Source organism: Ceratotherium simum, chromosome 7 (assembly GCF_057802395.1).
Source record: "Ceratotherium simum simum isolate JZ-2026a chromosome 7, ASM5780239v1, whole genome shotgun sequence".
Lineage (NCBI taxonomy): Eukaryota > Metazoa > Chordata > Mammalia > Perissodactyla > Rhinocerotidae > Ceratotherium > Ceratotherium simum.
The window spans coordinates 47,832,064-47,943,813 of record NC_141906.1 but is presented as its reverse complement, the minus strand read 5'-3'; the positions used below and the strand labels follow the sequence as shown (position 1 = coordinate 47,943,813).

Sequence of the window (111,750 nt, the reverse complement as noted above, 5' to 3'; positions counted from 1 at the left end):
CTCCCATTTTGAATGATAACCTTGCTGGGTAGAGTATTCTTGGCTGTAGATTTTTTCCTTTTAGCACTTTAAATATATCATGCCACTCTCTTCTAGCCTGTCAGGTTTCTGCTGAGAAGTCAGCTGATAGCCTTATGGGATTTCCTTTGTATGTAACTTGTCTTTCTCTTGTGGCTTTTAGGATTCTCTCTTTATCTTTAATTCTGGACATTTTAATTATGATGTGTCTTGGTGTGGGCCTCTTTGGGTTTATCTTGTTTGGTGCTCTCTGTGCTTCCTGTACTGGGATGTCTGTTTCCTTCCTTAGGTTATGGAAGTTTTCAGCAATTATTTCTTCAACTAGATTCTTTGCCCCTTTGTCTCACTCTTCTCCTTCTGGGACACCTATAACACAGATGTTAGTGTGCTTGATGTTGTCCCAGAGGTCCCTTAGACTGTCTTCACTCTTTTTAATTCTTTTTTCTTTTATCTGTTCAGCTTGGGTGATTTCTTCTAGTCTTTTGTCCAGCTTGCAGATCCATTCTTCTGTATCCTCTACTCTGTTTTGGAGTCCCTCTAGTGAATTTTTCATTTCCAGTATTGTATTCTTCATTGCTGATTGGTTCTTTTATATATCTTCCATTTCTTTGTTGACATTCTCACTGAGTTCATCCATTCTTCTCCCAAGATCAGTGAGCATCTTTAACACTCTTTGTTTGAACTCTTTCGGGTAGGTGGCTCATTTCTGTTTCTCTTAGTTCCTTTTCTGGGGTTTTGTCCTGTTCCCTTACTTGGAACGTATTCCTTTGCCACCTCATTTTGCCTCTTTCCCTGTGCTTGTGTCTATGTATTAGGTAGGTTGGCTATGTCTCCTGCTCTCGGAGAGGTGACCTTATATAAGTGATGCCTTAGGAGGCCTGGCAATGTGCTTCCCTCTCCTCTCCAGTTGCAAACGTTCCAGCAGTGATCCCTGTGTGGGCTACGTGTGTCCTTCTGTTGCAGTGGGGTTGGTCTTCCCATAGGTGCCCAGGGAGGCTGAGCTATGCCCCTGGCCAGCTGTTGTAATGCTCAGCTGTGTGTAGTTGTTGTGGGCCCTTCAGACTCTTTATCAGGTGTGGGGTGTCCCCGCACAGTTCGCTGCAAGATCTAATAGCACATTCCTGTTGCTGTATTTCTATTAAGTGACTAGGCCCCCAGTGTGGCAGGTTGTTAGGCTCAAGGGCTTACAATTGCTATAAGCCTCTAGCCTTTAGGTCCCTTGTCAATTCTCTGATTGCAGCCTGGTTGGGCTGGCCTCAGGCACGGGAGCACCCAATTGTTTCAGGCTTTGGAAGGTGAGGCCAACCCCCATGTCACTCTTTGAGAAGCACAAGTCTTCTGCAACTGACAAGCTCCACCGCCTACAGTTCCACACACACAGCACAGTCCTGCCCCATGCGTGTGCCCCGACCTCCTGAAGTGGACTCAGTCTCTCCAAGGCAGGAGCCCCACACTCTCCACCCACTCCTTGCACACACCCTGCCCTACAGAGGCAGACCCAGTCAGCAGGCTGTGGAGATTCCAGGCAGCTCCCTTAGCAGGCCCACAAGTTGCCCTAGGGCTTGTTGTTGGGCGGGGCTGGTCCCTAGGGTGGGCTGCCGGCCCTGGCTGAGCTGGATTAAATCGGTGCTTTAGTGGGTGGGGCAGACCCTGGGCTAGCAGGACCCAGTGAGAACTCCAATGGCGTCTGCCAGCATCTGTGTCAACATGCCCACACCAGGCCACCCCAATGGCCACCGCCAATGTCCCAGTCTCTGGAGAGGTCTCACTTCTCACCGAGATGCACTCAGGGCCTATCAGGTGAGTCTCTTTTCCCCAAAGAGCTGTGCACCTTTCTTTCTGCTGATCTTAGGTTGCTTTCTGAAATGGGCGAGTTTGTGCGTGGGCCCTTTAAGAGCCTATTTTAATTTCTTTGTGAGCCAGCTTTTCTGGGGGTACTCCCCAATGTTTTAGTAGCAGGCAAAGTCAGATATTCTGCCACTTGTCTCGATCATGCTGGGTCCAAAAACCGCCTACAGCGGGGGCGCTCCCAGGCTCAGGGCTCCACTCCTCCAGGGAGGGCTGCGGACCTGTGGGCTGCTCCCAGGTAGCCATGAAGTTGGCAGCTTGTGAAGGTGGTGTTTTTTTCTCTCCAGAAGGGAGTTTCTGCCTGTTCCGCCTCAATTAGGATTGTGGTTTGTTGCAGGAGGTCCTCATATCCAGTTTTCAGTTCTCTCTCAGGGGTAATTTTTCCAAAAGTAGTTGTAAATTGGCTGTGTCCGCAGGAGGAGGTGAGTTCAGAGTCTGCCTACGCCGCCATCTTGGCTTCTCTCCTAACTGCTTTATTTTTATTGTGGTAAGATATATATAACATAAAATTTACTCTTTTTCAATTTTTAAGTATACAGTTAAAATGACATTAAATACATTCACAATGTTGCACAGCCATCACCACTCTCTATTTCCAGAACTTTTTCATTATTCCAAACACAAACTCTGTAGCCGTTAAACAATAATTCCCAATTTCCCCATCTCCCAGCCTCTGGTAACCTCTCTTCTACTTTCTGTCTCTATGAATTTGACTCCTTTAGGTATCTCATAGAAGTGGAATCATACAATATTTTTCCTTTTGTGTCTGGCTTATTTCACTTAGCATAACGTTTTTAAAGTTCATCCATGTTGTAGCGTGTATCAGAATTGCCTTCTTTTTTAAGGTTGAATGATATTCCATTGTATGTATCTACTACATGTTGTCTGTCTTTTCATCTGTTGATGGACATTTGGGTTGTTTCCACCTTTTGCCAGTTGCCAATAATGCTGCAATGAACATTGGCGTACAAGTTATCTGAGTTCCTGCTTTCAATTCTTTTGAGTATATACCTAGAAATGGAATTGCTGGATCATATGGTAATTCTATGTTTGACATTTTGAGGAGCCATCAAACTTTTTCAAGTGGCTGCACCATTTTACATTCACACCAGCAATGCACAAGGGTTCCAATTTCTCTACATCCTTGCCAACATTTGTTACTTTCCTTTTTTTTTTTTTTTTAATAATAGCTAGCTATCCTAATTAGTGTGAAGTAGTATATCTCTTTGTGGTTTTGATTTGCAATTTTTCTAATGACTAGTGATGTTGAGCATCTTTTCATGTGTTTATAGGCTATTTGTATATCTTTGGAGAAATGTCTATTCAAATATTTTGCCCATTTTGAATTGGGTTCTTTGTTGTTGTTGAGTTGTAATTCTTTATATATTTTGGATATTGATCTCTTATCAGATATATGATTTGTAAATATTTTCTCCCATGCCATGGGTTGCCTTTTCACTTTTTTGTGCGTGTGTGTGGGGAAGATCAGCCCTGAGCTAACATCCATGCTAATCCTCCTCTTTTTGCTAAGGAAGTCCGGCTCTGAGCTAACATCTATTGCCAATCCTCCTCCTTTTTTTCCCCCAAAACGCCAGTAGATAGTTGTATGTCATAGTTGCACATCCTTCTAGTTGCTGTATGTGGGACGCGGCCTCAGCATGGCCAGAGAAGCGGTGCGTTGGTGCACACCCAGGACCCGAACCCAGGCTGCCAGTAGTGGAGCGCGTGCACTTAACCGCTAAGCCACGGGGCCAGCCCTGCCTTTTCACTTTTTTGATAAAAAAAGTTTTAGTTTTGATGTAGTCCTATTTATCTATTTTTTTTTTGTTTGATGCCTATGCTTTTGGTGTCATAGCCAAGAAATCATTGCCAAATCCAATATTATGAAGTTTTTTTTCCCCTATAATTTCTTCTAAGAGTTTTATAGTTTTAGCTCTTACATTTAAGTCTTGACCATCTTGAGTAATTTTTGTATTAACATTATAGTGTGATGTAGGAGTCCAACTTCATTCTTTTGCATGTGGATATCCAGTTTTCCCACCACCATTTGTGGAAAAGGCTATTTTTTCCTCCATTGAATTGTCTTGACAATCTTGCCAAAAATCAATGGCCCATAAATGTGAGGGTTTATTTCTGGACTCTCAATTCTATTCCATTGATCTATTTGTCTATCCTTATGCCAGTACCACAATGTCTTGATTAACGTAGTTTTCCAGTAAGTTTTGAAATCAAAAAGTATGCGTCCTCCAACTTTGTTCCTTTTCAAGATTGTTTTGGCTCTTCTAGGTTCCTTGCATCTCCATATGAATTTTAGGATCAGCTTGTCAAATTTTGTAAAGAAGTTAGCTGGAATTTTGATAGAGATTGCATTGAATATATAGATCAATGTGGGGAGTATTGCCATTTTAAGAGTAATAAATGTTTTGATCCATGAACATGGGATGTCTTTCTATTTATTTAGTGCTTCTTTAATTTCTTTCAACAATGTTTTGTAGTTATCAGAGCAAAAGTTTTGCACTTCTTTTGTTAAATTTATTCCAAAGTGTTTTCTTCTTTTCAATGGTATTGTAAATGAAATTATTTTCTTAATTTAATTTTCAGTATGCTCATTGATACTGTTTAGAACCACAATTGATTTTCGTATATTGATGTTGTATCCTAGAGCATTGGTGAGCTCATTTATTAGTTCTAATAGCTTTGTAGTGGATTCCTTATGATTTTCTATATACAAGATCATATCATCTGCAAGTAGAGATACTTTTACTTCTTTTCCAATATAGATATCTTTTATTTTATTCTCTTGCCTAATTGCTCTGGCTAGAATCTCCAGTAGAATGTTTAATAACAGTGGTGAGAGCAGACACCCTTGTCTTGTTCTCAGTCTTAGAGGGAAAGCATTCAATCTGTCACCACTAAGTATGATGTTAGTTTTGGGTTTTTATAGATGTCGTTTATCAGTTTGAGGAATTCCCCTTCTTTCCTCGTCTATTGAGTGTCTTTGTCATGAAAGTTAGCTATAACTCTTTGCTTTGTTATTTTAGTGGTTGCTTTAGTGTTTATAGCATACATCTTTAACTTTTCACAGGCTACCTTCAAAAGATATACCACTTCAGGTATAGTTTAAAAACTTTCCATTTCTCCACTCCCAGCCATTATCTAATTGTTGACATATATTCTAATTTTAGATGTTATAAACTCTGTAAAAATTGTTAATATTTTTGTTTAAACAGTTATCTTTTTAAAATACATATTTTATAAATCTGTATTATAACATTTACTTGTAAAATTAATCTATGAGACCATTTAGAGCATTTTGACAATCATAAACTTTTGAACTTATCTTTTTTTATGACTAACAGTTTTTTTTTAACCACCTTAACCATTTTTAAGTAAGTATATTTACATTGTTTTTAACAGATCTCTAGAACTTTTTCATCTTGCGAAACAGAAACTCTATACCCATTGAACACCAACTCCCTATTTCTCTCTTCCTCCAGCCCCTGGCAACAAGCATTCTACTTTCTGTTTCTATAAGTTTGAATACTGTAGATATCTCATATGAGTGGATTCATACAGTGTTGTCTTTTTGTGACTGGTTTCTTTCCTTTAGCATAATATCTTCAAGGTTCACCCCTGTTGTAGTATTTGATAGAATTTCCTTCTTTTTAAAGGCTTAATAATATTCCATTTTGTGTATATACTACATTTTCTTTATTCATTCATCTGTTGATGGACACTTGTGTTGCTTCCACCGCTTGGCTATTGTGAATAATGCTGTAATGAATGTGGGTGAGAAAATATCTCTATATATTCTGGATATTAACCCCTTATCAGAGATATGATTTGCAAATATTTTGTCCCATTCTGTAGGTTGCCCTTCCACTTTAAACCCCTCCAGATTTCTATTATCTATCTTATGTATGTTGATTTTTCTTTCTTTATCGCTATACTGATTGTTTCATTTCTATTCAAAAATGTATAAAATCCTTACCTTTGCCATGCTCAATACCCCAAGCTTATATTATTCTACTTCTTTTCCTCTGTGGCCTATTTTCTTGACAAGGTAATTCACATTTTGTCTCCAGTGGCTCACACCCAATTCACTTTTTAATTTCCGATAGTCTGTTTCTGCTTGCACCACTTTATTGAATTTAATCTCCTGAAGGTCACCAAGTACCTCTTTATTTCCAAATCAAGCTGTGCTTTCTCATGTCTCTTGACCTCTCTAATAGCATGTGACAATGTTTTATACACCATTTTTCTTGAAAGTCTCCTTTTGGTTTCCAAAGCTGTGCATTTCCTGGCTTTATAGCTACCTCTCTAGTGGTCATGTCCCCATTGCTGTGACCATTCTTTTCAGAATTCCAAACTCATCAATGTAGACATTCCTTCAAGTTCTTTCTTTGCTCTTTTCTCTCCTTTTGCTATTTCATTCAATTCCAACACTTTAATTATCACCTTAAGGTGCTGTGCCTTTTAAACATCTCCAGATTCAATCTTATCCTGACTCCAATCTTACATTTCTAACTGCTGGTTGAATATCACAGTCATAAACTTTGGGGCAATGAGAAGCCTAGAGATCATCTGGTTCACTGGATTTCAGACTGCTCCACAGGACCCAGGGGGTTTCCTGGAGACAGAGCAGGAGCTCCTTTATCTTGAGGAGCTCCACTTTTTTCTGCATTGTTTGTTCATTTAATACTTATTTGTTGAATGACTCCTTAATGTCTTAGAGACATTAAAAAGATAATAAGAAGATGTTAATAATTTGATGCTAGTAAATTTGACAATTTAGATGAAGTGGACAAATTACTTTAAAAACACAACTTTCTAAAATGGACACAAGAAGAAATATAACCTTAATAGATGTAGTTATAGAAACATAACTATTAAAGGTATTGAATTCAAAATTAAAAACTCTCCCACAGAGAAAACCTAAAGCCTCATTATTGAGTTCTTCCAAAATTTAAGAATAACACCAATCCTATCCAAACTCTTACAAGAATTAGAAAAAATGTTGACACTTTTCAACTCATCTTTACACCAAAATCTGAAAGAATATTACAAAAAAGGAAAAGTATAGGTCCATCTCCCTCATGAAGATTGATTCAAATATTAAATAAAATATTAGCAAATATAACACAGCATGTTAAAAAAAGGATAACACAGTGTAATAAAGTTGTGATTGTTCTAGAAATGCAAGGTTGACTTAACATTTGAAAATCAAGCAATGTAATTTACTGCATTAAGCAAATAAAAGAGAAAAGGAAGAAATTAAACTGTTAATAATCTCTGCCAACGTGGTTGTGCACATAGAAAATTCTAGTGAATGTGCAGATAAAATATTAGAATTAATAAATTTATTCAATTCACTGGACACAGTCAATAAAGAAAAATAAATTTTTCTTTTATATATAGCAACAAAGAAATGAAAATGGAATGTAAAAAACAATATCATTTACAATAGCATCAAAAGCCACCAAATGCATAAGAATAAATCAAAGAAAAAAAATAACCACCAGAATTCTCTAAAACATTATCAAGAAAAATTAATGAAGACCTAAATAAATGGAGGAATATGTTATATTCAACACTCGTAACACAATATTATAAAAATATTTAATTTTCCTCAAACTGATCTATAATGTAAATCCAATCTAAATCTCAGCAGGGTTGTTTTAAAATACAAATTGACGAAAGGATTCTAAAATTGAAAGTAAATGCAAAGGGCCAAGAATGGCAAAAAACAACCTTGAAGAATAAACACAAAGTTGGAACATTTACACTACCAGATAGCAAGACTTACTATCAAGACACAGTAATAAAACTGTGGCAATGAAAGAAAGATAGATCAATGGAATAAAATAGAGAGTCTAGAAACAGACCCAACCATATATGATCACCAGATATGTGACAAAGTTGTCACTGCAATGTAGTGTGTGTGTGTGCGTGTGTGTGTGTGTATGTGGTCTTTTTAATAAGCGGTATTGGATAAATTGGATATTCATATGGGAAAAAATGAACATTGACTCCTACCACACATCAAACACAAATATCAACTCAAAATGGATTATAGCACTAAAGGTAAAACACTAAAGCTTCTAGAAGATAACGGTGAAAAAATATGTTCATGATCTTGGAGTAGGCAAGTATTTCTTAAACAGGAAACAAAAGGCACTAACCATAAAAGAAACTAATTTATAAATTAGAGGTCATCAAAATTAAGATATTCTATTCATTAAAATCACCATTAAGAGAGTGAAAAGAGAAGCGACAGACTGGGAGAACATTTTTGCAATCCATATATCCAACAAATGACTAATATCCAGAATATATAAAGTACTCCTACAAATCAATAAGAAAAGGGCACACAACCCAACAAGAAAATGGAGACAGATGGACAAGCGCTTCACAAAACAGGAGATCCAGATGGCCAATCAGCATATAAAAAATTGCTCCCCATAATTAGTCATCAGGATAATGCAAATTAAAAGTACAAGATATTACTGCACACCTACTAGAATGGCTATTTAAAAACAATAACAACAAACAAGGTGGCAGTAACACAGGTTGGGAGGATATGGAGCAACTGAAACTCTCATTCCTTGGTGCTAAGAGTATAAATTGATACAACCACTTTGGAGAACTGTTTTGGCAATTTTTACTAAAGCTTAACATAAGTATACTCTATGGCCTAGCAATCCTAATACTAGGTATATACAAAAGTGTATAATGTGTACACCAAAACCATATACCAGAATGCTCATGCCAGCACTATTCATAAAAGCCTCAAACTGGAAACAATTCAAAGGCCCTTCAAAAATCAACAATAAAATGTATTTGTAAATTACTATATGTTCATATCAGAATACTCTACAGCAATGAAAAAGAACAAACCTCTGCTACAGGCAAAAATTTGGATGAATCTCACAGAGGTAATGTTGAATGAAAGAAGCAAATACAAAAAATATACATAATAAATGATTCCATTTATGTAGGCAAAATGAAACCATGGTGATAGAAGTTAGAATAGTTGTTATCTTTGAAGGAACACTGAGGGGAGCACAGGGTAGACTTTTGGGGTACTGATTTGTGTTCTATATCTTGATCTGGGTAGTAGTTACATGGGTGTGTTCACTTTGTAGAATTCATCAAGATTTCTGAACTTGACTGTATTTTCTTATACCTCTACAAAATTATACAAAAATTAAGCACATTTTAGTTAGAAAAAATTAGTCTGAAAATATTTTTACTCATAAAAAAGCAAAGTGGTTTCCTTTTTTTTTTTTGTGAGGCAGATCAGCCCTGAGCTAACATCCATGCCAATCCTCCTCTTTTATTTTTTTTTGCTGAGGAAGACTGGCCCTGGGCTAACATCCGTGCCCATCTTCCTCCACTTTATATGGGACACCGCCACGGCATGGCTTGACAAGCAGTGCCTCAGTGCACACCCAGGATCCGAACCCAGGCTGCCAGCAGCGGAGCATGCACACTTAACCACTATGCCATGGGGCTGGACCCCAGTGTGGTTTACTTTGACCAAATAATAAAGAATTTTGCAATTATTATTTTTCTCTTTTTGTCTCCAATATCAAAAAGCTTGGAGATCATTTAATTGTCAATTGCAGTAACTATATTAATTTAGGTGGTTTATTTCCTTCTTTCTGTTTCTAAATGGCCTTTGATTTTCTAATTATCATATGTGTGTTTTCACTTATATACCACCTCAGATTGGGAATAAATTATTGATAAAAATAAATATAAAATATACTGTTTTATCTAGGAATTGTGGTTACCATTTTTCTGTACTTTTTTTATTCCAAAAAACTAAAAACAACAAAAACGGAATGGCTTATCCTTTTTTCATGTTAATTAAATGCAAAAAACCAACATGTCCACTAGATGGAGGCAAAACCCAAGACTAAATTTTTCTTGTAAAAAGTTAAAAATTATATTTAATGTAAAAACATGAAGTCTTTATCAAAGAAATAAAAAATTAGGGGCCGGCCAGGTGGCATAGTGGTTAAGTTCGTGCACTCCACTTCCGCGGCCCAGGGTTCACAGGTTCGGATCTCTGGCATGGACCTTATCAAGCCATGCTGTGGCAGGCATCCCACATATAAAGTAGAGGAAGATGAGCACAGATGTTAGCCCAGGGACAATCTTCCTCAGCAAAAAAGAGGAGGATTGGCAACAGATGTTAGCTCAGGGCTAATCTTCACCAAAAAAATAAAAATAAAAAAATGAAAACATAATATATTACCAGAGTTAATATATTAATTTGTATTACTTAATGGTATATTAGTAAAATCTTGGTAGATTAAGTTTTACATTCTGTGTTTAATTCTATAGATTTCACACACATCTCCAGAAGTCATCTCAGTCTTTCTTCTGCTTAGTAACTGGACAATTGAATAAGCAATGGATGTTTAATGCTATTGTTTTTTCTTCAGAGAAGTAGAAGCTATAATCACTTTGGTATCCCGTTCTAGATTCTAACACTGCCGATCTAATTATTTTAAAAGCTAACAAAATCTTTCATATAGTAACTAAGTCATCTTTTCATATTTGTTAAATGCTGTCAAACGGACTAATTATTTTAGGACAATAATTTTGTTTCCTACTGTATCATTTAATGGAGAAACTGCACCTTCCAATTACAAAAAGCTTTTTGCTTGGGACTTTAAAATTCCAGTGATTGGTGAAATCTATTTGTTTTGGGTAACTCACAGGACTCTGCAGCCTCCGGGAAGATATACCTCTAGAATTTAGTGAAGAGGTCCTCATATGTCCCTGCTGTATGGAAAATAACAAAAGGATGTAATTAGTCATCTCTGGATACCTACTTTTAAAAATCAACTTTATTGAAGTATAACTTATGTACAAAAAACTGCATTCCACTTAAGCATAGAATTTAATGACTTGGGCAGTTGTATATACTCGCAAAACTACCACCACAATCAAGATACAGAACATTTCCATCACTTCCAAAAGATTCTTCCTGCCCTTTGGCAGTCCAGCTTCTGTCCCTGTCTCCAGGCAACCACTGCTCTGCTGTCTGTAAATAAGTTAATTTTTTCCCCAAATGGATATTCAGTTGTTCCAGCACTATTTCTTTAAGAGCATTTCCCATTGAAATCCTTGGCACCTTTGTCAAAAATCAATTGATCATTTATATCTGCATCTGTTTCTAGACTCCATTTTGTTATATTGATCTACATGTCTATCTATCAACGCCACACTGTCTTGATACTACAGTTTCATAGTTAGTTTTGAAATCAGGTTGTATAAATCCAACTTTGTTTTTCTTTTTAAAAATTGCTTTGGCTCTTATGATTTAATGGAATTTTTGCTTACGTTTTATGCCATAAATGCAATTTGCTCCTTATAATGGTAATTTTTATGTCCTCAAACACTACCATAAATAAAATACATAATAAATATTAAAGAAAATGGAATTTTTGTTGTTATGATTATTTGATAGACTAACTGGTGGTACATGGATATTAACATTCAAGAACACCACAAGTGAAAAGCTATAATATTCGAACGCGAGCTTTCTGGAAACTTAGTTGATGACAATGGACAATAACCTCCCTAAGCCCAATTTCCTCATTATACATGGCATCTGCCTCACAGGGTTATTGTGAGGCTCACATGAGATAACATATGTGAGCACCTACAGCACAGCTGGCACACAGGAAGCTCAATTGTTAGCTGCTAATATTATCACAGTGGTTGGTGTGTCACATCTTGGATATATAAGAACTGTCATAAACAAAATCAGATGCGACTATTTCATTCTTGCATTACAGAAAGGATAATTGGGGAAGGCTGATAAACAGAGGTAGGCTGTTTTTTTACATTTTGATTTTGATATATTTCATGTTGGAATTAATTTTTATAGTTAAAGTAATTGCCAAAATAAATTATACCATATTATTTTTATATTTAAATAACAAACTAAAAGAATTCTAGATCTGTAATGACATTAAGAGAATATCTTCTATTTTCCCAGTTGTTTCCACCTGGAACCTGCTAGCTCCCTCCCCATTTCATTCTTCTCTGACAGAGGTTGTTGACTACTCTTATCCCTTTTCTTCCAGAAGTAAAAAGCCTGTTTCAACTTAATGCAGTAGTCCCCCCTTATCCCTGGGGAATATGTTCCAAGACCCCCAGTGGATGCCTGAAACTGTGGATATATTATATCCCTGAACCCTATATATCCTATGTTTTTTCCTATACATATATACCTATGATAAGGTTTAATTTATAAATTAGGCATGGTAAGAGATTAACAACAATAACTAATGATAAAATAGAACAACTATAACAATATACTGTAGTAAAAGTTATCATAGATCTTAGCTAACTTGGCATACAATTTTTTTCTTTCCTTATTAAGTCAAAAACTTCTACCTTTTCAATTAAAGGAAGCACTTGAAGGCTTTTCTTTGGCATATCCGAATTGCCAGCATCACTACTCTTTTGCTTTGGGGTCATTATTAAGTAAACTAAGGGTTACTTGAACACAAGCACTGCCATACTGGGACAGTCATCCAAAACCCAGATGGCTACTAAGTGACAAACGGGTGGTTAGTGTAGACAACTTGGACATGCTGGACAAAGGGATGTTTAGCATCCGGCCAGGACTGAGTGGAACTGCCCGAGATTTCATCAAGCTACTCAGGACAGTGTCAATTTAAAATTTATGAGTTGCCTATTTCTAAAATTTCACATTTAATGTTTTCTGACCGGGGTTGACTGCAAGTAAGTGCAACCTCGGAAAGTGAAACCGCAGATACGGGCGGACTACTATAGCATTTTATTCAGCAATGCAATAAAAAAATTACATTTGTAATGGTGCAACCTATTAAAAATGAGGATTTGATTATCATCTCCATTAATACCAGGAAGTTAGAATCTAAAAATAAACTCATCTGACCTAAAGAGTAAATTTCCTAGAGGTCAAACCTTGGAGTAGGAAGTGAATTTTTCTGACAAATGACACTCAGTATTGAAGAGTTGTATTCTAATTGTATGTTTTCTACATACAATTGTTTGTTTCTAATTGTACGTTTTAGCCCATTTTTTAAATATATTTAAATGATCTCATAAAATACTAAAATTTAAAATAGAATCAATGATTATCCAATTTTCGAATGTACACTGATGAATATTTGGAATCTAAGGAAAGCATGCACTTTCAATAAAATTTAATTGTATGCTAATAAACCAACTTTGAGGTTAGCCAAATTATGAAATTTCCTGTCTTAGAGATTTTTGATGATAGACAGCAGGAAACATTTGGCAATGTCTGGAGACATTTTCAGTTGTTGCAACTGGGGAGGGGGAGGTGGAGGTGCCCGCGGGCATCTAGTAAGTAAAGGCCAAAAGCGCTGCTCGGGATTGTACACTGCACAGGTTGCCCCCACAACAAAGAACTAGTTGGCTCCAATGTCAATAGTGTGAGAAACCCTGACATACAATTACCTTTCTAGATGGACTCCAAAACCTCCTCTTTTTCTAAGGGTGAAGACTAAAATCAGAAGAATGGATGAAAGGACCCTAATCTCTTTCTTCCTTTTGAGTCTTTTTATAAGCTTTGTGTATAAGAAATACACAAAAACACATGAAAGTGAATGTGAACTCGAGTGTTTTCTGCTACGTATCCTGAAGGATCTGATTCTGTATCAGGTCTTAACGTGATTCTCACAGCAGAGCTATGTCTTGGTTCTAGAGTTGGTCCCTTCAATCAGGACATGTTTTCTTCATGAGTTATTAAATTGCAGTTTGGAAAAACCTGATAGGCACCTGATTTTTTTTAATGATGGCAGGCTCACTTTCTCATTTTTTTGGTTGCTAAAAATCGCCTCTGTTTGTGGCAGCTGTTATCTGAAAACGGAACTCTAATGACTGCTCAGGAGACAGTGCTCCTTATGAACTCATATTAATTCTCCAATGATGTTTTTCTAATTTTCAAGTACTGTACATCTAGTAGAGGGGAAATGCTGAATATACTATAATAGCAAAAGAAGAAAACAAACTAGGTAGCAGTTTGCTTTTAGATTTATATAAGCTATTTATTTCATAGAGCAGATTTTCTGGCCTACAAATCCTGCTACTCTGAGATCCTCTGGTGGACGTGGCAATGTCATTAAATCCGTAGTCAGAACTATTAGATGTACCTGAGTTTCGATCAGATAATTAAAGTGATAAACCAAAAATGAATGTTTTGTGTTTTTATTCCACTTGCTCAGTGCTAACAAGACCCATCCTGAAAAGGAAAAAATTAGGTATGAATTTAAAGAACTCATTTGACAGGCATCAGGAAGCTGCATGTAGAATGAGTGATAAGGTATTCTTATTTTCAAGGCCCTGGATCCACTCTGGAAACACATTTTCTTTCAGAATCTCATTTCCTTCAAGTTTTTGTAATTATTTGCTGAAATTCTTTTGCTTTATTTCGCTTATTCCATGAGTTTTTTCTTCTGTTAGAGACCTTTGACACCTGACAGGGAACTTTGAAGATGGGATAGCCATTTTTTCTAAGGGTGGAGGTGTTCGGATTCTTGAAAGAAGCTCTATGCTGCATATTTTACTGGAAAGTCATGACAGAGAACTATAGGAATATAAAGGGAGAGCTTTGGGATCTTCAAGGATACAAAACCTAAAACAAGAAGAGCATTTCTGAACTTAGTAAACATAGATCTTAAATTCCCTTTAGAGAAAGCACTTCATATTGCACAAGTTGAATTGTCATCTGGTAATCCTAGAGGGACTAGAACATCCCGTGATAAACTAATTAGAGTAAGGGCATAATCAATGATTTTGTGATCATATTTCGCAACTTCCTGACCCAAAGCAGTTCTATAAATTCCTAGAGCCATTTCAGGTAGGGTGAAGATGGTATATGTGTTGATTAGGAATCAAGAATTGATCCAGAGGTTTCATTTTGGCACGGGGCATAAGTCTCAGAGCAAGTGTCACGTCTCTGGGCCTCTTCTGATCATGATCTTCTAGCACAGTGGTGGATGCAACAATAGATGCCAAAGAAAAGAAAGAAACGGATGCTTTCACATCCATAGTATAAAGACTCTAAATCCCATCACTGTGGTAGGTTATGGGCCAGAAAGCTCCTTGAACAAGTATTTAAGATTTCTAAAAGCAAAGCCAACCAATTTCACTGTAGGCCTATGACGTATGATGTGTCCTTTGAATAATGACAAAAAGTTAGCTCTTCTCAAGCATATAAGTTAATTACAATTAAGCCTTTACTTATGAAAAACATAGAATTTATTTTAAAATAAATCTTTGGATAAACTCTATAACATTAGAGAAAATTTTGCTTGCAAACTGAGGTATTTAGCCTTTTAAAGCAAACTGGGAAGTACAGCTAAGTAATATAGTCAAAAGCACAATTAGTGAGTGCCTTCTGTGCACAGAGGCTAGTAAATACTAAGGAAAGTATAAAGGAAGCAAACAATACAAATTCTGCCCTCAGGGATGAGAGATTTTTCTTATATGTAAAGTTTGCTCCCTAGCACTGGTTGAGTGTTGAGGCCTGAAAACAAGGGAGTAGTCCCATCTCAGCGCCTTATCAGAAATAAGGTGGCTTCTTTGGCCCCATACTTACGTGGGAAGCTTCTTAAAATCACGGATGCAACTCATTCCCAAGTAAGACAGGAGCCACGGGCTCTGTGACTTTCAGATAACTAGTAGTCTACTGGGATAGATGGGGTCCTATCCTACCCTCACTGTCTATCAGCTGTACCTGTCATTTCGTATCACTAAACTGTGCCAGATTAAACAGAAAGCAATCCCTCACTTTCTGCCAAAACCCTTGTGTCATAGATATTGATACGCTGAAACTGAGATATCTTCTAGCCAGAGATCACAAAATAATTGAAGCTCTCCTAACTCTTGAGAGCTTGTCACAATGATTCAGTTCATATATTATCTTTCAACTTTTCTGAGATGATCCAATTTGTTCTAACCTAAAAACCACCACACATTTGATTAAATAACATTATTACTTAGTCTAGGGTGATTGGGTCACATAGGCTGGATCAAGAGATAAAGCTTGGTGGACATTTAAAAAATAAAACTGAAGAAAAGGGCCATTGGTTTAGTTCCCTTTCTCTAGTGTGTTAGCTCTGGTGATGAGAAGAGAAAATCCTTGGGGAGTAGTCATAGGGGGCTAGGTAGTCTATAGGAAAGTGCTGCTGGAGAGACTGGGAGAGAGATACTAAATAAATATATGTTGGATGAATAAACATATTAGGGATCCAAGGAAGATATACACAGGTAAAAAAAGAATTCATGCTTTTTTTTGTTGTTCAAAACTTTTATTTTTTTTGAATATTTATGCTTTTGTCACTACCCACACTGTGGCTTTTTAAAAAAGCCTGAGCCACTTTGTGATTCTAACCCCAATATAATAATCATCCCCTCACTCTTAGAATTCTGTTTCCCTTGTCATTTTGCCTTTGTATGGTTTGTATAAAATGAAGACCCTGGGAAATCAACATTTCCTGTGAACTTGAGCGACTGAAAAGTGCCCAAATCAGCAGGATTAGGCAGGTAAAACTAGCTGGATAGCAGACATATTATGATCTCTTGGATCAAGGAATAGTTGTGCGCATGTCTAAAAGGTCATGTTGACTCCTCAGTAGAATAAGGATTGTGTAGGTTGACCAGGGTGAGGTAGGACGGTCCACAGGATTGTGTGAATTGTGGCAGGGGAGGTATATAACAGTATATAACATTCATGGCTTGAACACCTAGCTAACTACTTTCCGAAAATGGTCTAGGTTCTAAAAGACAAAGATCTAGGTTTCTTGATGTTTCTTTAATTTATGAAGATTCAAGTCACTAACGTGTTGGTTGTTATGGTTTAAAATGAAAGCAAAAGGCTATGGTAATACAGAGAAGACAGCTGAACTGCACCAGTATAAATAAGACTTTTAAATTAAATTCTGAGTTACCTTACCTTATAAAAATACATATCAATATACTAAATACTCAACAAAGATCCAAGATGGGGGATATTTAAAAATACATTTCTCTTGGATCAGCACCAAAAATACCGTTAGTTTTCTGTACAACCCGTGATAAGTTTTTAAGTATAGGTAAGTTAAAATTATTTCTGATAAAAATCACAAACTCTACAGAAATCATTAAAGATATATCGAAAAAATTTGCAAATATATTTTGACATCAAGGTCAAGCAATTCACTTGGAAGGATATTATAATGAATTTCCACTGATTTTCTGTAGTAAGACGTTTGATGTCAGCTTTGTATTATGGGGATTATTTCACATCTCACACAAAGGAGGCACTGGTAATCAGAAACTTAAGAAAATTATTAGAAGCATTAAGACTGAGGTGAAGAATTTGTGCAGCCTTCTACAATTTCAAAGAGGTAGTGATAGATACTCGTCCTCCTGGCGATATCAAATGCAGTTTCTTCCAAGTTGTTTTTCAGACCTGGTTTGATGTAGCGGTTCATGAGGAGGAGTTCTAGAGTATCTTTGCTGTCTCTGTTCCCAGCAGCAAGGTGTAAGGGGGTCAAGAGGCCTTTTGTCTGGGCATTGATATCTGCATCATGCTGAAGTAAGAAAGAAGCCACTCTGGTATTATTCCACTTACAAGCACTATGCAGGGGTGTCCAGCCATCCACGGTCACCGCATGAACGTCTGCCCCTTGTGCAACCAGCTCGCGGACAACATCTAAGTGTCCACCATAGGCTGCTCGATGAAGAGGGGTATACTCATCTTCATCTCTAGTGTTCACATGAGTGGCCTTTTCAGAAAGTAGTCTCTGCACTGTAGCAAGCTGAAAGAAAAAAAAGCCAACTCAAAATTAAACAGTAAACAAAGAAAATTAAACTGTCTAGTGGTGTTAGATTTAATTAAGTTAAATAAAAACTTGTTAGCAGATGACTTTCAAATGAAAATTATTTAAGATTTCTTTTTGTGGGGGCAGAGGGCAACTGATTTAAAAATGAAGAAGTTAGTGTTAACCATAAACTGTTGATTCTAAGAATGTGATTCTCTGAATATCAAACCATACATTTACTCCTAGTCCAAGTAAGGCTTATTGCACAAAAGCTGTAGCCCTAGATGAATAATACATGCTGTAATTGTATTTAATATTTTATATTTCATCTGTGAAAACATAATAATAGATTGATTTTTCTGTAGTAGGATTATCACACCAATATAGTGTATAAAACTTTAAAAAATAAACTTCTTTATCAGAAGAATACAATGGTAACAAGGAAATCTGGAGATTAAAGAACTCAATTCCTCTAACTAAAACAACCTCAGACACACGTTTTCAGGAAGTGATTTTCAGTTTGGTCTATGGACCTCTGGTAGGATGAAGTATGCTCTTGTGTTAAAAAGTTATCCAAAACTGTAAGACCTTTTTAGTTATTAGTTTACTAACACAGAGATGGGGGAACTTAGTTAAATGATATTAAGTAGGACCATCCTACTTGGATGATCCTGGAAAAAATAAATATTCCTGAACCTCAATTTCTTAATCTGTAAAAGGGAAGAATATTACCTATTTTACAGGCATATACAAGGATTAAATCAAATAATGTAGAAAGGCACACAGTATAGTTGGTATTCAATAAACGTTAATTCCCATCCTCCCTTCTCTAAATGATACTTGTCTCTAGGACGATCCTAATGACTTAATACAAATGCTTTAAAAATATAGATGATTGCTTGCTATCTTTAGTTAATTATCCTTAAAGCCCCCCCAAAATACCTAATATGACACTTTGTAGCTTACTATATACTTTCAGGTACATTGCCTCATTTGATCTTCAAAACCCTGTATAAAATAGGCAGGTATTATGGTGGCCATTTTTACAGATAAGAAAATAGAGGTTCAGAGATGGTAGGATTTGCCCAAAGTCACAGACCAAATAGAGGTTCAGGGACAGGTCTTTTGGCTCCGAATCTAATACTCTTCCTATTATACGATGGTTTCCTCTTTAATTTTTTTTTTTTTTTTACCCGATTCTTTTCAGCAGCCCAAAGAAGCAATTTGCTTGGATCTTTTCCCATTTTTTTTTCTTGCAATTGATACCACTCTTCAGTTTTTTCATCTTGTTCATCTTCATCAGAATTCTCTTCCCAGAGACTTTGGGTACCAGTGGGAATAAGGTGTCTATGTGTTTCCAACAATTCAAGTTGGTTAAAGTGTTCAGAAAAGTCCAAGGAATTCTCTGGGTCTGGTTTTCCATCATCATTTACTTTCTCTTTTTCCATTTTTACTACTATTCTAAATACAAAGCATTTCAAATGCCAGCGTATAAATAATCTTTCAAGAGATGAATTATGTCTGCTTTATTTTATTCATCAAGATCTGAAAACACAAACAAAAATTATTAGCAAAACAGTAATTGAGGCTCTATCAACAGCATAGGTAAGTTTTGCAAACATACACAAACTCTGTCTAACCTCTTTGGTGTTTACTGACACCTTTTACATTCACTAAATATTGGAGCTGATAGATTTCAGTTACCTATATCTTTAATGGTCTAATACGCCTTACTTTTTTGTTTTTTCTTCTACTAAGTCAATAGTTCAAACTGTATTTATTTTGAATCTATTGGTTCAGATACTATTGTATTACGCTAATTGTGATAAGTGCTTGAAGCTTTTAAATTACAACTAATACAATAAAGACAGGCACATTCATGATTTTTATAAACTAGACACACAGATGCTATAGAGCAGAAACAAAAATTTCTAGTTCCTAAAAAACTACTTGAATCAGGGATTCTTAGAGATGGAATAGCCCCCAAAGGACATCTGTCCTAATCTCTCATCAATGCAGATATCTTTATCATGACATCTGTAATAATTATCCTATTTCTACTTTAATAACTTCAGGCTTAGGAAAATTCACTGCTTTAAAAAGTAGTCCTATTCATCGATAGACAACTATAGTTCTTAGTTGGCCTCTTGTTTTGAAACTGAATTTTGGCTGTCATTCACTCCTTCATTCAACAAATATCAATAGAATGCCTCGTATGTGCAGTCTCTGGGTACTGGGATTCAATAATGAACAAGATCCCTGTCTTAACCTCAGTAAGCTTACTGTCTAGTTGGGGTGACTGGCAAAGACAGCCTGATAAGTGCTATGATAGGTATGTCCAGAGACAATGAGTGTACGGGAGGGTCATAATTAACTCAGTCCTAAGGGATGAGAGAAGGCTTCCTGAAGGAAGTGATGTTTATTCTGCTAGACTGCCATATTAATTTATTAACCATTATCAGCTTAAAGAGTTACACAGCATATTAAACTTTAACCCATTAAAGAAAATGAGAACAATAGATATTTAAAAAATACCATTTCTCAGCGTTCCAACTATATTTGTTAAAATCTTATTATTCTTTCAAGGCTCTTCTCAGATGTTACCTCTTTCATTAAGTCTTTCTTGATCTTCCAAATTAGATCTCTCTCTAGTTTCTACTGTTTTTGTGCTACATATTATCTTACTTCACTACTAATTTTGTTCTTGTTTTAGCCTCTTAAGAGATTATAAGCTTAAAGATAGAGACTATATTTAACTTACACTATGTCCTACTTACATACAGTAGATATTAAGATGTATTTGTAGAATTAAATTTAATTAAAGTCCTAGCACTTGATTTTGCCTGGTATGCATTCTGAAAAGTTCAAGAGTTAGTCATACCCCTAAGATACTGATTTCTTTCTACCTAATTTCATGAGTTTAATAGTATACAATCCTAAGGCAGCTATTAGTTGGCTATTAGTGCCAAGAGCATTAAACTCAAGTTTAAATCTATCACTCATGACTATTACCTTCTCTGGGCCTGTTACTTCATGGTAAAATGTAAGTTTTGTACAAAAGGATTTCCGAGGCCTGTCCAGCTTTTCAGAGTCTATCGCGAGACCCTATCAGGATTGCTTTTTCTCACGTTTTTCTTTATTCTCAAACTATTCCCTGAACCTCTCAACACAAAAGTGATCATACATCAATTCATTAAACACTTAATATTGATAAATAACGTTAAGTTCACTTGTTAATTATACCAAATACAGTAACATTACAGCACAGATCTTACGCCCCCCCCTTTTACAAATTTTGAATATACTGCACCAGATACAATAAATAACATATAAAATTTTCATGGTGGATTTAATTTAAAAAGTCAAACCCACGGCCAGCCCCGTGGCTTAGTGGTTAAGTGCGTGCGCTCCGCTACTGGCAGCCCAGGTTCGGATCCCAGACGCGCACCGACGCACTGCTTCTCCGGCCATGCTGAGGCCGTGTCCCACATACAGCAACTAGAAGGACATGCAACTATGACATACAACTATCTGCTGGGGCTTTGGGGGAAAAAAAGGAGGAGGACTGGCAATAGATGTTAGCGCAGAGCTGGTCTTCCTCAGCAAAAAAAAAAGAGGATTAGCAGGGATGTTAGCTCAGGGCTGATCTTCCTCACAAAAAAAGAAAAAAAATAAATAAAAAGTCAAACCCAGGTTCATGGCCCTCATTGAGGATTTAAAAAGTCTATCAACATTCTTACTTGATGATATTTCACTAGGAATAAATAGGGTATGTTTCTTAAAGGACACATTCCATTTTGAGAGGTATCTTAACTACGTCAACTTCTCACAAACAACTCAGTGACAGGTGAGGCCATAAACCCCATTTTACAGGTGAAGGTCCTGAGCTTCGAATAGACTACAACAACTTACTCGAGATCTAGGACCCTTCAATGCAAGTGAAAGCCCAGATTGCTAATTCAAAAGTTTCACATTATTTTTTTACTGCACTATATTTTACTGCTATCAGCACAAAGCAATACAGATGTGCTGAACCTGGGAGCCAGGGCAACAATAAGGGAAAGCAGGCAAAGGCTTGTAAACTAGAGGATGCGAATGCTCCATCACAGGGGAATGGGAATGAGAAAGAAGGTCCCCCGTCCCGGCCCTCCGGCACCCGCCGGTCACTCCACAGGCCCCGGAGTCACGCCTCCGGCCTTGCAAACAGCCAAGAGCTGAGAAGCCGCTCCAGCCCTACCTAGGACCCACGACGTGGCCCGACCTGCAGGGTTCGGCCAGGGCCGACAGATGACCCGTTCCTATGGGCCCAGGAGTTCTTAAGTGACACGAGGCGACCAGAAAGCGTGCTCCGGGACAAGGTAGAGCCACCCACCTATAGAGAGGAAAATCGCCGACGCGAACCTCGCTCCCGGGGTTCGTCCTCTCGGCGGCTCAGGATTGGCTCCGGTATGAGGGCGGGGCCTCACCGCCGCTTTCCCAGCGCCCTCACTGCATTCGGCAGCCAATGAGAGCCAAAGTGGACTTGAGGCGCCTACGTCCTCAGTGAGGTATCGCGAGAGGAAGAGCTGCTTTTCTCTCCCGGCTAATTCATGTTTACGGTCAAGCGGTTTCTCCCAGGCAATCTCAGGCCGTGCTGTTGCTATTCTTCTCACGAGTGTCGCTCCTTCATCCTGGGTAAAAGACAGACTCGGGTCCCCAGGGTGGGCTGTGGAGAGTCCAGGTGGGGGGTAGTTTAGGAATCGTACCGGCCTCCTTTATCTGCAGGATCCTGGGCGGGAAGCCCAGAGTGGAATTGACCCTTTGGGAAAAATGGGCCGAGTGGGCCGGGGAGGAGTCCTGGAGGGTCCAGCGTTCCGGCTGCAAAGAGTCGGGTGGTGAGGGCTTGTTGAGGTTTGGGATCTCCACGAAACCAGGAATCTGGACGTGGGAGGGGTCATTTCGCGGTGCCTGCCGTTTCTCCCCAAGTATTCTGACCATTATCACTGGTTCTGCTGGCGCCTGAAGGTTTCTCCGCAGACCACGTGTTTCTGTTTTTTTCATTAGCTTTAACGTGGGACCCTTCCTTTTCCAAAACAAGCCCTCCCATTCCTTAAAGACATCTTGTGTTGGAGCAGGAAGTACGGGGTCGCCTCCACGCTCTAGAGTAGCCTATGCGTGCAATTTAAACATTTCTGCATATCCAGACTTGTTCGTATGCTAAACCAGAACTACTGTATGTGACCCTTTTTCCCATTCATTTTACAAACATTAGTTTCCCATAGGACATGGAAAACGGAAATAGGAGATGAACTTAATTATAGTGGTGAAACTGGAAGGCACTAGAGATATGCTATTTTCTATTCCTAGTTCCTAAAAAATAAAAGTATAGTAGGTGCTTAGATGAAACGAGACTCTTTTCCAAAATTGTCAGTTTGCTTTTTAAAAATGTGTTTTATAATAATGTAATTTTGTTTCTAGAATTTGGAATTGAGTGAGTTTTCTGACACATTTGAGCACAGGACCCAGGGGTACTTGGAGAGAAAACTGGTACTGGAGGAGCTGGACAGACCGTAGAAATGAGTACTGCAGATGCCCTGTAAGCACCTGTCTTCTGGATTCTTCTTTGTTGCTTTGAGTTACTACAGCCCATTAACTATGATCACCATAAAAAACTTATTTAATAAATTCGCAGTAAATTAAGAGCTTGCCTATGAACAGAAGTGTTAGTCATCAAAAAGAATATTAGGAATGTTTAAAAATTCATACGGTATGTTTATTAACTAAAAGATAATATGCAGCTATAGATTGGGGTCTTGCGGTGATTTGGTATATTGCTATAGTACATAAGTTTATGTTCTTAGGTTTTGTCTTAAAATATTGACGCTATAAAGATTCTTGAACTTTCATGACTAAGTCTTACAAACTAACGCGTCTGTTTAAGCAGATTTTTAGAGGAGTATGTTGCTTTAGTATTCGAATAAATTGGAAATCAATTTCACTGACATGAAAATAAATAAAAGGACTAGAAAAAGTTATGTGGAAAAAGGTTTAAACTTGGAGTCCTTCGCCCTGGTTTCAATTCCTTGATTAATACTCTGTGGCTTGGGCAAGTTAGCAATTCTCTGAAACTTGCCTCAATTTCTTCATTTGTAATTGAATTAAAAATTACTTTCTCAGATTAGTTTTCATGTTTAAATGAGCGAATTCATGTGAAAATACTTTACAAATTGCTATGGAAGCATAGAGTAGTAATGTGATCTGAAAGTATTCTGACCTACCTATGTGTTTTTAGTAATCAGAACTGTGTGCATATCATTTTTGAAGTTTCTGAAGAGAAATCTTTGCTGGAAAATTCTCTCGTGTATAAAGTGTTATATATACACAACGGAATACTACTCAGCCATAAGAAACGATGAAATACAGCCATTTGTGACAACATGGATGGACACTGAGGGTATTATGCAAAGTGAAATAAGTCAGAGGGAGAAGGTCAAATACCGTATGATTTCCTTCATTAAGTAGTAGATAATAACAACAATAAACAAACACGTAGAGACAGAGATTGGATTGGTGGTTACCAGAGGGGAAGGGGGGAGGGAGGAGGGTTAAAGGGATAATTCGGCACATGTGTGTGGTGATGGGTTGTAATTAGTATTTGGATGGTGAACATGATGTAATCTATGCAGAAATAGAAGTATAATGATGTACACCTAAAATTTATACAATGTTATAAACCAATATTACTGCAATAAACAAAAAATTAAAAAAAAAATTTGAATTTTGGAGATATATATAAAAGTTTTTTTGTGTAAGTTGATTATAGGTTAGTGAAAACAGCCTGAGTTTTAATCCTGGGTTTTAGTCCTGTTTCTACTACTTTGTTGTGTGATAAATCAGTTAATTTCTCTGTGTTGAGCCTTCTCATTTTCCAGAGGTAATGATACTTACCTATTCACATATGGGAGTTGAGATGAAATCAGATACCAAAATATTTTAAAGAAAGTTAAAAGTTACATTAAGTTTAAGAGAGTATTAATAACTATTACATTGCTGCTTTACATGAAATTGCTTTTGAATACTACCACATTTAAATGGAGTTGTAAATCTGTTTTGGTACTTGCCCAAATTTGTTAATGAAAAACTAACTTTGTATGGAGAGTAAAGTCAAGCAAGAGTCTTCATTAGGCCTGAAGGTAAGTTACTAGTGTATTAGGATAAAATCTACTTATAAAGTAAGAAGAAGGGCTTTTAAAATTAGCCCGTTAACTCTGATTTTTCTGGAAAAGTATAAAATAGATAAATAGCAAGTTTAGGTATTGGGGTTAAATCCTCTTGGATTTTTGCTGTGGAGCAGAATAGGAAAACAACCAAGCTTTCAGATCTAGGTTACATATAAGTGTATAAAACTGGTTGTAATAAGGTTATAAATTTTTTAAGCAGTTACAGAAACTTTTAAAGATGTAGGTACATTTTTTTCTGTGTTGAATTAGTGGTAGGAAAACTGTGATGTTAATGATCTGTTGAATACTTCAAATTTTCAGACCTAGTTTAAGGCTAGAAAAATGATTTTACTCCATAACTGCTATTATTTATTTTATAGATTTAGGTTTTGCTTGAAAATCCTTTGAATGAATTATATTGAAATGTTTCTTCTTTTTTAATACAGTGATGATGAAAATACGTTTAAAATCTTAGTTGCAACAGATATTCATCTGGGATTTATGGAGAAAGATGCAGTCAGAGGAAATGATACATTTGTAACACTTGATGAAATTTTAAGACTTGCCCAGGAACATGAAGTGAGTTTGGTTTACGTTTTTGCGGTTTCTACTATGTTCCCTTACTCAACAGGCTCTTTTCCCTTTTTAAAGTTAGAGATTTGTTTTATAGGCCCATGAACTCATATTGCCTGCTTAGATATTAATATAGTAAAAGCCCAAAGCAGATTTTGTGTGCTTTATACCCTTAAGTTAAATAGGAGCTGCTTTTGTAAATAGTCTGTAAAGATTTACAAATATTTATGGAGTGTTTACTGAATGCAGGATCCTGTGGCAATTTCTATTTGAAATGTAAAGATGACCATCATAGTTTCTACTTTCAAAGAACATGCAGCAAACCAGTATGTGAGATAAGACTAATGTCCAAAATGCTCAGGTGCAAGGTCATATGTGATAAGAGCCATAAGAAAGTCATAAACTGCATTTCCTGGGAGTTTAGAGGTAGAAAAGATCACATTTAGATGAGGATAGCAAGACAGTTTAATGAGGGAGATGGGCTTTAACTTGGCTTTGAAGGGTGGGTCGGCTTTTGAGGAGTGAAGAGCACAGAGAATGTACATCTCACATGAAGCAGGACAAAGGGCACGGAGGTGAGACAATATGAGGTATGTTAGGGGTACAGCAGGTCACTTTGGCTCACTGGTAGGTCATGTGTTAGTATGCTGAAAGACTAGAAATGTAGTTTGAGCCGCACTGAGAACTTCAAATGCCATTGAGGAGTTTGTACCGAATTTAATAGAAAGCCATCTGGCAACAGAATATAGCATGAATTAGAGATCAGTTTGAGTTTTTAAAGTGGTAGCATGGAATGGAAAAGATGAAGTGACTCCAAGACATTACAAAGATAGGATCTGTGTATTTTGGGTAGTTGTAGGGGGTGAGGATGAGGGAAAAGGGGATGACCATGACTCTGAAGTGTGTGCAAGTTTGGGTGAATGGTGGTACCAATAATAGAAATAAGTTTTAAATAAGGAAGATTTCTTCCTTATTTCATACTTATAACGTACTTCTTTATGTGGGAAGGTGATAAATTCTGATTTAGACCATTTGAGTTGGAGATTCCAGTAGGATGTTCAGGGGAACATTCCAGCAGGCAGTTGAAATGTCGGTCTAGAGCCCAAGAGAGAGCTGGGGAATAAACATAAATGCTGGTGACTTGCAAATTAATATCTTCAACCTTGATATTTCCTCAGAGTTTACCTATAAAGCATACTAATTTTAACACTTTTTTTGTTGATTAGGTGGATTTTATTTTGTTAGGTGGTGATCTTTTTCATGAAAATAAACCTTCAAGAAAAACATTACATAGCTGCCTCGAGTTATTCAGAAAATATTGCATGGGTGATCGTCCTGTACAGTTTGAAATTATCAGCGATCAGTCAGTCAACTTTGGATTTAGTAAGTAAGTATATTTAAGTGCTTACGTGAATGTTTCCTTGTGTATAATATTTTCTGTATAAGACAAACACATTAACAATTAGCCATTTCACCTTCACTAAGGTGATTTTCATAGTAAATGTAGTTCTTTGAATTTTCTGTACATCATTGTATTAATTTGTGTTTCCCTAATTAATAGTGGGACTGAGTATCTTCTTGATTTTTATTGTACATTTTGGTATCCTCTTGTTCATATCCTTTGCCCATTTTAAAAATTGGGATTTTTGTCTTTTCCTACTGAATTTGCAGAAGTTATTTATGTATTCTAGATACTAAGCCTTTGTTAGGCATATATTTTTTTCCCCAATCAGTGGATTGTCTTTTGACTTTGTTTATGAGGCCTCTTATTGACAGAAATATTTCATTTTGTTGTAGTCAAATATATCATTCTTTTTCTTTAAGATTTGTACTTTTGGGACTTATTTACAATATCCACCTAGAACCCCATGTCATAAAGATACTTGCATGTTTTTTCTTAAACATTGTACAGGATGCCGCATTGCATTTAGTTGAAATGTTCTTTTAGTCTCCTTCAGCCTATGCCAGTTTCTCTGTCTTTCATGACCCTGCTACTTCTGAAGTATGCTGGTCAGATATTTTGTAGAATGCCCTTCAGTTTTGGTTTTTCTCATGATTAGACTAGGATTATGGTTTTCCCGGAAGAATATTCCACAGAGGTGAAGTGCCTTTCTCATAGCATATTGGAAGTATGTGTTATCCACATGGCTTATCACTGGTGAAGTTAACCTTGATCTCTTGGTTAAGGTGGTGTCTGCCAGATTTCTTCACTGTCAAGTTACTATTTTTCCCTTTCCATACACTGTTAGAAGTGAGTCGCTAAGTCCAGCCCACACCCAAAGAAAGGAAATTAAGTTTCACTTCCTGGAGAGAGGAAGGAGTATCAGAGAATTTGTGGTTAGGTTAAAACCACAAAAGTAATTAGTAAATATTTTGGGGGAGCTATTTTGAGGCTATGCAACTATTCTGTTTCTCCAGGTTTGTCCACTAATTTTAGCATGCATCCGTGGCTCTTGCCTACATCACTTATAACTGTGATGTTCTAATGGTAATTTTCTATTTCCCACTTTGTTTCTACTTTTATAATTGGAATTCTTCTGTAAGGAAGATTTGTTCCTTGTCCCCCACTTATTTATTTATTCAACTGTCTCTATCAGTAGGAACTTATTCAATTGTTTATATCAGTATGAATTCATTTTTTTTCCTCTGGGTTATAATCAGATACTATCATAATCTATTTTATTGCTCAAATAAATTGTTCTAGCTTTAGCCATTGGGTGCTCTTTCAGATTGGCTCCTGTGTCCTTTTGATATATCCCCATCTATTTTCCCACTCTTTGTTACTTTTTGGCATTGTAAGATGCTCCAGGCTAGGTTTGTATTTTTACTTCCCTGGCTTTAGACTCATCCATTTCTTCAAGGAGCCCTGGTTCCTTTTGGAGAATGGTATTTGAAAGCCAAAATCTGGACGCTAGGCATGCACATTACTGTTGTCTTATCCCTGCTTCTAGGCTCTCTCAGTGCACAGAGCTAAGAAATACATGTATGTATAACAACCTATGAAAACACATATTCATATTTTTTTAATCTATTTGTGTGTGTATATATATATAAAATATATATTTTAAAAATGAGTTTATATTGGGAGGTGAAATTTTGAGATTTTTGTATGTAAGAATGTAAGAAAATGGCCGTTTTTAACTTGACTCTGGATTGGTAGTTTGGCTGAATATAGAATTGAATTTTAAAAGATTCCTGTAATTTTTAATATATGTCCTTGTTTTTAAGAATTCTGATCAGTGTCTTTATCCATCTTCTGCTCAAATCTAGAACGTCAGTGTTTTCTTTTTTTTAATCCTATTTTTAAACTGCAAACTATTTTTAAACTGCTCCACCCACTCCTTATAGACATGTTGACCTATTTCTTTGCTCACTGTTGCTGCTTCTTGTATTTCATTCCTTTTGTCTAGATTCAGTTTCCTTCTTTTCTGAAGTACAGTTTTTAGTAGCTTTTTCATTGAGTGCCAGTGAGTGGTAAACTCTGATTTTTTGTTGCTGTTGAGGAGTCTGTTGTTGTTTTAGTTGTTGGAAAAGCAGTATAACATAGCGATCGAAAGCACAGATTCTGATACAAGACTGAGTTCAAATCCCAGGCCCGCTGTGTCTCAGTTTCATCATTATAAAATGGGAAAAGAATAGTGCTAATCCTACAGAGTTGTTGTGAGGAGTAGTTGAGTTAATAAGAAAATTGATTAGAGTAGTAACTGGCATAAAGAAAACACTCAGGTAACTATTAAGTTTTTTTCGTTGTCCTTAGCATTTCACGGGCCTACTATAACATATTTAGCTGTGGATTTAGTTCTATTTATCCTATTTATTTATCCTATTTATCCTGTTTAGTTCTGTTTGGGCTTCATCATGCATTTCAATCTGAGAATTATTTTTTTCAGCAATTTTGGGAAATTCTTATATATTACATTTTCAAACATTGTTTCATATCCTTTCTCTATCTGAATATTATTCATATCTCTTACCCTCTTTTTTATATTGCTCATAACTTTATCTCTTTGTGCTGCATTCTAGATAATTTCCCCTGCCAGTTTAGTAATTTGTACAGAAAAGTCTAGACAAAAAAAAATAAGGAAAGTGAAAAAGAAGACTACTAAATAGTAACTAGCCCAACTAGATATTAAAGTATGCTATACCACATTAACAAAGTGAAGGGTAAAAATCACATGATCATCTTAATAGATGCCGAAAAAGCATTTGACAAAATTTAACATCCTTTCATGATAAAAACTTTCAACAAACAGGGTATAGAGGAAATGTACCTCAACATAATAAAGGCCATATGAGACAAGCCCACAGCTAACATCATTGTCAGTGGTGAAAAGCTGAAACCTTTTCTTCTAAGATCAGAAACAAGACAAGGAACAAGTGGCCCACTTCAGCCACTTTTATTCAACATACTACTGGAAGTTCTAGCCAGAGCAATTAGTCAAGAAAAAGAAATAAAAGTTATCCAAATCAGAAAGGAAGAAGAAAAATTGCCTCTATTTGCAGATGACGTGATATTATATAGAGAAAACTCTAAAGACCCCACCAAAAAACTGTTATAACTAATAAACAAATTCAGTAAAGTTGCAGGATACAAAATCAACATAAAAAATCAGTTGCGTTTCTATACACTAACAACAAACTATCAGAAAGAGAAATTAAGAAAACAGTCCCATTTACAAATAGCATTGGAAAGAATAAAATCCGTAGGAATGAATTTAACCAAGGAGGTGAAAGATCTGTACGCTGAAAACTAATAAGACATTGATGAAAGAAAATGAAGGAGACACAAATAAATGAAAAGATGTTCTGTGCTTGTGGATTGGAAGAATTAGTATTGTTAAGAGGTCCATACTACCCAAAGCAATCTACAGGTTCAATGCAATCGCTATCAAAATTCCAATGATATTTTTCACAGAAATAGAACAAACAGTCCTAAAATTTGTATAGAACAACAAAAGACCCCAAATAGCCAAAGCAGTCTTAAAGAAGAAAGACAAAGCTAGAGGCTGATTCCAAACTATATCACAAAGCTATAATATTCAAAACAGTATAGTATTAGCATAAAAATAGACACAGATCAATGGAACAGAATAGAGAGCCCAGAAATAAACCCATGCATATTTGATCAATTAATTTATGACAGAGGAATCAAGAATATACAATGAGGGAAGAATAGTCTCTGGGAAAACTGAACAGCCATATGAAAAGAATGAAGCTGGACTCAACTTCTACCATTACAAAAATCATCTCAAAATGGATTAAAAACTTGAATGTAAGACCTGAAACCATAGAACTCTTAGAAGAAAACATAGGGAGTGAACTCCTTGACATTAGTTTTGGCAATGATTTTTTTCAGTTTGAGACTAAAAGCAAAAATATAAAGTGGGACTACATCAAATCCAGTTAAAAAGCTTCTGCACAGCAAAGGAAACCATCAGCGAAATGAAGGGGCAACCTACAGAATGGGAGAAAATATTTGCAAATTATGTATCTGATAAGAGTTTAATATCCAAAACATAAAGGACTCATACAACTCAATAGCAAAAAAAAAAAAAAATCCAGTGAAAAATGGGCAAAGGAACTGAATAGACATTTTTCCAGAAAGACATACAGATGGCCAACAGGTACATGAAAAGGTGCTCAACGTCACTAATCAGCAGGGAAATGCAAATCAAAACCACAGTGGGATATCACCTCACACCTGTTAGAATGGCTATCATCAAAAAGATAAGAGAGAACAAGTGTTGGGGAGGATGTGGAGAAAAAGGAACTCTTTGCGCTGTTGGTGGGAATGTAAATTGATTCAGCCACTATAGAAAACAGTATAGAGGTTCCACAAAAAATTAAACAGAACTACCATATGATCCAGCAATCCTACTTTTGAGTATATATCCAGAGGAAATGAAAACAGAATCTCAAAGAGATAATCTGCACTCCCCTGTTCATTGCAGCATTATTCACAATAGCCAAGATACAGAAACAGCTGAAGTGAGAATGGATAAAGATGATATGGGGTGTGTATGTGTGTATGTATATGTATACATAATGGAATATTATTCAGCCGTGAGAAAGGACGACATCCTGCCATTTGTGACAACATGGATGGACCCTGAAGGCATTGTGCTAAGTGAAATATGTCAGACAAAGAGAGACATATACTGTATGATATTACTTATATATGGAGTCTAAAAAAGCTGAACTCATAGAAGTGCAGACCTGAATGTTGGTAACCAGGGGCAGGAGGTTGGGGGAAAAGGGGAGATGTTGGTCAGAGTATAAACTTTCACTTATAAAATGAGTAAGTTCTGAGGTTCTAATGTATAGCATAGTGATTATAGTTAATATTTTATTTATACTTGGAAGTTGCTAGGAGAGTAGATCTTAAATGTTCTCACTACAAAAAAGAAATGGTAATTATATGACATGATGCAGATGTTAGCTAAGTTATAGTGGTTATTATTTTGAAATACAAAAGTATATCAGATCAACACATTGTACACCTTAAAGTTATACAGGGCTATATGTCAGTCGTGTCACAATAGAGCTGGAAAAAATAAAGTATATTATAATACTGCTATAATTAAAAATGTGGTATGACTCTATGAATTGATAGGCAAAGTGAAAGAGTATAGAAGTTCCAGAAATAGCCTTAATACATGTAGGAATTTAGTATTAGATGAAGGTGGTGTCTCATAACTCCAGGAAAAATATGGATTATTCAATAAAAGTACGAGAAGAAACTGTTAGACATTTAAAAAAAAATCTAGATATGGAAAAGGCTTTTCTAAGTGTGACACAAACCCAGAAGCTATAAAAAAAAAAGAGGGATATGTTTGTGTTTGTAAAAGTAAATTTCTGCATGGCAGAAACTGCCCAAAGCAAAGTCAAAAGTCCGAGTTCAACCAGGATGAATATCCGCAGGTCATTGCAAATTAAGGTCTGATTTTCTCAAGAGAAAAAAAGTTCTTTCAAGTCAATAAAAAAATCCATCAGTTAATAAAAAGATAGATAAAGAATATGGACAGTTCACAGAAAAGGAAATAAAGTGGCATTTAAACGTATTAAAAGAATATGAAAGATACAAAATGAAGCTCATTCGTAAGAAAGATACAAAATGAAGCTCATTCGTAAGAAAGAAGCAAAATGAAGAATTCTGAGATATTTTTCTCATATCAGATTGGCATAGATCAATGATTCTCGGTCCTTGGTGCACATAATGGTTACCTAGGAATTTTAATAAGTACTGATACCCAATCTCTAGGCCAGTGAATCTCTCTGAGTGTGTCATGGACATTGGTATATCTTAAAAGACTCCTAAATAATTCTTAAACATGCAGCTAGGATTTAGAACTACTGGCATAGATTTAAAAGCATGATAACATATTATGTTGGTGGAGTAAGCGGAAATGGTCTATTTCTTGCGTTGCCATTGTATTATGTGTGAATTTGTACAACCTCTGTGGAGGGAAATTGGCAGTAGTTATCAAATTTACAAATGCGTGCATACCCTTTGACCCAATAATTCCCTTCTAGATGTCTTCCTTTCACCAAGGGCAACTTGGTGCAAGATTACTCACTGTAGCATTGTTTGTAAAACAAGACTGGAAATAGTCTAAATGTCCATTGGTTAGGTAACTACTTAAACACATTATAATAATCCATACAATGGAGTACTGTCCAGCCAAAAAAAGCACAAGAAAGCTCTTTGTGTACTGATGTGGAATGATTTCTAAAATATGTTAGGTGATAAAAGCAGGGTGCAGAAATCTATATTGTGATACCATTTGTGTGAGAAGGAAGAAGATGTATTTATTTGCTTGTACAGGTATATTTTTGCAAAGATACGCTAGAAATTGCTAACATCATTTGCGTCTGAGAAGAGGAGCTGGATGACTAGGGGCAGAAGTGGGTGGGAGACTAAGTTGCACAAGTAGTAAGTGTTAGAGCTGGAATTTTTAATCTAGGTCTTTTGGATTCCAAATTGGGTGTGCTTCTTCCCCTCCCCCTCCTACAAATAAAAAAAACCTTATACAAGGGCTTTTAAAATGTTGAAAGCTTAGTAACTTTCCATCAATCAGATACAACACTCTTTCTTATAATTCAGAAGCATCATTTATTGTAGAGTTTTCTTTAAGGTGTAGTACTTTGAGATATTTTCAGACTTGAATTGAAATGAATTGTTGCCTATGATTTTTTTTTTTAATTTTTAAATTTTTTTGCCTGAGGAAAATTCGCCCTGAGCTAACATCTGTTGCGAATCTTCCTCTATTTTGTATGTGGGCTGCCACTGCAGCATGGCCACTGACCAACGGTGTATGTCTGTGCCCGGGAACCGAACTGGGGCTGCCGAAGCGGAGCATTCGGAACTTAACCACAGAGCCACCGGGGCTGGCCCTGATTTTATTTTTTTAAAGCTCCAGACTAGTGGTCATTTGCCAACTTAGTTCATCCAGTTTGCCTATAATTGCATTAATTTTAGTGGGGAGGATATTGGGGGGAACAGCTTTTATCTCTTATAGAAACTTTGACTTTTTTTTTTTTTTTTAAGGTTTCCGTGGGTGAACTTCCAGGATGGCAATCTCAACATTTCGATTCCAGTGTTTAGTATTCATGGCAATCATGATGATCCCACGGGGGTAATTATTGGGTTCTTACAGTTGGTGGAAATTTTAGAAGTGATCACTTGAGTTTTTCTGTGGAAAGCATTCTTCCCCTTATTCCCAGTGGTTTTTAGTCAAGTTGAGTCGGAAAGTCAAATTGACTTTTTGTCATTCATATAAGCTTTATATTGCTTTTGTGATGATTTTTTAAAATCTGAAATAATAATTGTTATGTGAGGTATGCTTGTATTTCATTAGCGCTGGGGTTAACCATAAGTACCTAGGAGTAGGAATAAACACTCAACATTTGTATAATGCTTTACAATTTACCAAGTGCTTCTGTATCTTTTATCTCATAAAATCTTACCTGTAGGAAATGATTGTTTCATGAAAAGTTTTAAATCTAAATTAGGTCATCTTATTACCTGTTTGGTGTGGAAGTAGTAATAGAGGTCCTAAACTCAAAATATCTTTTTGTCTTATCTGGTCATTAATATTATAAATCACTAGTTATCTAGTTTTTTCCCCCATGTCTTAAGAGGTCTGCTTAATATCACAAAGCACTTACTTCATGGCTAGTTTTTATTTAGCAGTGGCCAAGACATCATGATAAGTTTTGATGAAATATTAACTTTCCATATAGCATGTGATTCCAGGTGCACTAGGTCATTTGTAATAGAAAAAAGGTAGCAAATAGTTTTACTATTATTGTAATTTTGTTTTCAGAAGACATTATCCTAATCTGTGTTTTTGTAACTAGTATATAGAGTATACTTTTAATAGGTAATAATATGATATACAGATTACTTATTTTTAGATATACATTAATATTTGAAAATATTTCACATAGGCAGACGCACTCTGTGCCCTGGATATTTTAAATTGTGCTGGATTCGTAAATCACTTTGGACGTTCAATGTCTGTGGAGAAGATAGACATTAGTCCAGTTTTGCTTCAAAAAGGAACCACAAAAATTGCTCTGTATGGCTTAGGTAAGGTTTTATTTTATTATTTGTGTAAATAAATATTTAATTGTTTAAGGAACTGGGAAATCAAATTCTGGAGTTAACCATGTGGTTGTTTGGAAAAAAGTGAGGCAAATCTCATTATTCCTTATAGGTGACTAAAAAAATGATAGGAGGTTTTGGTAGAAATTTTTTAGTATTTAATAAGGACCAATTGCCCTTGATACTTGTTTTTAATAGCAGTTTTGGGGAAAAAATATTTTCCTTTTAGTATATAGTTGTTTATTTTTTCTTTCTTTTAGACTCAGATATAGAATCCTGAACTCTATAATTCTATAGAATTAGGAAAACTGCATTTTGATATCTTAGAAGTCTTTGAAAGGTCTAAAGCTTCACTGTCCAATACGGTAACCACTAGCCTCATGTAGATATTGAGCACTTGATATGTGGCTAGTCTGAGTTGAGATATACCATAAGTATAAGATACATATCAGGTTTCAAAGAATTAGAAAAAAATGTAAAATACCTTATTAATGTATTAGGTTAAATAAAATATATTAAAATTAATTTCACCTGTTTCTTTTTACTTGTTTTAATGTGGGGCTACTAGAAAATTTAAAATTATGTATTTGGCCTGCAGTAGTGGCTCACATTATATTGTTATTAGACAGTGTTTGTCTAGAGCTGTCATCCATAGTGCTCAGAAAATTTATCAACTTACTCTCTTCAATTTATTTAGTGTCTACTAGGTAAAAGCTTATTTGCTAGGCTTTATTCCATATGAATGAAAGCTCAAAGACAGTTTTAGAGTGCATTCAAAGTCTGTTTATTGTGTCTTCCTTGGATTAAGTTCAGCTTGATATTTTGTTTTATGAATGTAATAGCTTTGTTGTTTTTTTCGTATGTAGAATGTTATGAAAATTATATATCGTGTTAAATCAACCTTAAAGTATTCTGAGAGAAATTGGGAAAAAATTTCACACTGTAGCCTCAACATAGTTTTTATTATTTTTTGAGTGATTTCAGTATAATGGAAGCCTTAGAAGATCTTATTTACTTCAGTTCTCTTTGTGTATGTTTTTAAAAGAATAATTATGATGGATGGTGCTTATAGTCTTTGTCCTGTTTTCATAATTTCTCTAACAAATAGAAAAGCATCATGGTTATCTACATTATAGAGATATGAAAAATGAGATCAAGGTGTTATGTCTGATTTTGCAAGTGAGAGATCAGGAAGTGAAAATCACTTTAAAAAAGCCAATAACAGGTATTTTAATCACTACAATGTTAGGAACCGAGCATATCTGCAGAAAATGGTTGATCCCACTTTCAGACTAAGGACAAAGCCCATTACGCGTGAGTCACTGCCAGAAGCACACCTCTTCAGTCATCCATTTCCTCCCAGCCTGTGATCTCATCCTGTTCTGTTTTCCTTAACTGGACTCAGTCTCCACCCTCCACCCCCTACTCTCACCCCAAGCCTCCGCTCTACACTCTAGAGCTCTTTTTATAGTTAGCAGATTCCCTCATATCATCAGTCTCTTCTCTGAACGTTGCCTCTACTCTCCGACCTTCGGTGAAACTGTCTGGCCTCTGAGGTTACCGTGTTCCACAGTTTTCTCATGGCCTCTGATGGGCGTTAGGGCAGAAGGGAGGTGTGGATCACTGTTCTTGCTCCCTGCTGCCACTTCCTTTCCTGCCTGCAAACACGCTGCTCCCTTGAAGCTAATTGCCAACTGGCTAATCTACCCTTTCCTTTCCCTCAAATTTTTTACCTACCTACCTTCAGATTTTGTCAGTGTTCTCAGTGCTTCAGCACCTAAGTTTATCAACCTTCTAATGCCCTGGGCTGTGTATGCCCTGACTTTTTTGTCTCCAGTTATATATTCTACATTCCACCATCTATTCCATTGGCCACGCCTTAGGAATTCTCTTCAGAAGCTAGACCTCTTCTAGCTCTTACACTTCTGGGTTGTTGGCTTTTCTTTCAAGGCCTTCCCTAATCACTACATAAAATAGCAACCTTGTCCCACCACTGATATCCCCCATCTTAGCATCCTGACTCTTTCCCCTTTTATAATATTCAAAGTTGTAATTTGTTTTCATTTACTTGTTTTTGTTGGCCTCCTCTACTAGAATAAGGTGATCTTTTGGGGCACAGGAAGAATTATTTAAAAGTTGTTAAATTATTAAAAAGCACAGTATTTTTATTTAAAAACACAGTATATATAAGACTATTATTTTTAAATACATTTTTTATCTCATCCCTTTTAATATCTGTGTATTTTATAATGTGTATGGTAGATCAGAAGTTCATATATACTTATAATAAATAAAGGAATAGTGAACAACAATATTATTAGAAATTTTAATAAAAATTTAAGCAGAGAGAACTCAAATTTTTATTTCACATTTTCCAGATTTTGAAGGTATATGTGCTTGACATGGAAAACATTATTTGACTGCAGCTAACTGCTTAGCAGCTGTCATGCAAGAACCTGGAACATATTCATTTGTAAATGATGATTCCAGATTTCAATATATCTCTAATAGGAAGATGAAATACTTAGAGAAGCATGTACTTTAGAAGCAAAGCTAGTTTTAAAATAATGTAATGTCCATTTCAGGATCCATTCCAGATGAAAGGCTCTACAGGATGTTCGTCAATAAAAAAGTAATAATGTTCAGACCAAAAGAAGATGAGAACTCTTGGTTTAACTTATTTGTGATTCATCAGAACAGGTAAAAGTATTCTCTGAAAATTTTGAGTCAAGTATTTGAGGTTCCCCAAATCTGTTTCCAGGCTTACCTATTTCAGTAAAATGCTTCTTATTCTTTGGAATTCAATGCAGGATCAGGCAGAACTTAGTTATGCTTTGTGTGACTGCATTTTGAAATTGTTTTCAATATATATTTATACCTATAAAAGATTATTTATAGCATATAGATAAAGTATAAGAATAACCATAAAATGAATGCTCCTAAATTCAGCAAAGAAATGGAACATTACCAGTATGTTGTCCCATGTCCTTCCTTTCCCAACCCCATCTCTTTCCACATATCCCAGAAGGAAACACTGTCTTCAATTTTTGTTAATCAGTCCATTGCTTTTCTTTATTGTTTAATAACATATGTACCTATAATGAGTGTTTTATTTAGTTTTGGGATAACTGAAACCATGTTACCATGCTATATATTTTGCAGCTGGCTTATTATGTTCAGCATTACTAAGAGTCATCCATTTTGATGCTGCAAAGTGTAATTCATTTTCACTGATGTGAACAGTTATACTTTTTCTTCTCTTAGTGAATGTTTTATGTTCCCAGATTTTTGCTTTTTTAAGACCTTTTTGTTATGAACATTCTGATACACATCTCCTGGTGCATATATGCAGGTGTTTTTCTAGAATATAAGTATAGCTAGATCAGCTTTCATTTGTTGGGTAATTTTAAGTTTAGTCTATTGGTAGGGTGTGGGATTGATTGAAAGGAATAGAGACTTGAGGAAGCAAAATTTATTATGTGATCATTACAGTAAAAAAAAGTCTGAGATGGTAACAGTGAGGGCAGTGAGAATGATATGTAGGGGACAAAGCTGAGAAGTTATTAAGGAAGAATCCAAAGGGATTTGGGCCTAATTGTATAATTTATTATCTATCGAACAGATATTTGTTGACTGCAGAGGACTCTGGTACTTACCATTACTTACTCTGGCACTAAGTACTCAGTGAAAGATAGGCTTTAGGGAACAGCCTTGTGTTGCCCTATATACATTCTTTTTTTTTTTTTTTTTTTCTTTTTTCTCCCCAAAGCCCCAGTACATAGTTGTATATCCTAGTTGTAGGTCCTTCTAGTTCTTCTCTATGGGATGCCGCCTCAGCATGGCTTGATGAGCGGTGAGTAGGTCCGCGCCCAGGATCCGAACCGGTGAACCCCAGGCCGCCAAAGTGGAACTCGAGAACTTAACTGCTATGCCACCAGGCTGGTCCCTATATACATTCTTGAATAAACGTTGTGAGTTTCAAAGGAGGAGCAGGCCAGAGTTTTGATGTGTGTGGTCGCCATATAACTTTACACTACTGGGAGTTTGTTCCTTTCTTGCTTAGGGCTTCCCAGTTCTGCTACACTTTTTACTTTCCCAAAGTAGGGGTAAGTTGGAAGGAAAGGTCATAAGTGATTCCAAGAACTTAAGCCAGAATGAAAGGTGGAATGGCAGCATTGGTAAGGAGAATGGGTAGTATGATGTTGGTATAGCTAGTTATTGGTGACGTTATCCTTGATCATTTGATTTTATTAAGGTGGTGTATACTAGGTTTCTCCACTGTAAAGTTTCCATTTTCCACTTTGTATTAATAAATACTTTAGCAAAAGTACTTTGAGACTATGCAGCTATCCTGTTTCACTTTAAGCTTTTGCCCACTAATTTTAGCATCCGTTGGTTGATCTTGTTTCCAGCAATTAATATTGTGGTGGTATAATTGTGATTTTTAAAAAAAATTTTTCTCATTCTATCTCCATCTATTGAATTTTTTCTGTAAGGAAAATTTGTCCCTTCTCTCTCTTTTATTTATTTATTCAGTTATTTATTTGTGTTGTAATGGACTCAAAGGATATTTATTTTATCCTCTGAGTTATAATCCAATACTATCAGTTTTGTTGTTGTTGCTCAAATTGTTCCAGCTTTGACCATTGGGATCTCTTTTTCTGTGTCATTTCAACATACCCTCTTCCTTTTTTTTTTTTTTGAGCACGTCCTGAACTTTCTAATACCACAAGATGCTCCAAGCCCATCTTTCTTTTCTGCCCTAGCCCTGGACTCAATCACTTCTCCGAGGATCCCTGATTGCTTCTACTGGAGAGTAGTATTTAGAAACCCAGATATGGCCATTAGGTGTGCTTATTGCTGCCGGGGCTCTCTCAGCCCTCCCAGTGAACAGAGTGTAGGGAAATATATATATGAATACTACCCCATACATACACATCTACATTTCTCTATCTATATATATGTTAAAGAAAACCAAGCATGAGTTCGTACTGATTCTGATCCAGCCCTACGGGGTTCATTTTTGTCTTTTCCTTTTCCTTATCTGTGACTTCTTTCTCTAGCAGTTAGAAACCTGGATCGTATTGCCTACAATATATTTACTTATTTGTTCAATCAGGATTTACACAAAAAGTAATTTTAAAATTGCTGACCCATAAGGATAACCCTGTGGGAAACAAATTTACCTACTGGGGTTCAGGATTTGCGTAAATTTTTTTAGTCTTTATTCTAAAATTTGTCTAGAAGTTTATTTCCAGTCAAAACACCACTTTGCAAAGTTACTTAGGTCAGCTCATTTTTTCCCCCCATCCCCTTCATTGTGGTTATGATTCTTTTGTAATACTGTTTGGTTTATTTGTCACCCTCTGTGTTCTTAGATACTTCTTTTGTTATTGCTTTCGTGGACTTATTAAAAAACAGGTTTTCTCGTATTAAATGAGAATTATTGAGCCTTTTACATTTTACTTTATTGTCCATTTGTTTCTATATATGGACTATTTTCTGAAATTTCTCTTCCTGCAAAAGAAGGTAGACTCTGAAGTAGGGGAGGACTTACTTTGTCATGCAAAATATTTCCACAAGGATGTTTTGATCAATTTCTAAGTCACAAACCGAGTCAACCTACCTGCATAATCTTCACTCTTCCATGAAAGAGTCAGTGATCCGTGAAGGCACACTTGCAGCGTGTTATATTGGAGTTACTCTGCTTTTCTTCAGTGATTGTGATGATACCCTACCCTAGATAGATGTTTTCTAGATGAAAACATTCCTAGATGCCTGAGCCTGCTGCTTCTCTGATTTCACTTCTTGCTCTTCTCTGCATTCATTCTGCTCAGCCACATGAATTTTGCTGTTCTTGAACTCACTGAACACATTCCCACCTCTCCACCTTTGCCATCTGCTCGTCCCTCTGCCTAGGACTTTCTTCCCTTGTATGCTGATCCCTCATCTCAGTTCTATTCTCATTTGTCACCTGTCAGAGGGGCCTTTCCTGACCACCCTATGTATAGTAGCATCTCCCTTCCATGTTACTTTCCCTTTTGTTTTTCTTTAGAGCATTTATCACTACCTGACAAATTATATATACGCACGTGTACATATACATTTTGTGTTATTGCTGGTTTCCACCACCAGAGCAAGGACTTTGTTCACTGCTGTGTCTTCAGTATCTAGAAGAGGCCTGGGATACCTGGCACGGAGATTCGACCAGATACCTGGTCGAATGAATGAATATCAGTTTGCGTTAAGTGAATGTTGAGTTGAAGTATTTGAACAGTTTTACTTAAATTCCCAATGGTATAAATCAATGTTAGGGAAAACTTTTCCTTCTTGTCTTTCCTCACCTTGGGTTTTCACATACCTTTTAGTAATAACTAATCTAGGTAGAAAACCAGAGTTTGCAAATCACATATTCGTATGGTATTTTATTTAATATGGAAAACTCTTATCTCTTATGTAAGATTGACATTCTTACTCCTATTATTTTTGTAATCAGTAAAAGACACAGATAGTGTTAAAAAATGACTGGACATGTTTAGAGATTTATTTTTATTCTAGAGTCTAGACTTAACTCACTTTCATTTTCTGTGTTCTTTTTTTTTTGGTGTATAATCAGACCAATTTATAGACTTTTACTGTTGATAGAGTACGTGCTTTTCTGACTAGCCCAAAGCGGGAGTTATTCCTCTGTAAAGCCTTTTGTGATCTGCCTCTAAATGTAGAATCGACTGCTTTCTCTTTTAGGCTCCTGCTTGTCTGTGTCCTCCAAGTTTGTTACCCCTTTGAGGGCAAGAATTAGATATTATCTCTGTATTCCCAGTCCTTTGCACAGTTTTGGCACGTAGAAGGGATGTAATAAATCTTTAATGAAAGGAGAAAGAAAGCTATGTATAAATTTACTTAATATGAAAATTTTCAATATCTCTGGACATTTATATTATTTATTTTTTAAAATCTTGGTATAGGAGTAAACACGGACGTACTAACTTCATTCCAGAACAGTTTTTGGATGACTTCATTGATCTTGTTATCTGGGGCCATGAACATGAGTGTAAAATAGCTCCAACCAGAAATGAACAACAACTCTTTTATATATCACAGCCTGGAAGTTCAGTGGTTACTTCTCTTTCCCCAGGAGAAGCTGCAAAGAAGTGAGTAATTGTATTTTCTATATCAAGTTTTAAGAAAATACTTGCTATAATTGTCTGAACGTCTCATAGGTTCAAGGTACTGATGATATTGTTATTTATATGATAGATTTATTTATGAAGGTTGATCATTTGAGGTAGTCTTGCTATTTTCCCAAATTTTAAGCCATTTTTAACATGACAGCATCCCAGTGGCATTAGTGATTTTGCTGCTCATTAGGCATATTCAAGACTAACATTTTTGTTTATTAAATTTTCAATGAGTACTATAAATGATCATTACTAATTTCACAAAGTCCATTTATAAACAAATTCACCTGAAACCATTTATGAGATATTTCTGGTTATAAATTCAATATTATAGTATATCTCATTTCTTTTAATTCTTTGGGGGAATTATGTGGCAAAGTCGTTAATAGTGATTTTATTTTTTAATTTTTTTTTAATTTTTTTTGATGAGGAAGATTAGCCCTGAGATAACCTCCATTGCCAATCCTCCCCTTCCCTAAGGAAGACTGCCCTGAGCTAACATCCGTGCTATTCTTCCTCTATTTTATATGTGGGATGCCTGCCGCAGCATGGCTTGATAAGTGGTGTGTAGGGCTGTGCCTGGGATCCAAACCCACGAACCCCAGGCTGCTGAAGCGAAGTGCATGAACTTAACCACTAGGCCACTGGGCCAGCCCCAGTAGTGATTTGCTTTTAGAATGGTTACTCAATTTTTAGAATGGATTTTACTCTTTGAATCCACTTAAGTTCTGCTTGTTATGATGGTAATAATAGGTTTAAAGAATATGGTAGTAGGGTGCAAGTTTGCTGGTTTTTTCTTCATAGTTCTGCTGCTAATTTAATTTAAGTATGTGTGTGTACATATATACATATACACACACATAATACATATGTGTAATATTACATACTATATATACTACTGTCAGAGTCCTGATAACATTTTATTATACATATTTTTACGTCTGTCTTTCCTCACTAAACTGTGTTATTTGTTCAGACAGGCAAAATGATGGATGAGTGCATTTTATTCTGAGGAAGAAGAATGTTTAATATTTTTTCCTGTGATATAACATTAAGATTAAATTCCAACAAGCATTTTTTAAGGATATGATTTTATAAAGAAATATTTTGTAGAAACTTAGAGATATGATAGTTTTGACGTGTACATTTTCCTGAGGAGATTTACCATGTGACTAGGCCTTCACTTCCCTCCTCTTTTCAGACACGTTGGTTTGCTGCGTGTTAAAGGAAGGAAGATGAATATGCAGAAAATTCCTCTTCGCACAGTGCGGCAGTTTTTTATGGAGGATATTGTCCTGGCTGATCATCCAGACATTTTTAACCCAGATAATCCTAAAGTAACCCAAGCCATACAAAGCTTCTGTTTGGAGAAGGTAATTTTTCTAGATAAAGATCAATGAGATGTACTTTAGTAGAGAGATTATTTAGATTGACTTAATTACTTCATTAGAGTAGAGGGAAGTCATTATATTTGTTACATTCTCATGAAGCCTGTAAGGAACCACTGTTGTTCGATAAATGAGTTTAGTTGTATTGAAGATCTTTTTTTTAAGTCTTCTAGATGGAGGAGTGTTATATATAAAAGAAACTTTAATTAAGCCCCCCCTCCTAGTTCCTTTCCTTCATCTTAAAAACATGTACATAGTCTTTTCTTTTTGTCCTGATTTGATAATTTGTTCATTTTATTTATGAAAGCAGGCAGTGGCTTTAACTGGGGAATAGGAGGATATTATGGTAGGTGAGGAGGGCCTTAGCCTCTCTAATAATCTCCATTAGGCATCCTTTTCACCCTGAAAGCTACCCCAAATAAAATCTTAAAATATGTTTGCTATGCACCTTGTAGCTTCAGCATAAGTCCCATACCTCCCTTCCCATGCAGATTGCCACCCCTAAACGTTTAGCTCTGCAGAAATTCTAGAGCCACTACTGAAGCTGGGTGAATGCATTTAGTAGTATGTAAGTTGACAGCTTAATAACATTAATTGGTGACACTTACTCAGTTTGTACTCTGTGCTAGCTCTTCTGCTTTGCATTTTCTCAAAAAATCATATGAGGCAGTAATAATGATGATAATAATAATTACCACTGATATTCATTGACTACTTATATATTCTGGGCACCATTGACAGCACTTTGCATTTAATCCACTCAGCAGCGTTATAGGTAGGTAGATTCTACCATCCACATTTTATAGGAAGAGGAACTGAGCCTTAGATAAGGTAGCTTGCCCAGTGTCACAGTTTTACTAACAACATGTAGCTCACATAACTAAAAAGTTTAAGAGTATGCTGGTTTCAAGATGACTAGATCCAGAAACTGAAATTAAGATTTTGAATTTCTCTGTCTCTGTTTTTTGTGTCTAGCCCCTGCCACCTGCTGTGATGGTTTCTCTATCAAGCTTTACTATAAGGAAAGCATTTTCACATGGTGGCTCACAGACTTAAATTATCCTTACAGCTGAAGGAATCATTTTTCCCAGTAATCCAAATAAACCCCTAGCATTGAGTTTCATTGGACTGAGGTCATGTACTTGTCCCTAAACCCAATCTCTGAAGCCAGGGAGATGGAAAATGAATTGATTGGCCAGGCCTGTGTCAGGAAGCCCAGGGTCTCTCAACCTTGGCGCATTGACATGTTAGACTGGATAATTCTCTGTTGTGGGAGGTTGTCCTGTGCATTGTAGGACTTGAACGATATCTCTCTGACCTCTACCCAGTAGATGCCGGTAGTACCCCTTCCCTCAATCATGAAAATATTTTTATTTTGAGATTAATGAAATGCTTGACAATGCTGAACGGGAGCGTCTGGGAAATCCTGGGCAGCCAGAGAAGCCTCTTATACGACTGCGAGTAAGTTCTATTTAGATACGTTAAACTTTATTGATTTTCAGAGGATGGTATTGTATAGTTTACATGAATTTTTTTGCAAAGTAGTAAGGAGAGTACATTTAGTAATAAGAGCAATCACCATTGGGTGGCAAAAATAATAAAGCTGTCAGGATTTGACTTGATAGTTTAAATCTGATAGGTTTGATATTTTTTTCTTTTTTCTTATTTTTCTCATTTTCTGAATAGTAGTTGTATTTAATAAGTTGGCCGAGATCTCTGACTTCATCTTTTACTACTCCCCCTCCTCTCACTCCATTTCAGGCACCTTGGTCTTCTTGAAGTTCCTCAAACATAGCAGACACATTCTCACCTCTTTCAGCTCTGCCCGAATGTCACCTCAGTGAGGCCCAACCCTGATTAAGATTGCAACCCCATACCTTCTCTCCAACACTCCTGATTTCACTTACCTTCCTCTACTTTTTCTTTTCCTTATTTCCACAACACATCCTCCTGACCTACTATATATAGCTTATTTATTTTAGTTATTGTTCATCCTCAACTACAAAACTATAAGCTCCATGAAAGCATGGAACTTTGTGAATTTCGTTAACTGTTGTATCCAAAGATCCCAGAACAGTTCCTGGCATATAACAAGTGCTTGATAAGTATGTTGAAAGGATTAATAAGTATTTAAGAGCGTTAACAAATTTTAAGAAATTGAAGTGTTTCCTATGCCTATAAGCCTGCTTGTCTTTTCCACCATGGTATAAACAAACAGACAACAATAGACCTCTTCTTTTGCCCCGTGCCTTTCCTATCTCCTAGCTCCTACCCTGTCTTTCTTATTTTCTTCCAAATCCCTCAAAATACATAGCCTATACTGCTCATCTAATATTCTGTTCCTCAATCCACTGTAATCAAGGCTCTGACCCCATCAGCTCAGGTGGAAAAGGTGACCTTCAGTTGTCAAATCCAGTGGACTTTTTTCATCTTACTGAATCACTCTTTGGCATTCTCTTCTTTGAGTAATATTTGTCCCTGTCTATCTCTTAGTTAGCCCTCTTCAGTCTAGGCATCTGGCTTTCATGACCACCTATAGACTGATGACTCCTAGAACTTTACCTCCAGCTTAGACCTCCGGGTTGAGGTCTAGGAGTCCCCCTAAAGCCTGGTGTTCAAAGAGTATGGTCTTCACACCAGCAGTATTGTCATTACCTGGGAAATTCTTAAAATTGCAGACTCTCAGGCCCCACATCAGACCCACTGAAGTGCGTTTTAGCAAGATCCCTGAGAGATTTGTGTGCACATTAAGATTTGAGAAGCCCTGGGGTATAGAGTATGAATGTAAAGGCTCTAGTGGTAGAGCCAGACTGCGTGGGCTTGATTCTGGCTCTACCACTAGTGATATGACCTTGAGCAACTGGATCTCTTGTCCCTTGGTTTGTACTTCATAGATTTACAAGAGCTACATGAAGTGAGTAGTGCCCAGTGCAGAGTAGGTAATCTGGTCCCTTCTCTGTATCCCATTGTCACTGCTGTAGTTGAGCCCTGGTCATGTCTTACCTGGCCTGTAGCTGCAGCTTCCTACTTGACTTTGCCTCCACTTTCCCCTCTCCCCACCTCTAGCTTCTCCACACTGATGCCAAAATAATCTTTGTAAAACATGATCTTGTATGCCTTTCCTGCTGAAAGTGACTTCATGATCCCCTAGCACCAACAGGAACAAGTCTAAACTTTTAGATGGCATTCAAGGGTCTACATGACCTGGTGTAAACCGACCTCTTTGGCTTCTGCCTCCTTTTCCTGCCAGCAATCCTAAGCTCCAGTTATATTGGACTAAAAGTTACTGTTCCCTGAGCCCAGTTGAGTTTATTTCACTCTTTCGCACCGTTGCTCATGCTGATTGTGCTGCATGGAATGTGCTTCTCTCCTTCTTCCATAGTGTCTCCTTCAACAGCCACTAAAGCCTCCGCTCTTCAAAGAAGCCTTTCTTGACCTCCCTTCAGAGTCGATGCTTCTTCCTTTGTGTCCTCATTCTACTTGGTGCATACTTCTTAACAGCACCATTCACATTCTACTTCCAATTATTGATTTACATGTTTGTCTTCCCAGTCAACTTGTGAATTTCTTCACAGCCAAGACTGTGTTTATTTATAGTTGTATTCCTGGCCCTTAGCAGAGTGCCTAGTACATTGTGGACACTAATAAAGTTTGCTTAATGAACAAGTTTTGTGACTCTTAGGAGCAGAAAATTACAAATAAAGCTAGGTTGGAGTATAATTATAGAATGTCTAAAGAATTTTGGGGAGACCCAGTGGCTTGAGCATTTAGCGTTTTCTGTTTTATAACATGGCAGCTGTAGAGATGGTTTGGGTAACACAGACATAGTTGCTTTGGAGGAAACACATAGTCCTCTTTATGAGGGCAGAAGATCGCATGTTTCTCAGCTATGTCTGCCTGACACCATTAGAACCCACCAGACTTAAATAGAAAATTGGCATTCCTTTTCCTCAACACAGTAAATTATTCATTCATTCATGAAACAAAAGAACAGATATTTTCATGCAAGTAGTATTTTGTATCAACTAGAGGACCCTCATTAATTCATTAATTCAGTGAACGAATATTTATTGAGTACCTTCTGTTCTGCATGCTGGGGGACACAGCGATGATATAACAGACCAGGTTTTAAACTTGTGGAGTTTATGGGAGATGGAGATGTGAGGAGAGACATAATAAACAGCAAATAAATGAAGAAAATGTCAGCCGGGGCTAAGTGTGATGAAGAGTGTAAGTATGGTGGAGGTTAAGGAGTAGCCTGGATAGGCTGTGCTGTGGTACAATGCTGACTCCCAGAGCATACTTTGAGAACAGCTGGTTTAGGAAAATAATTACATCTCTTAGAAAGAAATGTAGTATTTTTCTTTGTAAAGGTCTATGTACCACTATAGACTTCTTTAGAAAGAGCCTGCCTTGAGAGCAATTGTTAGTTCTAAATAGATACTGTGTTTGAAGGTAATCATTTCTCAGAGCACACAGATTTGATTCTTTTCCTCCAGGAGTTTTTCCTAGCACATATCCTCGTCTAGGATGAGAGCATATCCCTAAGATGATAGACCAATTAACTAATGTATATAGGGCAGGCATTTTATTTGGGTGGAGAATTTTCTTTCTGTTTTGAAAGTTTAAAAGTTTGTTTATAAATTCCACCTCCTTGTCAGATGGTACTGCTGGTGCCTAGACTATTAGTGTTGTCATGGGGAGATGTAGTCATTCCGACATTGTGGGAATCCTCGCTGTAGCTTGATACCACTGAACAAAGTGTTTTGCGTAAGCTTATAAACCTTCAAAGCTGTACTTCCTCAGTAGAATAAGTGGTGTTAACACCATCATGATCTTTAAAATGAATCATAGAAAATTAATTTATTAACTTAAAAGTATTGAGCATAAACATAGATACTGAAATTGACAAATTGTTTCCTAGCCTTCATAGCTTATTCTGTATTTCCAGGTGGACTACAGTGGAGGTTTTGAACCTTTCAGTGTTCTTCGCTTTAGCCAGAAATTTGTGGATCGGGTAGCTAATCCAAAAGATGTTATCCATTTTTTCAGGCATAGAGAACAAAAGGAAAAAACAGGTAAGCTAATTATTTTTAAACATTAAAAAATGCTCTTACAAGGTTTATGTAAATCAATCTTTAGTAAAAGAAGTATAAAATAGTCATGGAAAATGTTTTAGTATGATTCTTTTTAATATCTTAGACAAATAAACTGATAGTTGGAATAATTAAATCTCTTGTCTTCTGAAAATTAGATAGCAATCATTTTTAAGCCTGTAGATATCGATAAGAAATGGAAGACTTTCTCTGCAAATGTAGTTTTTCTAAACAGTGCTGCTGAGTAACAATACACAGACTTAGAGATTTATTGCTCAAAATAAATATCTGTTATTTGCTATACATTATTAATATTCAGAGAATATACTCTCAAATTTCGCATTATTAAGTATTTCAACTTTTGAGTGTACAGTGGTGGAGGAAGACTCCAGTCTTTTGAAATAAGAGATGTCCCATAGTTTGATGTTTCTGATGATCAGGTAATTAGTAATTAATTTCCGATTAAATTTCATAAAAACGAATTGCCTTTATTTTAGCACTTACAAAAACAGATCATCTGACTGAAATAGTGCTTCTGCATAAGAAGTAGTGATCATGTTCGGTAGGGAGGCTCCTCCCCTTAGAGCTATTGAGTCAGAGAATTTTCATAGGACACTATGGCCCTTGTTTACAAGTAAGCTACTGAGGTTTTTATTAACCCGAATTTAATGGGCTTCTATTTTCAGTGTCAAATTGTGATCAAAATTGTGTATGCTGTTAATTCAACCTGAAACAGTTGTTCAGATATTTAAATGGAGCTCATAGAATGCTGTTTTAGGGGGCAAAAAATCCATATCAGAGAATAATATTTTTATGCTGTGAATTTTAATTAGTTGCTTATTGATAGTGGTTTACTTTAATTGTCCATCCTTATCAATTCCTTGAAATTTATGGGTAGCATTCATAAGAATACAGAATATAGAACTAGTATTGAGTTTCATCCATAGTTTAATTTCTTTTTTGTTTAAACATAAATTGCTCAATGGAAACAGTGACTCTTTCATATGTTTTATTGAAAGCATTTTCTGTTGTTTTGCCCAGCTCTGCTACTTAACTGCATATGTGATGTTGTGCAAATTACTTAACCTCTCTGATGTCTATAAAATCAGGATCATAACCATGCCTGCCTCATAGGATTGTTGTGAGGTTTAGATGACACACTGTATGTAAGTGATCTTAACATAGTGTCTGGTATGGTAAAATGTAGCAGTCATTTTTGAAGTAATATTAATTCTCCTGTCTTGAAATTTAAAGAAGATTTCTGTTCACTTGTCTTTAGCACTTTACAAGAGGCACACTGAACTTTGTGCCTCTGTACCTTCTGGGACTTTGCATATACTTTTTCCTCTGCCTCAAATATTTTTTCTTTTTTCTTTTTTGCATAGTGAATCATATCCATTCTGCAAGACTTGGTTCAAATGACAGGTGCATTTGATATCTGCATATTATTTTCAACCTTCTTTGAGAAGAATTAATTTCTTTCTTGTCTGTGTGTCATATTCTCTATTCTTACCTCTGTTGTAGCACTTACCACCTGGGATTGTATCATTTGTTCTTATGGGCGGATATCCTATCTTTTATCATTGTATTTTCAACACCGGGTCCAATACCTGCCAGGCACTTAATGTTCGTTTCCCTGACAAAGGTTATCAGCAGAGCAGATACTGGACCTGATGCTTCTTGACTTCGTACCCACTATTCTTTTTATTTTTCACCTACTGTTTTTTGAGACAACCATCCTGCTTAGGAATGCAGCAAAAGTGCTTTGAGCCTATGTCCCATTTGTCTCACAGAATATTAAAAAGATATGTACTTAAGGGCTGAGATATAATTAAGATAAGAATTTTTACTGTTTCATCAAGGACATTCTTAAGTGAAACTGGCTTGTTTTGTTTGGTTTTGAACTGTGAGTACGAGGTGGTGACTATTAGAGTTCCCAGCTACTGCCTTGACTCATCCCAAGGCACCAGCAGTTTGTTTATGATTGCTTTTGTATCATCAGGGCAAATATCAACACAGTGGAAAAGGTAAATAATGTCTTAGTATTGTTGTGAAAGTAGTTTTGACCTTGAGTGCCCCCTGAAAGGGTCTTGGGGACCCTCAGAGGTCTGTGGACCACGCTGTGAGAAGAGCTGCAAGCGATGTACTACTTGGAGATATGGAAAAGAAATACAGACTTTGGAGACAAGACTGTAGCTATTAGCAAAAATGCCATGTTTTTGCCTCAAAATTTACCATGTTGAGCAAGCTGACAGTTGATAAAGTTTGGCTGTTCCTCCTTGACTAACAGCAACCTGTGATGAGTTTGGGCACTTTCAGAGTATAGTAGAAGCTGCTATTATTTCATGGACTTCTTTTTTCTAGGAGAAGAGATCAATTTTGGGAAGCTCATCACAAGACCTTCAGAAGGAACAACTCTAAGGGTAGAAGACCTTGTAAAACAGTATTTCCAAACCGCAGAGAAGGTAATTTCTTAATTACAGTTCACATTTTGAGTAATGGCTATCTTATAATAATACATTTTAATTTAGGGTATGTATAATTAATTAAACAAAATGAATCCTCAAAATGTTCCCATGAAGTAAGTAGGGTGACAATTAATTACATTCATTTATAGTTATTACAAAGAAAAATAAGTGCTTAATTAATGTTAATTATTAATATTATTATTGTGGCTATTATCGTTATTATTTTCTTTCTTTTTATTTCTACTCCATAAGTCTGAATCCAGGATTTAATTTTCTTGCATCTGGATATAATTTCAGAATTATTTTATTAGTTTAGCCACAGAATGTTGAAGCTATTCTTATTGTCATGAGTGTATGCCACTTTAAGATCCTCTGGTTGTATTATTAGTTTCCTATTGCTACTGAAACAAATTTCCACAAACTTACTAGTTTACAACAACACAAATTTGTTACCTTATAGTTCCATAGGTCAGAAATCTGACACTGGTCTCACTGGACTAAAATTGATATGTCAGCAGGGCTCTGTTCATTTCTGGAGGCTCTAGGGGAGAACCCATTTCCTTATCTTTTCCAGCTTCTAGAGGTGGCCACGTTTCTTGGCTCATGGCCCCATTCTTTTATCTTCAAAGCCAGCTATGTTGTATCTCTCTGGCCCTCTTTCCCCAGTTATGTCTCTCTCTGACTCCCTTCTTCTGCCTCTCTCTTCCACTTTTAAGGATGCTAGTGATTATACCTGGATAGTCCCTGATAATCTCCCAATTTTACAGCCAGCTGATTATCAACCTTAATTCTCCTTTGCCATGTAACGTATTCACAGGTCCCAGAGATGAGGATGTGGACATCTGTAGGGGGCCGTTATTCTGCCTACCACACTGGTTAACCTAATCTCTCTCAATCATCAGCTGCCATTTCTGGACTTTCTATCCCAGCCACTCAGGCCTCTGCATTTTCACCTGTCCTATACTTCCTCCCTGTTCTTGTTTTTACTTTGTTTTTTCTGGCCCTTAATATTTATCACTGGGCTTAATAACTGTCCATTGTTTTGTTTTTCCCTTCAATAACTAGGTAACTTGTCTTTTTCACTGGTAACATTGTGCTGTAAATTTTCCTTGCTCATTTACCATTATTTTGAAAAGGATACTATTTTCTGCATCCAGTGATTTGAATCTCTCTTATAGAAGGTGCAGCTCTCACTTCTGACAGAAAGGGGAATGGGTGAAGCAGTACAAGAATTTGTGGACAAGGAAGAGAAAGATGCCATAGAGGAATTAGTGAAATACCAGTTGGAAAAAACACAACGCTTTCTTAAAGAACGTCATATTGATGCTGTAGAAGATAAAATTGATGAAGAGGTGAGTAACTGATTTGGGGTGGATAAGTCTATTTAGACAGTCTCTCCTTAAGAGTAGCTCTGACTTTCTTTCTATAAACCACTATTTAACCTCTCTAATTTGTTTAGTTTTCTCATCTTTAAAATTGAGATAATAAAATGAGGATTAAATTAGAAAATGTCTAGTAAGTGTCTAGAACCGAGTTTTACATATTATTAGTAGCCAATAAATGTTAGTTTCCTTCCCCATAGACAGTATCGTCTCTTGAAGATCATGAAAGTGCTTTTAAATGAACCTTGTAGGATGAAAATTTTTGCTCACTTCAATTTTTTAGTAAGTTTTGATTGAGATTTTTGAATTTCTTCTAGAAGATACATCCTCTCTAAACATAAAAGCAATGGAAGAATCAGAGGAAAAGCTCTTTAGATTTGACTACATAAAAACTTTGAATGTTTGCATGTCAAATTGTCAAAAAAACAAAATTAGAATGTATTGACATGGAGAAAATACTTGTGAACAGAAAAAAGGTTATGTTCTTAATATAATAGAGCGCTTTTATAAATCTTGAGAAAAATACTTAACGTTTCAATATAATAATGAATAAAAGACGTAAATAGATGGTTCACAAAAGAAATAGAAATGGCTAATAAGCATATGAAAATGGTGTGTAGCCTAGGATAATAAAAGAACCTCAAATTAAATGCATTTTTTATTTGTCAAAGTGGCAACAATTTGAGAAGAATATTTAGTATGCTGCTGGTAGGACTATTAAGTTTGAACAGCTGCACTGAGGCAGTTTAGCTGTGTAGATCAGGAAGCTTAAGAGCATTGCCCTTAACTCAGCCCTGGGAAATTTTCCTAAGACAGTAGTGAGATAGAGGTTTGTGTACGGAGTAAATCATCTTAGTGTTACCCACACTGGGGAAAAATTGGAGATGTTTTGGTAAAATAAATGTTGGCACATACACACTGTAGAATACTATACAATCATTAACAATTACACTTTTGAAGCATATGGAAAAATAGGACATGGAAAAATATTTCCAATATTAAGTGAGAAAAGAATTCCAAAGATGTAAGACTATATACAATATGACCCCAATTATATTTATTTTATATGTGAGTGTGTGTGCATGCCAAGAATGGAAGAAAATATTTCAAACATTGTCAGTGGTTATGTTCAGATAGTGGGATTATAGGGGATCAGTTTCTGTATTTTCCAGATTCCCTCTAAGAATCTCTAAGCAGAAGAACAGAACAACACTGTTTTAAAAACTTACTCCCTTTGACTTTGGTTTTACTTCTTTTAGTTAGTTAACATAGTTCTTTTAAAGCCTTATGATGTCACTGTACAAGTAGTGATATTCAATGCCAAGTACTTTCACAGTTAGGGCAGGTAATCCACACTCTGAAACCACTCACTCTGTGACTCTGAATGTATTGGGTTCATAAATTTTTAGCAGGGACGGATTTCTCTGAAATAAAACATGAGCATCCCACCTAAGTATAAAATGCAAAACTATATAACTCCTAGGAGATAACATAGGGGAAAACCTTAGATGACCTTGGGTATGGCAATGACTTTTTAGATATAACACCAAAGGCATGATCAATGAAACAAATAATTGATAAGGTGGACTTTATTAAAAATGGAAAACTGCTTAGCAAAAGACAAGGTCAAGAAAATGAGAGGACAAGCCACAGACTAGGAGAAAATATTTGCCAAAGCCACATCTGGTAAGGGACTGTTATCCAAAATATACAAAGAACTCTTAAATCTCAGCAATAAGAGAACAAACAACCTGATTTAAAAATGTGCCGCAAGATGGTAACAGACCTCACCAAAGAGGATGTACAGATGGCAAATAAGCATATGAAAAGGTGTTCCATATCATATGTCAATAGAAATGCAAATTAGAACGAGATATACTGCTACACACCTGTTAGAATGGCCAAAATTCGGAACATTGACAACACCAAATGCTAGTGAGGATGTGGACAACAGGAACTCTCATTTATTGCTGGTAAGAATGCAAAATGGTACAGCCACAGTGGAAGACAGTTTGACAGTTTCTCATAAAACTAAACATACTCTTACCATATGATCCAGCAGTCATGTTCCTTGGTATCTACCCAAAGGGGTTGAAAATTTATGTCCACCCAGAAACCTGCACATGATGTTTATAGCAGCTTTATTCAAAATCGCCAAACTTGGAAGCAAACAAGATGTCCTTCAGTAGGTAAATGAATAAGTAAACTTTAAACATCCAGACAAAGGAATATTATTCAGTACTAAAAAGAAATGAGCTATCAAGCCATGCAAAGACATGGAGGAACCTTAAATGCATATTACTAAGTAAAAGAGGCCAATCTAAAACAGCAACGTAATGTGCGGTTCCAACTATATCACAGTCTGGAAAAGGCAAAACTCTGGGGACAGTAAAAAGATCACTGGTTGTCAGGGGTTTGTCGTGGCTGAGGTAGGGGGAAGAATAGATGGAGCACAGAGGATTTTTATGGCAGTGAAACTATTCTGTATGATACTATAATGGTGGATACATGTCATTATACATTTGTCCAAACCCATAGAATGTACAACACCAAGAGTGACCCCTAAGGTAAACTATGCGTTTTGGATGATAATGATGTATCAGTGTAGGTTCATCAATTGTAAAAAATATACCAATTCTGGTGGGAGATGTTGATAATAGCGGAGGCTATGCTTGTGTGGGGCAAGGGATATAGGGAAAATCTCTGTACTTTCCTCTCAAATTTGCTGTGAACCCAAAACTGCCCTAAAAAAAATTAAAACTCTACAAGACATAACCATCCCCCCTGGGAGCGACATCATGACTCCTAAGAGGCTGTGTGCGTGTGTGTGTGTGCATGTGTGCGAGTAGCATGGTGTCTAAGAACATGGATGCTGGACCAGACTACTTGTGTTCAAAATCAAAACCCTTACTAGCTGTATAACCATCAGTGAGTTATTTAACCTTTCTGCACCTCAGTTTCCTCATCTGAAATGGAGTAATAATGGTAATAATAAAGGTCGTTGTAAGGATTAAAAGAATTAATACATGTAGAGTCCTCAGAACGCTGTTGGCACGTAGTGCCGCACATCTCTTCTTCTGTGAATGACTCAGCACTTTCGGTATGTCACATACCACCTATAGCACTATTACATACTGTGTCATCTTTTAAAAAAACTATTCCTGTATTTTCCCCCGTCTGCTGTTATGCTGCATCATATCAAACATGCTGTTATTTCTTTCAACAAACAAAACTCTGGATCCTATTTCCCTTTAGCTCTACTACTCTGTTTCTTTGTTCCTCTTTTATAGCAGAATTGCTTCAAAGAGTTTTGTATATTTGCTGCCCTGATTCTTCTCCTTCCTTTTTTCCTTAAACCCATCCATGACCCCATCATTCCAGTGAAACTGCTCTTGTCAAGTCACCAGTGACCTCCATTGCTAAATCCATTGTTAGTTCTCCATCTTAAATTTCGTTTGACCTCTTGTTGAAACATTTTTTTCATTGGCTTCCAATACTGCACACTCTTCTGGTTTTCTTCCTATCTTATTGTGTGTATTCTCAGTCTCTGTTGTTGATTCCTCTCATCTCTCCAGCCTCTTAAGTTGGAGTCCCCAGAACTCAGTCCTTGGACCCCTTCTTCATCTACGCATTCCCTTTGTAGTCTCCTAGCTTCCTGGCTTTAAATACCATGTGTTTGGTGGTGACTTTCAAAAGTCTAGACCAAACCTCTCCTCTCAACTCCAGACTTCTATAGCCTACAGCCTGCTAGACATTTTGACTTGTATGTTTAGTAGACATCTCAAACTTTTAACATTCCCCATCTGAATTGCTAATTCTCAGTCCCTGTTCTACCTGTAGTGTTCTAGTGGAAGCGCCATTCTTTCATTTGCTCAGGCCAAAAACCTTGAAATCATCTTTCACTCCTCTCTTTCTGTCACCTATATATCCTGGCTGTCTATAAATCCTTTTGGCTCTGCCTTCAGAGCCAAAATGTACAGAATGTGGCTACTACTCACCACCTTTGTCACTACCAATGGTCCAAGGCATCGCTGTTTCTCACCTAGATTATTCCAGTAGCCTCCAAACTGGTCTCTGTTTCTACCTGTGCCCTCCCTTCTCCCACTATTCTGTTCTCAGTTCAGCTGTCAGTGATCCTAACGTATTTCAGATGAAGTCACTCCTGCCTAAAAAAAAAGTCCTTACAGTTACTTACAAGGCCTTATTCAATCTGGCTTTCTGTTACTTCTTTGCCTTCATATCTGCTCCAGATGCAGAGACCTCTGTGCTATTTCTTAGACGTACTGGGCAGGCTTCTGCTCCAATGCCTTTGCACATATTCTTTCCTTTGATTGGAATGATTTTCGCCAGTTGTTTGCAAGATTCGTTCTCTTCCTTTTAAATCTTTGCTTTTATATTACGTTCTCAGTGAGGCTCTTCATGATCATTCTGTTCAGATGGAACCTCTCTGCAGCATTCCCGTCCCTCTTCCTACTTTATTTTTCTCTGAGCACTTACCATCTTTTGCAAAGATTTCACAGGTCCAGATATTTAAAAGGACTCACAAAACTCCACTGAGATACTCACTTAAGGTTTTTATTTAAAGACAAAGAATAAAGTACAGAAGAAAAAGGGGATAGGCAGGCATTAGGGATCTGAGAGACTCCAGGCATAAGCTTCTCATGTCCTTATTTGTACACAGTGTACCCTGAATTGAACACTAAGGTCTGTGCAGGAGTTCTCAGGGGGTCTTTTATGCCCCTCTGGTCACATAATCAAGCCATGCTGCCTAACTGGTTATGCAGGTTGAAAACCGTCAGTAAATAAACTGGCCCTGGGAATGCCAGAGGCTTCTCAGAGATGATGGAGCTTTCCTATCTGTAAATTAGCTTTCCCAACTGTGAATTTCCTAGCTGTGAATTAAGTTGATCCTATATGCCTTCTAAAACACAATATAACTTCTTATTTTGTTTATTCACTACCTTCCCTTACACACACACACACACACACACACACACACACACACACAGATGTAAGCTCCATAAGGGCAGACTTGTTGACTATTTTGTTCATTGTTGTGTTCTCAATTCTTACAGTAGTGCTTGGCGCATAGTAGGTGCTCAGTAAATATATAGGGGGTAAATTATTAAGTAAATGGAGCTTATCTCTAACTACATAACTTCATTATAAGAGCCTTGTGAGCAGGAACCAGTAATAAAAGAATCTCTAGTATTCTTTATCAACCATCAGGACCATGGTTGGCAAACAGCAAACATTCAAGTAGTTGACTGTTGATAAAATGGATCTTCCGGGGGGGTCCACCCACTCAGATACCATTTCAGAGAGCCTGTTGGACGTCTTGCAGCGAGGTGCACAGAATGGTGTGAGCAATGTAATAAATAATTCAGACCTCTTCAAAGAGAGATTTTTGTTTTTAACTATTTTACTGAAGTGTAACACCCATGGGATGTTAGAATTTTTTCCTCTGTAGTCTGACAGACTATTTTTCAGTGACATGGAACATTTTGGCAGCAGGTAATGTAATTTTGCTTAGGGCCATTTTTTTTTTTTTTTTTTTGAGTACATTTTTGAAATTTTAATGTAAGTCACTGGGAAAATATGGTTTCTTTAATCGGTCTTCTGTGAGAACACTACACTTAAATTTCCAAGTTTTATGTTATGGAAAGCATCTGTTAATCAATTGTAGCCTGTTGTTTTATATTTACGTAATAGGAATAAGCAGCATGTTTGTGATTTACTCTGTTATAATCCAGGTACGTCGTTTCAGAGAAAGCAGACAAAAAAATACTAATGAAGAAGATGATGAAGTTCGAGAGGTAATTTTTCTGCTGTAAATTTCTATGCTTATATGTCAGTGTGTTAAATTAGAATAACTGGTAAGTTTATTTAGAATAGTCAGTCCACAAGACCTAGGTTTGGTGGATAGGGCTGAGGAGGAGTTGGCTAAGGATGGCTGCCTTTGATTTATTCCAGCTCAGCCTACAAATATTCTACTTTCTGATATTCTCTTTTTCCCTTTTGCTCTTGTCTAAAACTTACTTAATTGTGTGTGTATTGCAGGAGGCGGGGCGGGGGGCCTAGCATATACAACAAGAGTCCTTATTAATCAAAATAATACCTAATTGCTATCAGAGCATCTTACCAGTATAAGATAAAATCTTATCCTACTGAGCTGATATTATTTTGGGCAAAAAAGAAGAAACTTAGTCTTTTGGTTAGCAATGTTATCATAGGTAAAATGTACAGTGTCCACTGGCCTTTCTGAAATGTTGAAGTCAGCTTGATCACCATCATCACTGTCTTCTTAGTCTCTTTGCAGTTTAGGAACTTGACGTTAGCAACCAGTTACTTAAATTTTGGGCCTCTCTGGTACTTGCTGAATTCATGATTGAAATATATATTCCTATTTTCTAATTGTCCTTAATGTTTTATGATTGCTATCTAGTACTTAAAAGTTATTTTATAAATTATTTACTATAAGGATTTTGTCTTGATTGCTTTCATTCAGCATTTTGTATAGTACCTGTTATGGGTAGCCATTCTGCTTTATTAGGAATGCAAATATGAAAAAGGTATAGTTTGTGTCCACCAGAGATTCTGAATTTAGTAGGTGAGACAGACATGTGTAGAAAGAAAATATTGAAGAGTATGACCTGAAGTTTCACCCTCATTGAATTGGTACAACTGTCCTACTAGTCTATTTTCATTTCCTAAATATTTTGTAGCTGACAGGTGGTGAACTGGAAAGAGTCGAAGCACTCGACACGTCTCTCAAGTTAGCTTTTACAAGTCCCACTATTTTCTCTGCAACAATAAAAAAGGAATTAATAGGAGCCCACTCCTCCCCTTTTAAATAATATTTTTTGCCTTGTTTTAAGCATACTCCTTAGGAAAAGTCAATACTTGAGACACTAAGAAGGAAAAGGAGAAGGACCCTGCTTAAGGAGATGGGGACTCTCAGTTTACTTTCTTTCACCCGCTGCACCCTTGCAAAGGAATCCCTGTTTAGTACTTGATCTACCGATGACTACTAGGTAACACCACAGCCTTTAATTGGCATAGGAAAAATCAATATCAAATAATTCTTCTTTACCATCTCTAGAGGCCATGAGACAGACACTATGGCTTTTTTTTTTCTTTCTTTTTTTAAATAAAACTTCTAAGTCTAAATCTGATTTACTTGATCATCTGACGTTCCATACTTGGTGTTTAAGATTTTAGACTGATCCAATAATACCACTTACCTGGAATTTTAAGGAATAGGAACATGACATGTTTGGTATTTATTTTCTTACCTCTGTCTTATTACAAAAGTTTGATGTTCTTTGACTCCCTCCCTGCCTCCAAATTGTGTCCCAGTTCATTAGAATATGTAGAAATATGATTAGTATAGTAACTCAGTTAATAACCTTTTTCTAAAAAGAATATGCTAGGATAATCTAAATGTCTAGTTGTAAGTTTCACAGATATGTTTTCCTTGTACTGCTTACACTATCTCCATGGAGTAAGATAGGAAATTTTGCAATGTAAACTAACATTAATAGCAATAGCCAGTATTGACTACAGTTTTTTCTCACACTGTGCCTTTCATTAGTAGCCTTCAGTAATTGATTATAGAACTAAAAGCTACCACCATCCACTAAATTTCTAACACAACATTCCCAATATCAAAGTCATTCTCCTAAATAAATGTATTGGAAAAAACAGAACTGATTACCTACTTAGCTTTATTCATTACTGTTTTCAAGGGGAAAGGGGAAATGGTATTTATTGGACTTTTGCTATGTGCATTACTTATGCTATCTCAGTTTCCATTGTATGAATGAGGAGACTGAGACCAGACTGAAGGTCACATAGCAGGCTGGAATTTGAACCTGACTGTTTCTACCTCCAAGTTCAGACTTTTCCACTACACTGTGTCCTATCAGAACTTTATATTACAATAACATTAATACAATGCATGGCCAATGAATGGCTAAAAATCTAAAACTTCTAAAACTATCATGCAGCACATCAAAATCACTGTTCATAGTAAGCATAGATGCAACTGCTATACCATTTACACGATGATTTTTTGGAAGTCAAGAGGAGGAAACTGTAGATTAGGGATCCCTTACCACATATACTTTATTTGTATTCACCTTACAGAGTGCCCTTAAAGTAGAAAAGCGAGTTTGCCAAATGGCAAGAATGAATGCTAGAAAGAAATGATTCCTGGTTCTTGGATTATTTGGCTTAAATTTGATTAACACTTTCAATTTAACAGATTATACTGAAATATTTTTTTACAACGGTTCCTTTGTGTTTGAAGCCACTAACCTCAGTTTTTCATTACTCCTTTTTTTGTGTGTGAGGAAGATTAGCCCTGAGCTAACATGCGTTGCCAATCCACCTCTTTTTGCTGGGGAAGACTGGCCCTGGGCTAACATCTGTGGCCATTTTCCTTTATATGGGATGCTGCCACAGCATGGCTTGACAAGCAGTGCATCAGTCCACGCCCGGGATCCGAACCTGTGAACCCCCGGCCGCCGAAGCGGAGCACGTGTACTTAACCACTGTGCCACCAGGCCAGCCCCCATTACTCTTTTAAAGAGTGAAAATTTTTTTCAAGGATGGTAGGAGAGGACACGAGGAATTTCATGTGGGAGTTTTTCAGAGGAAGGAACCTTTGGGTTTAGATTTTCAGCTATATTTTAAAACTGTAGCAGGTAATCAGGGCCTCTCAGGTAATTTTTCAATGTGCTGTAGGGTGTTATAAATTTTTTCATTCTCAGCATACTGTTTAGAACTGGACTAATGGAGTTTGAGACTTTCCCAAGCTGTAATTCTCAGCTTTGCAGAAGCATTTAGCTCAGAATATGAATCCCAGTACCCTGTTTGTTATTTAAACAAACAAAAGCAGTAGCCCTTCCATTTAGAGAAAAAATATGCTTTAATGTTTCTTGTTCATATAGAAACTCCCAAATATTTTCTTTAATTATAAGTTCACATTTAAATAAAAGGCCAAACAGTAAATATTTTAGACTTTACAGGCCATATATGGTCTCTGTCACATATTCTTTTTTTTTTTTTTTTTTACAATCCTTTAAAAGTGTAAAAGCTATTCTTAGTCTGTTCTCACAGTTTGTAGTTTATCTGGCTTCTGATTTCTTATGTTCTATCTGAATTTGAGGCAGGGTTGATATCCTATTTCAAACTGTAATACCAAGTACTTTGAACAGAGTGGAAGAAGCACAGGATGGGAAAAAATATTTGCAAATCATATATGTGATAAAGGATTAATATCCAGAATATATAAAGGGCTCCTAAAATTCAATAACAATAAAACAATCCAATTTAAAAAGGGACAAAGGACCAGAATAGACATTTCTCCAAAGAAGATATACAGGTGACCAATGAGCACATGAAAAGATGCTCAACATCACTAATTGTTAGGGAAATGCTAATCAAAACCGTGAGATACTACTTCACGCCCCTTAGGATGAGTGTTATCCAAAGACTAGAAAATAACAAGCATTGGCAAGAATATGGAGAGATTGGAACCCTTGTGCATTGCTGGTGGGAATATAAAAGCTGCTATGGAAAACAGTGTGATGGTTCCTCAAAAAATTAATCATAGAATTACCATATGATCTAGCAATTCCACTTCTATGTATTTACCCAAAAGAAGTGAAAGCAGGCACTCAAACAGATATTCGTACAACAATGTTCATAGCGTTGTTCACAATAGCCAATAGGAGTAACAGTCCAAATGTCCATCAGAAGATGAATGGATAAATAAAATGTGGTATATCCTGGGGAATACTATTTAGCCTTAAAAGGAATGAAATTCTGATACATGCTACAGCATGGATGAACCTTGAAAATATTATACTAAGTGAAGTAAGTCAGACACAAAAAGGACAAATATTGTATGATTCCGCTTATGTAAGATACCTAGAGTAGTCAAATTCAGACAGAAAGAAGAATAGTGATTACCAGGAGGTTGGGGGGATTAGGGAATGGGTGTTATTGTTTAATGGGCATGGAGTTTCAGTTTGGGATGATGAAAAGCTTGTCGAGATGGATGATAGCAATGGTTGTACAACAATGTGAATGTACTTAATGCCACTGAACTGCACACTTAAAAATGGTTAAAATGGTAAACTTTATGTTGTGTATATTTTACCACAATTAAAAAGAGTGTAATGCTAGAATAGTATGTTTTCAAATCTCACCAAAAATATAAGGAGGGGGCTGGCCCGGTGGCATAGTGATTAAGTTCACGTGCTCCGCTTCAGCGGCCCGGGGTTTGTGGGTTCAGATCCTGGGTACAGACCTACGCACCGCTCATCAAGCCATGCTGTGGCAGCATCCCACATACAAAATAGAGGAAGACTGGCAACAGATGTTAGCCCAGGGCCAATCTTCCTCACCAGAAAAAAAAAGTATATGGAAACATCATCTTGCCATTGGCTCTAGACCTATACTCCTGATGGCTCTAGGTTTATACTCATGAGGTAAAACTTAGAACTAGTGTACTTCATAGATATCGGTAAACTCCAAAGTCTGTATCTCCAAAGAAAAGGTGGAGTTAAAATAATAATTGAATGTAATATTTGAGATGAAAAAATGAAGATATAATATTTAGACAAAGGAAAAGTATAAAACTTGGAAATCATGGTAATTCATTCCAAGAATTAATAATCATAAAAACACATATGCATTTTAAATTTTGCTGGATTCTGTCAGATCGTTCCAAAGGTGTTAGACCAGTTTACAATCCAACCAATAGTATTTGGGAGTGAGTATTTCCCTACGTCCTTATTATCAGGGTGTATTATTACATCTTTTGATCTTTACAAATCTAAGGAGTGAGAAATTATTTCTTACTGTTGTTTTTAATTCATACTACTGTTATTACTAGTGCGTCTGAGCAAAGCACCTGGTCATGGTCTTTGCCTAGAATTTATTATTGTTATTATTTTTGGCTAGGGCGCTGGTCTTTCTCTAATTGATCTGTAAGAGCACTCACGTGAAAGTGCATGCACAGTCGTGTGTGTGTGTGTGTGTGTGTGTGTGTGTAGCGTGTTTAGGGTGTTTACCATGTAAAAGAAGTATCCACCTGTTCATGAGGGGTTTTTTGTTTAAATCCAGAATGGGTTATGAATTAAGTGCCTTTTTGTCATCTATGAAGATAAGCACGCAAGGTTTTTCCTCCTTTGTTCTATGAATATGGTGAATTATATTAATACGTATCCTATTACTGACCCATCCTTGGTATCATTTTGTGAACCCCCTGGTAATGGGTATACTGGTCTTTCCATATTCTCCTAGATTTTCTTTGTCTGCTTTAATATTCATAAGTAGGATACTGTAATTTTCTTTTTTGTGCATGCAGTCTTTGCCAGTTTTCAGTACTGTGTTATGCTGGTTTTATAAAGAGAGTTTGGAAGCTTTCTTTTTTATGCTCTGGTACTGTTAGAATAGCAGTGGAATTATCTGTTCTTTGAAGATTTGATAGAATTTACCTGTGAAACTTTCTGATTGTGGTCCTTTTCAGGAGTGTAGTTCTTTTAATAATTTTCTCAAAATTTTCTTTGATAATTAGTCTATTGAGACTGTCTATCTTTTGTTGGCCCGGTTTAGGTCATTTTTTTCCCAAATTACTTAGAATTGAGCCATTTTGTGATGATTCTTTTAATTTTCCTTGGATCTTTTATTCTCTCCATTCTCATTTCTTTGCTTTAATAATTTAATTCATTGCTTTGTTTCATATATTTTGATATGCAGTATTTTTGTTATTATTTTCTAGATATTCTGTAATTTTAGTTTTGTTTGCAATTTAGAGTTAGGGTTTTTATTTCATTGTTATTAATTTCTAATTTTATTGCATGCTGATTAGATAGTATGGTGATACTGTTTTTACTATTAAGAATTTATTGATATTTTTCTTAGCATCCCGTTATGTATGAGTTAAAACATTTCATGGGGTCTTGAAAAGAAGTATATTATTTATTTTCAGAGTATAGAGTTCAACATTGTATCAATTAGATCTATCTTATTAATTATGTAATGTAAGCCTCCTTTTTTCTTTTAAATCTACTTTTTAAAAAAACAAAAAGTAAGGCTAGTTCTTGTTATTCATGGTAGTTATGTTCTATAAAGTCACTGCAAACACTAAATTAGTGAATACTGAACCATCACTCCTAGGGGAAATACAGGATTAGGTTCTTGCCAGACACTGGTTACAACATTTTTGTCAACTGATCAATACATAACCTTTTTCATGTGTGTTTTGTTTAAAGACACCTTATGTAACATACATTGTTGATTCATTAACCTTGAACTCATGGCCACCAGCCCTGTAACTCATGCCTGAATAAAGCTTATCTAACATGGGTATTTCCTCTAAAAGGCACGTCACAGCCGTCTTGCACTTCAGCAGTACACTGGGGGGCCATTTTAAAAGTAAAATCATCAACCAAAAGCACAAAATTGTGAAAAACGTGACACTAACTATACTATGAAAAGGACACTTGTTTAAAGTATAAGAGCTGAAACAAGAAGGCTGAGTGTTGCTCCGTTCAGCCTCATCTGGGAACGTGTGTGTCAGGCAACTCAGTTTTCACCACTCTGCACACGTCCATGAATGACCGCGAAAGTATCAGGGGTATTGTTTTGGGGGTTACAAATAAATTTTGCCAAGTCAGTGAATCTGCAAATACGGAATTGGAGAGTAATGAGGATTGACCTTACTTCATCTGGGACAAGAAAGAGGAATTGAAATCTTTTTCTACTATTTTTTCTTTATATTTTTTGTTGTATTCCCTAGAGTTTTTTCTTTTTGTGTTGTAATGCCATGTTGAGCCCTTCGTGTAGTGATTTAGCTGTTACTTCATTTCAGCTAAGATCATCACCGTGAGGCTGGATTACCCCCCACCTCCCATCACCCATTACACTCCTACTTCTACTCTGTCTGCTTTGTTCTCATCTCCTCATTTAGCCCTGTCTCTCCTTATTTCATGGCATCACAGAGAGCTTAGAAATGTTCTAGCTGCCTATTCGTATACCCGGAACTTGTCATTACAAGCAAGAGAGACTGTTGTCATGCCCTCTTGGGATCTGTAGATCACTTCTGGAGAGCTCTCCACTGTCTGACGCTCTTCTCAACCTTCTCCCTTAGCCAGGTCAAATATTCACTCTATCCATTAACTCTTCTTCATAGATTTTGTGTTTTGGGGTTAGAGCTATTTTCTAATTTTATTGAAAATGTATTGGGTTTTATTTTTGTTTTCCTCGTTACATTTTGATTGGTTTAAGGGAAGAGACTAGGGCAGCATTGCTTTTGTTCTAATTTTAATTAGAAAATCTATATTTATTTCAGAGTTAGAACGTTTCACTAAGTTTCAAACTTGTCTTTTCTAGACAGTTTCTTATCAAATTAAAATTTGTGACATATTCTTGGTCCTAAGGTTTTTATTGTTTTCCAGGCCTTCAATTGATATATTCTTGTTAATTCTTTTTATCATGTATTTGTAAGAGATTATTGCTCATGTTTTTATGATTATAGAAGTGATGTTTTAGAAAAATTGTATTGTAGAATAAAGAAGAAAACAAAAGCACTTGAAAATTTTGTCACCCAGAGACAACAGCTATTTTTGTAAGTTTTTTCTTGTGATTTATTAAGAGCTCAGTGTACAAAGTAGCTCAAATGATGACAGTCTCTTACAAATGGTGGTGTTGAATTAGGGGTACTTGCCAATATTCCTGCCATTTCTGCAAGTTTTGATTCTGTGAAATTTTATCTTTTCTTGGTAAACCTTTTCAAAAGGTCTCATTTTACAGGTAGTATTTTAAATTGATCTGACAAATCATAGGTATTGAATTTGATTGCTGGGGAAGGAGGGTTTTCCTGTTTTACATTTTTATAGCATGATTAGTGAAAAATAATAGTATAGACAATTTGATGGCATTAAATGTTCATCTGAATGACCGGATTAATAACTTTTAGGATGCTGCATTATCTACTAATGTGTACTTTCTCCTTGTTTTCCCCGTCAGGCCATGACTAGGGCCAGAGCCCTCAGATCTCAGGCAGAGGACCTTGCTTCTGCCTTTGGTGCTGATGACCTTATGAGTATAGATTTGGCAGAACAGATGGCTGTTGACTCCGATGATAGCATCGCAGCAGCAGCCAACAAAGGAAGAGGCCGAGGAAGAGGCCAAAGAGGAGGAAGAGGGCAGAATTCAGCATCGAGAAGAGGGTCTCAGAGAGGAAGAGGTTAGCACTGAGTACGGTCTTGTGCGCACATTCAGATGTGGTAGTTGAGTGGGAAATATAGAATTGTATTCCTGTTGTTGGAATCAAATTACACAGTTCTTTACATTTTTATGTTTATAATGCAGAAATTCAGTCTTTAATGTAGTTCTGACATGTACATTTTACTGAAATAAATTTTGAATGGCCATGTGCACATAGGGTTTTAGTTGCTTTTAACACGTATTTTTTTAAGAACTTCCTATGTTTCTCATACAGTATCTTTTGGGTACATTTAATGTTGTATTTGCTCTCACATGTACACACACAGTAACAGTGAGGCGAATATGAGCTATTAGGGAAGATGGCTAGTTAATGGCCATTGGCAGTAGGAAGGAAACTAGATTATTGTTAATAATAATAATTAATAAAAAATTATTATTTTTGTTGCTTTCATAAGATACAAATGTTCTTATAAAGTGGCTTCATAAAATTTGTTTGAAAAGAAAAATTACCCCAAAACAGTTTGATTTCTTAAAAAAATCGTTAATAGTAATTGCCTTCATTGTATTTAATGTGACACTATTTTCATTGACTAGTTCAAACAACAGAAAATGGTCACCCAGTGACTTCCTGGTGCATTATATAAATGCATTCATAGGAATATTTTTAAATTGTTTTTATTAAAGATTTATCCATAGGAATTTTAAGCTGGTAAAATCTCCAGGGAGAGAAATTCTCATCTTCTAGTGCTAATTATTTTCATTATCCTTACATTTACAAAATTTTTCCTTAAATTTTAATTGGAAAATGTGAACCAAATATGGCCTAAGTATAGTCTCTGAAAATTGGTTGATTAAACTCTAGATGTTTCTTCTTATGTATCTTTTTTGGCTTTTTATAGGTAAATTGTGTTTTGACATAACTTTATTTAAATTTCATTTTGGTATTGTTTTAAAAAAAAAACCTTAGCTACTGATGAGATTGTATATTGACTGCTGCTTATTCTAACATCAGGCACCAGTCTAGAGACTTCTACTGGAAACAGAAGTTCAAAGGCCTCTATGTCAACATCTAGAAACATGTCTATTATAGATGGTGAGTATAGACTGCACATGATTACCTAGTAGTTATTTATAAATTCCAACATAGGAAGACCTAGGAAAACCCATTAGTAAACCTCACTGGTTTGTGTTGCCATTACTGGGGAGTTAAAAGGGTTATTAGGACCAAAGGATAAATTATTCTTTAAAAAATCTTTGCCATTCATTGGAGCTACTGAAGAGGGTGAGCCTTAAAAATTATTTTTTATAATTCCTTACTTTTAGACAAATTTGATTATTTCTCTTCTGTAAAGGGATCACTAAGGCATAGAAAAGTGAGACAGTTGGTGAATATAATCACCAATGATCAAGAGAGAAGGAACTACTTCTTAATGTACTGTTTACTTTCTTTCCTCATGCTGCTGTTGTCCGCCTCTGCTGTTAGTACAGAGAAGTCACGTGAGCCGTATCTAAGAGAAATTATGTTTAGGATTCTTTGAATTAATTTTGTGTATGTGTTGTAGTATAAAAATTGGCCTTAAACTAAGGGGACCTATTTTTATAAACTATTTTTAATAATAATTTAATATAAAAGTTTAGTAAAATATTTTAAAATATTAAAAGTTTGTGAGATCAGGCCAAGTTGTGAGTCAGATTTTTAAGAATATATGTTAAAATAGGTGGATATTTTTTCTACCCAACATTCAAAGTATATCCGTATGTATTTTATTTACATTATTTTGTTATTTGAGCTTAATTATTGACTCACTTTTATAGCTAGGATTAATTTTTGACAGATTCAAGAGTTAGACTAGATCTTACAAGATGAAATTTATCAAGAGTAAATATAAACTACATTTATGTCTAAAAGGACAGCTGCACAAAAAGAGCTGTGAGAGGTATGTGACATTAGCAGCAACCCAAGTAAAACAGACGTAGGTCACTAAGAGTTGTGCAGGTTGACGTAGCTGTCCAAATCTAATGGTGTCTTAAGCAATATTAATAGCAGTGATGCGAGGAAGTGCTCCCTCTCAACTGAATTAGATGCATGACACCAGGAATACTGTGCTCATCTTTGGAACTGTATTTCAAAAAGGATGTCTACTATGTATGATCATTCAGAAGAGAAACCACATAATATAAAAAATAGTAGAAAGAACTTGGAATGTCTAACTTGAGAAAAATTCAAGTCTTTACATAAGTTTTATCATGTGAAAGGTTGAATAGATTTGATCTCTATAGTCCCAAAGGCAGTGGTTTTAAATCTGTTTAGAGTTATGGATTCTTAAGAATTTGATGAAAGCTATGTCTCCTCTCTTTAAATAAGTTCTCATATGCAATTGTGCTCAATTTCAGAGTTAGGGACCTCTATGAAGCCCATCCATGGGCTTCTGATTAAAAACTACTAGTCCAGTGAGGATAGATGAGAAAAGCTAGCAGCATAAGATTTAAGTTTATTATCTGATAGAATGGACCTGAAAGACTTAAGAACAACTTTGCCTACTCCTTCATTTTTTAGATGAGGAACTGAGCTAAGCACTTTGCCCTAGGTGGAGAAAACCACTAATAGTACTAATAATAGCTAATATTTATGAGACAGTTACTGCATGCCTCTCAACAGCTCTGTAGCATAGATACTTAAATTATCCTTGTTTTACAGAAAAGGAAACTGAGGCTTTGAAAACACAGGCAACTTATCTAAGGTCTCACAACTAGTAAATTCTAGAGCTTGGGTCAATCCCACATTTTCTGGATTCCAGAACCAGTAGTTAATTAGTGTGCTAGTTTCCAGAGCAAGGTAAGATTGGAGACCTAGCTACTGGTTCTCAGTAGAGGGGTCTTTGCATTATACAGAATAACCTATCTAAGTAGTATAAAGATGGAGTAAGCTGCCTTAAAAGGAAGTGAGTTGTGACTCTATCAAAGGAAGTTTTCAACATTTATTGGATGACAACTGACATTGGAGAAAGGATAAAAAAATGTCAGATCCATTAAATGACTCTTTTTTTGGGGGGGGGGGGAAGATCAGCCCTGAGCTAACATCCATGCCAATCCTCCTGTTTTTGCTGAGGAAGACCGGCCCTGAGCTAACATCTATTGCCAATCCTCCTTCTTTTTTTCCCTTTTTCTCCCCAAAGCCCCGGTAGATAGTTGTATGTCATAGTTGCACATCCTGCTAGTTGCTCTATGTGGGATGCCGCCTCAGCATGGCCGGACAAGCCGTGCGTTGGTGTGCGACCGGGATTCGAACCCGGACCACCAGTAGTGGAGCACGTGCACCTAACCGCTAAGCCATGGGGCCAGCCCCCGTTAAATGACTCTTAAGGAATCTTCTTATCAAAAATTCTGTTGCTATATTTTCACTCAACGATTATTCAGTACTTGAGGAGAGCCAGCTGAGATCCTTATCTTTTAACTTCAGAAGCATGTTGTCTTTGTTGCCATTTAGGAAATGGCATGCAGAAAGATGCTGTTCCATTCTTGGCAGGTCTAAGATAAAAGCAGAGAAGGAGAGAGAAAGAGAGAAAAGGCAGTATGGTAAAGGATCTAGGCTGAGGTCAACAGGTAAAAGCTTTGTGAATTTGGACAAGTCACTCTCCTCGTTTGTTTACATGTACATTGGGAATAATAATTCCTGCCATATTGGGTTATTCTGAAGATTAAAAGCAAAAAGCCTGGCACATAGTAGGCATTTAGGAGTATTGCTATTATTAAAAAGAGGAGAGAAAACAGGGAGTTAGAAAAGGAGAGCGAATAAAATATGAACACTTCCACGTTAAACCACCAAAAGTTGGTTAGCGTGCAACACAGAGGCACAGATGTTATAAATTACCCACCTTTGCCTTAGCTCAAACTGCCTTTTTTCATCATGGCTTAATTGTTTTATGTGAAGCTTTCCTTGACACCAGTGGGCAGAATTAATTACCTAAAGTGAGTCTTCAGATTTCCATTGTTGTTAAGAAATAAGTTATTAGTTAAGCTTGTTACTTTTTTTTCCTAAGTAGTCTGTTTTTCCTCGAGCTGTCTGTTTTTGGTGTTCTGCAGTTTCACTATGATGAATGTAGATATGGGATTCTTTTTTGTCCTGGTTAGGATTTATTGGGCTTCATAAAACTATAAATTGGTGTCTTTCATCATTTCTAGAAAATCCTTAGCTGTTATCCCTTCAGACATTACCTCTACATTATTGTTTTTCTCCTCCTTTCTGGGTCTTCAATTAAATAAATGTATGACCTTTTCAATCTGTCCTTCCATAACTCTTCACTTCTCTTGTATTGTCTGTTGTTTTATCTTACTGTGCCCCATTCTGAATAATTATTTTTGATCAGTCTTCCAATTCACTCATCTGTTCTTAAAACTGTACATTGAATTTTTTTTTTTTTTTTTTTGGAGGAAGATCAGCCCTGAGCTAACATCCATGCCAACCCTCCTGTTTTTGCTGAGGAAGACTGGCCCTGAGGCCAATCTTCCTCCTTTTTTTTTTTTTTCCCCTTTTCTCCGCAAAGCCCCAGTAGATAGTTGATGTTATAGTTGCACATCCTGCTAGTTGCTGTATGTGGGATGCCGCCTCAGCGTGGCCCGACAAGCGGTATGTTGGTGCGCGCCCGGCATCCGAACCCGGGCCGCCGGTAGCAGAGTGCACGCACCAAACTGCTAAGCCATGGGGCCGGCCCCTGTCTTCTGTGTCTTAATAACCCAGTGTCTGAATGTCTGTGACCTCTTTCTGTTATCTGTTTCTGATGGTTCTCATTTATGGCGACTTGTTTCCTTGCATGCTTTGTTATCTGTTGTCTCCCCAAAATTATCAGTAGGAATAATTTGAGATCTTGGGTGAAGATGTCTTCCTCCACAGAAGATTTGTATTTATTTCTCCAGGGTTCTCGGGCACCACAAGTCTTCGACTACTTTAGATTAAATTTAAATTTATGACTTGAGGACCAGCCAGGTGACATGTAATTGTAAAATGTTTATGCCTGCTTCTCTCCTTCACCATTGGGGTCCCAGCTTAAGGCAGGGAGGAAATGCTTTAGGGTCTCTGCCTTGGGAAGGACTTGAGCTATAGCAGCTCTCTCCCTCCCTCTACAGAACTGTCACAACCAGGGTTAACATTTGCCCAGATCAGTAGGTGTCCTCAGGGAAAAAGACTGCTATACTAGCCTCTCTGAGTTCTAGCTTTTCTTCAGTTTTGGCCTGTTAATTCCTTACTATATGATCAGCTCTTCGGTTCCCTTAAGATTTTTTTTTTCAATTTTTGATGTAGCAATTTGAGTTGTTTTCAGCAGAAGTGTTTGTCTGAATAATCTAGCCTACAATGAACAGATACAGAGTTTTGATCCTCATTTTCTTTATTTAAAACTCATATGTGACTGCCTGCTTTGCAGCTAGAACTCTGTCTCATAGAAGCTTTGTGAGCATTTTTTCACTTTCTAATGTCAGTTCATTTTAGAACCACTGTGCCAATGAGACTTTCAAAGACATTCTTTGATGACTCCTGCTCTATTACTTATTGATATTGTGGAATAAAGCTTCTAATTGTGCAGAGAAGACGAGAGATCAGTTATAGTGCTTTAAAATGTTCACAAATTGGCATGACTAACCTTTTTTTTTTTAAGTAATAGTATTCATTTGTAAGAAGAAGCTATGTAAGTAAACCAAATTAATATGAAACTCAAGATTTCCTAAATTATTTTCTAGGCAAAAATCTTATTGTGCCTTTTGCTGCAATGGTTGTGACTAAGAGCTCAGGCTCTAGAGTCAGACCTGTATGGTCAGCCAGCTCTTCACCTGCCAGCTTGGTGCCCTTGCACTAAAAGCACCAGGGAGCAGGAGTTGCATTGTTTTGTTCATCATTGTATCCACAGTGCCTGGCATATAGCAGGTGCTCATTAAATACTTGAGAATGATTGAACAAAAATTACTTAGAGATTCTATGGCATAAAGATTAACAGCATGGTTCTAAAGTCAGAAAGACCTTGATTTGAATTCTAACTCCTTCATTTACTAGCTGTGTGTCCTCCAGCAGATTAGTTGAGCTTTCTATCTCTAAGCTGCAGTGTCCTCACCTGTAAGATGGGGTGATGATTGCATCCACCTCATTGGGTTATTTTGAGGATTAGTGAGAAACTGCATGTGAAATACCTGACACAGTATCTATACGTATGAAGCCCCCAGTAAGTGTAGACTGTTATTATTTTCTAAGCTTCAGATCCCTGAAATTGGCAGTGTAGTACTGACTTCACAGAGCAATTATAAGTATTAAATGAATTTATGCATATACATTACTGAGTACAGCATTTAGTAAGAATCTAATAAATGATTGCTGCTGTTAGTATTTGTGGCAATATTTACAATAAACTTATGAAAATGGATGTTTTATAAATTAGTCTAAATTTATCTTTTATAGAATTGATCTGGTTTAATGGTTTTACAATTTAACTGATTACCTCCAACACTGAGCCTTTTTCTGAAAAATGAAATTGACTTTTTAATGCATATGAGTAAAATATTTTTGTCAGGTTAGATTTGGTGTTTTTTACATCTCTGACAAAATAACCATGGGGTATTAACTATAGCTACCATAACTTTGGGACAAAAGCAACTTAGGAATAACTTCTAGATTCCTATGATAAATGAAGGAATGAAGAGAAATAAAGGTCAAATTCTATTATAACAAGCTCCATGGAGTACAGAGATTTGGTGTCGTACCGGAATTTTATTGAGAAAGGTAGATATTACACTTAAAGCCAGCAGCGGTTGTAAATAAGAGTTGACAGCGTAGATTTCTCCGTTGAAGTTTGTCTGTGGAGGATGGTGATTAAGTGAATAAAAGACACCTCTGAAGCCACTGCCTTTGCATTTAATTTACCACCGTGGCTACCACTGCCGCTATTACGTTTATTACTACTACTGGCTACATTATCTGAATACCTGCTGCTTCTAGGCACTTGCCAAAGCAATTTAGAGTACCTCTTTTTATCCTTTCAATGAATTTCTGCGAGAAATATTATTAACACTATATTACAGGTGAGGAAACTGAGACTTAAGCCAAGGAACTTGGCCATAGACACCAGCTAGTAAGTCAAAATGAGTCGAAAACTAGAGCTCTTAACCACCGTACTGTACTGCCTTCCTAACAAAACCCAGTCCTTGTTTTTCTGATAACATTATCTCACAAACATTTACTCCTCTTTTGTTATCCACTGGGGATAAAAAGAAAGGAGGGCTCTTGTTTTCAAGGGTCTGAGAGTTTGAGGAGTCAATTAGTGAATGACTATTTAGCAGAAATATTCTTTGAAAGAGTCATGATCACTGGCTTTTTTATTCACTTGCCCTGTCTAGCCTTTTGAGTAGAGTAGGATGTGAGGCCAATAATTGAGTAGGGCGGATAAGAACTCTGCCTCTGCCGTTTATCTCTCCTCTCAGGTAGACATCACAAGATTGGGGATAGGAAAATGAGCAAATCATAAATTTAGGCTAGGTAGAAAGATGCCTGAGTTTTCTGACCAGGAGAATTTTGGACTTTGTGGGATTCTTTGAGCATTTGACTTTTTCAAGCCTTGTCTTTTTTTCTCCTCTTGCCCTGTGGTTCGGTTTGGGGATTGTCTTGAGGGAGACATTTTTTTATATTAGGAAACTAGTAAGGCTTAGGAGAAAATAAACCTCTAATTGACTGTTTGAAATTTATTCTAGGTTTTTAATATTCTGCATCCAATTCCAATGTGTGTGTGTGCCGGGAGGTTTCCCCACACCACCAGAATTCTGACAGTATCTACTCAGAGGTAGTGTCAGATTCCACAGGTAAAGGGCTCGGTTCCACAAGACTGGCCTCTCCACTTCAGATGTCAGTAGCAAACCCAGATTGTTACCTGTGCTTCTGACCTACTGGCCGTAAATCAGAGGTTCCTACAACCCCCTCCTTGGGTTAGATTAATCTGCTAGGGCAGCTCATGAAACTCAGGAAACTGGTTTACTTACTAGATTACTGGTTTATTACAAAGGATATTAAAGGATATGAATCAGCAGCCAGATAAAGAGATACATAGGGCGAGGAGGTCTTGAACAAAGGAGTTTCTGTCCTCATGGAATTTGGAGCCCAACACGGTGGCACGTGGAAGCGTTCTGGTTCACCACCTGGAAGCTCTCCAAACCCCTGCCTCCTTTTGGGTTTTTATGAAAGCTTCATTACATAGGCATGATAGATTAAATCATTGACCATTGGTAACTGATTCAACCTCCAGTTCCTCCCCGCTCCCCAGAAATCAGGGGATGGGACTGAAAGTTCCAACCCCCTATTCATGGTTGGTTCTCCTGGCAACCAGCCCCCTGACTTTGGATGCAGTCCAAAGTCACCTCATTAACATAACAAAAGACACCTTTATGGCTCTCATCACTTAGGAAATTTTTAGGAGCTCTGTGGCACTAATGGGAACAAAGACCAAATATATACTTCTTCTTATAAAATCATAATAATGCAGTTTCAGTCTTGGGAAAAATAAAGAGTTAACTGAACTTCATGTTTCTAACCAAGTTTATAAAGCTAAAAAAGTAAGAATTCAAAGGAAAGTTTTATAGAATAAAAGATAAGCTGTTTTCTAGAATTTCCCTCTGGACTATTTCTTAGGTACTGAATGTGGTTAACAAAGTAAAGGAGAATAAGAAAGCCCTTACTGGAGCCCTATGGCTCCTAAGATAGCAACAGGGAAGGTATTGCCAACTATAAGAAGGGGGACATTAGGAGGGTTACCTTCAATCTATTTGGAGTTCAGTCCATTAGGTGATCAGATTTTATCCTTCAGGTATTTTTCTATAAAATATTTTCAGAGTAGGTATATTTATGAACACTGCTTGTTACTATATTTGAATAAGCCAGGAAATCATATGAGACTGGCAGGTAGGCCTTGATTTATTTGAACATATAATTCCACCTCCATTCAGATTTAAAAAAATATATAAATGGTTTTATAATTAGTCATCATGGGTTTTTGCATATAGACTTAGAAAATCTTTAGTTAAAGAAATGTGCAAATTTTTCTAAGTTATTTTAAGAATAACATAATGGATGTTTCATCTTTTTCATTATAGCGTTTAAGTCTACAAGACAGCAGCCCTCCCAAAATGTTGCTACTAAGAATTATTCAGAGGTAAGAAAAAAGATTTATAGTTGTGTTTAATAATTTATATTTTTTGGATTATGAATTGTCAGTTCTTTGATCTACAAAGTAAATAGAAGAAAAAGTGTGGAACATTAAAGCTGGAGAGAACTTATTATCTAGACTAAGGGCTTCTAGGATTTATTTTTCTTTTTTTGACTATGGATCACATGATTAGAAATCCTTAAATGTATGTATCCAGTAATCTTTTTAAGGATAACGGTGTTAAACCAAAGGGTCCATGCATGGAAGACTAATATGGAAGATGGGAGGTTAGTGCATATAGAGGTTTTATTTATCCCTGGCTTCCTTTTGTTACTTACACTCTCATAACACTCTGGCTTGTGCCTTAATGGCTGAAGCTAGACTCAGGACAAACTGAGAGGTTGGAGTCTAAGGATCTCTGTGTTCAGCTCTAGATATAACATAGCTCTAGAGATAACAAAGGAAGAGCCTTCTACTCATCCTTTGGATTCCAAGAAGAGTCTTCCTTTGACTCTCCTATTACCTCACTTTCAAAACCCATGTGTCTTAACTCCCAAGCCAGTACTCTTCCCTCTATATCAGGGTTTCTCAGTGGCAGGTCCAACATGTTGGACCAGATAAGTCTTTGTTGTGAGGGGCTGTCCTGTGCAATATAATGGCCTCTACCCACTAGATGCCAGTAATATGCCCCTACTTATGACAATCAAAAATGTCTTCAGACATTTCCAAATGTTTCCAGGATGGGAGTGAGGGTTAAAAATCACCCCCAGTTGAGAACTGTTGCTCTATATCATACTGCCCTGGCAGTCTTTTCTCAAATTTTATTCTTCTTGATCTCTCGAGTACATGACACAATTGACCCACCCCCTTTCCAGAAAACTTCTCTTCTTCTCTGTCCTGATTCTAATCTTGTTCTTTTATCACTCTTAACTTCATCTTTCCTTTTTTTTCCCTCTCTTCTTATTATCAATTTATATGTGGGTATACCAGTGCTAACTTTTATACTGAGCTCCGTTTCATTATTTTTAATCAACTGTTGTTTGCTAATGCTTCAAGATCATCATATCTGAAAACAAAGTTATCATCATGTCTGCAAGTAGCTTCCCTTCTAGATTTTTCTATCGTCGGGTAAGAACATGAGTTCAAAAAGAATAAGTCATGCCAAACTAACTTTTTTTTGTTTTTGGATTGAGTTTACTCCGTGGTAGATTAGGGGAATATTGAATGTGTTTGATTCCTTCAAGGCACATAAGACACCTCCTGATAGTTTTATGGACAAAATGCAGGAATATTAGCTAGATTCATAGCTGCTTGGACAACTGCAGTTAATGACTTTTGATTAATGAATAGTTCATTGTTAGCCTGGAGGGGGAGGTCTCAGATGCTGTTTTTTCAGTATTTTGTCCTTGGCTTTATCAGTTAGAGGAAGACATAGCAAATGTGTGTATTTAGTGTCAAGATAATACAAAATGTAGAGAAATAGGGAGCATTTTGGATGATAGAATCAAGAATCACAAATATCTTTACTGTGGCTTGAAACCAGCAAATGGTATTTAACAGGGATAAATGTAACAGAAAGATAAATATCCAGTACTTCCCACACGGTCTTAGACCTCATTTAAAACTGGAGATGGAACACTGATGATCTAACTTCTCATTAGAACCCAAGAAAACCAGAGGGCACTGCCTGCACGTGACACTCTGTGAGGCATTCTCCAATCTAACTGCATGTTGCTTGAGCTTCCCAGGCGGCCAGGGTGGCCAGCAGAGAAGTAAACTCACACATGTTGTGTGGGAACCCCCTTGTGAGTGAAGAGTGACATTGGAGGGAGGTCAGGCTGAGCTTTAGTTTTGATAGCTGCTGCTTACACAGTTTCTGCCTCCTTTTTTGCGACTTCGTTTTGTATAGTTAAAAAAAACACAACAACTTTGAGTTTCAGTTTTTTAATTCATTATTATTTCAAATGTTCCATTCCCACAAAAAGCTCTTTGCTGTTTTGTTCTTTACCCCCTTAGGTGACTGAGGTGGATGAGTCAGATGTGGAAGAAGATGTTTTTCCTACCACTTCAAAAACAGATCCAAGGTAAGTACAGTGACTTCCTGCAAAAAGAAACATCTGAAAAGATTCAAAGTTATCCAGAATTCTACTTATACATTTTTCTATGCCATAGAAGTTTAATAGAGTTATTTTCAGCTAGTCAAGTATGTAGAGAAGTGAAAAATCGACCAAGGACTAGTTCATAGAGTCGATGCAGCATTATCACAAGTATTTTCATTGAAAATTTAAGTAACCTGTAATTCATTTCCTTTTATCTTTATTACCCAGTGATTTTCTTCATAGAGTACTGTGTTCTCTCCAATTAACAGAAGATAGTTTTGTGTTTTGTTAATACTTGATTTCAGCTTCTCTTCATCATCATATTTTTATGTACTAAATTACATAGGATGCTGTGCTAAACACTAAAAAGAGGGTCATGTAGACTTTCTCTGCCTTCAGAACACTTTTATGCCTTTCCTGCCCTTTTTGGTTTTGGTCTATTACTGTAAGGTTTGACTTGATTCACTATTACCATTTTCTTCTATGTGCTAACATTTTAGGTGAACACTGCTTAACTAAAGCTCAGTTAATGAAAATTTCTACTTAAGGAAATAAATAATCAACAGTTTTTTTATATACTTATTTTCTGTATGAGCATTATATTAGGTCTGATTGGGGACATAATGAATGTTTTAATATGGTTACTGCCTTCAGGCAACATAAAATGTAGTGGAAGAGAGAGAGGAACACATTTGAATCTCTTAAGGGATGATTGAATCAGTACATAATTATGTGTGAAATTTTATGGTACAGACTAGGTATGAGTGCTTATAGGCCCTCAGAAAAAGGAGCAAGAAGTGTGGGCTATCAGAAGAAAGAGCTTTATAGAGGGAGTACAATTTACCTGCAGTTTTAAAGATAGGCATTATTTGGATCAGTGGGGTGGAGAATGAGAGGCGAGAGTAATGAGATGAACAGGAGTTATAAAATAGGGAGGATATTGAGGAAAAGGCTCTCCCTCAGTGTTTCTCAAAGTTTTTTCATGATCTCAACCTTTTTTTCATTACCTAAGGCTAAAAATTAAACTTGATTTAGTTTAATTAAAATAACTTAAATTTAATTTCTCCCTAACAAGAGAGATTAAATACTAAAGAATGAAGTTTTGTTGGGTAGGATTGAGCTTGGGAGGGCCAAAAACCTTTATAATATCTAAAAGTTTTCACCCACCCCATCCCCTGGAACCAATTTTCATTCCTTGGGTATAGTACTGACCCCATTCAGAATATGTACTTTATGTGAATTAAGGGTCTGTGTTGGAAAATTTGGCAAGTATAGTTCCACATCCACTTATTTATTCGGTTAAACATTATGCTAGGAGCTGGGGATAGAAATATGAAAGAAATGTCTCCTTCCTTCCAGGAATTTACTCTTTGTGGTAGGCTAATGACAGGGCACTAATAATCCACCAAGATAAGTGTTTTATTCAAGTGTAATGAAATCTAAGGGAAGTTGCAGTATCTTCCCAGGATAGATCATTGGTTTTACAAAGAAGGTAGATAACGTTTGAGCTGATGATCAACAGATATGTAAGAAGACTTGAAGGAAATCATCAGGGTGCAGCAAAACAGAGGAGTGTCACAGGCCAAAGATATCTGCTTAAAAGGGTGATCAGGGAAGGCCTCTGGGGAGGTTACCTTTAAGCTGAAATTTTACTGAGAGAAACTTGGCTTTGCAGAAAGCAGAGGGAAAAGCATATGCCAAGTCTCTCGAAGAAGAAACAAGCTTACTAAGAAACAAGCTCCTTATTTAGGAGCCAGTGACTAAAGCATGGTGGAAAGGAAGTGGTTTGAGATGAGAATAGAAAAGACAGGCAGGAGTACATCATGAAGCAGGAACAGGTGAGTGGGGTGAGGAATTTGGACTTTATTATAAATTCAGGGAAGGATTTTGAGAGAGCAGTGGCACCATCTGATTTACATTTATAAAGGATCACTGTGCAGGAGGACAGGAGAGCAAACAGGCTGATGTGAAAAGAGGGTGCTGTAGGAAGTCCAGGGAAGAGGTGATGGAGGCCTGCACCAGAGTGGCTGCAGGGGAAATGGAAAGAATAGACGGTTTCAGGATATATTTTGAGGTAGACATGACGGAAGATGAGGATGAAGTGAATATTTGGAGTGAGGGAGAATGAGGAATCATGGCTGATTTCTAGGTTTCCTGCGTGAGCACTTAGATAGTGCTGTACTCTGAGAAAGGTGTAAAAGAAGAGAAATGGATTTCTGTGGGTGACGATAGGCAGATAACCAAAAGTTCTGCTTTAGACATGGAAAGTTTGAGATGCCTGTGAAATTTACATGAAAAGAGGTTATAGGTGATTGGCTATATGAGTCCAGAGCTCAGATAAGAGGTTGAGAATGATACCTAAATTTACTCCTCAGCAGCATATAACTGATACTTAAAGCCATTGGAATGGATCCATCGCCTTGAAAGAGAAGGTAGAGAGAAAAGAGGGCTTGTGTTCCAGTCCTGCGATTTCAGTCTTTAGAGCTTAGGTAAAGTAGAAAAAGCAACAAGAAAGACATGAGAAAAGGCCAGGGGAGGATAGAGTTGCCAAAGCCAGTGCTAGCCTTTGTAGAAGGAGTGAAAAATAACAGGATGGGCTCAGATGCGGTTCAACTTGTATATCTGTGGTGGGTAGTTGAGGATAACTGAGGTAGTTAGCTTATATGAGGATGTCCTTAAATTATCAAGCTTGAGTTACATGTATTAAACCGGACTCTTTTGGTTCCAGCTGATAGAAACCTAACTCAAATTTGCTTAGGGAAAAGGAGATTTATTGGGGTAATATCAGGATCTCTCAGTCCATCGAAGGAAGAGAGTCCCTTTCTAAGTACATGTTTGGTGTTCTCGTCTTTGTAAATTAAAATGCACTCAAACAAAAACAGGTCTAGCTTTCTGGGTTTTTTTTTTCAGTAGTGAATCAATAGTTGCGAGGAATATAGAAGTTTAGCTTGCATGGGGTCCTTATTTTTCATTATTGGAACTAATGAAAACACTATTTTAGTATGTTTGACATATATTTAGGGGTAGTAAAGAAAAATTATCTTGATTTTGTTACCATTTTGGGTTGTCTTTTTTTCAGTGGAATAAATGTCTGTTGACTTCTTATTTACTCATGAGGTAATAATGATAATAACTGAATTGTTAGCACTTCCTGTGTGTCAGGCACTGTTCTGAGGCTTTATATATGAATTAGCGTGTTTGGCACTCACAACCACCCCAGGGGGTAGATGCAGTTATAACTATATTATCCCTATAGTGAGGCACGGTAGGCTAAGTAACTTACCTAAGGTCACCCAACTAGTCACATAGCCGGGCATTCTGGTCCAGAACTTGCTTCTTAACATAATAGATTAAGCTCTCAGACCATTGTGCAAACAATAAGGATCATTTAAATGATGAGAAGCAATTTAGAAATTAACATTTTGGCAATAAATCTGAAATCAGCCTTGGCATATTTATGTTTCTGATGACAGCAACTGAATGACACAATTCAGGCTGCTTTTGAAGAATTTTTTAGTAATGGCATGGTTTGTCTGGTTATTTCACTTGTAATTTAAAGTATTTAAGCTCTGGCACTTACTAGGTGTGGACCATGTGCAAGCTTTTTGACTTCTCTGTGCTTCAGTGTCCTCATTTGTAAAATGAAGATAATATTTACTTCAGAGGGTTGAGTGATGAGGCTTAAGTGAGTTAAGGTATGTAAAGTGCTAAGTACAGTACTGGGCACATAGTGCCTGTATAAATGCTTATTAAATAAACTAAATAACAGGCTAGGGAAATAGAGCAAGAATAATAAGAAGAATGGTAAGCAATAAAAGCACTCATATTCCTGGCAGTTAAGTTTAAGAAGGAAATAACTTGCAGCTGTAGAACTCCCTTCTGCCAGATGAGCAATGGAAAGCCTATATTTCCCTGGAAAAATTGTTCCAAACTCTACCCTCATTGTACTGAGAATAAGAGGACCCTTCCAGATTTGATAGAGCTGGCAGGTAATAACCACCATCACCTTAAAGCAGCAAGCGAGAGAAGACCCGGCTCCATCGGGCCAGGTGGAGGAGGAGAGGTTGAGGGGATTCTATTAAACCTTGCAAAGCAGGGAACTAATATTTTGGGGGCACCTTTTATGTGCCGGGCACAGCACAGGCCGATTTAACATGTTATCTTATGCTTATAACACTGCTACAACTGACATATTCGCTGAACATCTCTAGATGAGAATTCTAATTTATGGCCCCAAATTATATCTGAACAAAAATGAAGAAAACTTACAGCTCCTGGAGCTCAATTTGATACATTCTCTCCCCTTATTTTTGAGCCATGTACATAAAGCTAATCAAATGTAACACTTTTTGACATCCAGGATGAAAGCCCATTTATTTGACCCAGCAGTCAAAACAGTATAACCATTTCTTTCCTTTCCTACCATTGATGTCTAAGGATAGGGCACCTCTCACAGATGAGATCTCTAGGTCCGTGGGGTCCTCTGATGCAGAATTAGAGCTCTTGCTGTCATCAAACGGGCCAACATCCGTCACAGATGGCTGGCTTGTTTCTGGGCCCCACTGGACAAATCACTTTGTCTAGGGAGACATGAGAAAGCCGAGTCAGATCTCAAAGGGTGTTTCGTTGCATAACCCCCCAGCCCGCTTCCCCCGGCTCCCCAACAACAACGCATTAACCTAACTGTCACCTTGGCACTGTGGCTTTATGCTCCTGATGATCTGCTTCTTCCTGTCACAGATGGAAACAAGTCAACACTTGGCCAGTTCCTGCTTAGGTCAAGTACAGAGACGAGGACTCCCCAGACGGATCAGTTGATAAACTCTTTGATCCTCTACCTCTAAAGCTATGTTGCCTTTCAAGTTTGCTCGATAAATCCTCCTATCCTTTACTTTTGTGGATAAGAATCTGTGGATTTTTCTGTTTCCTTCTGACACAAGACCTCTTGATGCTCAATTTGTTTGTCCAGACAAGACCTTCAGATATATTTCTCTTGCTATAATAGCATCCCAAATCATGGTAATAAATTGTTGGCTAAAAATTCACAAACACTGCTTTCATTCACAGCATGAGTCAGCAAACTTCTTAAAGGGCCAGATAGTAAATATTTTGGGCTTTGCAGACCAAGAGGCAAAACTGAGGATATTATGTAGGTACTTATATAACCATTTAAATGTACCCATTTCAAAATGTGAAAACCATTCTTAGCTCATAGGCCGTTAGAAACAGGCAGGCTGAATATGGCCCACTGGCCCTAGTTTGCTGGCCCTGATCTAAGATGACTTAAAATTCTTAGTCATAAAAAGACATAGGAATATGAGTTCCATTACCACAAGTTAAGCTTCATGAGGGTAGGAGTCATGCTTTTCTTGTTCACTGATGTTTCCCAGGGCCTATCATAGTACCTGGCAAAGAGCAGGCATTCAGTAAATATTTGCTATTTGATTTGGATTGAACACAGATAACACAAACGGTGAGGCAACCCTAGAAAGCAGTGAGCCTTTCCTAAGATCCTTTTGTCCTATTGCGGAAACATAACTGAGATTTGAATTAAAAATATTTCGGTGTTGCCACAATTTTCAAGAGTGGGGGATGGTAGTAGATACATGTTAATATATGCTAAGAGCTATAATAATAATGTAAGTAATCATCGGTGTAGTGCTTAATATGTCAGCCATTGATCTAAGTATTTAAGTATATTAACACAACAAATGTTTAAAAAATTATTATCCTCGTTTTACAGATGAAGAAGTTGAGGCACAGAGAGGCTAGGTAACTTGCCTAAAGCCACATAGCTAGTAAATGACAAAACTGGAATTCAAACGCTGGCCCCAGAGTCCTTTTCCTCATCAGGTTTTTACTGCTGCTAATGTAGATTGAAGGGAATGTATTAGTGATTTTTATTCATGGCCACTACTAGAATGAACAACTTAGCTGGAAAGGCACTTTTGATGAATTCTTTCATTCATTTTCTGTGTTTTCTCCATGTTTTTGCCTCAGGTGGTCAGGCACATCGTCATCGAACAAACGCATGTCCCAGAGCCAAACAGCTAAGGGGGTCGATTTTGAGTCAGACGAGGTAATAAAGTAATATTGTTAAATCTTAATTTTTAGCCGTTTATAAAATTTAAATAAGGACTGCTAAGCTAGTTGCTAGAAGTAATTTTTTAAAAAATTTCATTGATAACCTTCCTTTGAACCATAGTTAATGTTAAGAGTCAATAGGTAGCATAAGTTGAGTGCCCATCAATGTAAATACCTCAGATATAAAAGGCTTGCAGATTTTTAAAATATGATATTCACTCAGCTCTTAATTTGCCCAGGTAACAGTAGGATCATAATAGTTTTTTCACCTCCTGTCGTATATATTTGGAGAAATGATGGATGATGACATCCTAAAAGCTTTTAATGTTACTTTAATAGAATATTTGTGAAGTATCCACTATATGCTGCACACCTTTCATATATAAGATGTGTGGCAGTATGTATGAAAGCAACTCCAATTCAGGACGGTTATCTGGACCAGAAAACTATAAAATCTCTTCTAACTTGAACGAGAAGGAATGGGAAGAGGTAGAATCAGGCCTTGCCTCTTATCTTGCTTCATTTGTTGTTTCAGCTAAGTTGGATGAAAGCCTGGCCTTTCTCTTTCCTCTATGGTGGCCATTTGAGGGGCCTTCGCTAGCTTTGGTTGAATCGCTTTAAGGTGTTTCTCTTAAGCCTATCACCCTTTTCATTTATGTATTTTTATTTTTTCAAATTTTTAATCGTGGTAAAAACACATGACATAAAACATACCCTCTTAACCACTTTAAGTGTACAGTTCACTAGTGTTAAGTGTATTCACCTTGTAATGCAACAGATGCCCAGAACTTTTTCATCTTCCAAAACTGAAAATCTACACCCATTGAGCAACAACTCCCCATTTCCCCTTCCCCCCAGCCCCTGGTAACCACCATTCTACTTTCTGTTTCTATGAATTTGACTACTTTAGATGTCTGCTGTAAGTGGAATCATACAGTATTTGTCTTTTTGTGACTGGCTTATTTCACTTAGCATAATGTCCTCCAGGTTCATCCCTGTTGTAGCATGTGACTCATACCTTTCATTTTGAGCTTTGACTGCTGCTGTCATATTCCCTGTATCCCAGCTGTGGCTTTGAAACAGCTTGAGGAGAGGACTCATCAGAATTCAGGCTGCAGAGAAAAATGACGGCATGAACTCAACCTACCCGTTAAATAATAACATGTTGCCTCTGGGAGGGAAGCGAGCAGTTGTTGACTTGTTGGTTAATTCCAAAGCATATAGATGTACGTGTAGGTATACATTAAAGTTAAAAATTTTATATAGTTCATGTTAACTGCAAAGAAGAACTGTTAGCAGATTCTCTATTAGACTTCAATTTGGATTTATCTCTGGTTTATTAACAAGTTCTGCCTTTAATAGTAGCAGAAAATGAATTAATAAATGAAAGTGAATTTGTATTTCTCAAGGCATCCATTTCTCACCAGAGATAGCTAACTTAGCTAACATTTGAATATAAGACCACCAACAGAGCTTAGCACCAAATAATTATTCCTTTTTATTAATGTCTTAAACATAAATCAAAAATTTGCAAATTTGCTTTATCTTCTGAATATTTAAAGAATACATAAGAATCAATTTTATGTTATCTTCATGAAATTATGTAACTTGGGCTTATCTGAAATTTGTTAGTCTTTATTCTCTTTAATTCTCAGTTAATAGCTGATGTTCCTCTCTGTTCTAACTATACATATAATCTACAGCCCAGCAGCATGAGAACTCTTTGAAATTGAAATATTCCATCTACTTCTTTTTCTCCCGAAATTTGAAAGATTGCTTCGGTAGGTTGTTGCTTCCATCAGTCTGAGAGTAGTTGTCTATTCCTGACATTAAATGGGTAATGGGAAGTAAAAATTACAGCTATTTCTGAGTTTGGTCATGTGGCTTCATTATGTTTTTGACTGTGAGTTTCCAGAACATCATATACACCAGTAGTAAGATATAAATGAAAAAAATCTATTCAAAAACCAAATAGAAATAGCTTGAATAGTATTAATTTTTCTGGCTTACCCATACCTTGTTTGCCTTTATTAAGGTTAATAGTTGAGAGAAATGTATATGCTAACTATATATACATACATATATATATATATATATCAGAATAAATTATTTTTAATGCTTGCTAAGAATTTAATTGGACTTCTTTATTCAGCAGTCAAATAGCTACTAAGGAAGGGAGGAAGAGAAAAGATAATTGACAAACTATTCATATTTATAAAGGAAATAGAAAAATGAAAGTCTGCGTCATGTGAAAGGAGAAAATGACTCTTACTGGTATTGTTTTGTCCGTAAGAACTTCTGTCTTGTCTCAGTGAAGTGTGATACAATCACTAACATGACATTTGTATGTCATTTCAGGACGATGATGATCCTTTTATGAACATTAGTTCTGTGAGAAGAAACAGGAGATAATATGTTTAATGGCACTTGGAAGTTTTCAAGATTCAGGAAAAATCAAAACATTGCAAGCTAAGAGTTAACAGTTGAAGATTTTTAAAGTATTGCTGTTAACTGAAGAATTTGAAAGAGACTTAACAAAGAAACTAATGCATAAGAATTTATATTTTTGAATATATTTCTGAGACATGACTCCTTTCCTTGAGAAACTTCCCAGCTCAAGGACATGTAGAATAGCTTTGGTTTGCCTTATTTTTTAATCTGGTTGTTAACATTACCTGGGGATGCTCTATAAAATTTAGAACGTTATTTTTCTGACGTGCATTAGTGTATGTCTTCCTGAATGAGGGCTTTGTTTAAATATCGTTCTTGAGTAAGGATTAAAAGAAATCTATCATTATATGTTTCTGCTTCATGATCAAAGACCATGTAGGTATTTTAATGTGGTTACATTTAGCCGAAGTTGAGGAGAGGACATTGTAAAATTTGACCTCTTTATAGTTTTAATAACTTGTAGAGATTCTGGATTTCCTGAAGGTAAAACAATCCACCATGTGAAACTGTGCCTAAGCTCGCTGTTTGTTACTATGCTCATTTTTTAATGCTTGTGACAAGACAGTCTCAGTCACTGAGACTTTGAATGATTAGATGTACTTTATGCTTTGAAAAACAAGATATGTTTGTATTAAAAAACAGATAGCCTGTCAGAATTGTTGAGGTTTTTTTTTGTGTATGAGGAGGATCAGCCCTGAGCTAACATCCATGCCAATCCTCCTCTTTTTGCTGAGGAAGACTGGCCCTGAGCTAATATCTATTGCCAATCCTCCTCCTTGTTTTTTCCCTTTTTCTCCCCAAAGCCCCAGTAGATAGTTGTATGTCATAGTTGCACATCCTTCTAGTTGCTGTATGTGGGACGCTGCCTCAGCATGACTGGACAAGCAGTGCGTTGGTGCGTGCCCGGGATCCGAACCCGGGCCGCCAGTATCGGAGCGCGCGCACTTAACTGCTAAGCCACAGGGCTGGCCCCCAGAATTGTTGAGTTTTTGATTCTAGTTGTAGCAAAGGTTTTAAAGATTATGTTCCCATTCACTGGTAATAACTTTCTCCATTGTTCTCCATTATTCATAGTTCTCTCTCTCTTTCTGTCTCTGTCTCATCTATTTCTAGGAGGAAAAGGGTTAAAAAAAACTTTTTTTTAACTATATCTTTCTTAGAAAATGTTGAAGAACTTTTTTAGATAGAGTGATTAAGTCTAACTTTATGGTTATGTTAGATTAAAATATTCAAATATATCTTCTGTGTAATATCAATGCCAAGATTTCTCATTAGTAGAATTTTATCTTAACGTTAGGCATGGCCAATCCAGAAATCTTAGTGAAGCAGCTCATGTTAAGTTTATATTTTCTTACTTGTGTTCAGGGGGACGTAAGAATTGGTCCTCTTCAGATTTAAGTTCAATAATCCCATTTTCCATTTTAAGACTCTGTTAAAAGACCCCTGAGAGTATTCCTTCTTTCTGTCTATTCCTTCTTTCTATCTATCTATATTTAAAGATTCCTTAAGGAAATTATAGATCTTGGTGGTACGACAGCCTGACATTCCTTCATATGTAAAAACAAACACTTGGCTGAGCAACATCCATGATTCTTGGCATAGTCATATCTGGCATCTGTCAGACACCGGCATACTGGCTGCCTCTCTATTAACAGCCATTTGAAATGGCCTAAGTCAAGAATTGCTACATAACATTCTAATGAGTTTCCTTAAAAATATTTTCTCTGCCTAACTTAAGCATAAGGATTATTTTAGCAGGTAGCATTAACTCAACGGAAGGCATTGTGCTGTGAAATATTCTCAGGCACATATGCCCACATCTGTAATAGTCCCAGTGTTTGAATGAAGCAGAGATGAAATCAGGAGTGAGAGTGGCCTTCCCTGGTGGAATGGACGCTAGTTTGGGTGGCAGTCTGGGCGATGCAGTGCTACCCTTGCATAGGGCAGCATCAGCTAATGGCTCTTCTCATCTGCCGCTGGGATGTGCTTGAGTGAGGGTCATGGTGAAGGAGATGGTCACTAAAGCATCCTGACAGGTTCCTGAGAAAAAAAAGGCTTTCTGCCTTTATAAAAATTGCTCTACGGTATGAAAGAGGTACTAAATGCGATGCAGTTAGCCCCAGGAAAAGGGATTCCACAGCAGTTGGAGAGGTGAAATTTTCTTAACGGATTCAAGTCATTTTGTGAATAGTTAGTGGGTGCCACTTCCTGGAAATACAGTAAATAAAACGTGAAAGAAAAACCTTTTTGATTGAATATTGTGTGTAGTTAAATATGCCATGTGTCCTTGATATTCTGTACTGATGCAGTTAAATCTAGGGTTTGGGGGCAGATTTCAGACATGTTGGTACAGGTGTGGAGGTGATTGCAGATGATGGCAGAGCACCTGCAGTTGCTCTTGGGGGCTGAGAGAGAGCAGCGATGAAAACATTCTGAGGAAGCAATCCTTCCATCATTTACCAAAGAATATATCTCTTTCCTCGTGTTTTGTTTCCTATCATAAAAATACAGTAGTGCGTTTACAAGGTTAAGAATGCATTGTAATTCTAGGAAGTATAACTGGTGCCTTGAAAATTCAAGCATTTAGGCATATGGCTTTTAATTCAGGTACATTTTTTTCCTAAACTTTATTATTGCAAAATACAATAACAGAAAAGTCGTGTGGTTTAACAAATAATTATGAAGTGAGCACTCATGGCATCTCTATACAGGTCAGAAAATAGAACATCGCTAGTGCCCCAGAAGCCCACCGAGTTCTCTCCTCTCTGAGTAACCATCTTGAGCTCTGGAATTCAGAAGCTCTTATTTTTGCCACAAGGTGGTCCTTCCACCATTAGATAGCAGAGAGGAGGATGCAACTGCAAATCTAAAATTAAGACCGTAGTGTGGTTTTGCAGTGAATTTGGAACCTATGCAATAATACTAAACCTATGCAGTAATACCAGAATTAGCCTTCTAATCTTATACGTAAATTACTTTACATATTTCACCTGGCTCAGCCTGTTACTAAGGAAATTGCCAATTTGATAAATTTTACATATAAAGGTTCAAGAAGAAAATGTTTTATGTTTTAATAAACAAAGAGAAAAACCCTTTATTAGAAAAAGTGAATTAAAAAGTCTCTCACTGTAAAATTTTTCTCTTGAAAAATGTACTATATTTAAAAACAACTTTCCCCCAATGTAATCTGATGTCCTTTATTGTGTCTGTCATACATTTAATTCATAGTATTTTGTGGCTTTTTAAAGCTAACTACTGTTAAGATTGTTATAAAAGTTTTATAGAATAAAGATTTGGTTTTTTGAGTCCAAAGAGCTTCCATATTCTGGAATGAAAAATGTCCACATCATTTGCTTATTTCATTCCCTTTTAGTATTTCTGAACTTAATGTTTATTAGCTAGGTCTGAAAATACTAGAAATTTAGGTTGATCTCTGTAAAGCCAGTTCACATAGCTTGGTATTGCCATGCATATTTGTATATCTTTACTGTGACTGATCACTAGATCTGATTTTAGTAGTTTTTAAATTGTAAAGGCAATGCGTATTTATTCTTAAAAATTCAGACATTGAAATATGTACCAAAATGTGTATATTTCTCTGTAATCCTCTCCCCAGGCATAACCTCTGAATACGTACCTAATTAGGTACGTATTTCTCCAATTACTTTAACAAAAATTGTTGAATTAGAACCCCAAATTGTATAGTCAAATATTTTAGTCCCCCATCAAGATGTATGTTCACCTTGGTACTTACCTTGTTATCTTGGTTTTTCCACATGTGCTTTGTCAGCCTCTTTTAATTAAGCCATCATTATCTGTTTTGAGGGATAATTGCACTGCTTTCCAATGTGTAATTTAAATGTTATCTCTCAATTTGGGTCAAATAAAAGAATCTTTAATCAGTGTGCCTTGACATCAAAAGTGGTAAAGTGATTTTCAAAGGGCTCTTGGCCAGGGATTGCACATAGTACATAATAGTTGATTAGCTGAGAGAAGCTGCAGCGGACTTCAGGCTGGTTGGCCCAGGCCACGCTCTTCTGCCTCTCAGAGCCACACTGTGAGCCCTGACGACTCATGTGCGGATACCCAGCACTAGCGTGTAAGTACCCTTGGTCACACTGCACTGCCTGTTTAATTTCAAGGGTTTCGCGTTTATTATATTTAAAAATCAGTATTTTCTCCACTATAAACTTATGAATGTAATTCCAATCTACCTATTAGTGTATTTGAACTGATTATGGGGTGTATCTGGACTTTGATCAAATTTTGCTAGAGGCGGAACTGCATTTCTGTTATTCTTTGATAGTCTGGAAATAGGACTCGTCAAATAAAGGCATCCATTTTACATTCATTTAAATGTCTTACCATAAACACTGAAATTAATCCATCCATCATAGGCATGCCTAAAAGCCCCCAAAGGTTTATCATCCCAGTCTTGATTTCCGAGTTTTTAGTAGTGCTTTAAAACCAGGTCGTGTTTTGTAAGTTTTAATTTTGAAATAATATTGAATTTATGGAAAATTTGCAAGAAGAATAGAACTTTTTACCTTTTACTCAGGTTCACCAATTTTTAACATTTTGTCATTTAAAAAATTTTTCTCTCTATAAATGTTTGTTACATACTTAAATATTCATATACAAACATGAATATGCACACATTTATATAATTTTTTTTCAATCTTCTGAGAGCAGATTGCAAGGGGTAATGTGCCTTTACCCCTTAACACTTCAGTGTATATTCCCAAGGTAAAAGGATATTTTCTTACATAACCACAGTATAGTCACCAATTTCAGAAAATATAACATTGATTTAATACTTTAACCAACAATCCATATTTCAATTTTGTGAGTTGTCCCAAGAATTTCCTGACCCAGCATGTTTTTCCCCTCTAGTCCAGGATTTAATTTAACTTTTCAAATATATGGAACATTAACATGCTTCCAAAAGTCTAAACTATTCAAAATGTGTACTCAAGTCTTACTCCCTTCCCTAGGAGTATCCATTTCACTCCTTTCTGTTCCACTCATTGTAGGTAAACAATTCCATTCTTATTTCCTTTCTGCATTTCTTTTCGATAAAGTGGATTTGTGTATTTTTTAATTTGCCCCTTTTTCTTATACAAAAAGTTGTATGCTATGTATGTACTTTTTTCCCCTCTGAATAATATGTCCTGGAAATTATTCCATATAATTTTATAAAGATCTTCATCTTTTTCATAGCTGTAGAGTGTTACATTGAGTTTAAATACCATAGTTTAATTCTATCACTCCCCTATATTTGGGTATTTAAGTAGTTCCAATATTTACAATTATACAAGTAATGCAGTATTAACCTCGTGTGTTAGTATTTTCATATATTTGGAAGTCTGTCTTCAGAGTAAGTTCCTAGAAGTTGGGATTGCTGGGTAAAATGTTAAGTGCATATGCAGTTTTCTTAAGTATTGCCAAATTCCCTTCCGTAGAGGTTGCACTGTTTTGTATTTCTGCCAACAATGTGTGAGGCTGCCTATTTCTCTATAACCTCACCATCAGAATTTATTGTCAAGCTTTTGATTTTTTGCCAGTCTAATGGATGAGTATCCCAATGTAGGTTTTTGTGTGTGTGTGTGTGTGTGAGGAAAATCAGCCCTGAGCTAACATCCATGCTAATCCTCCTCTTTTTGCTGAGGAAGACCAGCTCTGAGCTAACATCTATTGCCAATCCTCCTTTTTCCCCCCAAAGCCCCAATAGATAGTTGTATGTCATAGTTGCACATCCTTCTCGTTGCTGTATGTGAGACGCGGCCTCAGCATGGCCGGAGAAGCCATGCATCAGTGCGCGCCCGGGATCTGAACCTGGGCTGCCAGTTTCGGAGCGCGCGCACTTAACCTCTAAGCCACAGGGCCGGCCCTAATGTAGTCAAATTTATCCCTTTTCTTTTGGGCATTTGGACTTAAAGTAATAGTTAGAAACCCTTCCTCTATACCCAGGTTAGAGAGAATTTTGCCCGTGCTTTCGTTTTGTACTCTTACAGTTCATTTCTTTTACATTTAGGTTTCTGATCCATTTAGAGTTTACTCTTGTGTAAGATTCTGAGAAATGGATTTAATTTTATCTTTTACAAATGGCTATCCAGTTGTCTGTACATCATTTATTAAAAGCGTCTCTTTGCCCCAGTGATTTGAGATGTGCTAGATTTTCATATGTAGTGGGGTCTATTTCTGGACTTTCTATTCTGTTCCATTGGGCTGTCTGTCTCCTCATACACTGGTAGCACAAGGTCTAAATATAGAGGGTGCGTAGTGTGTTTTAATGTCTGATAGGGCTGATCACCCCTCATAGCTTTTCATTTTCAGTGTTTTCCTAGCTATTCTTATATGTTTGTTTTTTTAAATGAACTTAAGTATCAATTTCCTAGCTCCAGCAACAAAAAAGCTTTTTGGCATTTTTATTGGAATTGCATTAAATTTATAAATTCGGAAGAAGTGACATTGTGTAAAGATGTCCTATCCAAGAACAAAAGATGTCTTGACATTTGTTCGTCTGTTTTTTAAGAAATGTTTTAATGTGTTCTTCATAGAGGTTTTGAACTTTTAAAGTTTAATCTTTAAGTATTTTGTCTTTTGTGTTGCTATTGTGATTAGAGTTTTTCTCTTCCATTATCTCTTTTAACTGGTTATTTTTATGTATGAAAGCTATTTATTTTTGCATGTTAATTTTATATCCTGCTAACTTGCTGAATTCTATCATTTAAATTCGTTTTATCTTTGATGCTCTAGGATTTTCCAGATGTAATTCATGTGATCCACCAGTAGAGATATTTTTATTTCTTTTCAATTCTTATGCCTTTAATTTTTTCTGTTATCTACATGCATTGGCCTCCACTACCATGTTAATATATTAAAAACTGGTGAAAACAGGCAGAGAACATAAAATTTTTTCTATACACTTTGGTGTAATGTTATGGAAGTTAAAAAACTATTACTAAAAATAGCTCTGAAAATTCTGCTTCTCTAGGCAGGCTTTATAAATTAACCAAATAGTAACTTCATTTAAATGGAATCATACAGTGTGTACCGTTTTGTGTGTGGCTTCTTTCAGACAACATTATGTCTGAGATATACCCATGCTGCATCATCTCTCTGTGGTTTGTACTTTTTCATTGCTGATAGCAATTTACACTCCCACCAGCAATATGGGAGTCCTAGGTGCTGCATATACTCGCAATACTTGGTATTGTTAGTCTTTTTTTTTTTTTGAGGAAGATTAGCCCTGAGCTAACATCTGTTGCCAATCCTCCTCTTTTTTGCTGAGGAAGATTGGCCCTGGGCTAACATCCGTGCCCATCTTCCTCTGCTTTACATGGGACGCCGCCACAGCATGGCTTGATAAGCAGTGCGTAGGTCCGTGCCTGGGATCCAAACTTGTGAACCCTGGGCCGCCCAAGTGGAGTGTGCAAACTTAACCGCTACGCCACCGGGCCAACCGTGGTATTGTCAGTCTTTTTAATTTTAGTCATACTGGTGGATATATTATAGTATCTCATTGTGGCTTTAATTTTCATTTCTCTGATGATAAATGATATTGAGGAACATTTAAAATGTTTTTGGCAATTTTGGTATCCTCTTTTGTGATATATGTTCAACTCTTTTGCCCATTTTTGAATGGGTTGTCTGCCTTTTTCTTATTGATTTCTAGGAAATATATATTTTAAAAATGTGTATTTTTGGATACAGTTCCTTTGTTGGATATATGTATTACAAAATCTCCAGTCTGGCTTGCCGTTTCATTCTGTAAATGGTGTCTTGTTGAAAAGAAGTTCTTAATTTTAATGAAGTCCTGTTTATCAATGATGATTAATGTTTTTGTGTCCTATTTGAGAAAACCATTCCCTGTTCTAAGATTGTAAAGATTCTTCTCTGTTATCTTTCAGAAGCTTATCTGATTTTCCTTTCACATTTAACTCTACAGTTCAGTTGGGAATTGATTTTTATGTGTGGTGTGAGAACCTTGTGTCCTTCTGGTCCATATGGAGATACATTTGCCCCAGCACCATTTGTTGAAATGACTGTCCTTTCCACTGCTCTTCAGAGCTATCTCAGTCATTAACTAAGAGACCATCTATACACAGATCTGTTACTGAACTCTTTATTCTGTTCCCTTGCTTTATTTGGAATTAATTACTGTAGTTTTACAATGAGCCCTCTATCCACTAGAACAAGTCTTCCTTCTGTGTTTTTCTTTTTCAACAGAAAAAGTAATTCTTTGCTCTACAAATTTTCAGGTAAATTTTATAATTATATATACAGCTTGTGACCTAACACAAGGGTTTAACAAAAATGACTGTCTAGTTTCAGTTTGGTTATAATTCTTAACTATTGTCAATTATACTTGATTTAATTTAAACTTTGATCTTATTCCCAGGCTCCACTAGACATTTCCCTTGATAGTCAAAGAAACTGATTTTGATTACAAGAGTAAAGCTTAGGTTAGGAAGTGTGTGAGATTAGGAAGATATCCTATCCTTGCTACAATCTTTCTGTTTACCAGCTGAAATGTTACCCACCTTATTTACCTGGCTTAATGTTCCTTTGCCCATTTGTGACAAAGCACGATTGAGAGAGTAGTAATGTTTTGTGGGAGATCAAGATTTGGCCACTCTGAAATATATCTCTTTACCTTGATTGTTTTCTCTGAGGGACATTTGACCTCCCCCACTAACTGCCTAAAGAATTTGACATGGTGGCTCCTTCCTGGAACAGATCTTCTATCATGATGGCTGTAAAGATAATGTAGGATAGAGGTTACAATAGGAAAGGCACCAAGCCCCTTTTATCAAAAACTCTGTCTCTCCCTGACCACATTATCTATAGATGACCCTGAAAAGAATTGTCCTCCTGCCCTCTGAAGTCCCAGGCCACTACCCACCCCCAACACGCTCCTCGCCTTTAGCTGCAGTACTTAAGCAAGCAGCTTAGACAGAGGGACAAGTTGCTCATTTCTGAGTTTCTCCCATGTATACATGTTATTAAACTTGGTATTATTTTCTCCTGCTAACCTGTCATGTTGATTATTTGGCCAGCCATAAGAACCTTAAGGGAAAGGGCAGAGGGAGATTCTCCCTCTTCCCCCGACAGTTTCTTATGCCTCCACCTCACACCCACCTTCCCTTCCTCCAACCTCTTTAAAGCATGTGCTGGCTTTTCCTTCTCTCTTGAGACCCTGCCTACATTTACAAGACTGCCAATCCAGGCTTTCTTCCAGGTCTAATTCCCACTGCCCAACACCCTGTGTCTCTCCATCTCCTAGTTTCCTTCCATCTTCACTTCTAGCTCCCTAACAGAGGCACCTCCTTATATTCTGCCGTGGTCCCTTCTCATCCAATGCAGCAGATACTAGGAAAGGAATGAGGAAAGGAGGAAAATGAAGGTGATAACTTTCTTGAGTTGCTATTCCATGCCAGGCCAAGGTGTGTGTGTGTGTGTGTGTGTGTGTGTGTGTGTATAATCATTATTTAATTCTATGACAACTCTATAAAGTAGGCATTATTGCCTTTTTTGTTTTTGTAGGTAACGCTTAAGCATAAGGTCACACAGCTAGTAAATGCTGGAGCTGAGATTTAAATCTAATTCTATCTGAATCCAAATCTCATTCTTTCTTCATGACCACACTGTCTCCCATTAACTGAGGTATGTCCTGACTTAACAACTAAAAACATTAGCCTCAAATCCTGATGTGTCTTTGAACAGGGACTATACAGAAAAGAAGGGCAAAACCCAAGGGAGAACGTGAGTTGGGTCTCAAGTTGGTGACTGGCCCTGGGGAGTGAACTCCAGGAGGAGAGCTTTCCCTTGGGGAGAGACATTTCAGGCGGCTGCAGGGATTCATATTAAACAACAAGTAGTAAATATGGGTGATCCTTGGACCAAGTTCTTGTGAATATTGAAAATGTAAATGTTTTCCAATTGATTTAGATGAAATCTATAAAAGATTATAAACTGAGAATGGGCTTTTGCTGGGATTCTCAGGATTGATTTAGTATGTTTAATGTGTCCCTCAACTAAAAACCTATTTGATAGTGATTTCCCACAGGAAGTGTTTCTCCCCCCTAAATCATATTTATTGGGTTTTTTCCTGATTATAAAAAAATATTCTAGGAAACCCAAAAAGTACAAAACAACATAAAGAATGTATATATATTTGTTAATATAGCTACTTTGTTCCTTTAAATAAATTCTTAGATGTGAACTTTTGGGACATAGAGTGTGGTTGTATTTAAAGACTTGGTGAAAACTGACAAATTACCTTGTCGAATAGCCAAAGGACATGAATTAAAAAATGACAGACTGGAAATGCAAATAGCTAATAAGACTAGGACTTTATTAGTAATTAAATTAAACTTTAAATGACATATTTTTAACTATCAAAATAGAATTTTTTCACTCATTCAATATTGAGTGCCTAAGCAAATGCCAGAAAAACAAAGAAACAAACATCATAGACATGACTTCATGGAACTTTTAATCTGAAAGAAATATACCACTTGTTGAACTCTTTTTGTGTGCCGGGAATGTGCCAAGCACATACAAACGTGATTGCATCTAATCATCACAAAACTGTGGGGTAGGTGTTTTTACCTGTTGAATGGGGAAGCAGACGTTCAGAGAGGGACTTGTATGTCACATGGCTATACGAGCTGAGGAGTGAAGCCCAAAGATCTCACCATTAGCTTCTGGGTGAAGATTTTTAAAGCTTAAAATCAATGGAAGAAACCTTTTACAGTGCATTTCAAAAAAAAGTCAAATGATGCAGTGTTGGTTAGAGTGCAGTGAAAGAGGTGCTCGCATGTTGCTAGTGGGAGTTTCTAGCAAAATTATCATAAACCTGAAAACATTTTCGTCTCCTTTACCTGGAATTCTATTTTTTAGACTCTACCCTAAGTACAATTGACTAAAAATTTGATTAAAAATAGAGTTTATATGTATGTGTGTGTGTATATATATAACAGTCATATATATATATATTATATAGAGTCAAATGTTGTGTATATATATAATTTTCATATTAAATGATACAATGATATAGTGTCTGGAATTTGCTTCAAAATAATCTGGACCAGGGAGGGGAAATGGATTGAAGCAGAATTGTGGATATATGTAAGCTTACTATGCTATATTTCCATTTAAAAAGTTTAAAAATATTTATGTAAGGTGATTCCATGGAGCATTATTTATTATAGTGAAAAATATGTTATGCTGTGGTGTACCATGAGACAAAATATGCAGCTGTTAAAAGATGTTTTTGAGAAAAATTTAGTAACATGGAAAATGCTCAGAATAATGTAAGCAGAACACAAAACTGATAACATTTCATTTCAATTACATAAAAAGATTTAAAGGAAATACCCCAAAATATTAATAGCAGGATTATAGTGATTTTTATTTTCTTATTTATATTCTTTTGTATTATTTTACAAATACCATTTATACTCAGAAAAAAAAAGTAGTTTATCGAGGAGAACAGTCAATCTTTACCTGTAATAGGTTCCTTATTGTTGTTGCTGTCACAGATGCGTCACTGGCCTGATCAGCCAGCTGAGCTGACGTGACCCAGCGGGCAGTTTTTGGTTATATGTAAGGGGATCATTGGCAGAGAGGAACTCAAACTGCTGGCTTTGTCATTTATGCCCTATCCTTCTGCTGCAGGACACAGCCAGTTGAGTTCATGAAAGATATTTCCATGGTCAAGGAGTGATGGTGAAATTAACAGCTCTACTTGAGTTCTATGAGTGCTTTGGAATTTTTTGTCTTTAAAAAAAAACTCCTGCCAGCCTAGTGGTGTAGCGGTTAAGTTTGCGCTCTGCTTTGGGGGCCAGGGGTTCGCAGGTTCAGTTCCCGGGTGCGGACCTATGCACCACTTATCAAGCCATGCTGTGGCAGCATCCCATATAAAGTAGAGGAAGATGGGCACGGGTGTTAGCCCAGGGCCAATCTTTCTCAGCAAAAAGAGGAGGATTGGCATCGGATGTTAGCTCAGGGCTAATCTTCCTCACACATACACACACACAACTCAATTTATGCTTCCACATATTCCTTCATTAAATATTTAGTAAGAGCCTGCTCTGTACCAGGCACCATGCTAGGCTTGGTTTAAATGATGAAAAGAATAGAATGCCTGCATCTAAGGCAGCTCAGTCTAATGGGGGAGGCTGTTGTAGATAGTTGTTCCATAGTGTGAAAAGCCTGTGGTATAGGTAAGCTCAGAATGAACCATCTGACCCAGGCTGGGGGTCCACAGGCTTTCCAGAAGTCACTTGCTGTTAAGATCTTTTATTTAGCAGTTAAACTTCTAGGTAAAGTATAAATGGTACGGTCTTTTCCTCACAAAATTTAAATTGGATTTTATTACTCTGCCCTTAATTTCAGGCTTTTATGATATCTTTAATGTGATTTTTTTGAATAGTCTAACTGGTTGGTTAATATCTCACTTTGACATTCAGATCCTACTTGTTTACTTCACTGTGTACAGTTTTTTCCTCAGAGAGGTATGATCATCTTATTGCAAACACCACAACCTTCCTTGGTTCCACTGCCTGCAAGCTGAATTTTCAGCTATAATTGCTAGAATTTGTCTTTCTCATAGCATGAACTTTATAAAATTGAACTCAGTATGAAATTAATATGAGAAAAGACAACTTTTCTTTTTTCTGGCATTCAAAACTAATGGCCTCAAGTGGTAATTCAGAAAAAAAAAATCTTATTAAAGCATTTTTCAAGAGAGTGTAAGATCAATGATAGCTATTGCTTACATCCTGTGAAAATGAGTTGCAGATCCAGTGATGCTTTCTAGAAATATCTTTAACAAAAAATTTAACTTGCTATGCTAAAAAAAAAAAAAAAACCACTAATCATCATTCCTCCCTCTATAAGATGCAGTATTAGTCAAATGGTTAAATATCATGCTTAATTATCCTCTTTCACTTTCTGAGGATCTGATTTGAAACAAAACACACAGCAGAAATAAAAGAGAAGTAGAAAAAATAGCTCAGTAGCAATTATGAACATAGAAGAGCTGGTGCTAAGAAATATGACTCAACCTGTAGGATTACAGAAAATCTCCTTGAAACATCAATTCCAAGGCTCTACCTACTAGAGGAACTGTATCTTCTTCTCTTTGCCCCCTCAGAGATCTAATGAAGAAATCCTCATTTTAAGTGGTTAACCAGCAATGGAACCAGAAAGTACAGTTATTTTCACAGAAGGTAGGTTTTACAATTGAGTTTAGGTGATGGTTTATATGATTTTAAATGATTAAAACTTAGATTTGTCCCAGGATCCTACTAGATAGAAAAAGGAGTATTTGGGAAAATTAAGATTTTCATCCTGGTTTGTCTGAATCCAGGTCCAACGTCTCTACCACACTAGTGCTCGTCTCCACTGTCTGGGTACTGTGCTAGACTCGAGGAGGTAACATTAGGAATAAGGTCATTCCTGGCCTAGAAGAGCTGACAGTTTAGTGGGAAAGACAGATAAGTCACAAATAGTAAGAGTACAGCAAGGGAAGTGCAACATCAGAGAAGGTGTCACATGTTATGGGAGCCCTTTTAAATGAGTAGATTTGGGGACACTGACTCTGCTTGTTCTGGGATTGTGGCAGTCAAGGGAGTCAGCGAGTCTTCACAGAAGAGACAACACTTGAGCTGGGTCTTGACGAAGGAAGAGGAGTTTTTCTGGCCATGGGATGGGAAAGAGGATGACGCTAGACAGGGAAATAGCATCTTCAAATACATAGCATTGGGCTGTGAGATGACACCAAGATTCTAACCACGGAGAACAAGACAACAAGAAGAGGAGCAAGCATAGGAAAGTGAGAAAAGAGCAGGATATAATGAGTTTAGTTTGGAGCTTGCTGAATTTTAAATGCTTGTGGGTTTTCCAGGTGAAAATGTCCAATCAACAGTTAAATATATAATATAGAGCTGGAGCTTCCAACAGAGGTGATAAGTGGAGATACAGATCTTGGAATCATTGGTGAATGATGGTTAAACCAGTGGAGGTGGCTGAGATCCCCCAGGGGGACATTTAATTCAAGAGGAGCAGATAAGGGAGGATCACACCCTGCAGCACCAACACCAACTAGAAGTCCTGTGGTACAACTAATGCTACCGTTTATCTACATTATGGGGTAAATGGGCTGTTATGAGTTGGCCCAAGACCCAAGCACCATTTATAAAACTTTCTATGTAAAAATGCAGAGTAAGTTCAAGCAACTTACAAAGTAATTTGGGGTCACAAATTGTAAGTTGGAGCTTGGATGTACTTTCTTTTACTTATCCTAAATATACCTTTTACCCTGTGGCTCCTAGTGAAAACCTGCCCACACACTTTGTGTTTTTATTGCATTTGAGAATATCTTCAGCTATACTTGGTATTTCAGGCCTACTTGGTTCATTTGTAACTCAAATATAATGACATCCAACTTTTGCCATTAAAACAGACAAACTTTGAGTGACTGTGGCGTGTCTGTGATGGTGCTAAGTGCTCACTCTTCCCCTCTGCCAATGTGATGGGCCTTTCGTGAAACAATATTGGCGTTAAAGGAGCAATTGCTGATGGTGCCAGGAATATTGATGTGGTGAGACCCTCAGAAATGTCTCTTTCTAAGACCTCTGTGAGATATTACTATTCTATAATTCTTTGTCTAGTTTTTGCTAAAATACATGTGAAGTGATTTTCTGTTTTCCTCTTTTGTTTCAACTCCATTTGAAAGAGTTAAACACTAAACTCTTTCCCCTCTGGTATGTTTAATATGTGTGACTATTATCTGAGACAGAAAAATAATTACTATTTGGCACATAATGACTACACCGTGTCCTCGGTTTTATTCAGAAGGCGCAAAAGAAGGAGTTGCTTCATTCTGTAAGAGCAGCTTTCCACGTTACCTCGTCTTCCAGAGAGAAAGTTTCGGGCACCTGGCACAAATGCCCTCATACCTGTAAGGCGGGCATGATGAGCAAGAAATCAAAGCAAAGGAGTAGTGTGGGAGATCAGAATTGGCTACCCTGAAATATAGCTCTTTACCTTGATTATTTTCTCTGATGGACATTTGACCTCCCCCACTAATTGCCTAAAGGAATTGAACTCCAGTTATGGACAGACTGGCAGGGTCCTCGCTAAGCCCATTCTTATCAAAGTTCTGTTTACCAAGTATTTACATTTGTAAAGGTCTCTCCCTCTGTGTACTGGGAAGAGGGGAAGATGATCTTATCTCTGGAAACTCTTTTTCAGTACGGAAGGAGAGGACTTAAATCTGCATACTCTTGTTTACTGTGCTTTTCTGGTGATCTCCCATAACTGACTCCCCCCACCCCCAACATCCTCCTTTGTCTTTAGCTGAAGATAGTATTTAAGATGAGAACCTCTGCCATTTTGTTGAGAAACTCAGTTTCCCTGGTTTCTCCCATGTATACATGTTATTAAACTTGGTATTATTTTCTCCTGCTAACCTGTCTTTTAATTATTAGGCCAGCCATAAGAACCTTGAGGGAAAGGGCGGAGGGGGATTCTCCCTCTTCCCCAACAGTAGTTAAGTGGTCCAGATTAAGAGTGTTCCTGTCATAGAGCACCAAGCAGGGTTCCTGGAAGACTGCTTGGAAGGGCATTGCATACCTACCTTTGACTTCCTTCTCTGTGCTTGATGCTAACTAGCCCTCTTCTGCCCATACGTTCTTTCTCAACACTAGGCACAATGCGATGAACCAGAACTCTGTTTTCTAAATTACCATCACATTTGAGCCTTGCCTCCCTGAGATGGCACCAAGTCATCTTGATGGAGCATCAAGTCCACCCCAGCTCTTGAGTTACATGTTTACAGGCAGTCTCTTGGTTACTTTCCTGTAGTTAAATACCTATGATTTCATCTGCCTGGCACCCCTGTCCCTTCTCCTAGGATCAGTCACATAATCCTCTATTCCAACCACATAATTCTGTGGACCTGCCAGGCCCATCAGCAGAACTGAAGGACATAAGCTTGCCATCCTCTCTTTCAGAAATAATTGCTTGAAGAGTGAATGCGAGGCGAAAAATTGGAGACAAGAGTCGACTTCTTTGAACTTGTGGATAAAATAATGGAGAAAAGTAGGCTAAAAGCTCTAGGACGGGTTGAGGTCAAAGGAGGATCTTTTGTGTTTTTTGTGTTTGACTTCAAACAAACTGAAAACTTGGTAATCATCCCCGAGTCCTCCCTCCAATCTTTGTCAGACTTGCTCCTCCCCTTGCCAGCACCTTGATTCACGTCTCACTTCTGTTCCTGAATCACTTGAACAGCCTTCAAACCTCCTGCCTCAAACCACAGCCCCTCTATTCTCCAGTTGCTAGAGTGTTCTTTCTAAAATGCAAATCTGATCTTGTCAGTCTCTACTTACAGCCCTATGTGAATTCCTGTTATTCTCTGTCTACCTTTCCAGGCCTCTCTCTCCACTCATCTCCTTGCATAAGACACACTAGCTCTTTACACTCCTGAGTTTGTTGAATGTGCTGTACTCACACCCACCTCTATGGCTTTGCATGTACCATGATTCCTTCCTTATGGAATACTCCTATCAGGGAAGAGGGAGAATCCCCCTCTGCCCTTTCCCTTAAGGTTCTTATGGTTGGCCAAATAATTAAAAGACAGGTTAGCAGGAGAAAATAGTACCAAGTTTAATAACGTGTATACATGGGAGAAACCAGGGAAACTGCATTTTCTCAACACAATGGCAGAGATTCTCATCTTTAATACCATCTTCAGCTAAAGACAAAGGAGGATGTTGGGGGTGGGGAGGGAGATGGAAATCACAGTAATCAAGGGTATGTAGATTTAAGGCCTTATCCTCCACACTGATAAGTTTCTAGAGAGGCCAACCCCCCTCCCCCCAGAGAGGGAGATACCTTTACAAATGGAGATTTCCCTTATAAATGTAAATGTTTGTCTGGCAACTCTTTGCAGGGCCACCTAGAGAATGTGGCCTGGGAGAGAGAATTTTTGATAAGATGGGCTTGCTTGTGCCTTTCCTATTGTAAGATCTATTTTGCATTATATTACAGACATCATATGATAGTAACTCCTTCCTGGAACAGGTCTTCTATATTAAATTCTTTAGGCAGTTTGGAGGAGGTCAAATGTCCATCAGAGAAAATAATCAAGGTAAAGAGATATATTTCAGGGTGGCCAATTTTGATCTCCCACACTCCATCTTCTTCCCTCTGCCTCTTCCTCCATGACCTAACTGTCTCTTACTGGTCCTTTAAGACTGAGCTGAAGTGTCACTTCCTCTGGGAACACTTCCCCGACTCCCTTCCACTTGAATAAATGCACCTTGTATTTTACTATGGTGACACTTATCAAACCATTTTCGAATTCCTTATTAATAGGAAAGCTTGACCTGTGTCCCTGGAGCTCAAGGAGGTATAGAAGCTGATGTCTAACTTTCCTAGAAAAGTTCTAGAGTGAGAGGTGGCTGGGCTTTGCCTCCTGGCCCAGGGAGAAAAGAGGACTTTGGTGGGAGGGGCCTATTCTCCTGGGTTTGGATGGAACAAAGGTGCAGGCTTTCCCTCAGGCTGAGTAGACACTTCAGAAGGTACCTGGGTTTGAGTCATTTGACAGAACCCCAGCCCAAGGGCACTGCTCACCAGGATGAGATGACAATAGAAAGAGTCTACATGGAGTTTGCCATTAGAACGGGGTGATGAGGCCTTTACAAGTAGTCAGCCAATTATTGAATCTCTAGCATCAGAGAGCAGTGTAGTGGGAGATCCATACAGGGGTCCCTGAACACCCTGTATATAGGAAAAGGAAAGCTTTTCACCAAGGCCAGAAAAGTTAAATAACTTGCCCAGGATTTCACAGCTAGGAAGTGACAAAGCTGGGATCTGACCCTGATTCAACAGGATCAGGTCAGTGGGCGGCTGGGCAGGGGTGAGTGGGAGAGACTTCACAGTGGGAGTGAAAACAGGTGAGCAAGATATCAAGATTTCCCGGAAGAGCAGGCGAGGAAGAAAAAACGACATGGGTGCTAACATGTTTTGAAGCTGTAGTAAATATCCCTTACTACAGCTTCAAAAACTTCCATGGCAGAAAACTCCACTACCCAAGAAGTGGGCACATGGCTACTTATCTCCTTTGATTCTTTGATCCTATCAGAAGAGTTTCCTGCTTTGAAGAGTTTCCTTGCAAAACAAAGCCTCCCACATTCTTAATAAATGGCAGGAAACGCAACCTAGGAAGCCCTTAGGCAGGTCTGAAGTCTGGTCACTAAAGAGGCTTGGAGAAACTAGCATCTATTGCATTGTTCACCTTGTTCCTGGAACCATCAGGACTCGGTGATCCACCTCAGTAATGCAACTGTGGCAGGGCTGAAGCTCACACGGAAACAAGTGGAATTTATCTCTGTGGCTGACCAGGGAGCCGCCCTGGAGCAGGCAGACCCAGTCTTTGCAGTATGCCCCCACACATTCCAACTCACCCCCGAGGGCGCCTGCCTGCCTGCTCCCTTTGCAATAATGAGGCTTAAGCAGAAATCAAGTGCTTTAGAGAAACAGCCCTTGACGCCCCCCAGAGTTTTATTTCTGGAGTGGGAGCGGGCTGGGGGTGGGGGAGCAGCCGCGAAGCTTGCAGAGCGGGAGCGCGTCACTGTCGCCGCCAGAGACGCTGCGCTGCCCAATAGGCAGAGGCGGTCGCTCGCAGCCCGGGGGTAGCAGAGACATAAAAGTGCGGATACCAGCCCGGAGCGCGCCGATCGAGGGCTGCAGGCAGGCGGCGAGCGGGCGCCGGGCCAGGGGCTGGGAGGCCCAGGGCTCCCTCCCCGGACAGCCCCGCGCGCTCCTCTCCTCGCGCCCGACTGCGCGCGGCCCGGCGGGGACGTCCGGACTGCACAGTCCCGGGCGCAGTGGCTCTGCAAAATGGTCCTTCACTTCGTGCTGCTCTTCCTCCTCCCGTTGGTGCGAGCCACCGAGCGCCCCGAGGGCAGGGCGGACGAGCAGGTCCTGGAGGCGGCTGTGGCCGTGCCCAACACCTCGCACTTCTTCTCCTGGAACAACTACACCTTCTCCGACTGGCAGAACTTTGTGGGCCGGAGGCGCTACGGGGCCGAGTCCCAGAACCCCACGGTGAAAGCCCTGCTCATCGTGGCTTACTCCTTCATCATCATCTTCTCGCTCTTTGGCAACGTCCTGGTCTGTCATGTCATCTTCAAGAACCAGCGAATGCACTCGGCCACCAGCCTCTTCATCGTCAACCTGGCGGTGGCCGACATAATGATCACTCTCCTCAACACCCCCTTCACTTTGGTAAGGCGGGAGGGAGGGCTGGCTCCCGCCTCTGCCTTTCTCAGCCTCGCTCTCAGCTTTTTCTCATCTCAATTCTCTCCCCTCTCTCAGTCATCTCTCTCTGCACTCGGATTTCTCTTCCTCCTTATTTCTGTCTGTCTCTGTCTCCCTCTTCTGCCTGTCTTCATCTTTCTTAGTCTTTTTTCTCTCTTGCCTTCTCAGCTCTAGTTTCTCATCTCTCAACTCTCTTCTCTGTTTTTCTGTCTCAGACTTTTTCTGTCAGTCTCTGTCTTTCTGTCATTCTGTTTGTCTTTCTGCCTACCTGTCTGTCTGTCTGTCTGTCTCTCTCTCTCGGAAGTCTTTCTCTCTCTCCTCTGTCGCTATCTCTCTGTGTCTTCATCTTTTTTCCTTTCTGTGACTCTGTGTCTCTCTCTCCCTCTCTCTCTCCCTCCCTCAGTCCCTCTCTCTCTCTCTCTCTGAAGTCTTTCTCTCCTCTGTTGCTCTCTCTCTGTGTCTTCATCTTTTTTCCTCTGTGACTCTGTCTGTCTGTGTCTCTGTCTGCCTCGTCTCTCTCCTCCTCTGTCCCTCTGACTCTTTCTTGTCCATCTCTCTGTGGTTTTGTTTGTTCTCTCACTCTCTCTCATCACCTTCTAAGCCAGAGCTTCTGCAGCTGGTGGCATTGGGGTCAGTGATTGTGTGTCTGCAACCAGCTGTGAACGAGTGACCATTTTCTGTTTAATGTCACTGAGCATGGGCCTGTCTGATAATCAAGCATTAAATTGAAGTCTCTTGAAATGTTGCAGAGATTGTTAGGTCACCCCCCCGTCCCCTGAAGTACAGCCTATTAAATCCCACCCCCCCCCCCCCCCACCCCCCCGCCATGGGAGGCTGTTTTGTGCCGCAGCTGAAATACCAAACAATTGCTAATTGTTAATGGAAGCTTAAGTGCATTTTCCTAGACCACTTATTTAAATTGCATTTCTCTTCTGTGGTTTGACAATGAGGCTGTGTATGAGGTCTGTGCTGGGGAAGAGATGAGGGTGAGGTGGGCTTGGGCCCCAGGGGCAGGCGATGAGCCTCCTCCCCAAGCCCTGACTGCCCAGCATTAGTGGTGTCATTTCTGTCCCTCTGTGACTTGGGAGTGTGGTGCTCATAGATGATTTGGGACTGTGAGGGCTATGACTGAGCAATCATAATGACAGTTATACCTTATGTTTCTGTAGCATGAGTTACATTTTTTCAATGTATGGAATAGCCTTATTGTTATTTCAGTTATTACCAAAGCAGCATCTGTTTGTCTCTCTCTCTCTGTGTCTCTCTCTTTCTCTGTCTCTCTTTCGCACACACACACTCAGCCAGAAATAAGAGACAAGCAAAAAAGAACAGGGCAAACCCCCACAAGTCCATTCACTTGTGTGAACGTCCTTCCAAACCTTATATTTTAAAAATACATTCTCTCTCTTGTCCTCACTTATGAGAACATTACTCACATTTTGCAGATGAGGAAACTAAGGCACAGAGGTTCAATCCCTTGTCCAAGGTCACTTGGCTAGTAATTGGCAGAGCCAGGATGAGAATTACTTCCCCAGACTGAAGTCCAGAGGTATGTCCACTAAGCCGTCCAAGCGAGAGGAAGTGGGGGCACTCTTGGACCATGCTAAGCTTCCATTACTCCAAACTGGACTTTTCCTGCTCTCTCTCTAGCCTATGTTTAACTGATTCTTGGCCACTCGGGATCCTCTGGGTACTAGCCAAGGACACAGGGACTTCCAAATACCCCCTCTATTCCCTATACCCCTGCCTATACCCCTGCCTCCTGCTGCCTTGAAGTGCAAAAGAGTGCATCTTTGGCTCTCCTTGGCTTCCCCCTTGGTTTCTGACCTGACAGTCTGCAATGTTGGGGTTGGGCTGGGCCACCCACGATGGGTCCTGGAGGGCCCCAGGGCATGGCCCTTGTGCTGCTGCCCAGAGCAGGATGCACAATTAGATCTGCAGCAGACACAAGGGGTGTGCGGAGAGAGGCCATGGACCCCTTGCCAGGCTGCAGTGAGAGCTGACAACTCCTGCCCCGGAGAATCTCCTGTGAGAGAGGGGATGTCAAGGTCCTGAGAACCTAGCACCCCTTCCAAGATGATCCAAAGCAGCTTGGCCTTGAACCTGACCCATGTAACTGCCCCAATCCAAACTCCTGTCAGAGCTTACAAGGTGCTGGCGACCGGGGAGAGTGAAAGGGTTGCGGAGGGTGGGGGCTGTCTTCCAAGCCTTCAGCCAAGCTTCCCGACTGGGAAAGGAGTCCTGCATCCGGGCTGGCTGGTGACAATGTCCTTCTTCCCTGGTCTCCCTTCCTGTCTGCTTTACACACAACAATCAGCCCAAAGTCCAGCTCTGGTCATTGAGAGAAAAGCGATTACTTACAATTCCCATAGCAGAGACATACACAGAGTGTGGTGGAGGAGGAGTCATTCATTCTGACCTGCCAGAGTTCCACGAGAGGGTCAAAGGAGACTGCACAAAAAACATGACATTTCAAAGGGGCCTGGATGAGTAGGAATTTCCCAGGTCAAGATGAACACTCGATGCAGACAGAAGGACCTGGGAAAACAAAGGCAGGGCATCAAAATTCAGGACGTGTTGGGAGAACGTTGGGTGGCAAAATTTAGCTGGAGCAGCAGAGGCAGGAAGCACAGTTAGGGAGCGGGCAGGGGAGGGAGAAGCCGAGGTGGGCCAGAAAGGAAGGCTGGGGCCAGGTTGTGAACGGGCCTGGATACTCCTAAGGCACTTGGCTCTGTCCTGAGGGTCATGATGATTCTAAGCAGAAAGGTGACAACAACCTGATTTGGCGTTAAGAAAAATACTGTCAGCACTGTGAAGGCTGAATTACAAATGGACAAGACTGGAGGACGAGGAAAGCTTTTAGGAGGCTGTAGTGGTCCAGGTGTGAGATGATGGAGGACTCCACTAGGGCCATGGCCTTGGGACTGAAGAGGAGGAAATGGATTTGAAAACCATTTAGAGATAGAGCTGATTGGCTTTGGTAATTCATTGAATGTGGGAGATGAGAAGTAGGAATAGCTGAAGATTTCTAGCTGTATAATGTTACCAGACATTACTCTATAATGTTAACTGGACTGCTCAAAAGCCTTGTATGGCTCCTGCGTGCCTACCCCATAGAGAGTCAAGTCCATTGTCTGCTGTCCTAGTTTCATGGTCTGGCCAGACTTGTCCCTCATGATTCTCTTCCACACACTCCAGCCAAACCATTCCACTCCTTATTCCCCAAACAGGTCCTGGGATTTCTGACCGAGTGCCAAGCTTTTTGTTATCTCCACCTGTACAAATCCTACCTGTTCTCTAAAGCTCATCTCAAATGTTTCATGTGTTATAATAATGGCAGTTAGTAGTGTTAAGTACTTGCTTTCTAATAGGCATTGTTGTACCTACTGCACATATGTTATCTCTCATTCGATTTTCATAACAACCACGTGAACAGGGTTGGCTCCATTTTACAGATGAGGAAAGTGAGGCTTATAGAGCCTAAGAGCCTTACCCAAGGTGACAGCTGTAAGTGGCAAATACTCTGATGTGAACCACTACATGATACTCTTTCTGTAGGGCTGCCTGCTCTGTTTCTTTTTCTATCATCTCTCTCTCTGCCTAAGCTCACACCCACCACACTTGGTGGCCTCAGTGCCCTTCATTTGGGCCTTCTGTAGGGCATCGAATACTTCCTGTCTTGCATACCTGAGTCCTCCTCTGCCTGGACTGGAAGCTCCTTGATCAGAATCGATGTTCAATCTCTCTCCGACTTGGGACATTACTCACAGGAGCTGCTCAAGCACTGAGTGAGCAAATAGCCACGGATGATGTGGGATGAGGCCTAGGCCTGCTTCTAGGGCCCCACACTGTCCTGGGAGATTGTCTTCTCTCCCTACCCTGCCACCCTGCCCCACCCACACCTTTCCAGGCCCCTGGGTCTCCTTCCCAAACGATGTGTTGCAAGGCCTGCTCAGCCAGCATTCAAGAGCACAGCCCACATGTTATGTTGTGAATTTTCAGATGTGTCTCCCCCATTAGTCTGAACTCATATGGGACAATGAATTTTATTATTACCATAAAAATAGCTACTATTTATTTCAAATAATATCTTTCTGGCAATCTGCCAGACATTGTGCTCCTCCCTTATAGACTTTTAGAAAACTTAATCCTTACAATAAGCCTACAAGGTAGAGATTTTTAAGCCTTTTTTTGCAAATGAGGAAAGTGAGGTTCAGAGAGGTTACGTACCTTGTCCAACGTCACACAGCTAGAAACTATTAGAGCTGGGAAGTCCAACTGCAAAGCCCACATCCTTCCCACACCCTCCTGGCACCTAACAGAGCCTGGCCCCAGCATCATGATTAGGATTTGTTGAACTGAATGATCGAGAATGAGTCCTGCTGGAGAAAATCAGGTGTGACCACAATTCAGCAGTGTAGAGTGGAAGAAGGGAGGAGCTGGAAGAGGCCTCCTGAGGGACGCTAGTGGGAGGCCACAGAGGGTAGGTGTCGGGGTCAAAGCCCGTCTGTCTCCTGACCTCTGTGGGCTCGTCTCCAGGTCCGCTTTGTGAACAGCACGTGGGTCTTCGGGAAAGGCATGTGCCACATCAGCCGCTTCGCCCAGTACTGCTCACTGCACGTCTCAGCGCTGACGCTGACGGCCATTGCCGTGGACCGCCACCAGGTGAGGCCACCTACCCCCAACACCCTGTCTTTTCCTCTCTGGCTTTGCTTTCCAGGGGGCTGCAGAAGCTCTCAAGACAATGTTTTAGCCCATTTTCCAATGAGGGTGTTTGTCTTCTCATTGGCCAATATGACCACTTAGATGAGGCATATTATACCCTTTGTGCTAGGTGCTGCAAAAAATTATTCACAGTTTGTTGTTCTGACAAAGACTCGCTGCCAGCATTTTGTGTCTCAAAAAGTAATGAGCTTGTTTTGGGAGCAGAAAAAGCAAACCTGGAAAATCACAGATGAAAAGAGAGTGGCAAATAATTGCAGGTCAGAGACAAGGCTCCAGACTGGGTGATGGATATTTCGTGGCCCAAGCTGTTGAGGAGGAAGACAAGTGAGGGTGTCCAGGCGGCAGGAACAGGCTGCATGGAGGGGCAGGAAGGCCCCACTCACTGTACTGCTCCACTGGACGCACATGGGTGGGTATGGGGAAGGGAACCGAAGGGGACCTGAGGGAGCCCTTCCTGGAGGAGGACCGTTGCATGGCAGGCACCTTGTGCATGCTAGCTCAATGAACCCGTGTTGTATATATACTTCTATGCTGAGTCAAGGGATGGAAGCTCAGAAAAGTGCATATGTAGCTTTCCCAAGATCACATGCCTGGTGAGTGATGAAGGTAGCATTAGGACCAAGGTCTGTCTGGCTCCAAGCCCATGCTCTGATCACTATACCACCTGCTCTGAGAAGACTCGAGGGCGCCTACAAGACCAGTGTCATAAGGACACCAGGACAAAGAGAGAGAGAATTTATTCTGAGTAGCTCCAAAAGGTGCAACAAAGACCAGGGATAGGAGGCTTCAAAGATGCAGATTCACAGATGCAGCTCAATGTGAAGAAGGATTTCCTAATAGACAGTCGGAAGGTGGACAAAGCTGCCTGGAGAGGTAATGAGTTACATGTCGCCAGCCATATTTAAGCAAGGTCTGGATGATCACTTGATAGGAATGTTCTAGAGAAGATTGATGCATCTGGTAGGGAATTGGACTTGGCAAACTTTGAGATCACTTTATCCCTGAAATGCCATCATTTTGGCATTTTTATTACAGAT

The 111,750-nt window shown here is 37.8% G+C and overlaps 3 protein-coding genes across 7 annotated transcripts in view; 2 read left to right on the top strand and 1 right to left on the bottom strand.

Annotated features, from left to right (window-relative positions):
• Positions 1-17,054: 17,054 nt before the first annotated feature.
• On the bottom strand, positions 17,055-22,283 carry ANKRD49 (ankyrin repeat domain 49). 3 transcript variants are annotated; one of them, XM_014785241.2, is made up of 3 exons: positions 22,081-22,283; positions 18,902-19,253; positions 17,055-17,705 (listed from the first exon to the last, which is right to left on the bottom strand). In XM_014785241.2, exons 2-3 carry the CDS (start codon positions 19,154-19,156, stop codon positions 17,244-17,246), a joined length of 717 nt encoding a protein of 238 aa, XP_014640727.1. In that variant the 5' UTR covers positions 19,157-19,253; positions 22,081-22,283; the 3' UTR covers positions 17,055-17,243. The 3 variants fall into 3 exon arrangements, with proteins under 3 accessions (XP_014640727.1, XP_087289734.1, XP_004427492.1); XM_087433608.1 differs by lacking the exon at positions 22,081-22,283 and adding an exon at positions 21,946-22,069; XM_004427435.3 differs by lacking the exon at positions 22,081-22,283 and adding an exon at positions 21,970-22,063.
• Positions 22,240-90,563, top strand: MRE11 (MRE11 double strand break repair nuclease). 3 transcript variants are annotated; one of them, XM_004427436.3, is made up of 20 exons: positions 22,240-22,382; positions 23,166-23,283; positions 25,354-25,486; positions 26,707-26,867; positions 34,029-34,116; positions 34,931-35,072; positions 37,673-37,787; positions 42,053-42,238; positions 43,467-43,638; positions 45,034-45,114; positions 48,605-48,731; positions 51,114-51,214; positions 52,396-52,569; positions 58,353-58,415; positions 66,643-66,862; positions 67,856-67,936; positions 75,964-76,022; positions 78,033-78,100; positions 84,116-84,194; positions 86,558-90,563. In XM_004427436.3, the coding sequence occupies exons 2-20, from the start codon at positions 23,264-23,266 to the stop codon at positions 86,609-86,611; spliced, it is 2,124 nt and encodes a 707-aa protein (XP_004427493.1). In that variant the 5' UTR covers positions 22,240-22,382; positions 23,166-23,263; the 3' UTR covers positions 86,612-90,563. The 3 variants fall into 3 exon arrangements, with proteins under 3 accessions (XP_004427493.1, XP_087289733.1, XP_087289732.1); XM_087433607.1 differs by lacking the exon at positions 84,116-84,194; XM_087433606.1 differs by lacking the exons at positions 84,116-84,194; positions 86,558-90,563 and adding an exon at positions 82,856-84,082.
• Positions 90,564-105,435: 14,872 nt separating this feature from the next.
• Positions 105,436-111,750, top strand: part of GPR83 (G protein-coupled receptor 83) — a 13,086-nt gene continuing 6,771 nt past the window's right edge. The window contains exons 1-2 of the mRNA XM_004427437.3: positions 105,436-105,955; positions 110,528-110,653. Coding sequence (XP_004427494.1) covers positions 105,569-105,955; positions 110,528-110,653 — 513 coding nt within the window. The 5' untranslated portion in view covers positions 105,436-105,568. The remainder of the gene's footprint in view (positions 105,956-110,527; positions 110,654-111,750) is intronic.

Bases quoted from the DNA above. Each gene is read 5' to 3' on its own strand.
- MRE11 (XM_004427436.3), top strand. From the start codon at position 23,264: ATGAGTACTGCAGATGCCCT. The intron at 35,073-37,672 runs GTAAGGTTTTAT...TGTCCATTTCAG, and splicing joins AATTGCTCTGTATGGCTTAG to GATCCATTCCAGATGAAAGG. The intron at 52,570-58,352 runs GTGAGTAACTGA...GTTATAATCCAG, and splicing joins AAGATAAAATTGATGAAGAG to GTACGTCGTTTCAGAGAAAG.
- ANKRD49 (XM_014785241.2), bottom strand. From the start codon at position 19,156: ATGGAAAAAGAGAAAGTAAATGATGATGGAAAACCAGACCCAGAGAAT. The intron at 17,706-18,901 runs GTAAAAAAAAAA...TTTTTCTTTCAG, and splicing joins GGGCTGCTGAAAAGAATCGG to CTTGCTACAGTGCAGAGACT.